At 43.4% G+C, this 144,179-nt stretch overlaps 2 protein-coding genes across 4 annotated transcripts; one reads left to right on the top strand and one right to left on the bottom strand.

The window, feature by feature from the left end:
• The first annotated feature begins 61,318 nt into the window (after positions 1 to 61,318).
• On the top strand, positions 61,319 to 116,349 carry CEP162 (centrosomal protein 162). 2 transcript variants are annotated; one of them, XM_007670734.3, is made up of 27 exons: positions 61,321 to 61,645; positions 69,299 to 69,403; positions 75,510 to 75,645; positions 78,614 to 78,763; positions 79,125 to 79,311; positions 80,857 to 80,921; positions 82,630 to 82,748; positions 83,269 to 83,299; positions 83,427 to 83,546; positions 87,185 to 87,373; positions 87,554 to 87,635; positions 89,945 to 90,191; positions 91,205 to 91,478; positions 94,016 to 94,173; positions 94,437 to 94,664; positions 95,825 to 95,965; positions 98,259 to 98,371; positions 99,650 to 99,755; positions 101,102 to 101,228; positions 103,148 to 103,311; positions 103,713 to 103,817; positions 107,112 to 107,330; positions 108,640 to 109,301; positions 111,467 to 111,608; positions 113,871 to 113,969; positions 115,244 to 115,378; positions 115,861 to 116,349. In XM_007670734.3, the coding sequence occupies exons 2-27, from the start codon at positions 69,347 to 69,349 to the stop codon at positions 116,077 to 116,079; spliced, it is 4,275 nt and encodes a 1,424-aa protein (XP_007668924.2). In that variant the 5' UTR covers positions 61,321 to 61,645; positions 69,299 to 69,346; the 3' UTR covers positions 116,080 to 116,349. The 2 variants fall into 2 exon arrangements, with proteins under 2 accessions (XP_028903031.1, XP_007668924.2); XM_029047198.2 differs by lacking the exons at positions 115,244 to 115,378; positions 115,861 to 116,349 and having other exon boundaries at positions 61,319 to 61,645; positions 113,824 to 113,930.
• Positions 116,350 to 117,356: 1,007 nt separating this feature from the next.
• MRAP2 (melanocortin 2 receptor accessory protein 2) lies at positions 117,357 to 140,451 on the bottom strand. 2 transcript variants are annotated; one of them, XM_029047199.2, is made up of 7 exons: positions 140,347 to 140,451; positions 139,203 to 139,294; positions 138,966 to 139,048; positions 125,699 to 125,900; positions 125,436 to 125,570; positions 121,066 to 121,165; positions 117,357 to 120,124 (listed from the first exon to the last, which is right to left on the bottom strand). In XM_029047199.2, exons 5-7 carry the CDS (start codon positions 125,560 to 125,562, stop codon positions 119,725 to 119,727), a joined length of 627 nt encoding a protein of 208 aa, XP_028903032.1. In that variant the 5' UTR covers positions 125,563 to 125,570; positions 125,699 to 125,900; positions 138,966 to 139,048; positions 139,203 to 139,294; positions 140,347 to 140,451; the 3' UTR covers positions 117,357 to 119,724. The 2 variants fall into 2 exon arrangements, with proteins under 2 accessions (XP_028903032.1, XP_028903035.1); XM_029047202.2 differs by lacking the exons at positions 138,966 to 139,048; positions 139,203 to 139,294; positions 140,347 to 140,451 and adding an exon at positions 136,695 to 136,879.
• Positions 140,452 to 144,179: the final 3,728 nt, after the last annotated feature.

Raw genomic sequence — 144,179 nt, 5'->3', positions numbered from 1 at the left:
ATCAACCAATAGTATCTGTTTTTCCTCTTTTCCTCACTTTCTTTATGTCTGTCTTTCATCACCACCATTAGTAGCTTTTATTGAGCACTTACTGTGTGCAGAGCCCTGTACTAGAGCTTGAGGAAAATATATCTCCTTTTGGTTTCAAAGTCAAAGCTGCTGTTAATAATAATAATAATAATAATAATAATGTTGGTATTTGTTATATGTGTGCAAGAGCATGCCATGTGGCAAAGACAAGAGCCCGGGAATCAGGAAATCTCAATTCTCATCTCAACTCGGCCAATTGCCTTCTGTGTGACTCTGGGCAAATCACTTAACTTCTCTGTGCCTCAGTTTCCTCATCTATAAATGGGGACTAAATAACTGTTCTTCCTTCCCCTTAGACTGTGAGCACCATGTGGGGTAGGGTCTGGGTCTGATCTGATTATCTTGTATCATCATCATCATCAACAATTGTATCTACCTTAAAGCTTGGCACATAGTAACCATGTCACAAGCACTCCTGTTATCATTATTCAATATTAGAATGGGGAAATGAAGAGTGAGGGTTGGTTTGCTTGAAAGGAGTAGAGAGACAGAGAGACCTGGATCTAAAGGGCAAAAGAACAGAAACCAGCTGATGGAGAGCCTTGAGGCGAGAAGCAACGAACTCCAGTGCCCACTCCACTGTGGCTGTGGCTGTAGAGAAGCAGCGTGGCTCAGTGGAAAGAGCACGGGCTTTGGAATCAGAGGTCAAGGGTTCAAATCCCGGCTCGGCCACTCGTCAGCTGTGTGACTTTGGGCAAGTCACTTAACTTCTCGGTGCCTCAGTTACCTCATCTGTAAAATGGGGATTAAGACTGTAAGCCCCATGTGGGACAACCTGATTCCCCTGTGTCTACCCCAGCGCTTAGAACAGTGCTCGGCACATAGTAAGCGCTTAACAAATACCAACATTATTATTAATTCAGGCAGAGGCCAAAGCCATGAATATGAGGGCAACTTGGTTGTCATCTGAGCCCATCCCAGGATTTGTCTAATTGGACAGCTGTTGGAAGATTTTCTCATTTCAGTGTCCTTCAGACTTGACAGATCCTGAAATCTGTTGTGTGTCCTTAAAGTTGGCAAAACTGGACAAAATCTGTGAAGACGCTGGCAATGCTCTAGGCCAATCTTGAAAATTAGCCCCCAGAACTTCCCAGTCTGCGTTTTTTTGCAATCCTATTGTCTAGGCAGACTGTTCTCCATCCAGGAGCACCTCAGATGAACTTCAGTTATGTGTTCCCAAATACCTAGTGTAGTGCTCAGTACACCATAAACTCACTGAAATGCTCTATATACAGTAGTAGTGATTGCCCCACCCATAGACCCAATATCAATCAATCAATGCTATTTATTGAGCATTTACTCTGTGCAGAGCACAGTCTTAAGGGTTTAAGGGGGTACGATGCAGCAGAGTTAGCAGACATTCCTTGTCCACAACAAGTTTACAGGGTAGAAGTCGAGATAAGTAATATAAATAATTTATAAAATAGAATTTAAATATATATACATAGTGCTGTGGGGTTGAGAGTGGGGTGAATATCAACTGCTCCAAGTTCACAGATCCAAGTGCATGGAAGACACAGAAGGGAGAGGGAGCTGGAGAGACCTCAGTACTGTGCTCTGCAGTCCAGATTCACCAGCTCAATGCTCTGCAAACAGTGCTCTCCCTGAAAAGGCTCTGTGTGCACAGAAGCAACATGGAGAATCAGCATGGCCTAGTAGAAAGAGCACAGGGCTGGGAATCAGGAGACCCGGGTTATAAACCGGGCTCTGCCATGTGCTTGGTGTGTGACTTTGGGCAAGTCACTTCTATGTGTCTTTGTTTTCTCGATAATAAAATGGGGGTATAAATACCTATTCCCTCTCCCCATTACACTGTGAGCCCCATGTGGGACCGGGACCATGTCTGACCTGATTGTAACTACCCCAATGTCCAACCCATATTAAATGCTTAAAAAGCACAGGTATTATTATTAAGGTCCAGTACTGTATGTTGCACTCACTCAGTAGGGGTCTACCTCACAAAGAAACATTAAGGAGGGCATTGAGATTACTGTTCCGCCTCAGATTTCCCCCCTCCCCCCGAAGGGATATTTCTAGAAATGTCCTAAAGTCCATATGAGGACCAAGGTTATAAAAAGAGCAACCTATTTATTGATAAATACCTGTGAAAATAGCCCATCACTGACAGGCACCTAGAATGGAGTATTAATTTATTTTCTATAATTATTGGGGGTTGGTATTCTCACCTCAAATAAATTACTAGATGTATGTGTTTATGTGTGCCCAACTTTATATAGATACACACAAACACACCCAATCATATCCAGAGCCCTGTTCCACTGCTGCAGTCTATGGAAAGTTAAAGGCCAGACAGGTGATGTGAGTAAACACCTCACCAATGGGTAAAATCTGTGGGTTTTAAATCAGAAGCTGAATCTCCTTGATCAATCCTGGTTGGTTCAGGACCCAGTGAGCCCAGTGGGGCAGAGGTATCAGGGTTCATACAGTGTTCCTACCTCTCCTGAAAGGGAGAATTTATCTATAAATATCTGAAGATTGCAACCCTAACTTATTTTGCCCAAGTAACCATAGGTGGAGAAGGGGGCAGGGCAGGAGAGGGGCAATTTGGACTTTGGTTTCTCCTGATTCATGAGTATGTCCAGCTGAAATTCCAGAGCTGCTAACTCAGCTATTTCTCTTAGTAATGGTGGTATTTTTTAAGTGCTTACTATGTGTCAGGTGTCAGTATAGAAACAAGAAAAGGGAAGCAGTGTGGCCTAGTGGAAAGAGTGCAGGCTTTGGAGTCAGAGGACCTGGATTCTGATCAACAGCTACTTGTCTGCTGTGAGCCTTAAGTAAGTCTCAACTTCTCTGGGACTCAGTTACCTCATCTGGGAAATAGGGAATAAAGCTGTGAGCCCCAGGTGGGACACAAATTGTATCCAACCTGATTAACTTGTTTCTACTCCAGCAGTTAATACAGTGCCTGGCGCATAGTAAGCGCTCAATACCATAAAAAAAAGATAACCAGATCAGTCATTTCCTCTGCACCACAAAGGGCTCAGAGTCGATGAGTGAGAGGGAATTTTGAGGTGGATTGGGCTTCTCTCTCTTTCTCTCCCTGCCACCTTCATCCCTTCATCACATCACAATCATTCATCCAGGATATGAGTCTGTGGATTGTGCTGGCAGGATGTTCTGGCAAGACAAAAGTGGAAAAAAAAGCACCTGTCGAGTCTAGCTCTCCCAGATACACCATATATCTCAAAGATGAACCTGGGATTTCCATTCGAACCTGATGGTTTGGGATGATCTCCCTCCATCAACAGTGCTGTCTCATCGCCTGCCAGCTCCTGAAATTCTTTCCCTTTGCCAGCAGGGTGTAGTGAATAGAGCATGGGCCTGGGAGTCAGAAGGTCATGGGTTCTAATTACAGATCCTCAGTATGTCTGCTGTGTGACTTTGGACAAGTCACTTCACTTCTCTGTGCCTCAGTTACCTCATCTGTAAAATGGGGATTGAGACTGTGAGCCCCATGTGGGACAGAGACTATGGACAACCCAATTTGCTTGTATCCACCCCAGCAATTAGTACAGTGTCTGGCACATAGTAAGCACTTAAATAATAATAATTTGTTTGGTAGCCCATGAGCCACTTGGATTTCAGCAGAGCCTCCCCTTAAGTTAATATAATGGGGAGGAGGTACTGAGGGCATGATCCTTTGATTAGAATGCAGATGGCACAGGGGAAACTGTTGTCTGAACTCTCCTAGGCCTTAGGTTCAACTGAAATGATACTGCTTACTGCATTAACATTAGTTACTTTTGACTATTCATGTTAGGGGAGTCAAGGACCTGTATTTAGTAAATTCTCACAATGGGGAAAGCCCTGTTTTGAGTACATAGATTCAGACAGGGCCCTAAGGACAAGGGAAGAGAGTGCAAGAGATAACAGAGGCCAGAGAAAGAAAATAATAAGCAATTAACGTACCAGAGCGAAGAAAGAAAAGATTCAAAACTAAAACATTTCAACAGGAAAAAAAAAGGTAAGAATCTTCCTCCCTGAGGACTGGGATGGTATTCACTAACTTTTAAAAAAAATTTAATTACCAACTACAATATTGTGGATAATAATAGTAATGAAAATAATAATCATTAAGTGCTTACTGTGTGCAAAGCGCATGGCTCAGTGGAAAGAGCCCGGGCTTGGGAGTCAGACGTCATGGGTTCGAATCCTGGCTCTGCCACTTGTCAGCTGTGTGACTGTGGGCAAGTCATTTCACTTCTCTGTGCCTCAGTTACCTCACCTGCAAAATGGGATGAAGACTATGAGCCTCACATGGGACAAGCTGATGACCTTGTATCTACCCCTGCGCTTAGAACAGTGCTGTGCACATAGTAAGCACTTAACAAATACCCACATTATTATTATTATTACTGTACTAAGCGCTGGGATACATATAAGATAGGTCAGACACAGTCCCTGTCCCACATGGGGCTCATAGTCTAAGGATGGTATCTGCTAATTACTGTACTCTCTCAGGCAGTTAGTACGGTATTCTGTATAAAGTAATCAATAAATGTTATTTCTTAACTGATAATTGATTGAGTGGAAACTGTCCTGCAGGGGGCGCGGTTTCCCCACTGCAAAGGCACGTGGGGATGGGGGGAGGGGAATATGTTCTAAGTCACGTGGTTCAGCTGCCTATGCATTAATTGCTTTTTAATCTATTCTGATAGAGAAGGGTGTTCTTCAAGAGTAGATTATCAATTCATCAGTCTATTTACCTAGTGCCCTTTTAGTGCAGAGCACTGTATTAAGCCCTGGGAGAGTACAGTGAAAGAGAGAGATTCCTTTTTCCAGTCCAACAGGAGAGTCACAGGTGCAAATCATTTGCAGATAACTGTTGCAGGAGAAAGAAATGAAGCCACAACGGCTCAAAGCAGGAAGATGGTCAGAGAAATAGGAAGATCAATTCAGGTAAGTCAAAGCCCAAACGAAGTGTTATGGAAAGATACATAAATTGAAATGCTAGGGAGAGTGGGTGTATTGACAGAGTGGATTTTGATTGGTAAAGTCCCCTTAGAGAAGGCTTGAAATTTCAGAAGGGTGTTTGAAATTGGGGATTGTTGTGGTCATGGAGGATTGGAAGGGGGAGGGAATTCCAGGCAGCAGAAAGGGAAGTCAGAAACTGGCATGGGGAGAAGCTTGGCTGGGAGGATGTGGGCCCCGATGAAGAAAGCTGATGAGTAAAAGGAAAGAATTGGTGTATAAGTCCTTATCTATTAATTATTCCAAGAGTGTTGAGACTTGGTAATATTGATTGGGTAGCTTTTGGAGTTGTGGAATTGTATCAGCATTAGCAATAGTAGTTAGGATGGAACTCGAATCTCTACTTTGTGTGCTGTTAAGCCTGGCAGAATATTTTGGAAACACTTGACCTTGTGAAAACAGACTGAAAATATGATGCTCATAGGTAAGGACACTGGGAGTTGTTTGCAGTTGGGCCAAATGACTGATACTGGGCCCAGGTATGTGAAGAAGTAGTGTAAGCAAATTATTTAGCCATCCAGCCAAAGCTTTAGCCTTGGACCCAGGGTTTGATTTGTTTTGAGATCGATAACTAGATCTATTAAAGCAGCAGATTACATAAAAATTTCACTGACTAAACCCGTGACTAAAAAGCTATTCGTGTTTTCTAAGACCTTGCTCATGAAAAACGTGCATTATGCTGACAGAGTTACAGAAACACAAAGTGAATGACTAGATTGATGTTAAATTGTGTTTTTTTTTAAATGTTGCTTGATACCATCTAGAAACAGGAATGGGAAGAGTCCTAAATTGGTAGAGAAGTTACTGCATTCTGCTGCTGTCAGAGCAACCTGGATGAGTGAGACAGTCAATCAATCAAGACAACTATGAGAACCATGACAAATCAATTTATTCAAATGATCTACTGATGCTCATCGTGATTGAACTTTTGACTTTCACTGTGGCTTGGATTTCATTCTTTGTCTTCATTGACTTTTGTGTAATTTCCCCTGGGCAAGGAATAGTGTTTTGCTTTATAAATGTTCCTAAATAACAAAAGAAGGGTAAGTTACTAATGAAGAGAATGTGGCTCCTTACAGTTACCAAAAAGGTTCATGGGGAGAGTAGGGGGACACTAGCTTCCTAGAAATTTACCGGAAAAATATGAGCATATCACTGAATATGTAAACCTTTTAAATGTGCTGGGGAAAGATGTTGTTCTGGACTTGTCTCTCACAAATGAGGAAATTGGTAGAAAATTCAAAGGTGAAAGACACTCCTCTTTGCAAGCTGTTAGAAGCAGGCTGGCCTAGTGGAAAGAAACCTCGGAGTCAAAGGTCCTGGGTTTTAATCCTGCTCCGCCACTTGCCTACTGTGTGACCTTGGTCAAGTCACTTCAGTTCTCTCAGTTGCAAAATGGGGATTCATACCTATGCTTCCTTTTACTTAGACTGTGAGCCCCATGTGGGACTTGATTATATTGTCTCTACCCAAGCACTTAATACAGTGATTGATGCATAGTAAATGTTTAATAAATACCACAACCATTATTATTGTTCTAATCCCAGCTCCTCCACTTACCTGCTGACCTTGGGCAAGTCACTTCACTTTTATGGGCTTTGGTTCCCTCATCATCATTATTATTATTATTAGTGAAAGATTTGGGCTGAGAGCAGGACAGAAAATGCAAATAGCTCATTGCAGCAAGAAGAGTCCATCAAAGACTGCTCTTTGATATCTTATTTCATTGAGTCATGGCTGGAAGGCATGGTGGGAAGTTACCTACTCCAAACCCACTTCCACTCTTGCTTTAGATAATGAAAGATTAGTAAGTGAAGGCTTCCTGGAGATTTTTTTTTTAATAAGGCTCACCAGATGTTATCTTGTCCTTCTCAAACTTGCAGATTGTTCCCTGTCTTGCTCCCCAAAGCCAGGCTAATGACTTCCCTGATAACTGTTCTGGAACTTTCAGCATTCTTCTCTTTTTTTTGCCATTGCCAAGGTGGCCCATTTGCCCATTTTCAAACTGTGGGGAACTTTGCCCTCGATCGGTTCTCCAGAATATTAGTTAGTAATTCTGAAATTGCATCTGCTAATTTTACAAGTGATATAGAGCCCATGTCACCAGGCATAGTTGATTAAAGTACGTCAAAGATCTTGTAGAAATTATTTAATTCTCTCTGCCCCAATTGAAATTTGGCTTTCCAATGGCCCTCTATAAGCCAGACTTGCTCTGGCACATTGTTCCCAAGCTAAAATGAAAAGAACATTCAACGCCTCCGCCTCTTCAGTCATCTGTTATCAGTTTTCTCTTCCTGTTTATCAAGGGAAGAACATTCTCTCTGTTCCTCCTCTTTTGCCTAATACAACTAAAGATATTTTGGTTGTTCTCATCTTTAATATCTTTAATTGACTGCAGTGGCTTTCTGGCTGTAACTCTTTTTAAATCAATGGTATTTATTGAGCACTTACTGAGTGCAGAACACTACACTAACCACTTGGGAGGGGGTGTAAATAGACATGATCCCTGTCCTCGAGGAGTTTATAATCTGACAAGGGAGACAGATATTGGAATAAATTACAGGTAATGGAAGCAACAGAGTATAAGGTTATATACGTAAGTGCTGTGGGGTGTGTTCCTACGTGTTTTTAGGGTGATGATTCAATTGAATGGGTGATCCAGTAGAAAAGGAAAGAGGGATTTGGGGAAGATGAAAGATTAGTCAGGGAAGGCTTCCTGGAGATTTTTTAAAATAAGGCATTAAAGATGGGGAGAGCAGTGACCTGCCACTAATAATGGTCTTTTACTTTTGTTTCTTTGCCGTGATATTTCTACACATTCATTGATCCAGCATAATGTCTACTTTCCATAGCTTTCCCATTTGCCTTTCAGGTCTCTATAATAGAGCTGTCTTTTTCAGGCCTCTGTAGTAGAGCTGCCTTTTGGTTTGAAGGTGATGCTTCCAGTGGTGAGATGGCACTCATGAATATCTTTTGAGAGAGCACCTCTTGCACACTTGCCCACTTTGCCCATGAAATGCCAGTAGTGTGTCTTTAGTGAGCTTCTGCCATTTGGGAGAGCAATACTCACACATTAGTAGTTCAGAGGGGAAAGATAGATTTCTGTAAATCTAGAATAGGCAGTTTGATCTCTTGCTATCTTTCTCTTTCTTAGTATGAATGATTTCTACTGGGTATTTCTTATCCGTGTCCCAAATCTGTTACAGTTGTTTGTTGTTGTTTTTTGAACTTCATTTTCCCTATCTTGCTACTCTCTTCTGTTCCCTTGGGATATTGAACACCATCATCTTCCAACTTTCGGACCTGAGTTCTAATCCCAGCTCTGCCACTTGTCTGTTGTGACCTTAGGCAAGTCATTTACCTTCTCTGTGCCTCAGTTAACTCATCTGTAAAATGGGGATTAAGACTGTGAGCTCCATAAGGGATATGGACTGTATCCATCCTGATTGGCTTGCATCTACCCCATCACTAAGCACAGTGCCTGGCACATCGTGCTAAACAGATAGCATTAAAAAAAACCCAAAAAATAATCTTGGGATTCTCAGAATGCATCTACAATAATTGGGGTTTTTTTTAACTTTTTGCACTAGAAAACTGTCCCCAGTGTAATCCAAAATCATTATGACAATCTGTGGTGCATTTCATTACTTTTCCAGACAACGTCTGGGAAATTAAAGCCCACAATCCTAACCCAAAGCCATCTTGATGAATGCTTCAAAGAGGGTTGCACCCATTTTCTTGTCCTCTTTGGTGACCTTTAGACTTGTTTTAGGCACAACCATGATTTTGGGTGACTTTCAGATCTGTATCTCCAGCCTGACCTCTCACCTTTTCTCCATTCCTCTTTTTCTTCTTATTTCCAGGACATCATCACTTATCATCATCCTGTCAAACTCAACCTGATAAAAGTTGAATTCATTTTCTTCCCCTCTCATCTCCTCCATCCCTATCTACCAAACCACTCTCTTCCCTGTCCCCAACCATCATACGTTTGGAGTCATTGTTGACTGTCCTTCACCCAGTAATGACCTTACCATAAATAATACCATGTTTTGTTTTTGATTTTTTTTTTTTGCTTTGAAGAGTGCATCCAGCTCATCAATTACACTTTGTCCTCAGCATTCCTTGAGGCAGGGAGAGGCAGGAATTATGTCCGTTTTATAGATGAGGAAATTGAGGTTGAGAGGTTAAGTGACTTGTCCGAAGTCACACTGGAGCCCCGAGGCAGAGCAGAGACTAGAACCCAGGTGCCCTGACTCCTAGCCTCATTTTCTATCCACTGAACTAGGCTTCAAATCTTCCTCAGTGATATCTCATGGGGCTTGTCTCTGCCTCTCATGCAGCAATAAGCAAATCCAAATAAGCAAGGCCTGCCTTGATCTCCTTAGGCCTGGATGAGTGTAGTGTCCTCCAGGCTGGTCTCCCAGCATCTCTCAAAACCTCCCAGTCATACACAGTCACAAGATTTATTTCCTTCAAACCACCATGTGATCAAAGTCTCTTGCTTGTTAGGCACCAGGGTTACTAGCTTCCCTATTCCTGGACTTCGGCCTAAAGTCTCCCTCCCTTAATGACAATAATAATAATGGTATTTGTTAAGCACTTACTATGTGCCAGGCACTGTTCTACGTGCAGGAGTAGATACAAGATAATCAGGTTGGACATAGTCCCTGTCCCACAGAGGACTCACAGTCTTAAACCCCATTTTACAGATGAGGGAACTGAGGTAAAGAAAAAAGTGACCTGTCCGAGGTCACAAAGCAGTCACTTACCTTCTCTGTACCTTACTCCCACTTTCCTACTTCCTACTTTCCTGTAACACTCCCGGTCACCCTTTCCTCACCATAGAAACCTACTTACCATCCTCACTCAATTCTTCTACTTTCAAACTCTCTCTCGTACTGTCCCTCCACTTGAACTGCTCACTTCCCTCTTCATCAAACTCTAACACTCTTTCAGAACTACTGAAAATCCACCTCTTCCATGAAGACTTCCTGAGTCAGTTTTTCTTGATTTGGGTCACTTTGATCTCTCCATTTACCCCCTTAGACTTCTGTCTATCTCTGTGTTTCCATTCATTAGATCTTTCAAGTTCTTTGCCTTTATCATTTGTACTTTATGTCTACTTGTGTATGTAAGGTCTTCAAGGTCAAGGAATGCATTGTTTTTCCATTTGTAATTCTCCTCAGGGCCCTGCACTCTAGTATTAACTGAAGGAGAGATTCTGACCTCCAGGAAGTAGTGTAACCTTGGGCTAATCATTCAACTTCTCTGTGCCTCAGTTTCTTCAACTGCAAAATGTGGATTCAATAACTACTCTTCTCCCTCTCCCTTAGAGTGTTAGCCTCATACAGTCCTGGTCACTTAGTAAGGACTTACCAATTAGCAGTATTATTGTTCTGATTTTGGTCTAGACAGCACTTTTCCATTTCATCAGTGACTGTCATATGAGACCAAATCAAAAAACCTTGATAAAGTCATATTTCATTCATTCCTTCCCCCCTTGATCTAGCAGGTCTGTCACTCTGTAAAAAGAGCTATTTTCACATGCCAGTTGTCTCCTTGAAAAGAACAGAAAACTAGGTGTTTGTAAAGTTGATTTTTGAAGGGGGAGGCTTGAATATTCTCCCAGTTGTAACTGTAGGGTTATCCCTTTCTCCTTTTCTAAATATAGTAAAACCTCCCTCTTTCAGGCATCTAGTCTGAATTATTGGAAGGGTTGCACTGTAGAAACAAACATATTTTAAAATGCAATCTTGCTACCCGGACACAGAGTCCCTGCCGATTTGAGGACCCACCTCCAGTTTATTGAAATAACTTTCATCAGATCTTCCCCAACTTCAACATGGTTTTCCTTCCCTGCAAACTGGAATTCCAATTTCCTTTTTGCAATTCATGGTTGTCATTAGAGGCAAAGTGGGCTCATTATCAGGGTCTTCTGTGAGCCGCAGACCCTAGATGTCTGGACCAAGCCAGCCCTGAGCCCAAGTTGTGAAGGATAGATGGTGATAGTCCTGAGCTTGTCTGCTCAGTAGCCCCGATGACCTCTGGAACCACGTCCCGAACTCCCTTCGGAAAGCCACCACTATCTTCCCATTCATTTGTGGGATAGCCCAGTCTAGACAGCATGGACCACTCCCTAATCCACCCTTCCCTCCCCCCCACACCCCTTTTCAAAACTGGAGCCAGACCCTTCTTCTTCTATCCAGGACAGGACTCATGGCTGTCTCCCAGTTGGCCCACGGACAGAGTGGACCCCTCCCTTTTTGCAGCTAGGGCCACATGCTGGTTCCTGTCCTTCCTGCCTGGTGGAGCAGAGATGTGAGGCTGCCTTCTCCCGGAGGTGGTCTGCACTGGCTTCCTGCCTGCAGGACATCTGGTTCTTCCTCTTTCCAGTTGGCTCCCGCCTTTCCACTGGGATGGCCTCACATGCTTCCTCTGCTGGGCTCTTCCCTCCCACGGCTTCTGCACCGGCTGGCAGCCTCCTGCTGGGCCTCTGCCACTTGTTTCCCAGGGGAAACGATCGATCCAGAGACAGCCCTGCCATGCTGGAGGTGCCCACCCCTTGTCAGTCTCCTCCTCCTCCTCGCCTCACTCTCTGCTGGCCTAAATTGGCACCCCAGTGGAGACTTCTAGGTTCCTGGTTGCCTGGGCTCAGGCTGTCATAGGAGCTTGCCAGGTGAGGTCCATTATGAGGTGATTTTTCTAGAGATTTCCTGGAAAGTCCTTCAGTCTCTTATCCCTCCCCACCCCCAGCAAAGTTCCACCCAGCATTTCCTGCCCACTGCCCATGTTTTCATGCAATTTGGAGTCACCGTTACCTCCCAGCCTCACGTATTCCTGAGGAGCTGTTCCTTGTGCCCCCAGGTCCCTGGGCTATCCAGAGGCCCAACACCTTTCCCATGTCAGCGCGAGATCTGGCTAGCACAACTGAAATCAACTTCTCTGTGCCCCATAATCCCGCACTCCCCTAGCCCTGATTTCCAGGTGAACTGGTCTCAGCAATCCTCCACTTCCTGTACTCTCACTCTTCCCCCTTGTGTTGTGGAAGCCTTTGTCCGATGGGAACTTTATTTTCACTTGTCTTTGCTGCTGTCTATACATTCTGCTGCTTGGCTCTGACAGGAGTTTCTCAAAACATTCCAGCTCCAAAGGCCTCATCTCAAACTCTATCCCTGCCATGCCACAGTTTCCAGGACCAATAGCAAGAGATAAATTTAGCATTAGAAGTAGTCAGTGCTGGGGGGGTTTTGAGCAAGGAGAAATTATTTCCTCTGGAAGCAAGGCAAACTACACAAGGAAACCACAGTATTAGGAGGTGTCTTTTGATATTTTGATGATTCTCAATCCTGGGTTAGGGCCCTCAAAGTAGACTGATTCAAGGTACCAGTTACAGTCTCCCCTAGAAATTTCATTTCTTTGTTAACAGTTTCATACTGTTCTGCCCCCTGAATTTCTAAGTAGTGATTCGCAGGGAGTGCGTCTGCTAATTCTGTTGTATTATACTTTACCAAGCACTAGGTACAGTACTCTGCATATAGTGGGTGCTCAATAAATGCCATTGTTTGACCGTGACCAACACCATGGCCATCATGACGTCCTGGGTACTGTGTGACTTTTCAAAATCTGGCTAATAGTGGTGAATAGTTTGATGGATTTTTAGACAAATGAGAATGTAATAAAATATCTAGAAAGTGAGAACCTTGATGTCTTTAAACTTGGATGTTTTATGAGTGGCCTAGGAAAGATTATGTAACATCTAATCAGTGAGTGACTTGATGTAAGTAAACATGCCATTCTTAAATCTTAATAGAATAATAACAATGATGTCATTTATTAAGCCAATACTATATGCCAAGCATTGGGCTAAATACAAGATAATCTGCTCTGCCACTTTTCTACTGTGTGACTTTGGGCAAGTCACTTCTCTGTGCTTCAGTTACCTCATCTGTAAAATGGGGATTAATTCTGTGAGCCCCATGTGGGACACGGACTGTGTCCAACTTGATTAGCTTGTATCTACCCCAGCACTTAATGCAGTGCCTGGCCCACAGTAAGCACTTAACAAATACCATAAAATAAACAAATAAATAACCAAATAATAATCAGTTGGACAGAGTTTCTGTCCCATCGGGGGCTCATAGGTAAGGAAAATGAGGCACAGAGAGGGGAACTGACTTGCCCAAGGTCACACAATAGGCCAGGGCAGACCTGGGACTAGAACTTGGTTCTCCTAATCCCCAATCCTATGCTCTTTCCCCTTGACCATTTTGCCTACCCAAGCTTCAGGACTCAAAATTTTCAGAGATGCAGCCCCCTCACTTGCCTCACTCATTTACTGGCTGAGACCGGCCCTGGGGGAGGGACGAGGTCAGACTAGGTCTTTGGAATTAGCTGGTGAAATTTCACTTGGTAAAATGGAGGTCAGAGGAACCAGGGCTTTGAGTAGCAGGATGGGACAAGGCCCAGCCAGCCGTAGAGGATGTCAGGGTGTGCCAAAGCCATTTGCTTCCCAGCATCCCTGCAGGCCTGTGGGAGCTGGGGGATTGGAAGCTGGTACCTCACCCTCTGTTCCTCCACCTCACCCCACTTCTAGCCTAATCCTTCCCTCCATTCCCCAACCAGGATCAAGCAGGCATAATACCCCCTTCTAGACCCTATAAAATCCTTCTTTAGGTGAACATCCTAAAATCATAAAGTTGTATTGAGCCTTGTGAGGAGAATAACTGTGTAGGTAGGGAGATGTGCCAAAGACAACATGGCTGACTATGTGATTGCATCCCTTTGTTGGGTATATGGTGGACAAATGCATCTCTTTCTGAATGCCAATGGATGAGCTACATCCAAATATCTCCCTTTTCCACTCCCCAAAGCTTTTCTGCTCTCCCCTCCCTGTCTCTCTCCTTCCAGTAACCAGACAGATCCTTCCTAAGGTGTGTAATCACTTCCAGGACTTAGAAAAACTTGCTCCAATGCAAGGGAAACCCAGCTGTGTTGGTCAGCCCCTCTCAGCTGGGTTACTTGCATTTTCTACTAAACACGTCGGTAATAAACGTTCTGGTCATTGGACTTTGTATTTCCGCATGAACTGGAAATAGCTGTTAGCTTCCCTAGGGTTTTGCTTCTCTCACTGAACCCTTCAATGATTTCTTCAGAGTGGAAATAATAATAAAATAACCATATTTTTCTGCTCCTAAGCATCAAACTCAAGTGTTCTTCAGTGAACTGGTCCACAAGGCACCATGACGTAGTGCAAAGAGTCCAGGACTGGGAGGCGTTTGCCAGCTGTAGGACTTGGGGTTCATGATTTAATATCTTTGTGCCTCACTTTATTTGTAAAATGGGCTAAAAATATCAGTTCTCCCTTCCCATTAGGCTATGAGCCCTGTTTGGGAAAGGAATGGTAGTCCATCTGATTTTGTTCTCTCTACACCACTGGCTGGCACGTAGGAAGTGCTTAATAAATGCCGCCATCACTATTATTATTGTTGTTGCATCATCCTTAGTGGTATTTGAGTGCTTACTGTGTGCAGAGTCCTGTCCTAAGCGCTTGGGAGAGTATAATGCAACAGAGTTGGTAGACACGTACCCTACAGTAACCAGGATTTGGGGAGGGTTTGAAAGGGTGGGTCAGTAGAGTGGAAAAAAGGGAAAAAGGAGATGTGGAAGCATTCTGCCAGTTGTTCAGTGGTTAACAAAAGTATTGAGAAGTGAAAGAGCAGGTTTTAAAGGCTTCCATTAAGTAGTAATGATAATTGTGCTATTAAAGTACTCACTATGTGCCAGACCCTGTACTAAATGCTAGAGTAGAAACAGGATAATAACATCAGACATTGCCCCTTTCCCAGTTTAAAGGGAAGGGAAAACAGGTATTTATGTACATATCCTTATATTCTGCTGCTTCCCCTACCTGTAATTCATTTTAATGTCTGCCTTCCCCACTTGCATGTAAGGTTAGGAATCTTGTCTACCTACACTATTGTATTGTACTCTCTAAAGCCCTTTGTACAGTGCTTTGCACTCAGGAAGTCCTCATAAATACCATTGTTTGGTAGATGATGCAGCTGAACCCAAGAAGTTTGCTCAGTGGCACCTAGATGGCAGAGCTGAGATTGTTTAATTTTTTTCTTCATTTCTTGTCTACCCTCTAGGCTGTAAGCTTGTTGTAGGCAGAACTTGTGTCTACCAACTTTGTTATATTATACTCTCCCAAGCACTTAGTACACAGCTCTGCACACAATAAGTGACCAATAGATACGACTGATAAGTTTTGCATAGAGTGGTGTATAGTGATTGAAATCTTGTACCAAACTGTAGTCATTCCATTTCTTGAATTGCTGTACTCTCAGCAAAACAACTTCCTGTTTCTAAGAGAAAATGCTTAAAAACTTATTTTTAAAAACTCGTAAGAACCATTTGGACATCAAATAGCTCTTACAAAACAACATTTTGATGAGTTGAGTGTAAAAGAATCAAAAACATACGGATTAAATTTCCTTTCTAATACACATGGGCTTAAAATGAAGGGAAAAGTGCTTAGCAAAATGGCACTTTGGTTTTTGCCAAACCTGAAACATTAGAAAAACAGTTCAAGACATTCAGCAGACCCGGAACACAATCTCCACAATGAAAACAACCCATCAACGGGATAGGGTGAGGTATCAGATACTCCTCAGCAATTTTCAGACAGCATCGTCTCCCAAGGAAGCCATGGTGCAGAGCGATTTATGTTGTCGCTGGCAGCCACAAAACGACCTTTATTGCTCAGAAGACAATAACTTTTTGCACGGTTTTGATCGTTCTGGCATTGGAATGATCATACTGGAAAAAAATGAATGAAAGCCATTTCATTTTTACCTAAGAATCACTTTCTAGCTAAGCCGACCCTAGGTTTCTTAGGAGACAAATGTCTTTCTGCAAGGCACAGAGAAATTCTAATAGACCAGAACAGAGGAATGTAAGGGAATCTGATGTAGAAATTCCTATCAACAACCCAGCAAGAACACAGAGATGCTGAAGCTCTTGTTGCCGTAAACGCTACATTCACATCTAAAGAGCATTTCTCAGCAATATAGGAAGATATATGGATTGTCTGGCTTATTTTTTTTTTTAGCAAAGTCATGCTACACTTGAGTATTTCCTGTACTGACCTGGATCCAATATCATGAAACCTAATAAATCAGTTAATAAGTATCTCAATTCACTCACATATTAAAAGATGCCTTAAGAGTTTAAGGCTTTTTTTAAAAACACATCCTATATTGACTTTTCCCTAGGAAAGGTAATTTGAAACATGCTTTTTTATCAGTTTTGAAAAGTACTAATTTGTTATGCTGTTCTCTTTCAAAGAAAACCTTACTGAGAGGCCACTCTGACCTTAAAAGTGTTTTTTTCTATGCAAGAGCGATCTGAGATTGAGACAATGTGGGTGGTGAAGTTAAGTAATATGAAATCCCTGCTTCTTCCCTAGGGATCAGACCAAATCTCTTGTTGTGGTAAGAAAGCTGCTAAGAGAACTATCTTTAGAACAAAGACTTGATCTCATTTACATGTCTGTGTTGTTCAGTGTTTATGAACCTGATATAAAAGTTTGTTTCCTCAAAAACAAGATAGGGAGCTTGGGAAATGAAAACTTCAACCCTCCTTTGCACGTAATAAATTGTACAGAAGGGGCTTCCCAGACACATAGAAACCGATTCTTCTATTTCCTAGTTTACCCTCTTGACTGATTCAGGATTTGGGGGTATGGGGGGTTGGGGGGTCGTGCATCCTCTGATTACCTTGGCTATCATCACTTTTAGAAGCCTGGTTCCTTTATCAACCTCAGGAAGTTTTTGTTCCAAAACTGTAAAAGCTCAAAATGAAATTCCATAATGACCCATTGAGCTTTTGGGGATGGGAAAATGGATCTTGCTCTCTTTCTTTCTTTTTTTTTTTAAAAAAAAAGAAACATTCACACGGCTTTTGCAATAATAAATGCCAGGATGAGCCTGAGGCTAGCAGTCAAGACTTCATAAAGTGGATAGGTTTTTTAGATTCCGGCAGCTGTGAAAAGTCTTTCTACTTTACTGAGTCCATTTCCCATCATCCATTTCGGCAGACTCAGTTGACACTTCACTTCCAAGGATGCAGGAAAAAGTCTGCAGCCCTCATGCATCTTGTGCTTCTCCCTCCTAGAAACCAAAAGCATTTCAGTTAACCCCAGTGTGAAATTCCCTCCAGTAGAGACCAAGGAAAATGTTTCCAGTGACTAACTGATGTGTCAATTTATTGCTATCTTCTGCCTTGGGCAGATGGATGTGCTGAAGGTGTTCTCCCTACAGATGGGGTGCAAGTATAGTAAATACAGTGTTTGCCTCAAGAGCAACATAAACCCTTTGGCTTATCCCCAGAAGTTAATCACTCTATTGCTTGATTCTTAACATGATGTAAGCTCCTTGTGGGCAGGGAATGTGTCTGCTAAATTCTGTTGTATTGTGCTCTCTCAAGCACTTAGTACAGTGTTCTGCGTAAAGTAAGTGCTCAATAAATGTGATTAACTGTAGAACATTTAATCTGCTGGCCCAACCAGTGGTCATATGACTTTATGCGGCCATAGGGTAGCTCCTGAGATCCTCTGTGCCTGGCCGTCCAAGGCCCCAACTCTAGAACTCTTTTTTGGTGCTTCCTGTTGGCATATGAAATAAGCACTGCTCACAATTGACTCCAGTGGACCCGCTCAAAAGGTGGATGGAGTTTCTATGGCCAGACCAAGAGCTGGAGTAGGTACAAGTTTATCATTTTGGACACAGTCCTCATCCCACATGGCATTTGCAGTCTAAGTGGGAGGGAGAACTCATTGTACAGTTAAGGCAACTGAAGCACAGAGAAGATAAGTGCCTTTTGCAAGGTCACACAACAGACAAAGGGCAGAGCTAGGATTAGAACCCAGGTCCTCTGGCTCCCAGGCCTGTGTTTTTTTCCACTAGCCCCACTGCTTCTCAATCTTGAAGGGATTATAGAGTCAAACGTTAGGGGTGTTAGATGATTGATCCTTAAATATGAGGATGGGTGTCTGGGGGGAGGGGGGCACCACTGTCATATGGCTCTTTAAAGCATTCGCTCGTGACTCTGCTGGAGACAGAATCTTGGATTCGATGGAAAATGGTTCTGACTTGAGAATGGCATTACTTGTGGTTTGATGTTGCTTTGAAACAAAGATCTCTGGGCAACAGTTTATTGCTAGAACTGAAAGGCTTTTCCCTGAAGACCAAAGTTTCTATAATCTCACCTGCATCCTTCAGAATAGTTGCAAAACTGGGATGGGGTTGGGCTTATACGTCCTTGCTGTATCTCACTGGGTGATGAGTGGAGAGTGTATTTTTCTTATTCTGAAGATAGTGTAATTTAAGCATAATTATAGGGCTCTTTTATATTTGGGGAAAACCCCATGTAAAGTTTTTTTAAATTTCAGGCTATATTTTTGCTTTCTTTTTATAGGCAATAATAAACAATTATAATTATGTGCAGTCCATGTTTTTCAGTAATGCTACTCTGTCCCGGGGTTAACAGATGCTCCAAAGAGCTAAATATATGCTCACCATCAGAACTACTTGTTGGAATATATACTCCAACCAACTCCCATTTTAAGGCTCTTTTTTTTAGTGCACTTTCACCTTATTGCTATTTATCATTTTTATCATTACTCAGCATTCTATCATTTCAGGCTAATGCTGCAGTATTCACCCTGCCTTCTGCACTTTCCCTCCCCTCCATGTGAAGTATTTTGACTGATTTGACTGGAATTACTATAGTCCATTTCAGTGTACTATTAGATGGTATCTATTATGTGTCTGTTATATTGTACTCGCCCAAGTGCTTAGTATAGTGCTCTGCATGCAATAAGTGCTCCAAAAATATGATCGATTGATCAAAGATATGGGCAGGTCTCCAGCATGCACTTCTTTTTGCTGCCTAGGAGGTAAATGGCAACATTTTGTAAATTAAGTACTCAGTTTACAGATGCATACAAGAAATCTAATTCCAAATGTTTTATATGATCCCAAGATTATCTTCTTTTCACTTCAAAAGGTATATTTATGTTTGCTTTGTCTTGGATTGCTTCTTTGAGGAGTCTTGCTTAACACTCTGTTGTAAGCTCCGTGAGGGCCCGGATCATGTCCTTTCCCAAGCACTTTATACAGTACTCCACACTAGGTAAATGCTCAACAAAGACCACTACTTTTAATAAATCTAATTAGGAGCTCTAAATGGTAAGTAGCAGTAATGCCAAAGCAATTAGGCTTTCCTTGGGTTATCGACTCCAGGAACAATCCAATATTTACAGACTCCAAAACTTGGTTTCGAGGTGAGAATGTGATGAAACTCCAACAGAATGCAAGCAAAAACTTGAGTGCCCATTACTCAGAGAACTCCAAACTCTTTTCCAGGTAGAGAGAGAAGAAATTTCCCAAAAAGAAACCCAAAAAACTATTGGTCACATTTTAAAATGACCAAATCTCCCACATACTGTACCCCATTACAAAATTTATGCAGATTGTATTCATGACAGTAGAGAGTCTGACCATTCATCACAAAAATCCCCCAAATTGACTTGTCAACCTTGACAGAATTACATTGAATTTAGAAGTTGCCTTAAATCCATTTTGGCAGGGAAAATGTCAAGAAAAATCTAGCCAAATTAAATGTTGGGGCTTTTCAAAAGAAAATTTAACACTAATTTTAAAAATTGATTCAGGGATTCGAATTTGGATTAAATTGGGCAAACCCCCCCAAATCCATATCCTCCTGATGAAGAGCAGATTGAACAGGATTCCCCTCAATACTGACCCTTTTGGCAGTATTGTCATTCAGCAAATTTAGGATCCTAGGGAATGTCTCTTGGGCACCAGATGTTCTTAATACCTACCAGGATCTGGGTAAACTGAAGAGATCCAGTTAAAATGTGCACTGAAAGGTCCCTTTCACCTACTGCTATTGTCCTGGCATTTTGATATTTCAGCAGATGTCACATCTGAAGAGTTTTCCACCTCCTCTAATGAAAATAAACACTGTGGCTTTCAGCAAATGTCCAAGAAATTTTAAAAATTTAAATCAGTACAATTGCCTCTCACAGAACAATATCCTGGAACAGGTTCAATCCAACTTTTCATCTGGCCAGGATGCAGAAATTGCTCTTGTCCACTTCCGAGCTGTTCCATTTCATTGCTGGTTAGCACTAGGAATGCGCAAGATGCTGTTAACAGATGCGCTGGGCTGGAAAAAGTACAAATCTCCCCCTAGACTGTAAGCTTGTTACGGACAGGGAACGTTTGTGCCAATTCTGTTGGATCGTACTGTCCCACGTGCTTAGTACAGTGCTCTGCACATAGTGAGCACTCAGTGAATACCATTGATTAGTTGACTGATTGGCTCAAGGGTGCTTTCATAGCCTGGGAGAAACAAGAATAACTGTGGTATTTAAGCAGTTATGATGTGCTGGCCACAGTAGGTAGATACAAGATAATCTGGTTGGGGTCAGTCCCTGTCCCATATGGAGTTCCCAGTCTCAATCTCTGTTTTCCAGATGAGATAACTGAGGCACTAAAAAGTGAAATGACTTGCCCAAACTCACATAGCGGACAAGTGCGGAGTTGGAATTAGAACCCAAGTCCTTCTGACTCCCAGATTTCGTGCTCTATTCACTAGGCCATTACTGGTTCTATGCAGATTAGGGCACAGAAGTGAGTAATATTGGAAGTTTGATTCACCTCTTCATTATTTTGGGCTGCCTTTTTTCAACTTTGAGAGCTGGCCAAAGCGGGCTCATACTCAAAATACATTCATTCAACTCTAACCTACCCAAGGCCTTATAAAATGCTGTGTTATATATATAGCTGCCCTTACTTTTTGAAGACCATTATCACCCACAGTATAGAAATAACATTTCTTAAGCGCTTAGAATTTGTGAAGAGCTGAATTCACTGCTGGTTTTGCAAGAAAATGAACTGTGCCCTGATTCCAGGCCCCCGAGGAGTTCACTGTGAGAGAAGATACTCCACAGGGAGCCCTGGTACCTAAGGAAGGCCTAATCCAGAGCCTTGGGGAAGCCTGTTGTGGTTAGGAAGCATATCTACCAACTCTGTTATATTGTACTCTCCCAAGCTCTCAGTACAGTGCTCTGCACAAAATAAGCCCTCAGTAAATATGAGTGGTTAGGGGATGTAATTGAGCAGATTGCCTCTCCTGGCAGCCATGCAAAGTAGCAGTTGCTTTGTAGCACAGTGCCATAATAAATGTAATTTTCTGTGAATATAGAACTCCAAGTTTAAAAATTAAGCCCACATTTTAAAGAATAAAATCAAGAAATTCCTAAGTGGTAAATCATCATCAATAGTATCTGAGCACTTACTGTGTGCAGAGCACTATACTAAATGTTTGGGAGAGTACAGTACAACAGACCTGATAGACACAGTCCCTATCTACAAAGAGCTTACAGTTTATGGCGGGAGACAGACACACTTATATCTACCCCAGTGCTTAGAACAGTGCTTGCCACACATGTCCAAATCCGAATTGTACTTTCCAAGTGCTTAGTACAATACTCTGCACACAGTAAGTACTCAATAAATACGATTGAATGAATGAATAAGCGCTTAACAAGTACCATGATTAGTGTTATTATAAATACATTTATAATATAAATTATTGTATTTATAATATAAATGAGAAATGAATATTCATCACCACAGTGTTGTGCTTTGGGATAAATGAAACTCTCAGCTGCCAGATCTAAGTGCAGACTCAAAGTCAAGTAGTTAAAAGCAACAGGCCAGTAATTCAGCCCACTTCTATCATGCACAAGCAAATTGGCTTCCCATTAATAAACAGATAAACACTCCAGAATGTTCACAGCAAATGTTAATGCTAGGAGAAGGCCAGTGACATTAGCTTGGGTACTCTCCTCTAAGCCCTCTTGATGAACTTGACAATGGACCTTGAGTCTTTGAGCATTCTGGGATACATGTCCAAGAGGGCTCAGAATAGCATGGAGGATATAAACTGAGCATGCTGCAACCTGGGTGTGAAATCTCAGGCGTTTAACATGAGCCAGATCAGTTAAGCCAGGGCTGTCCCAATTCCAGGACCTTTCCAAATATATAAACTGTCCTGGCCTTCCTGGGACACAAGGTTAGCCTATTTAAGAGGAGACAGTGGGGAAAAAAAAGTACCTTCCTGACACTTACACAAAAATCATTAGGATTTCCCCTCTACTCTTGATGGCTCCAACATCACTAACATTATTTTCCGTAATCATTTCCACCCACCCAATCCTACAGTCTGACAAGGGAGCAAAGTACTCAGAAATCAAGGTATTTGCCTTAAGTTTCTCTCCCAGTACTCCATGGTACCCAACCTGTCCCAGAATGCACCACCAAAAGCAAGTCAAGGTACATATCCCTTCCAGCTCTCAAAGCAAGTCACTACTCACCATGGGGCTTGCCGGCACCAAAGCTCAAAACGGTGCTTAAAAACAGAGGTTCTACACCAAAGCCCAAACACAACTTCTTATAATCCTTTGCTGCCTCCTGTGCTTATAAAGCACAGGCCTTCTTGAGTTACAAGACACTTTGAAGATCTCACCTTCTCCCATTACTTGTCTTTTTTTACATAAAATGTCCACAGATGTGAGAGTCCTCGCTTGCCTGAGACCTGTGGCTCATAATTTATAAACCAATACTTCCTATTGTTTAAAGTGGTTCTGTAGTAGGTGAGGCTGTCTTGTTGCAGCAGCACCCCCTGCTGATTAAATAAAACTCTTAGCTCTTAATGGAGTCACCCTTGGAAGGTGAGGTTAGACCACCTTTGACTTAAGATATCACTAGCTATGACAAATAGCATTTATAAATTTTCCAAATTCCTACTCTTTCATTTCTTTTGGAGCGTCCATTTTGACTTTGCAGTGATAACCTCCTTAATGAGAGTAGCTTTGCGGGCATGGGAAGTCTGGGGCAGCTCACGGGAAGCACAGGGAATTGGAGGAAAAGGGTGAAAGCTAGCAATCCGGGGAAGGAGTGGGAGAGGCTGGATGGGCAGAGAATTGCCAGGTGGAATCACCACAGAGGGTCTACACATCCACTTAACTTCCAGTGAACTTAAAAGTTGGTTACTTTGTCATGGAGCTTCTATAACACAATACAAATGCACTGATGTGTATTTAGAAGCAGCATGTCCTAGTGGATAAAGCACAAGTCTGGCAATCAGAAGGACCTGGGTTCTAATCCTAGCTCCGCCACTTGTCTGTTGTGTGACCTTAGGCGGATTACTTAACTTCTCTGTGCCTCATTTACCTCATCTAGAGAATTGGGGATTAAGACTATAAGCATCCCTGTGGGACATGGACTTTGTCCAATTTGATTAGCTTTTGTATCTACCCCAGAGCTTAATATAGGGCCTGGCACATGGTAAGACTTAATAAACACCGTTAAAAAAATAACTAATAAAGTAGCTAAATGATAATTAATCAGATAGTTTTTGAATACTTACTGGGTATAGAGCCCCGTACTAAATGCTTGTGAGAATACAGTACAGTAGAGTTGGTAGAAGTAATCACTGACCTCAAGAAGTTTCCAATCTAGTGGAGGTGAAAGACATCAAAGTAAATTAAAATAGGGGAAGCAGCAGAGTATAAGGATCTGTACGTAGGTACTGTGGAGCTGAGGGTGGGGTGATTATCCAAGTGCCTAAGGGGTGCAGACCCAAGTGTAAAGGTGATGCAGAAGAGAGAACAAATAAGTGGGAGAAATGAGAGGTTAGTCACAGAAGGCTTCTTGAAGGAGATGAAATTTTAATAGGGCTATGAAGATGGAGAGAACGATGTCATTCTGAATAACTTTAATAAAAATATGGTATCCAGCCTTGGCTCAGAAACTGATCATTCATTTATAGCATCATCCCTTTGAGAAATCTATTCCAATATACAACGTTCGTATTTAAGACTGATCGATCAATCAGTCTTATTTTTTGAATGCCACCTATGTGCAGAGCATTAGTAAGCCCTTGGGAGAGTACAGTATAATGTTGGTAAACAGCTTCCCTGCTCACAATGAGCTTACAATTTTCAGTCAACATTGAGCACCTACTCTGTGCAGAGCACGGTACGAGGTACTTGGGAGAGTATAGTAACTATAGGAGACACTCTCCCTGTCCATAAGAATCAACTGAATTGGTAAATCCAAGCATCGTCTACACGGGGCAAGGAGCTGGAAAGAACATTTAGCACATAATAATATATGTATTATTGAATACTTTTCTGTATGCATAGCAAAATGTCCAGTTCTTGCCTCCAAGTCCTGTGACTGGTGATTATGACCATTTCCAAGGATCTTTATACATTGGTTAGCTCTACTTTCCCCATTGTAGCTTGTCTCCTTAGAGATGGGTATACCGAACCATACAGTGTGACCTTTATGGAGCAAGGCCAAGAAGAGCTGGAACCTTAAGGGAAAGGTCAAAGAGGTAGCTTCTGGCTGTCATAGGGCAAACTGCTATTGAACAAACTCAGTTGCAAAATAGGAGTTTAACAAATGGCTACCATTGACATGTAGAAAACGATTGAATCCTTAGTTTATATTTGAGGAACCAAGTAAGAATTCAAAGGGCAGGTGGCGGCAGGGGGAGTTGGTTTTGATCTAATCCAAACCGGCACATTTATGGCCGTACTAAGCCGGGGAAGAGGACTACTTGAAAAGCCGCTGTCAGAATTGGGTAAAGCATCTCTGAAAGAAGGCCCTGCCCTGGGTGTGTGTTCCAGGAATCGCTCCATAAAAACACCCTTGAGCCTCAGTCTTGAGGAAATGGTCTAGACAGCCACGCTCCAAGAATGTGTCATTGTGTGTGCGGCAGATTGAGTTTACACTCTATTCTTAATTTACAAAGAAGAATGAGCATGCCAGTGGGCCATGGGCCAGGATGCGGGTGGTTAAATAAGTGCTCTTGGAGGCTGGTCTGTCCTTCTGGGAACAGCATTAGAGTACCAGCTGATCGCTAATTGCAGGGGTTTGGATAGAACTCCACAGGAAGAGAAACTAGGCATGCTCCCTTCAGTTATGTTGAAAGGGGGCAGAAAACAATCTTACAGTGTTCCCTCTAGACTGTAAGCTCATTGTGGGCAGGGAACGTGTCTGCTAATTCTGGTGTATTGTACTCTCCCAACTGCATAGAACAGTGCTCTGCACACTGCACATAGTAAGTGCTCAATAAATACCGTTGATTGAATCCATTAACCCAGATTTCTAGGCAGTTTTGGCAGCGCTCCACATTTTCCAGGGAGGGGCCTTAATGTGGAAGCTAAAGCCTCTGTCTGTGTCATCCACATAACCAATCAATCGGTGGTATTTATTGAGCGTTGACTGTGTGAAGAGCACTGTACTAAGCACTTGGGAAGGAACAATATAATAGAGTTGGTAGACATGATCCCTGCCCACCAGGAGTTTACGGTCTGTGGTGGGAGAGAGACACCAAACTTTGCCTTCTGAAGCTTTTAGGACTATGACTAAATTGTCATTAACCACCACTGGGAAAGGCAGCTGCTGTCACCGGCAGGCTGACGATGAGGTGGTTGGTCTTGGGAAGACAGGGTTACTTGTGCTGAGCCATTTCCAATCATATTATTTATTACTGAATATTGCACCGCCCCTCCCTGCCCCCCATAGTACACCTTGAAAGCTGGATTGTTTCATTGTATGAATGTGCTTGTATCTTTGTCCCCCTTGTAGCATGTGAGATCTGTGAAGGCAGGGACCACTGTCTACTAATTTTCATTGAACTTTCCCCAGTGCCTTGAATGGCTCTTGGCACATTGTAATGTGCCGCATAAATAATAATACAATTGGTGATAATAGTAACAGCGATGGTTTGGAAGCTCCCTAGAGGTCTTGATTGCATCCAAATAATTCATCTGGATAGTCGATTTGCCTTCAGCCTCCTGGCCCGGGGACTGCTCTACGGGTGGATTCACTGTCTCAGGCCTGAGGAGAGGCAGAATGGCAGTTTTGAGATCAACACAGCAATTGCCGGGTGACTGCCTTTGTGAAAAGCCTGCATGAGCTTCGTTGGAGAGATGTGGAGATGGTAGCAGTGCAGAGTGTGGCTGTGCAGAGTGCGGCTGCTTGGGGAATGATAGCGATAATATCAAGTATGGTATTAAGCGCTTACTATGTGCCAAGCACTCTACTAAGTGCTGGGTAAACATAAGATAACCGAATCACATCCAGTCACTGGCCCACATGGGGCTCCCAGTCTAAAGGGAGAACAGGTTTTGAATCCCCATTTTACAGATGAGGAAGCTGAGGCACAGAGAAGTTAAGTGAGCTGCCCGAGGTCACAAGCAGGCTACTGGCAGAACCTGGGATTAGAGTCTAAGGGCCATGCTTTTTCCCCTCGACTGTGCTGCTTTGAACCCTCAGCAAACACCGCATTCAAGGAAGTAGATACCCTAAGGGACCCCAGCCTTTAGGGGCACTGAAGATCCAACAATTTTTTTTCAAGCCCCTCAACCAGATTTTGACCAGTATCTAAAGGCACCAGTTCCTCGGTGATGGGGAAGTGAGGTGCAGCTTAAGGCCACAGAAACCTTTGACCAACCATCATCTCCTGTCCTGATGCTGGTGCATACTTTATGGTGTAATTTTTTGGGTATTTTGTTAAATAATTAGAATGTGCCAGGCACTGTTCTAAACACTGGGGTAGAAAAAGCTAATCAGGGTGGATACAGTCCATGTCCCACATGGGCCTCCCAGTCTTAATCCCCATTTTACAGATGAAGAAGTACCTGAGGCACAGAGAAGTTAAGTGCTTGCCCAAGGTTGCACAGCAGACAAGTGGCAGGACTAGGATTAGAACCCAGGTCCTTCTGACTCCCAAGCCTGTGCTCTAATTAAGCAGTAATAATGTAGGTGAGGTGAGGGAAGAGGCTAGGTCTTTGGACTGCTCCATGTCAACCCTCCTTCGAAGTGACTGCATTCTCATCTTTATTATTCTTTTCTGTTTTATAGTTGCTTCACTTCCCCTCAGAAACCACTTCCTTTGGGATGAGATCACTTGCAGTTGAATAACATAAGCAGATTTTTTATACTGTCATCTGGAGAAAGACAGGTCATGGGTTTCTCATAGTGGCTTGAAAGGATAAGTATAATAGCTTCATGGCTCACATATAAGTAGCTAGTTCCTTTCCACTGCAATGAATCCCTTTTGCAAGCACAGAGTTTCCAATGTGACTAAGACAAGTGCTAAAGCAGAGTGAGATAGATCATTTAAAGGTGCAAAGTTAAAGCATTAATGATCAATTCCAGAAAGAGCATTAAGATGTTGGAAATATGTTAGAAGGGAACCCAAATTCAGCCAATACTGATTTTTAAAAACTCCATAAGAGATTGTCTGGCAACCATCAGGTTACAAGGCTGAAACTAGTAGTTGTCATTCAGAAGTCATTACAACAAATTTGTGCCTAATGATGTATAGGTAGTACACTGATTCTGTGATAGCAATAATCTGAAAGTGTATTTTCAAATATCAGAGGTAAATAAGTAGAGCTTTCTTTCAAGTAGATTTCCACATTTTACCCTAAGCTTTAAGGAGTGCATGTGTGTGTGTATGCATGCAAATATATTCTCCAATAAAGTATTTTTTATTTCTGTTAGAAGCCTTATACTTGTCACCTTATGGACTAAGGTATATATTTCCAAATAGAATATTTTCCCCTCTGATTTGTTCTCTATGAAAATTTATTTATATAGTAATTAAGAGGCAGCAGTGTGAGAGTTCTTTAGGCCCTTGGGCTGATTGACCTGCTAGGGGGATTATTTTTTTTTTAATTTTGTGTATCATATTATGTTTTAGTGTTTTACTGTTTCATTGTTCCTTGTGTATCTGTCTCCAGTTCCCTCTACCCCATTTTTTTTCTTAGATGGTGAGCCTCATAAAAGCCAGGGGCTAATTCCCATCTGTGTTATTCTTTTCCAGTGCATAGTACAGGGCTCTATACAGAGTAACTGCTTACTAAATATAGTTACTATGACTGCTGCAGTAGTTGCTGAAAGGTTCATCTAATTTTGCAAATGTTAGACACCAGCATTTGCCACTTTGGATCTGTAAAAATGGTTACACTGTAGCACTTCAATAAGCTTGCCTGTTTAGCAACTTGAATGTTGACATCGGGAAATATAAAATTAAGTAAGAGTTTTTGTGGTAGGTTATTTTTTATCATTTCTGAGATAATAGTTCTGCTGTGCAGGGTGGTGCCCAAGTCCTGCCTCCTGCCAGAGGGGAGAGCAGATAATGGGGCTGGAGGAACCTTGGGAACATTTAGAACACTGGGAATCAATCAGTGGTATGTGTTGAGCACTTACCGTGTACAGAGCACTGTACTAAGCCCTCGAGAGAGTACATACAGTATAACAGAGTTGGTAGACACATTCCCTGCCCACAACGAGGCCCCAATCTAGAGGGAGTACTAGGGAATAGGGGACAACTTGTTTAAACGCAGGTATGATGTATCTTTAAAATGAAATTAATTTTCTAGGTTTGTCTCCTCTTAAAATCTCCCTCTTCAAATCAAATCTCCTCCAAGGGGCCTTCCCATTTCCCCTATCTATCCTTCCCTCTATATCATCTCTAAATGTTGTTGTGTGTCCCCTAAGTACTTTGATACTCACCCCAACCCCTTAGGTAACTATCCTTATACTCTACCACTTCCCCTATCTTTAATTTTATTTTAATGTCTGTTTCTCCCTGTAGATTGTAAGCCCCTTATAGACAGGGATTGAGTCAACCGATTCTATTGTACTTTACTTTCCCAAGCACTTAGATTCTCTTCCTGCCCTAGACTGTGAGCTCCTTATGGGCAGATACTGGCTTCAGTGGGAAAATGCTATTCCTTACTGCATGAACACTTTACCTAAAATGGTCTGTTCAGTAACCTCAAGGACTTTCATTGATCTGAAGAGTAGAAGTAAGAGAGGACAACTAATTATTCAGCTACTATAATTGTGAAATAATAATTCTCAGCCTTGCCCATAAATTCAAAAATTCGCAGGTCCACAGATCATTTTGCCATCCCTTGGTCTTTGTCATCCCATGTCATCCTTCCCAGTCCAGAACAGTGATGCATCTTATGAGAAGGAAGTCTCCTGCAGAACTAATGATGATTGTGAGAAGTAACGTGGCCTCGTGGATAGAGCACGGGCCTGGGAATAAGAAGGACTGAGTTCTAATCCTGAGTCTGTCACTTGTCTGCTGTTGACCTTGGGCAAATCACTTAACTTCTCTGTGCCTACAGTTACCTCATCTGTAAAATGGGGATTAATACTGTGAGCCCCATTTGGAACGTGACTGTGTACAACCTGATTAGCTTGTATATATCCCAGTGCTTAGTACAGTGCCTGGCATTTAGTACGTACTTAATAAATACCATAAAAAAAATTTTTTATTCAACAAGACCAATATTCCACTTCCATGTGGCCTGTCACCATGGCCAGTGCTAGTTTTCAGTTGTTCATTACTCCATCTTTAAAGTTCTCTGAGATGCCAATATGGATTTAGAATACCAGTTGGAGATGGCATGTTTTGAAATGTGCTGCACTTCCATTTTCTCTAGAACTCACCATAAGTAGCAGCAGTATTTATTGAGCACCTACTAATAATAGTAATAACTGGAGTATTTGTTAAGCCTTTCCCTACTGTGTAATCAACATAGAAAGCATAATCTCTTCCCTCAAATTCTCAATCTAGAGCAATTATAGAATTCATTAAGAATACTCACTTATAGGAAATGTTTTCTAGCCTGCGAGTGCTACTCTCTGGTATTAATAATAACATGCTTTCTGTGTGCATGCTTCCTTTTTCAAAAGTTTCACAGTGGGAGACTTTAACTAGCTCCTTCTCTAGAATATTACTTCTCGACAAAATATTATCAGCCAAGTCTTCTCAATCCAGCCATCACGTTTTGCATGCACCTATTTAGTTTTACCCAGTTCTCAGAAAGTGTGCGTAGGTACACATTTTCAGTACATTCTATTTCCACTGTAAATATTTTTATGATTGTCTCTCCTATTAGAATGTAAGCTCCTTGTGAGCAGGGAATATGTCTCTAGAGCCCTTCCCAGACTAAGCCCCTCTTTTCCTCTGCTCCTCCTCCCCTCCCCATCACCCCGACTCCCTCCCTCTGCTGTACTCCACTCCCTGCCCCACAGCACTTGTGTATATTCAATAGTATTTCATTCAATAGTATTTATTGAGCACTTACTATGTGCAGAGCACTGTACTAAGCACTTGGAATGTACAATTTGGCAACAGATAGAGACAATCCCTGCCCATTGACGGGCTTACAGTCTAATCGCGTATATATGTACATAGTTATTATTCCCTTTACTAATGATGTGTATATATCTATAATTCTATTTATATTGCTGCTTTTGATGCCTGTTGACATGTTTTGTTTTGTTATCTGTCTCCCCATTTCTAGACTGTGAGCCCATTGTTGGGTAGGGATTGTCTTTATTTGTTGCTGAATTGTACTTAGTACAGTGCTCTGCACACAGGAAGCGCTCAATAAATATGATTGAATGAATGAATAGAATCTGTCTCTACCACCTAGTACAGTGCACTTCATTCAGTAGCTGCTCAATAAATGTCACTAGTACCTCTAGACCCATTGGGATATGCCAGAACACCAAGGAACTACATTGTATGTGTGTGTTTATTGTTACCGCATTGCCCACCAATTCAATTACTGCCCATGGGGAAAAGTTAAAGGGCGTGCTGAGATGTGGCAGAAGCCAAAGGGAGTATTTTGAGGCCAAGCTCACTTGGGTTGTAACCATGGAGAAAACAGTTTTGTTCACTAGTAGGAGCAGCTACAGCTGAGATGTTTGTGAAGCGCATCTTTTCTGGAAGAAGATGAGTAAAATCCTTGGCCATACCAAGATCATCTTTTACTGTTTCTCCCACCCCTGAGTCATAGAGCAGGGGACCCATGTTCTGACCTTCCCATCCACTGATAAGTGGAGCAGGCCCAAATACTTCAAAGAGCAGGGGGCCCATGGTTTCAGGAGAATCAGCCTGTTGTGTGGGCTTTCTCCAACTTTGAATATAAAATATATTCAGGCTTTAGAAAAATGAAGCTATGAGCCATGTGTGATATGTTATTTAAAATAAAGAAAAGAATCTCCGTTTGCAAGCTAGGAAGAATTTGGGCCACTTTAGAAGAAGAAGGTCCAAAAGGACTAAAAAGATCATGATTAAAAAATGAAACCCTGATCCAAACATCAGGGCTGCAGAAGTTCCCTTCCCAGATGGTTTAGCCCAGAAAAAGGAAAGTAGCCAACTTGATTTCCAATGTGAGAGTGATTTTTTTTTTTGGTTTTGTTTTGTTTTTTGTTTTAATGAATGATAGAAACTGCTGCAGCTTCATTATTTGCTGAAGAGGGAACTCATGTGTTCAGCGTCTGGGTCTGGTTTGAGTAAAAGTTTGCCTTTTGCGAATAGAAATCATATGTAATTCCAGGCAGTGGCCTGGCCCATTTGCTAATACTAATTGTTGTTGGTCGAAAGGAGGATAGAAGACTTCAAGTCTTCCCTGGCAGTAACTGGATATGTGGAAATGTTCTCTGCAGGAACTGTGATGAGGTTTGCAGCTGGCAGAAGAAGACTAGGACAGTTAGGATGCAGGGCTCTCCACCTTCCCTTTAACAATGGAGTCTTCTGAAACAAGTTTGTGAGCAAGATGTTGACCATAAATGCAGAGTGTGCACTATTGCATTTGTTTGTTCCTCATCAACAGACCCTGAAGTGGGTGGGTACTTTTCTAGGAATTCATATTCTCCCCCAAAATTAGGATTTGATGATGTGGCTATTTTGACCTATGATTAACGAGATATATTTAAGATACAATGTTGGCAAGTCAGAAAACCACCAAGTAAGGCCAGATGTACAATCGAAGATTTGATATTTTAATTTGAAGCATCAGCAGCAAATCAAAGAAACTGTTACTCTGAAAGCCAAATTATGTTGACGATACGCAAGCCAGCCCAGATTATTTGGCACATCGCATCACACTACCTAGTAATTGTGGCCCTTTTTGATAATTATCCGAAAGTAATCTGCATTTGATCAGGCAACTGAATCTGATGAGGAAAGACATAGAATCGTAAGAATAAGCTTTGGCTGTTGGACAGAGTCTGGCATCACTGAAATAGAGTCAGTGTAATCTATATTCCCAGTTTCCCTCTGTGGTTTTAGTTGGATACGCCAGTTGCAAATTCCACTGAGATAACATGGAAAATTTTCCCTTGGATACCCAGGCTGTCCCCAGTGGACCTACGAAAGTTAAGTGGTAGTAGCCATCAACATTCTGGAGCATGTAGATTTAGACCCACACCCTGCTTGGTCAATTCACCCTCTTAGATGGTAGAACCTAAAGCCTGGACCAGTGCCATCCCTTGGGTCCAATATTCCATCTAATAATGGCACCGTGAAGCTTGAAGGAACTAGGTAAAACAGATGAAATCTATACTTCTCTACTTTGGAAAGAATCCTGACAGCTTGTCTTGAAGAGTGTGGTGGAGACCATCTCTAGGACCGGGCTGCATATCTTGCCATATTAGATCAACCACATGAAGAGTACTCCATTGCTGAATTGTACTTTCCAAGCTCTTAGTACAGTGCTCTGCACACAGTAAACGCTCAATCAGTACAGTTGAATGAATGAAATGAATGAGAGTATTGTCATAGCTCTTGTGGACTTCCATTCTATTACCCTCATTGTGCCATAAAACACAAAGCAAACTGATAAGGGTACCCAAACTAATTTTTGTCAATTTAATGTACTAGAGGGTAATCAATCAGTGGTATTTATTGAGCACTTACTGGGTGCAGAGCACTGTACTAAGCCACTGGGGAGAGTACAGTATGTTTGGTAGACACGATTCCCCCCTCCTCCCCCCCAAGGAGTTTACATCTGAGTGGAGTGTTTATACGTATTAATTCTTTTGGCTGCAGGATTTCTATCCAATTAAATAATTATATTTAAATCCAAGGGGGGCTCTTTATTTCATTTGTATTTGTGGGAGAGGATCAGTGTACTCTCCCAAGGTTTTGTTTTGGGTTTTTTTAATAGTATTTGTTGAACGCTTACTCTGCGCCATGCACTGTACTAAGTGATCTGGTAGATACAAGCTAATTAAGTTGGTAAAATCCCCATTTTATAGGTGAGGTAACTGAGGCCCAGAGAAGTTAGGAGACTTGCCCAAGGTCACACAGCAGGCCAGTGGCCGAGCTAGGATTAGAAGTCAGGTACTTCTGACTCCCAGGCCCGGGATCTATCCACTAGGCAGTGCTCTGCACTTAGTAAATACTAGACCTTGAGGAACCGAGCATGGTTTTTGGGTTCAGAAGTAGCTCATGAGGGCTGTGGAGATTGTGGAGATTCGGCCACTTGGGCTACGTAATCACTGTGGAGATATTGCTATCAGCATATTTGGGGTTTATATTTGTCCCAACCCCTCAGCACTTAGGTACATGTCTTTAAATTATATATTATAAAAGATTTATTCATAGTAATGTCTGTCTTCCTCTCTAGACTGTAAGCTCTTTTTGGACAAGGGACGTGTTTGCTAATTCTGCTGTATTATACTTTCCCAAGCACTTAGTAGAGTGCTCTGCACATAGTGCTCAGTAATTACCATTGCTAAATTATACTGTACTGGAGGAGACAGACTCAAAGGATTTATCAAAAGCAGGGGCTAGAAGAAGAAGGATTTAGCAAGAAGTCAGGAATGTTTCTGGATGCAAAGCTGAATAAATGAATGAGCAAATATGCATGTACAAATTTCAAAGCATCCATAGATGTAGGTGCTGAGGAGAATGATCAAATACCTCAGCGCATAAGGATGAGTGTTGGGTTTAAACAACTAGGTTGTTGTGAAAAGAAGACATTGTTCCTACTCAGGAATCATGAGAAGTATTCGTAATTCCTAATTTATGATTGAGTCAGGGGATGCCGGATAGAAAACTAATACGCCTTTTTGTAGGGCCAGTGACCAATTGCCAGTTCTGCTGGACTGGGAGAGGGAGGAAGTTTCAAAGCTGATGGCTTTTCAGAGGAAGCAACCCACCTCCAATTCCTAAGACTTCACGTCGATTTTGATCTCAACCGTCAAGAAAGGTGTCAGGATCTATATTGAGGCTGAAGTATTACACTTTTTCCCAAAGTGCAGTTAGGTCAACTTAATAGATTATTACTTTTTTTTTTTTACTCATTCTAGGGCAACTTACCCACATTTTTCAGATGCAATAAGCTTATTTTGTTGAAACACTTAGAAAGATGTGGGCCAAATTTAAAAGCATGTACACAAAAGAAGCATAAAAGTTAAGGCTGCATCTCAGTCAATATGTCCCTCACAGTGCTCTTTTTCTTCCTTTTTTCAAACCACAGAACCAAAGTGGGCCAAAGCAAGCGCTCTGCAAATTTCACTAATAGAAATAGCAGCTGGGTCATAAGGAGGCTGATTCAGTGTTACATTCTCCTTACATACGAACATCATTAAGCTGGCTCGATTATCAAATTCCAGCCCTTGTGGAAGTTTTAACTAACGAAACTCCTGACTCTATCACTGGGGCTGGATTCTGTGGTTTATCCACTTGAATGTATTGGCTCCGAGGCCTTTTTCCTGGATCATTTCAACCCACTCTTTCCTTCCCACTTGGCAAATCACCCACATCTTACCCTTTGGGGTGTTTCAAAGACCATCAGCAACAGCATTTTGAACCACCCCGGCTTTTCAAACAGCACTCAAATCCTGCTCTTAATTCCCAACCTCAAGCTCCTAATCTTTCTCTTAAACCGGAAATGAACGTTTTCCCTCTTCATTTATCTTCTCCACAACATTTGCTAATATTACCTCATCCACCCTGTACTGGCTCCAGAGATTAATCCAAAGACTGTGGTGATAAATGCAGAATGTAACAAATAGTCAATTTCCTCCAAGTTGATTTTGTCCATTTTATCCTAAACTGCTGTTGTGACAGTGCTACTAGAATTTGTCATTTTTCATATTCCTCCATTTCCAAGGGCTGCCGCCAAATATGAGGTCATTTGTTCTAGTAGCCCAGCACTTATCTAAAGGAAAAGGCTCACTGCCCTTTCGGCAATGTTTTTATTTGTTATAATAGTACATGAAGGGCAAGTTGGAAAAAATATTTCTGTGGGAAATCCAAATGAGACAGGCTTCAACCTATCAGCTCCCAAAGGATCACTTAAATTTTTTCATGGAGAGAAGAATTACTTTTCTCCAGCAAAGTAGGTTAAGGACGTTTAGTCAGTTGCGTATTTTTTAAGGGCATTTTAAGAAGCCATGTCTTACCAGGTTGTTGCTACCATCTCTCTGCTAAGGACTTTTCCTTTGACAACTTCTTGTTCTTTAAGGTTCAGCTTATGGAGAGCTCTCTTCTTCACTTAATCGCAATGTTCACTTTCATTTGAAGTCCAATCTGGCCAGGTCTCCAAGAGCCTCATCTTTATGTTGGGGCTCATTCCTGTGAATGAACCATGGAAGTTAAGGTTCTAAATGATGAAAAAGCAAAATAAATAAATTAGTGGTATTTGAGTGCTTTTACCATGAGCAGAGCACTGTTCTTAGCACAAAAGATATCTGATCCCCTTCCCTCCCTCCTAGCTGATTGATCGATCAATTGTATTTGAGTGCCAAGCGCCTGTATTAAATGCTTGGGAGCATACAGTTTAACAGAGTTTGTAGACAGATTCCTTGACCTTAAGGAACTTACAGTCTAGGGGAGGAAACAGACATTAATATAAATAAATTTCAGAAATGAACATAAGTGCTGAGGGTGGGGTGAATAAAGGCTGCAAATCCAAATTTAAGGGCAACGCAGTAGGGAGTGGGAGAAGAGGAAATGCAGGCTTAGTCAGGGAAGGCTTCTTGAAGGAGATGTGCTTTTAAATAAGTCTGCTGAAGCTGATGAAGTGTTTTCCTAGAAGGTCTAGCAGAGGAGCCACGTGAGGTTGTGGGGAGTATTGATCAGACTGGACTCTGCCAGAGTTCCCTTAGAACTGGTCCATCTCTTTTTCCCCAGACCACATCCAGGGGCCACAGCCCTTTTCCCTCTAAAGATGTCAGCTCCAGCTCTGATCAATAGAAAAAAAGCTTTGTTTTTCAGCAGGTGATTTGGAAATGTCCACTCTAGTCTAGTTACCATTTCTTTGCCTCTCTCCCACACAGAGCACTCCCAATGGCCTAGGAAGCAGGAAGATCGCGACTGGCATTGGCCCTGTTTTTTAACAGCACGATCTGAGTCACAGAGAGCTGCCATCCACCAGGCAAGCAATCAGGTGCGTGAAAAGGAAAACCAGGCTTCCTGGTTCAAGACCACATTCTGCCATCAAATAATTCTGTCTCTCAGACCCTGTTGAGTTGAAAAATCTTCTCTTAATTTCCTTGTGATTGGGAAGCTTTCTCTGCTGTTGAAAAATGTTTTATTACTTTGGTTGGAACACATGTTATCACTTTGATATCACTAGGAAAGGCAGCCGCATTGAGCGGCTCGAGCACGAGCCTGGTATTGAGGATCCCTGGGTTCTAGTCCCAACTATGGTCTTGGCCTTCAGTGGGACCTCTGGCACACCTGTCTATTCTCTGCTTTGGTCTCTGCAGCTGTAAAATGGGGGTGCAGAAATACCTGCCTCTCACTGCTTCACAGGGATATTATGAGGACAGAATGAGAACCAGAATGTGAAAGTTCTTTAGCAAAAGTAAAAGCACTCTACAAATTCAAGGTACTCTTATAGTTGTTAGTAGATGATGATGATGTTTTTAGTATTTAAGCACTTATATGTCAAGCACTGTTCTAAGCATTGGGGTAGATACAAGTCAATCCCTGTCCTAATTGGGCACAGTCTAAAGTAGAAGGGAAAGCAGGTATAGTTAGCAGTTATTAGCAGGCGTGTTTTCTACAGACTCTGAATGTTGACAGGTCAGGTAAGGAGATCCTAAGGGGAAGTAAGTTTTTGGGATCTGGACTTAGCATCCAAACAGTCCCTGCTCTAATTTTGTTAAATTGTAAGCACTGGGACAAGATTTCAGCTGCCTGGCAGTGGATTGGGGGAAGGTGATAGGTGATCTCTGAAGTACACAGAAGTCTTGAGAGGGCTTTTTCCAGACTATGTTGTTTCTGAGCTGTGTCTTGGACTTCCTTTAATGTTGTCATTCTTTTAGAGGCCAGACCACCTAATGTATGCTAATTCCCTCAATCCCATTCCTAAATCAAAGCTTTTGTCTCCCTAGTTCAAAGCTTTTGTCTCCCTAGTTTGAGTTGTAGAACCCCTCCCCTACCCTGCTCAGCAGAGGGTCTCCACTCTTGGGCAGTCCTGAGAGGACCCTTTGCCTTAGCTCGCAAAAAGAAGCCTGGAGACAGGATGACCTAGTCTCAAGCTGCCCATCTCCATTGATAGGAGGAAAGTAGGCAAAATGCTACCAACTGGGCGAGATTGCCTCTCAGAGGGCCTGTTGTCTCAGAGCTCATTTCACTTGGAACAGCCTTATATGATCTCTCCACCTTCCTGGCTTTCCATGTCATTTCAAGCCATGAACCGGAAATCCTTCTCTCCCTTTCTTCTTGGGAGGCCGTGCAGCCTAGTGAAAAGAACACGGGCCTGGGAGTCAGCAGCCCTGCTTCTTATCCCAGCTCTGCCACCGGCCTATTGTGTGATTTTTGGGCGAGTCACTTTATCTCTTTAGACCTTATCTGTAAAATGGTGATAAAATAGATTGTAGAGGAAGGTCTGTGTCTGATCTCATAATCTTGTATCAACCCTAGTGATTAGCACATAGTAAACTCTTAATAGGTGCCCTAATAATAATTGACAGCATTCCTGAATGCCTGATGCTTCTCTGTCCACTCCCCTAGCCCCTCCACACAAATATACTCACAGTTCTGGCAAGAGACCAGACCAGTTGAAAACTGAACTGTCCAGAATAAAGTGGCCGAATGGTCTCCCTGCTTTCTTCCCTATTCTTTCCCTTCCCCAAATTCAGCACTACTGGATATTGAGCCAGTCAAAGGTTGTACGACTATCTTATTGTGTGTCTGTAGTGTTCTTTCTGGGTTTGATTTTTCAACACTGATTTCAACTGTGTGAAGTCAGTAGCTTGTTTGGTGCCATTTTTGTGTCCTACAGTAAGTGTCTATGAGTCATGAAAAAATATTAAACAAAGTGTCTCTATCATAAGTGTCATTGGAGATTCTCATCTCTGTTCAGAGAAAATCAGGTTTTATCGCAGGCCTGCAATCCAGTTTCCCTGGAGACCCCCTCAACAACACTCCTCTGCTCTTCTCCTTTTCTGTTCCCTCCTGAATCATGCCTCCCGGAAGTGGGGCTTTGCCAGTCACATTCATCCCACAACTGTGATGCTGAAACTGCCTTATTCAACCCAAGGGAAATCCTTTAAAGTCTAAAGGGTTTTGTGGGCAGGGGGAAGGGAAGAGAATGATGATCTCAGGGAAGAATTTATGAATCTGCTTTCCCATCCCCTCCCCTCCTGACAGGAAGACCCTTTTGGAGATTAGATTCCTTGATGGGTGGAAAGGGGGTATGGTAAAATATAGTAACCCCCTTGCTAGGGAGGTGGTGCTGTTACATGACTGGTTAATGGCCAACCTCAGGTCCACACACACGCTCTCTGGAGATGCTTTCAGTGGATTTCCCTTTCCTGCATCCAAATCTTTGATACACCTCAGTTGAATGACACTTGTGGTTTTGAGATCCTTCTCCCCTACTTTTGGAGTCCCTTCCTCATTGCCCAGATCCTCTCCTGTCAGAGCTGATGTCACTGGATTGACACCTTTTGCCAAACAACTTCCTCTTTGGGAGGGGACCTGAGAACTGAGCAATTTTTCCCTGCTCTAGAAACATCTAGGCCGTTGCCCCTTTTCTGTGAACTGTGCTAACCTGGCTTGGATGCTCACGTGGTGTTACATGCTTTCATCAGGCCTAGGCAAACCTATCTGCTTTCCCATCAAGGTGACTGGTAGTCTAGTCTGCCTCTCATCCTCACACTCAAAGTAGGAAGTGATTGGCACCTTCAGTGGTTCAGCACAGCAGCCAAGTTTTTCATGGTGATCCTACCTGAAAGTGATATGTCTGGAGTTCCCCACCTGGTAGGGCAGGTTGGTGGGGGGGATTCGGGGGGAGGCATGGTGTGTGTGTCAGTGTGTATGTGGGATAGAGAGATGGATATGGTTGGGAGGAATAATGGCTCTGGAATTTCTGAAAGAATATCATAGGCAGCTTAATCCTCTTCTGCTTGCAGACACATTCCCAGCTAGGAACCAGGCCCCGGGATGGCGGGGAGGGGAAGAGAGAGAGGGAGAGGGAGAGGGAGGGGGAGGGGGAGGGGGAGGGGGAGGGGGAGGGGGAGGGGGAGGGAGGGAGGGAGGGGGGGGAGGGAGAGGTGTGTGTGTGTGTGTCGGGGAGTGAGAAAGGAGAGCCAGATCAATCTCCAAAGGGGAATATTTCTGGACTCCTGCTTCCTGTCAGGCATTCTGAATTCCCCCACACACTTGGGTGACACCTGTTGAAATGGGAAATTCTGAAAATGCTTTCTACTCGAGGGTCAATCTGTCATTCACGTACTCCAAAGTCTGCCCCCTGCGGACCAGATGGGAGCCCCAAGAGCTCCCAGGCTCTTCTCACAAAACACTCTTCTTCCCCGAGGAAACGAAAGCATTCCAAGTATGTATGCAATAGGGAAGCCCCAGCGGGATTCCACATGCATTCAGTCTGTCTGAGGGGTCCGGCCAGTCTGGGAAGCAAGATTCTTTTAAATCTCAGTTCCTTCTGCGGTCTGACCTTGCAGTGTGGGGGGGACACCGTGTATTCCAGCGCAAACCAAACCATGTGGTTTTCATGGCCAATTGATGACAGCGATGACCTAATAATGATAATCATGAAAATTTGGAGCAAATTGCTGCAAATAGATCAGCATAGTGCACTGCCATCCAGAAAGGAGTGGCTCACTGCAAGCTGTGAGAAGCAGCATAGCCTAGTGGAAAGAGCAAGGGCTCTGGAGTCAGAGGACCTGGGTTCTAATCCTGACTCTGCCAATTGCTTGCTGGATGACCTTAGGCAAGTCACTTAACTTCTCTGTGCCTCAGTTTCCTCAACTGTAAAATAGAGATTCCATGCCTGTTCCCCCTTGTACTTAGACTTAGCCCCAAGTTGGACAGGGACTGAGTTCAACCTGATTAATGTGCATTTATCCCAGTTCTGAGAACAGTGCTTGACACACAGTAAGTGCTTAAAAAATAATAAGTGTAGTATGTAAGCACTTTCTACATGCCAGGCACTGTCTGAAGCACTAGGAGAGATTCAAGGGTAATCAGGTTGGTCACGGTCCAAGTCCCACGGTCCATGCTCTAGGTTTCAATAGAAGGGAGAACAGGTATTGAATCTTAATTTTACAGAAGAGGGTACTGAGGCACAGAAAAGTTACTTTCCCAGGGTCACACAGTAGGCAGGTGGCAGAGCCAGCATTAAAACCCAGGTCCTCTGACTCCCAGTCCTGTGCTCTTACCACTAGGCAATGCTGTCTCCCCGTGAGCTATTGTCAGATCCCCAAAGATATTTTAGCCCTAAATCCCTTATCCTTGTCTGGGGGGGAATTTTTGCTGCATGCCTATAATAATAATGATGGTATTTGTTAAGCGCTTACTATGTGCCCAGCACTTTTCTAAGCGCTGGGGTAGATACAAGGTAATCAGGTTGTCCCACGTGGGGCTCATAGTCTTAATCCTCATTTTACAGATGAGGTAACTGAGGCACAGAGAAGTGAAGTGACTTACCCAAAGTCACACACAGCTGACAAGTGGCGGAGCTGGGATTAGAACCCACAACCTCTGACTCCCAAACCCGAGCTCTTTCCACTAAGCCACACTACTGTTTACTTTGCGTCTACAGTTCTGGAACTGCTGTCAGAAGATGAATTACTCAAACGATCAATAATATTTATTGAACACCTACTTCTTTCAGAACATTGTATTGAGCACTTGGGGGAGTGCAGTAGAGTTACAGGATATCATCTGTGCCCTCACAGATCCCATCCGGAGAGAGAGACACACAATAATTACAGTTAGGGGGGAAAAAAGAGAATGGAAAAATGGATTTGTGAATGAATAAGTGCTTTAGCAGTAGAATACTTAAATCTGTAGGTGCAGAAATGCTCTATTGTGAGTTGTATCTACTCTCTCCTCCCTCCATACCCCCCTCACACTCTTTGTTCCTCTCCAGCTAACCTATCAGCTGCACCTCATTCTTCTCTCTCCCACCGCCTACCGCTTAGAACAGTGCTTGGCACATAGCAAGGGCTTAACAAATACTATCATTATCCTGTTCCCAGCCTGGAACTACCTCCCCACCTCATATCTGACAGTTCACAGCTCTCCCTGTTTTCAAAACCCTTCTGAAATCACACCTCCTTCAGGAGGCCTTCACAGATTAATTTCTAATCCCCCCAGGTTATGACCCTGCAACTGTCATTTCCATGCCATCTAAGCACTTAAGTATTCTTGAACTACTAAGGCACTCTTTTTAAAAAATGACATTTATTAAGTGCTTATCTGGTGCCAGGCCCTAAATTAAGCACTGGGGTAGATATAAAATAATCAGATTGGGTACAGTCCATGTCTCACATGGGGCTCACTTTCTTAATCCCCATTTTAGGCACAGAGAAGTTAAGTGACTTGCCTATGGTCACACAGTAGACAAGTTTCTCTGACTCCCAGGTTCGTGCTCTTTCCAATAGGCCACACTGTTCTCACACCCCTCATTATAACTCATTTGGGATTTATAAAAGCCTTTTGGGATTTATTAAACAGCTCGGTGTACTGTATTGCTTTTAAGCCTCAACATGGCCCAGCTCCTCTCTCCACAGCCATATATTTCTCCATAAAAAAAATGGTGACATCAAATTAACAAGCTAGAGAGTGGGAGATCAGTTTCTCCCATACCTAGTAGAAAGATGATTGAGTGTTCTTGCTCATCATTTCTTCTGCTGAAAAGCAGCATGATGAAGTGGAAAAAGCACAGGACTGGGAGTCAGGAAACTGGGTTTTCATCCCAACTCTGCTATTTGCTTGCTGTTTGACGTTGGGCACATCACTTGACTTCTCTGAGCCTCAGTTTCCCCATCTGTAAAATGGTGTTAAATAGCTGTTCTCCCTCCGTCTTAGACCATAACCCTTAGGTGGAGCCAGGACTATATTCATCTGATTATTCGGTGTCTACCCCAGTGTTTAACACAGTGCTCGACACATACTTTAACATGCCATTATTATCATTATTATTATTATCATCATCATTGTTATCTCACTTCAGGCCCAGGAAGGAAAGGTTCTCTGTCAAATACCAAACCATGGTCTCTGGGTAGAAAGAGTCACTGTGTTACTAATTATCAGAGAGTAAGATTTTCCAACTCAGATTTTACTCCCACAGCTTGGAGTTAAGGAATCGAGTGTCATTTCAGATGTTCTGCCAGTGAGTCTTTAAAGAACAAAGGAAGAAAACCCTGATCGAATCAAAGTTGAAGGAAATAAAGCATGATATGTGTGTTTTGCTTCTGGTTTACTCCCTCAAGTGCTTAGTACAGTGCTCTGCACTCAGGTGCTTAATAAATCCCACTGGTTGATGGTTTGTTGAGTGTAGTAATAATGATGATGGTATATGTTAAGCGCTTGCTATGGGCCAAGCACTGTTCTAAGTGCCGGGATAGATACGAGGTAATCAGGTTGTCCCATGTGGGACTCACAGTCTTCATCCCCATTTTCCAGATGAGGGAACTGAGGCACAGAGAAGTGAAGTGGATTGCCCAAGGTCACATGGCAGACAAGTGGTAGAGCCGGGATTAGAACCCATGTCCTCAGACTCCCAAGCCCGGGGTTTTTCCACTAAGCCACGCTGCACCACTGTGTTTTTTGATGCTATCCTGGAGAGTCACATACATGAATTTATGGTGCAAGAATATCTGCACAATTGGTGACTTTCTTCATTCTTATTCAGCACAAGATAAATGAATTGTAGGTGTGATGGAGAGGAAGGTAACACTTGTTATACAGAGGTGGTTGGGACAGGGAACGTGTCTATCAACTGTGTGGTCTTATATTCTCCCTAGTGCTTAGTACAGTGCTTTGATAATGATGCTACTGATAATGATGGTTCAGAACTAAGTGGTACATAAGGCCAAATCGGCCATATTTTTGAACCTCTTTGGACTTCTCTGTGTCTCAGTTACCTCATCTATAAAATGGGGATTAAGACTGTGAGCCCACGTGGGACAACCTGATTCCCTTATGTCTACCCCAGCGCTTAGAAAAGTGCTCTGCACATAGTAAGCGCTTAACAAATACCAACATTATTATTATTTGTACAGCTTTGTGCTTCTTTGTATGAACAGATCCTCACCTGCTCCCAGAAAGTCACCCAACAACAGTCTGTTGCTTCACTCAGTATACATGTAAGCCAAGTCCTTAGAAAATGTATCCCCCAGGAGGAATGATGATTTTCAAAGACCTGCCAGTGGTATTTAGCAGCAGCATGGCCTAGTGGAACGAGCACTGGCTTGGGAGTCCGAGGACCCGGGTTCTAATCCCAGCTCTGCCGCTTGCCTGCTGCGTGACCTTGAGCAAGTTACTCCACTTTTCTGTGCCTCAGTTTCTTCATTTGTAAAATGGGGATTCAGTACTTGTTCTCCCTCCCTTTGAGACCGTGAGCGACATTGTGGGACTGGGGTTATGTCTGACTGAATTACCTTGTATCTACCCCAGTATTTAGCACAAGGCTTGGCACATAGTAAACCCATAACAAATGCCACTATTTGTTTTTTATTATTATCATGTTTGATAATATAATTATCATCTTTACACAATTAGCCCTTTCTTCCAAGAGGCACAGTTAAGAAAAAAATTGATCTGGAAAGTTAATAAAAAGTTCTATCTCTGGAAAATGAATGAATGAAAGCCTGACTGCACTCTTAAAGAGCTCCCCTTTTTACTAGGTGGACTGTAAAGATATCATATTTCCAAAACTCTTTTTCAGTGCCCTCCTAAAACATTGGAACCCCTTATAGGCAATAAGTTATCATTTAATGTTTTCAAAAAGGGAGTTTTGATTTCTTCTCATGGCGGATGTTTTAAGAGCACCTCACACTTTCGGGGGTAGAGACAGCAGTTATTACTCATTGCACAACCCGCAATTGTAATTTATTTTCTAAGATCAATCGGCAGAGCTTTTCGCACACAGCCAGAGCGGTGTCTATGTCAGCATCACGCAGAATCAAACATGGCTTGTGAATGGAGGTTAAGTGGTAGATAAATCATTTGGTGTGTTTGAGGGGAAAAATAAAAACCACTTTCACGTGCATCCACGGTCCTTGGCTCTCTTTCTACTCCAGCTCTGTGGAGGGTGGGTTTTTTTTTTTTTGTTTAATCTGATTCACTATGTTTTTGATGACATGTGTTTTGCCTTATTCATCCATTTGGAATACAGGTGTGCCGCTGTGTTTTTTGATGGAGTGTTGCTATTCTGGAGAGGTCCATCCCAAACACAGTCCCACACATGTAATCCAAACCTTCGAAGATGAGTCAGACATCATGCCTTTGGTGCAATAATTAAGCAGTTATGCCATACAAAAAAGGAAAGCTTCGTAGTACATAGCATCAGAAACAGACACCACGGTTAAGCAATATTCTTGAACTCTGAAAACCCTCAGAGGTCCTCCTCTGAATGCTGAGGAAATAGTCATTGGAAAACTGCTCTGTTTGCAGCCTGATGGAGTTATAACTCATCCGGCTAGGCTGCAGAGAAAGTTTTTTTTTTTCCCTGAATGAATTTTAAAACTCTCCTCTATGTTTTAAAGTGTACAGGGATGCTGGGATGGACCTTCTCCAATGCACTAAGGCAGCCATGTAAGCTGGGGAGAGTTCTTTATTATCGAGCACATATTCTCCAACCGATCGCCTGGCAGAGGACACAACAAAATGTGGATTTCTTTGAAATTGTTTCCGCTCCTTATCACTTTAAGGAAATGATTGCTTTCAAAGAGCTTAAATCAACAGAGAGCCCCTGAGTTGCGGAACTTAATCTAGGAATTATTTTCACGACTCTTTGTGGAGAAAAAGAGCCTTTGGGGCAGTTTCGGAGGCTATACTCTGAACCTTGTCTCTGGCAGGGTTCATATCTTGGGCTGGCAGAACTGAGGTGATTAGTGGAAGAGGCAGAAGGGACAGAAGAGAATCGGGAGGGTAGGGAGGCTGTTTGTAAAGGAAGGTGAAGTTGATTTTTCAGGGCGGAGTAGCTGCAATTGATAGGGTCAGTTTAATAATCTGTAAGTAATGCCGGTTTGTTCGTGGTGAGGTTTAAATGTAAAGCTATCTTGTCTGATTTATTTTTGAATCTTTCTTTGTGCAGCGGGTGTATGAAAAACCCTAGTGAACCCTCATATTCTCCAGGTCCCAAATCTCCCTATTGATTTGGAGCACCAGTTTACTTCAAAGGGAATCTCTGAAGCAAAGGGCAAATGCATTGAGAAATTCTATCCCCCCGGGTGAGAAACAAAAGTAACATATTCCATGGCCTGTAAGGCACTTACCCACACAACAGCCTGGAATTTCTCGGGAAGATGAAATGACTGTTTGTTGTCAAGCGTTGTGAAAGCTTCAGAGAAAGATGATCTGCACGTGCTGTGTGATTTCGAAGAACTATATGAGGCCAGGCTGAGAAAGATAAGTTGTTGAAAGGCCAGTGTGTGAAGTCTGAAAATGGCATGGAAAGGCCTTGCCAGGACCAGTGGGTCACAAAGACCCTTGGCTGGGCCTCGCTCATTTTACCCCGAACATGTGCTGCTCCCAGGGCCCCGAGACCTCCCCACCATGGTCCTGCCCTGCCCTGCAGCAAACACCCAGTTGCTCCCTCCTCCCCAATACCCCATTGCTTGCCCAGGCCTGTGGTTCTCCCCACCTGCCTCCAAATGATCTTTGACCCTGGAGAGGCAAAGGGATGGGCACCTTTAAGAACCACGGTACTCTAGTACTGTAGAAATAGTGGTCCCAGCTGCACTTGGGTTGAGTTTTTTTTTTGTACAGTCAAATCTTTAGTTGATGTGAAAATGTCAAAACTGTTGGAAAAGAGGAAAACCAGTTGGAGCCTAGAGGAGAACCCAGGGCTTAGGTTTTCAGCCTTGGGCTCTGCCCACAAGCAGTTGGTTTCAAAATGATCATACTGCCCTTTAAAATGTATTAGCTTCTTCATCAGCGTCATCGGCAGCATCAATTATGTGCCTTCTAATAAAGTCTATCTCCCCCTCTGGACTGTAAGCTCGTCTTGGGTAGGGAATGTGTTTAAAACCTCTGATGTACTCTCCCAGGTACTTGGCATTTTGGGCCTGGGAGTCAGAAGTTCATGGGTGCTAATCCTGGTTCTGCCACTTGTCTGCTGTGTGGCCTTGGACAAGTCACTTTGCTTCTCTGTGCCTCTGTTACTTCATCCCTAAAATGGGGATTGAGACTGTGAGCCCTATATAGGACAGGGACTGTGTCCAATCGGACTTGTTTTTATCCACCCCAGCGTTTAGTACAGTGCCTAGCACATAGTAAGCACTTAAATACCACAATTATTAGTATGTGCTTAGTATAGTGCTTTGTACACAGTGAGCTCTCAGTAAATACCACTGATTGATTGCAGAGAGCATACTAGGCTCTACTAGGGGTATAGAAGTCTTTATGGGCAGGAAACATGCATGCTAATTCTGTTGTATTTTACTCTCCCAAATGCTTAGTACAGTGCTCTGCACATAGTAAGTCCTCAATAAATACCATTGATTGATGCAACAGAGGTATAACCAATTAACCATATTTACAGAGTGCTAAACACTGTCCTGAGTACTTTGGAGGGTCCAACATTTGCAAGACATACATTCCCTGCCCTCAAGGAGCTGGGGGGGAATTCACTGGGGGGAGACAGACAAAAAGTATTTACAGGTAGAGAAAACCCAGTGAAGAAAAAAGATAAAGCAGGAAAGCATTGCAGATATTTCAGGATGAAACCATGAGACTAATTGAATGGACAATAAATATGTAAATAAAAATATACACAGGCACAAGGGCTGAAGGTAAAAATGAAATCTACGGTCTAGTGGAGAGTCAAGTGAATACACATCAACAGTTTTGCGCTAGGTAAAAGAGCAAGAGTGGAGATGCAGATGAGTGAAATGTTGGGGAAGGGGCTCTGTGACCCAGAGGTGTAGGGGTCTTCAGAATCCTACCTTCCGGCTGACCCCGAAGGGTGCTTCCTACCAGGACACCCAGATAGATGCTTGTCCTGAGAAGCAGAGAGATGAGAAGCAACAAGGCATAGTGGTTAGAGCACGGGCCTGGAAGTCAGAAGAACCTGGGTTCTAATCTTGGCTGTACCACTTGTCTGCTGTGTGACCCTGGGCAAGTCACTTCACTTCTCTGTGCCTCGGTTCCCTCATCTGTAAAATGGGGATTAAGATTGTGCGCCCTGTGTGGGACTGTGTCCAACTTGATTATCTTGTATCTACCCCAGAGCTTAGAACAGTGGCAGGCACATAGTGAGCCGTAACAAATACTATCATTACTATTACTATTATTATTCAGAGAGAGGAAGACCTTAAATTGCTTCCAAAAGTGTGGCCTTTCTGGCTCCTGCAGCAGAATGAAAAGAGGTGGAAACCAGGTGTGGTTTGGAAGTCAGTTCATCCCCTTAGCCCAGTTTTGGACTCTCCCTCTGTGTCACCAGCCAGCTGCCAGTTAGATGAATGACCACCAAGCACCAACATCTCCTCTCTCACGGCCAGGCAGGAGTCTCTGGATGAAGCCATCATGGCCAGGCAGGAGTCTCTGGATGAAGCCAGGACTTGAACTGTGAGCCCCAGTGGGACAAGGCCACTGTCTAACCTGATTATCAGCACAGTGCTCGCCACATAGTATGCCCTTAGCAGACCCCACAATTATTAATTTTTACTATTAGGGCCCCCCTAGGAGCACCCAGCACCCTTCAGCTACCTTAGGAGTCAGCCTGCCTCCAGGCATGTGTGAGAAATGGTGCTGAGGACAGAGACAGGGCAAGGGAATGCACGTAGACACTTTCTGCCAGATGCATGCTTGTGGCTTATTACTATGAATAATAAGATTTTTTATTGTTATTTTTATTATTGTTTTATTTCTGGAATTTTTACCTGCTTTCTATGGGCCAAGCACTGTACCCCGGACTGGGGCAGATACAAGATTTTCAGGTCAGACACAGTCCCCATCCCACATAAGGCCCACAGTCTCCAGTAGGAGAGTGAACAGAGATTGAATCCCCATTTTAAAGATGAGGAAACTGGGGCACTGAGAAATTGAGTGATTTTCCCCAAGGTCACACCGCAGGCAAGTGACAGAGGTGAGATTAGAATCTAGGTCCCTGGACTCCCAGGCCTAGGCTCTTTCCACTAGGCCATGCTGGCTTTCTTCACGGGTGTCATCTTGGGACCAGTAGCCTCTGGGGTGTATCCACCAGTCCAATTCCTAGTTCCCTTTCATTTGTCTAGCTTTGGAGAAAAGTTACTCCAAGACACTGGGTTAAATTTAAATTGTCAGCCCCACTGTAACTAAGGTTGGTCGGGACTCAGTTTCTGAGACCAACAGTGAAGAACTGAAAAGGACTAATGAATTTAGAGCTCTCAGCTTCCTGGAGCTCTGATAGCCCTCTCAGCATGGGGCTCAAGATAAACATACATTCACATTCTGTTTATTATACTTTACAAATAATAAAAAGTTGGATGTGGAGAAAATATCTGTAGCTGCACTTGGAGGGTGACCTAAGATGTGGGAAAATTGTCTAGTGCTTATGTTATTTTTTCACCCACTTTTGAGGGCTTTGAGGCGACATTTCCCCTGACTTGTGACAGATCTCGCCACCCACCTTGGCTCTTCCTGTCTCTACCCTGACAGTTTTTCTTTGTTGTTTTATCTAATCAGATTCAGAGGCCCTGCTATGATTGGCTCTTTCAGCCTGTTCAAAGAGGTTATATTTCTTATTTCCCAGGCTTTGGAGGAACTAAAAATAACCAGTGAAAATGTGAAATGCAAAACGGCTCTTTTGGCCAATTGTATGAAGAGATGTAGTCAGGATTAACAAAAGAGAGCCCAAATCTCACTGCTGAGTAAAGTCTTTGATTTTATCTGAAGCTAACTCGATAGCCATGGGCCTCCAATTTATATGTTTCATGTCCTGATTTACCAAACTTATTTTCTTGATTGGCCAATAAAAATATTTAACTTAATATATTTATGTTTCTGAATATCTAAAACTAAGCTGTCACAATCTGAGTAATGTTTGGCCTGCAAAGTAACCGGGCCTCCTGGTCAGAAATAAGTTTTAGAATGTCAAAGGGTGATTTTTGAAAATGAACCCGTGGAATGTTGTTCAAACCGGGTGGTATCCTTCTCCATTTACGTCCTAATGGCTGCTTCCTGCTGTTCATCCCCGCGCGTCTAACTCCTCTGCCTCCCCTAAGGGTCCTGTCTCTTTCCCTTGGAGGGTATTTGACCCCAGGAGCCCAGCACGGCAACTTGTTGTTAGGCAAGCACTCACCTTTTCAAAAGGCAGCATTGGCAGAAGCATTCTTTTGTTTTGTTTTGCTTTTAAGGTGTTTGTTAAGCACTCACTATGTGTCAGGAACTATACTAAGTGCTGGGTAGATACAGGGTAATCAAGTTGGACACAGTCCCTCTCCCACGTAGTCTTAATACCCAATTTACAGATGAGGAACCTGAGGCACAGGTAAGTGAAGTGACTTGCCCATGGTCACCCAGCAGACAAGTGGCGGAGCTGGGATTAGAACCCAGAACCTCTGATTCCCGGGCCCTGGTTCTATCCACTAGACCATGGGGGAATTACCGCCATGTTGTCTACACTATGACTAGAACCCTGAAATGGGAAGACGGCATGGTTCATCACACTCAAAAAATACAATATGTAATAATAATGTTGGTATTTGTTAAGCGCTTACTATGTGCAGAGCACTGTTCTAAACGCTGGGGTAAACACAGGGGAATCAGGTTGTCCCACGTGGGGCTCACAGTCTTAATCCCCATTTTACAGATGAGGGAACTGAGGCACAGAGAAGTTAAGTGACTTGCCCACAGTCACACAGCTGACAAGTGGCAGAGCTGGGATTCGAACTCATGAGCCCTGACTCCAAAGCCCATGCTCTTTCCACTGCGCCACGTATGTCTGCCCTCCCTTTCATAGGTCTCACTTGGTAATCCATATAGGAGAAGGCCTGGGATGGGGAAAAAATTCAAAATGCACCCATCAACTTTAGCTGAAGGATCAGATTAGATAGGATTTCAGCCCTGAACTTGCACATATGCGAAATTGGAGAATACAAAAACAAATATTTCGCCATATTCTTCAGTGTCTTTTGTAAAGGTTAACGGTTTCAGGCTAAATGAAATGCAAACAAACAGTGCTGAATTAAGACTTTCCTTAATCTGCATTTTCTGTCATGTCTACTGCGATAATTCCTCCTTACATGACTAGTAATAAAAACATGGGCCGGGCCCCAGGAAGACACTTGGCAATGTCATCTTGAGAATTACTGTAGCTGTCTGTAAAAGACATCCTGTATTTGTAAGAGAGGGAGAAAAGGATTTCTAATAAAAAGGCAATCTCCGGGTGGTTGAGCATGATATGGCCCATCGCATCTAAATACTAATCCCACTTCTGAAGTTGGATTGCATTGTGGCTTGGGACAAATCACTTAACCTTTGTGTGTCTGTTACTCATCTGTAAAATGAATATCATGCTATTAACCTGACTCTTTGAGGGAAGGAGAGTCAGGGGTGGAGGGGAAGGAAGGAGAGGAAACACGAAGGAAGTTAAATAAGTCAAAAGCTCTGAAAACCCTCATCCTCCTGCATAGAAGTAAATCACATCTCCTCCAAAAGGCCTTCCCCAACTAAGCCCTCATTTCCCCTACTCCCTCTCCCCCTGCCTCACCCTTGGTTTTGTATCCTTTATTTATACCACCCTCCGCCTCAGAGCACTTATATATATGTCTGTATTGTATGTATTTATAATATCCGTCTCTCCTTCTAGACCATGAGTTCCTTGTAAGCAGGAAATGCGCCTACCCACTCTATTATATTGGACTCTTCCAAGTGCTTAGCACAGTACTCTGCACACAGTTGACTGAATGAAGCCAATGGGTTCAGGGATGCCTGGAGTTTTTTCTGATCCACCCCTGCTGCTCTGGGATGAAAATAAGTGCTCAACAGCAATTGGGTGGCTATTTTTGGCTGTCATAGAGGCAAAGGTACATGACGGGGGTGACTTGCAAAGATCAGCTGTCATGGTGCCCCGGACAGTAAGGGAGTGCGGGGAGGTAGGGGGAGTTTAGAAGCTCTGATGAGGTTCCTGGGAAATGGAGTCAGTCGTATTTGTTAAGTGCTTACTGTGTGCCGAGCACTGTACTAAGCGCTTGAGAGAGAGTACAATATAACAAACAAGCACATTTCCTGCCCACAGTGAGCTTACAGTCTAGAGGAGTATTGGAGCTTGGAGAAGGGGTGATCCTGGGCCATCGTCTCCCCGAAGTCGGGTGGGAAAAAGACTCTGTGGCCACTCACCCCAGAACAATAGAACTCATTTGTCATCTTTACCTGGGCACATTTCTTTCTGCCATCTTAGAGTTCAGACTGGGTCTTGCTCAGTCTAGTGACTTGGTTTGGGATCCATGTGAGGAGCAGTCCAGCCTGTGTGCCACTTGACAGTTTGGTACATGTAGCTCAGTAGTGGTTTTGTACTTGTACACAACCATTTATTCATATAGCGAATCTACTTGCACCAACTTGTGAACTGCAGTAAACCAAGAACAGACTTGGGGGAAGAAAGTTCGTGAATACTATCGCTGTGAGATTGCCAAATTGTGGAATGGAAGCATGTTTTATAGCAGAAATGACTTCAGTACTTTTGGATTGGTTTCTATTGTGCTCTATCATGCTGTAGAGGGGAGGACATGGACCCCCATCTACAAGACTCTGGTTCGTATCCCCAACCCCTAGGCCCAGCCCGGTAGTGCCATCTCATGTGGCAAGGTGACTTCTGAAGTGGCCCTTGAGCAGGAAGGACACTCTCGTTGGGGATGTTTCCCAGTCTTGAGGTAGCCATGCCATCCTTTCAGAATGAAAATTGATCATTTTTAGCACAATTTGAATGTTTCAGAATTGCAATGCTTTGCATCCCAAGGCCTTCCTTTACAAAGCCGGGGAGTGCAAATAGAATACTTGGCCTTCATGTCTTTCAGATGAATTGGATGAAGTTTTGAAGTGCTCCGAGTTTACCAGAGGAAGGAGGGTTTTATGGAGATACAATTACAAACGTCCCCTTTCGTAACAGTGATGAAATTCACAAAGCAAGGGGAGCCACGGCAGCAATTTCACCATCTCATACGCTTCTCAAAGAGCAGTGTCGATGCCCTTTTATTTCAAGAGTAGCTGACCCAATCTTCTGGCAGTATATCAGCTGGGAGATAACAGAGTGCATGTGTGTGAACAATGTTCGTTTGTATTTTTAAGTGAACTTGTTTTCTTTGGACATTAGCTTGAATGCTGGTGCAAAAGTTCTTGAAGCAACGTGACTCTTATAACAAACACAATTGTCAGCTCCTAGCTAGAGGACTCTTGTGAGGACAGAGAGCTATTGTTCCAAGGTAGAGTTGCCTGATTCCAAGTTTGAGAATACCAAGCATCTAGGCTAGCTTCACCCTCCCTCTACTCCTACAGGAAGGTGGGGTCAGTCTTGTTCAAATTTGGGATAATTAAGCACCCCCTCACATCAGTTCTTTCCAAGAAAATGGAACTGAGCGATGAAATAAGGAAGTATCCCATCACTGTGGGTCTTCTGGCAACTTGGCTCTAAGGACATTAGCGAGATGGAGGTCGAGAGTCATGGGTAATTGCTCCACAAACATTTACACGTCTTGCAAACTGGTTCTGAAATGAAGGAGCTGCCTTTGAGAACAGAAATGGTTCAGATGCTTAAATACGGCAGGTGTGGGTGGAGAGACAGAGTTAATTGGTCCTGTCTCCTGCACCACTCTGGGAGAAAGAGACGTGAATTTTTTTTAACGTCGGCTGAAAATTCATTTTGTCACCTCAGACTGGCTGGGGAGATTTAGCCAATCGAGCTGCCACTAGAGCTGTGCGTTGGCTGAGTAGCAGGTCAGAGGAGGAAGGAAGAAGGAGAATAATTACATGTGGAAATGAACCGAGACCTAAACAGTGACTTCGTTCTGAAATATCCATATAGAGTCGGATCTCTTGGAATTGCTGGAACTGGTGGGCACAACCGTCCTTCCATCAGAGTCGGGATCTATCCAGATAGACTCGTGTTGTTGGAAGAACAGTCTCTTATTATCCCCTCGCATTCTATCCAAAATGCCTTTTGAAAACAGATGCTCGGGTAGAACTGACTGGATCTTAAAGGAAAAACCCTAGCCTTTTGGAAATTCTCAGCTAATTTAGCTGGAAGGGTGGGAGTTGGGGGTGAGGGTATGTATGTGTGGGGGTGTGGGGGTGTGTGTGCTTCCCCAAAGTTATCCAGGTAATTTTCCACTGTAGGCTTTACCAGAGGGAGGTCAAATTGACATCCAAAATGGCCACCAAGAGAAAAATAAGCCCTTGGAAAATGAGACTCTGTTGCTGCTGCTCCATTATAAACTCTGGCTCCAACCCCTCCTTAAGCAACAAGTCAAGCAACAAGAACCAGGGACGTTTCTGCCTGGAGGAGAAACGCCAGCAGTGGAATGTGAAACCAAGGCAGATTAACGAGCCTCTGGCCCTGCTTCTCTGTCCCAGCCTCAGGCACCAAAGTACCAAAATGCCAGAGGCCCACCAGCCCTCTCCAGCCATCTTCCTTTGAAGAAGCTCCAGATTCAGGCCAACTATCCGCTCATCAAGTTCAGGTGCCACCTTTCCCAGTGGGTTTTTTCTCATTGGAATTAATTCCCAGGCCTCTCCCCATCCTCCCTCACTGCCTTATAATCCAGTCTCCTCGACTCTGTGGTGGGGATGGCTGGGAGATCTCACACAACCCCGACTAATCCACTGTGACTGCAGACTGCCTGTCGGCCATAGTCTCTCCGTATCAATGTGACCCTCTCGCCGTGCCAGTGCAAAGTACAGGGTGTTCTTCGCAGCGGTAGTTTTCCAAACAGCATTTGGGACTGGTTACCCACAGCTGTGACCCGCCCACAGCAAGGCTCCAACTGACCATCAGTCCGGTTCCCCTCCAGCGGGGTTGTGACAAGACAAAATGGAGAGGTTCTGCCTGTCCAGATAGCCTGAAGAAAAGTCTGGGTGTCTCTTCCCCGTCCACCCCAGTCCTGGAAAGCAGCATGGCCTAGTGGATAGAGCGTGGGTTTGGGAGTCAGAAGATCATGGGTTCTAATTCCGGCTCCACCACTTGTCTGCTGTGTGACCTTGGACAAGTCACTTCACTTCTCTGTGCTTCACCTACCTCATCAGTAAAATGGGGATTGAGACTGTGAGCCCCATATGGGACAGGGACTGTGTCCAACCCAATTTGCTTGTATCCACCCCAGTGCGTAGTACAGAACCTGGCACATAGTAATCACTTTACAAATACCACAACTATTATTAGTAATCATGATCGTTTCGCTCAACCAAGTAATGAGGGTGGTTTGGAAGCAAGTATTTTGGTTTTCTTGGCATTTTGTGTGGGGGCCCCCACCTAAATGGGATTTATCCGGAGGTCTTGCACCGAGGTGACCCCAGAGAAGTGGGGAGTTGTTGGGCAACTGCAGCGCCGAGGTGACCTCTCCACCTGCAGAATGTGATGTCTCTTCTACTGGCACCGGAGGGACTTACCACCACCCCACGGCCAAGGGCCACTTTGGGGAGGCTATCCTGGGCGGGGGGAAGTCGAGGGTGGGCTGTGGGGGTATTTCCCGGAAGCCTGTTACTCTGTTACTAGAGAATTCTAGGATTCCCACATCCTTCTGCAGTTCCGAGAGGCATCCGGAAAGAAGCAGCGAGGCTCAGTGGAAAGAGCACGAGCTTGGGAGTCAGAGGTCATGAGTTCGAATCCCGGCTCTGCCACTTGTCAGCTGTGTGACTGTGGGCAAGTCACTTAACTTCTCTGTGCCTCAGTTACCTCATCTGTAAAATGGGGATTTACTGTGAGCCAACGTGGGACAACCTGATTACCCTGTATCTACCCCAGTACTTAGAACAGTGCTCGGCACATAGCAAGTGCTTAACAAATACCACCATTATTATTAACATTATTAGATGGTAGGTGGTCAGGAAAAACTCATCCGGAATAGTTCATTGTTGGGGACTTAGGGTCCCCATGGCCACTAGCTCCTCCTCTTCCACCCTGAGGACCTGCCTCAGTTCAAAACTTTGGTAATATGAGCAAAGGCCCGGAGAAACGTCCACTTCCCCAGCCTGGCCTCACTAGGGCAAACCCACGGTCCAGCCCCTCCCCGTTGGTCAGGTAGCCCCTCTGGCAGGGTGGACTCACTTCCCACCGCCTGTATGGTGAAAGAGATGAGGTGGGATCAAGGGATGGTGATTTGTTTGACTTTGGAGGAGCGAAAAGTTAGGTCTGTGTTGCAGTAGGGAACGAGCAAGGAAAAGTAGGGGAAGAGAGTGGGTAAGAGGTTCAGCTTGATGCTTAGATGGGTGGGCGATTATGGAGGATTTTGAGAGTCGGGCTGAGGGAAGACATGTAAAACATTACCTAGAGTATATACACAGTGACAACCTCCTAATTAACAGAGAGCGTTCAATCTTCAACTGTTGCCCAGATCTCCCTCATGAAACTGTTGTCTACTTAGACAAGCAGGGTGTGTAATTATAAAACAGCTGAATTGCTCGTCTTGTAAATGACTCATAGATGCACTGCACTGTTAAATAGGTTTCCTAAGACTTTTAGCTTTCTACTGAAATCAACTTGAAAAAAAAATAAAACTTCCCTTCTACATTGTACTTTAATGACCTCTCATGGTGGAAGTGCAAAGTGACATGATGTATGCACCGAGAGTACCGGCACTGTTACAGAATAATGGTCTCAAAACTGCTCTTTCAGAAGGGATTCTTTCACTTAGCCCTCGGAGGAGGGAATTAGCCCAGTCCTTGAATGACCTGCTGAAGGGAGTTTTGATGATTTTTCCATTTAGAGGGCAAGGAACTTGTCTACCACATCTTTTATAGCGTTCTCTAGAGTTAGTACAGTGCTCTGCACACAGTAAGCACTCAATAAATTCCATTGTTTGATTTGGAGCTGCAATTGTAGACTTACACATTTCCTCTTCAAACAGAAAGCAAAAAAACTGCCTCCCTTTCACATTGTACATAGATGTGTGTGTGCTTGCGTGTTGGGGGTTGTGTAGAAGCTTCATGTTTTCGGGTATGCCGCAGGTGGGTTCTTGTCAAACGGCTGCGGTTGATGTTTTGTTGAAGTTTCAAAGGATCCCTTCAAGATGGCCCTCCGTTCAGTGCTGTTTTTAACATCTGAAGCCTCCGTCTCTGTTACTAGCCACGGCAACCTCTGCAGAATCCATATGTATTTAATTGCTCTCTCCATAAATCATTAGCAACAAAAAGTCCTGGAACGCAGTCAGCTTGCCAGTATTGAGTCAATAGACGCAGTAACTCAGCTTCACTGGGCTGTGCTTGGGAGGAGGAAGGATGATAGCAGGATACCCCAAGTAATTGCCTTATGGGTACCTGAAAGGGAGCATGTGAAAGCTGGGCAGCAGAATAAATCATTCAGTGATATTTATTGAGCGCTCGCTGGGTGCAGAGCATTGCCCTAAGTGTTTGGGACAGCACCGTACAACAGAGCTGGGAGCGCGTTCCATGGCTGATTTAAAGATATTGTAAAAATGCAATCTCAACCTGGAATATTTGGCCACTCTGAGGTGGGAAAAACATTTGCTTCCCTCTCCTTAGAAAGGCCAAAATTGGGCACTTGTGAATACCAGACACAGGTGACTCTGGCACTAGCTTGGGCACAGAGTGTAGTGTAATGATGTCATCCAAAGCATTTTGCAGGTATAACACCTGAACAAAGAACTTTTCTCCTGATCCTTGACCGTGGTCTTTTGCTCCCGAGCCATCGCATTCCCCTCCAAGGTTCCTATTTCACATAGGGGGCCACTTTGAGACTTGGAAGCAGAAGCCTAGACCAAGGAAGGCTGGGAGCTTAAAATGCAAGTAAAATAAAAGCAAATTAAATGTTTTTTTAAATGAAAATGAAGGGATGATAAAAATCTAAGTAATATATCATGAAAAGCACATTAAAATGTCAAAAGTAGGCAATACTTACTGTGTGCAGAGCTCTGTACTAAGCACAGGGAAAGAATTCTCAGTTGGGAATTAGATACAGGCAACCTACTATGCATAGTGTCTCAAAATTGCCATAATTTGAAAGTTTTGAATAGAAAAATCCTCACCAATAAAGTGTCAGGTGCTGCAAATTTTGCAAATTTGCCCCCACCTCCCAATTGACCATGCACTTTGAGTCAGCTACCTTTCTTGCTTATTGTCTGAAAGCGACCCCTCTGTCAAACATCGGGGCAGAGCTGAGATCTTTTGGGCGACCACTGCAGCAGGCAGGCCGTCCTGATAGGCAGCAATCAAGAGAGCCAGACTTCACCAAGAGGGAGATGCCAAGAGCCGGCCAGAGGCAGGTCCTGTATGGGGCAAAAGCAATGGGACAGAACAGGACCATCTTAATGCACAGATTTTGTGAAGAAGAATGTCATTCTGTTGACAGCCTTTTCAATCAGACGCATGCCTGGATCTCACCGTCTACAGGGTCATCTTGGAGAAACTAAAAGTTTCCAGCACTTCTAGTGAGCTCAAGGGGAGGGAACTCTCAAGGGTCCAGGAGTTTCTGGAAATTCAGACCCACCCCCACCTGTCGTTGATCTGGGAAACTCAACAAGACTTTGCAAATGTTCATTGTCCTTACAATTCCCGCTCTTGTGTGAGAAAGCTTGGAGGCCTTTAGGGCATCTGAAGGTCAGCTTTGCTTCCGATCTTTTATCCAGATTGCCTTGCAAATTCTCGGTATCTTGCTTCTAGCTTTGGGACTGTAACCTACCTTTCCTTTTACTAGGCTACCTACATTGGATCACCTTCATAGATTCACTTAATATCGGCCTTTCTCAGAAATCCACGCAGAGAAAAGTGTAATTTGGTACACTGTCCCGAGATTTTCTATTGTAGGTATTTAATAGCACTTTACTTGATATGTTTGTATCAATGTTATCTATTTTCCTACACTCAGATATGTTCTTCTAAATTCTTCTAAATCTATGTATGTTCACATATACCTATATCTAGAGATAGATATAGATACCGGGTGTAGGATTGCCTAGTGAGAAGGACGTGGGCCTGGGAGTCAGAGGACTGTGTTCTAATCCCCATTCCACCCTATGCCTGCTGTGTGACCGTGAGCAGATCACTTAACTCCTCAGTGCCTCAATTTCTTCATCTGTAAAATGGGGATCCAATACATTTTGTCCATCCTACTGTGAGCCCCATGTAGGTCAGGGATTGTGTCTGACCTAATTATCATGTATTATCTTCCCCTTAGATTATCTTGTATCCACCCCAAAGCTTAACAAGTACCATAGAGGGTTGAGAATTAGAAGCTAGATCCTGCCCACCTCTGCTATAGGTTTCCTGGCAAATTAATTATTCTTTTTTTCCTCAGTTCCTCTAGCTGTAAAATAAAAATACCTTTCTCCTACCCACCTCATAGATTGGCAGTCCAAGTCTTGTGGTAAATGTAGTAAAGTTCAATGAATGCCCTAAACTCTTTGAGCAGAAAGTACAATGGAAAGCCAAAGCATTTAGTTTTCTTGTGTTTTTTTAACCAAAATGTAGAAAATTACACTGACTACTCAATGCCTAATTACAGAATCAAATGGGATGGATAATCGTTACCCTGTTTCTACCCAATAATGAAATGTTTTTCAGTTCTGTTATTGAGCAAACACAAGCCTCTAATAATAATCACAATAATAGCAAAAACATGTTCCTAGCGGCACATAAATGGATCCAGTCAAACTGTAGTGAGATTCTCATAGGCATTTCTTGTGTTTTTGGAAAATTGTAAAAATCTTTCCGAACCCAAATCAAGCGTCCATATTTTACATGATGTAATTTTAGTCAGCCTAGCCTTGGGACAGAGTGTCTGCCTTGTATTTCTTGAACGGGATTCAGTTCTTATTAAGATGATGCTTGCACAATTTCAAACTTTTTCCACCATTACAGTAAATGAGTAGTACTTTTGTACAGGAAAGACCAAAACAGCTAGCAAGCACTATATTTCACGTGTATATAAAGTAAAAAAGAACATTAGGCTATTAAAAAAGGCCCACAGGCTGCAAGGAAGCCGAATGTCCAGTTTGGGTCAGACGGGAAAAATGAGCACCCCCAGTTTCTCTTCAAGGGGTCATATTAGAACAGCGGTGGGGTTTGGGGCCGTCCGAAAAAGAGGGAAGCGGGAAAATGGGGAAAGAAACGGGCAAAAGACCATTGGCACTAATTAGGCTTCAGGAGCCAGTGTAAAGAGAGGATTAGCCAGAGTATGCGAGGGCCCCCATTCTGCTGCTAGAGGAGGTGATGCTGGAGATATGGAGGGCAACAAGGACTCTGGGGGAGGACCAAACCTTTGTTTTGCGATTTCAACAGGTAAGTTTTCACTTTCAGGAAAAATGGCTAACAAATAGTCCTCGTTGTACTTGCCCCTCAGAGTGGAGAAAGCAGAGATGCTGCTTCTTTCCTTACAACCTGGGGCTCCCAGACCTCCATTTTATAGTTCTGACCTTGTTCATGCCTCCCTTGTTCGAGCTAACTCTATCAATCAGTGGTATTTATTGAGGGCTTATTGTATGCAGAGCTTATATTAAGCTCTTAACTCTGTCCCGAAAATAGCCCCGAACCTGGGGACAGAAGTTGTAGTAGTATTAATGGTACTTGAGCAACTACTGAAGGCAATGCATTGTCCTGGGCGCTTGGGAAGTACAACAGTTCAAGTCATGCGCCCTGCCCACAGGGAGTTTGCATTCTAATGAAATAGGCTGAATCTCCCACTAAGGCATATTTAGGAGGAGAAAAAAGGGGTGAGGAATCTGGTGAGGATTCCCCCCAAGTCCCAATTGCTCACAGGGCAGCAGTATCCCGCACCGCTATCCCTTGGCAGCCACAATTTTGGGTGTGTGTCGGTGGGGGCGGGAAGGGGAGGAGGGAAAGAGGTGGTCGACGTAACATCCACAAGGCCGAATAAGCCTCCTAAAATCCCACCCCTTCAAACAAGCCTTCCCTGATTATCAGTATCTGATTCTTATCGACCCTCCAGCTCCCTCACGTACTTATGTAATAATGTGTTAATTCGTTCATTCACTATTTATTCCCACTCTCAGCATATGCACAGCTGATAGTTCTGTCTGGTGGCCCAGTCTGTGGTCTGGGAATGCATCTTGTACTTCCGTAGTTTCTCCCAAGTTCTTAGTTCTCTGCACTGGACTAAGGTGTTTAATTAATTAATAAATAATTGACCATTACAACTAATTATTCCCCTCTCTAGACTGTGGGCAGGGAATGTGTCTGTTATATTGTACTCTCCCAAGTGCTTAGTACTCAATACATACTATTTATTGATTGTTGTACAGGTGTGAATGTGTCTGTTATATTGTGCTCTCCCAAGTCCTTAGTACTCAGTACATACTATTTATTGATTATTGTACAGGTGTCAATCAATGCCAGGCTAGTCTATGAAGCAAAAGTAAAATTGAATCCTGTGTGATCTTGGAATTTGGCGCCCCCTGTCCTCTTTTCAGTAAAAGATTAATGCACAATGATGTTTTTTGGGTCATATTTAATATTATGATTGATTTTATATTTTAAAGGGAAAACAGTTTTCAGAAGTTCCCTTCCTGTGCCTTGACCGCCACAAAATACGATATAACCTTCAACATGTTTATTTTTGGACTCCACTGTTTGGAAAAAGGTAGGAGGTGGAGTTAGCAAATGCGAGCGGCATGTGATCATGAAGGCGTGGTGAGCATAGGCAAGCATTAAACACACAAAGCAATTCTCACTCATGTCTGATTCCGGGATAAATTTTTGTGAACATTTACAAATCAAATATTTGCAGTGAACATAAATTAGACTGAAGAATTAATAAAATGCTGATGGAGAGAATAGGATACTAATGGAGATGTTGATTTCAGGATCCTTTGGATGAAGTGCTGTGATGGAATCCTGCTTGGGCTACAGTTCGGCAGCTTAGGCCTGCTCGTCCCCACGCCGGGCGACTGATCAGCGCCCCAGGACCAGGGCTGATCCACATCTACAGGGAAGTGAAAATGGAACCGAGTGAAAGTGAAAGCAATTCTGAGCCTCGGAGCATGTAAGTTGTGCATTGCAATATCAACCAGAAATCTAGAAATGTGACAATAACAGTGTATAATAGTCTTGTACTTCTCTTGGCTGTAGGAGTAATAGGATTAGCTTGATTTTCCTGAATTGGGTGCAGTGCACCGTACTAATTGCTTGGAAAGAACCAAACAGAAGTAATATTCCCTTGCCGATAAGAAATTTACACTCTAACTCGGGAGACAGGCATAGAAGTATTTACAAAGTAGTCAAATGTATAATTGAACAACATATAAGTATACATATGTGTGTGTGCGTAGATGTGTGTAAATATATATATATGTGTGTATGTGTGTATATATATATACATATATATATAAAAGTGCCAATAATAGGTATAAATAGTACATAAGTGCTTTAGATGGCTGATGTGGTTTATGTAATTTAGGGTGCTGGAAATTAATCGGGGAAAGCATGTCAGAAGAAGTGGAATTCCAGGGAAGCTTTGAATATGGGAAGGGCTGTGATTTGTCAGAAACTGTAAGCTTGCTGAGGGCAGGGAACCTGTCTACCAACTCTGCTGTGTTTTCCCAAGCGCTAGTACAGTGCAGACGTAGGAAGCGCTCAGTAAATATCATTGATGATGATGATGATGATGAGGGAGTTTTAAGCCCTGGGAACAGGGTGTAGGGATGGAGGCAGGAGTACAGGTAGGTTAGGCCAGGAGGAACAAAGAGAGAGAGGTGAAGAGTAATAGGTGAAAGATGTGCAAGGTGAGGTAAATTGATGGAATCCATTGTATTTTCTCAACCAACTAGAATAGTGTTGGGCATGAAGAAAGTGCTCAAATGCTGCTGCTTATATTGGGTGCCCTCAAAAAAACCACCGGACAGATTGATGGGTTGTTGACTTTACTGATTGTGATCCCAGCACTTATTTATAATCTATTGGAGACAGCAGACACAAATGGGCAAATATGCTGTAGTTAAGAGTGGGAGAGCAGATAAAGTATAAGAGAATGAATCAGCAACAAATTATCGGTACCCGACTGAGGGATGGCAGTGACAAGTGACCCGAGGTATTTTAACGCCTCGGGCAAATATAAATTTAAAAAAGTCCAGTTAATATGTGAAAAATTGTAGATCATTTATTGCATGTGCACATTCATACTTTGGCACGATTTTTAAAAGTTTTCAAAAGATTTCCATATAAATGTGAATGAAATGCTTTTATATGGCTTAGTGGCGTGGTTTAATAGAGTACGGCTCTGGGAGTCAGAAGGACCTGGGTTCTCATCCCGACTCCGCCACTGGTCTGCTGTGAGACCTTGGGCAAATCACGTAACTTCTCTGGTCCTCAGTTCCCGCATCTGTAAAATGGGGATTAAAAGTTTGAGCCCCATGTGGGACAGGGACTGTGTCCAAACTGATTAACTTGTATAATAATGACAATGATGGTATTTGTTAAGCGCTTATGATGTGCCAAGCACTGTTCTAAGCACTGGATCTACCCCAGCACTTAGTACAGTGCTTGGCACATAGATGCGCTTAACAGGGATCACAGTTTATTATTGAGACTGTGAGCCTCATGTGGGACAGGGAATGAGTCCAACTTAATATGTTTGTATCTATCCCAGCGCTTAGCTCAGTGCTTGGAACACAGTAAGAGCTTAACAGATACTATTATTATTCTAAAGACTGGGAGCCCCACGTGGGACAACCTGATGAGCCGGTGTCTCCCCGCAGCGCTCGGCTCAGTGCTTGGCACACAGTAAGGGCTTATCAAATATTACTATTATTATATAGACTGGGAGCCCCACGTGGGACAAACTGATGAGCTGGTGTCTCCCCGCAGCGCTCGGCTCAGTGCTTGGCACACAATAAGGGCTTAACAAATACTATTGTTATAAAAACTTGGAGCCCCACGTGGGACAACCTGATGACCCTGTTTCTCCCCCCAGCGCTTAGCTCAGTGCTTGGCACACAATAAGGGCTTAACAAATACTATTATAAAAACTGGGAGCCCCACGTGGGACAACCTGTTGATCCTGTTTCTCCCCCTAGTGCTTAGCTCAGTGCTTGGCACACAGTAAGGGCTTAACAAATACTGTTATTATTCTAAAGACTGGGAGCCCCACGTGGAACAACTTGATGACCCGGTGTCTCCGCGCAGCGCTTAGCTCAGTGCTTGGCACACAATAAGGGCTTAACCAATACTATTATTATTATATATACTGGGAGCCCCAAAGTGGGACAACCTGTTGACCCTGTTTCTCCCCCCAGTGCTTAGCACACAGTAAGAGCTTAACAAATACTATTATTATTCTAAAGACTGGGAGCCCCACGTGGAACAACTTGATGACCCGGTGTCTCCGCGCAGCGCTTAGCTCAGTGCTCGGCACACACTAGAGAAGCAGCGTGGCTCACTGGAAAGAGCCGGGGCTTTGGAGTCAGAGGTCATGGGTTCGAACCCCGGCTCTGCCACTTGTCAGCTGTGTGACTTTGGGCGAGTCACTTAACTTCTCGGTGCCTCAGTTCCCTCATCTGTAAAATGGGGATGAAGACTGTGAGCCCCACGTGGGACAACCTGATTCCCCTGTGTCTACCCCAGCGCTTAGAACAGTGCTCGGCACATAGTAAGCGCTTAACAAATACCAACATTATTATTATTATTAAGGGTTTAACAAATACTATTATTATAAAAACCGGGAGCCCCACGTGGGACAAACTGATGACCCGGTGTCTCGCCGCTTAGCCCAGTGCTTGGCACACAGTAAGAGCTTAACAAATACTATTATTATTCTAAAGACTGGCAGCCCCACGTGGGACAAACTGATGACCCGGTGTCTCCCCGCAGCGCTTAGCTCAGTGCTTGGCACACACTAAGGGCTTAACAGAGGTCATGAGTTCGAATCCTGGCTCTGCCACTTGTCAGCTGTGTGACTGGGGGCAAGTCACTTCACTTCTCTGGGCCTCAGTGACCTCATCTGTCCAATGGGGATGAAAACTGGGAGCCTCAGTGACCTCCTCTGGGGATCAAGACCGTGCACCCCACGTGGGACCACCTGATGACCCTGTATCTCCCCCAGCGCTTAGAACAGTGCTCGGCACAGAGTCAGCGCTTTACAAATACCAACGTTACATTCACCAATACTATGATCATAAAAACTGGGAGCCCCACGTGGGACCACCGGATGACCCGGTGTCTCCCCGCAGCGCTTAGCTCAGTGCTTGGCACACAGGAAGGGCTTAACCAATATCATCATTATTATTAATTAAATATTAATAAATATATTATATTTAAATATTGTCAGATTATACTTATTAATATTTAATAATATTTATTATGATCGATGTTGCATTATTAAATTATAATTATTAGTATTTACTAATATTTATTATTGTCAATATTGTATTGTTAAATCATGGTTTTTAATATTTAATAATATTCGATGTTATCAATATTACAACAAATTATAATTATTAATGCTTAATAATATTTAATATTATCAACATTATAATATTAAATTATAATAATTAACATTTATTAATATCTAATATTTTAAATACTATAATATTGAATTGTAATGATTAATATTTGATCATTTTAAATATCATCGGCATTACATTATTAAATTATAACGATTCATCCTTAGTAATATTTACTATGATCGACATCATCGTATTAAATTATACTCATTAATATTTAATCATTTTCATATCATCGACATTGCATTATTAAATCATAACGATCAATATTTACTACTATTTAATATTATCTTATTACATAAAAAAAGGATAATTGAATAAATATAATGGCTTCAACTGTTATCATTTTATTATTCTAATGAGGGAGGCTGCTGCAAGGAAGCGGCAGGTCCGGGTCCCTTGGCCCGCAGCGAGGATGCATGCTTTCAGCGGGTTTGGGGGCGCCCAGGGTGCCTCAAACCCTGCCCCAAACGCTGCGGCCGCGGTGCAGGGGCTTGCACCTGGAGCCCGGCGCGCTCCCGCGGCGCCCGGCGCGCCCCCGGGACGCCCGGCGCGCCCCCGGGACGGCCGGCGCGCTCCCGCGCGGTCACCTGACGCCGACGCGGCGGCCAATGGGGAGCGGGTCCCTTGGTCACGTGGCCGCTTCCGGCTTCCCCCCTGCGCGCGCACGAGGGGCCCCCGACGACCGTTAGGACGGTTGCCGTGGCAACGGCCGGGCCCGGAGGACCAGCCCGCCCTGGAGGCAAGTGGGGAGGGAGGGAGGGATGGATCCCCCTCCCCACCCCCCCCGCATTTCCCTAATAATTAGCATTTTCCTAACAATCGTAATGATGATGAGCGGATTTGCTAAGCGCCTGCTAGGTGCGGAGCGCTGTGCTAAGCGCTGGAGCACTTGCAAGGTGATCGGGGTGGCCCCCGTGGGGCGCCCAGGCTTCCTCCCCCCTCCTCCCATTTTGCAGAGGAGGTCACTGAGGCCCAGAGAAGAATAATGTTGGTATTTGCCAAGCGCTTGCTAGGTGCGGAGCGCTGTGCTAAGCGCTGGGGCACTTGCAAGCTGATCGGGTTGGCCCCCGTGGGGCGCCCAGGCTTCCTCCCCCCCCCCCATTTTGCAGAGGAGGTCACTGAGGCCCAGAGAAGAATAATGTTGGTATTTGCTAAGCGCTTGCTAGGTGCAGAGCGCTGTTCTAAGCGCTGGGGCACTTACAAGGCGATCAGGTTGTCCCACGTGGGGTTCCCAGGCTTCCTCCCCCATTTTGCAGAGGAGGTCACAGAGGCCCAGAGAAGAATAATGTTGGTATTTGCTAAGCGCTTGCTAGGTGCAGAGCGCTGTGCTAAGCGCTGGGGCACTTGCAAGGTGATCAGGTTGGCCCACGTGAGGCTGCCAGTCCTCATCCCCATTTTGCAGATGAGGTCACTGAGGCCCAGTGAATAATAATAATAATGTTGTTGGTATTTGCTAAGCGCTTGCTAGGTGCAGAACGCTGTTCTAAGTGCTGGGGCACTTACAAGGCGATCAGGTTGTCCCACGTGGGGCTCCCAGGCTTCCTCCCCCATTTTGCAGATGAGGTCACTGAGGCCCAGAGAAGAATAACAATGTTGGTATTTGTTAGGCGCTTGCTATGTGCAGAGCACTGTTCTAAGTGCTGGCACACTTACAAGGTGATCAGACTGACCCACGTGAGGCTCACAGTCTTCATCCCCTTTTGACAAATGAGGTCACTGAGGCACAGAGAAGTGAAGTGACTTGCCCACAGTCACACAGCTGACAGGTGGCAGGGCCGGGATTCGAACCCACGACCTCTGACTCCCAAAGCCCAGGCTCTTTCCACTAGGCCACACTGCTCTTCATCCATCCATCAATCGTACTTATTGAGCGCTAACTGTGTGCAGAGCGGCAGGGCCTAGTGGATGGAGCACGAGCCTGGGAGTGGGGTTCCAATCCTGCCTCCTCCACGTGTCCGATGTGTGACATTGGGCAGGTCTTTTCCCTTCCTCAGGGCCCCAGCCACTTTATCTGTAAAATGGGGGTTCTTATTATTATTAATGGTAATTATTGAGCAGTTACTGCACTGTACTAAGGGCTTGGGAGAGCACAGTGATTATTACCCTATTTATTTCGTTAATGAGAGGTACATCTGATTCTGTTTATTGTAATAATGTTGTCTTGTTTTTGTTTCGTTCTGTTTTAATCTGCTGTCTCCCTCCCCCGATTAGACTGTGAGCCCGTCTTTGGGCAGGGATTGTCTCTATCTGTTGCCGAATTGTCCATTCCAAGCGCTTAGTACAGTGCTCTGCACATAGTAAGCCCTCAATAAATACTATTGAATGAATGTGCATTTATCTATGATTCTATTAATCTATTTTGATGGTATTGATGCCTGCCTACTTGTTTTATTTTGTTGTCTTCTCCCCCTTCTAAACTGTGAGCTCGTTCTTAGGTAGGGATTGTCTCTACCTGTTGCCGAATTATAATTTCCAAGCACTTATAGTGCTCTGCACACAGTAAGCGCTCAATAAATATAATTGAATTAATGAATGAATATGATAATAATGCTCAAAAGCTTAGTGCAGTGCCAAGCACTTAGTACAGTGCTCTGCACACAGTGCTCAATAAATACGATTGAATGAATAATGATAATAATTATGGTATTTGTTATGTGCCAAGCACTGTTCTAAGCACCGGTATAGACACAAGATCATCAGGTTGTCCCACGTAGGGCTCACAGTTTTAATCCCCATTTTACAGATGAGGTCACTGAGGCACAGAGAAGTTAAGCGGTTTGCCCAAGATCACACAACAGACAAGTGGTGGAGGCGGGATTAGAACCCACTTCCTCTGACTCTCAAGCCCGTGCTCTTTCCACTAAGTCACGCTACTTCTCTAAGATAACATCAGACACATTCCCTGTCCACAACGAGCTCACAGTGTAGAGGGGGAGAGAGACAGTAATATAAATAAGTACATAAATAAATAAATACAAAAGTAGATTTAAAAAAGGGATGAAGGAGCAAGTATGAGCGGTGCAGAAGGAAGTGGGAGAAGAGGAGAGGAGGACTCAGGGAAGGCTTCTTGGAGGAGATGTGCCTTCAATAAGGCAATGGGATTGAGATTTTGGACAGGGACTGTGTCCAACCCGATTTGCTTGGATCCACCCCAGTGCTTAGAACAGTACCTGGTGCATAGTAAGCGCTTAACAATTACCATAATGTTAATTATCATTATTATTATAACCAGCACTGCCCCAAGCGCTTGAGAGAGTAGAACATAACAAAGTAGATAGATACTCTCCCAGCCTATAGACATAAATATAAATAAAGAAATTATGAACATGTACATAAGTGCTGTGGGGCTGAAGGGAGGGGCGAATAAAGGGAGCAAATTAGGGCTACGCAGAAGGGAATGAGTAAAAGGAAATGAGGTTTTAATCCGGGAAGGCCTCTTGGAGTAGATGGGCTTTCAAGAAGGCTTTGGAAGTGGGAAGAATGGATTTAAAATGAACTTCTGCGGCCTTGCAGATGTTTAATAAACCTTGAGGTCAGGGTTTTTGTCTACTAATGATTTATTGTGCTCTCCAAGTGCTTAGTACGGTGCTCTGTGCACAGTGAGCAGCATGGCCTAGTGGATACGGCATGAGCCTGGAAGTCAGTAGGACCTGGGCTCTTAACCCAGCTCTACCACTTTGCTCTGTGACCTTGGGCAAGTCCCTTCTCTGTACCTCTGTTCTCTCATCTTCTAAAACGGGGATTGAGACTGTGAGCCCCACGTGGGACAGGCACTGATTTGCTTGTATCGATCCCAGCACCTGGCACATAATAAGCACTTAACTATAATCACAATTATTACTATTATCACAATTATTATTAATGTCCATCTTCCCCCCTAGACAGTAAGCTCTTCGTGAGCCGGGAACATATCTACCAACTCTGCTGTGCCCTCCCCGGCACTTAGTAGAGTGCTCTGTGCAACAGGAAGCCCTCAAAAATTACCAATGATTGATTGTGTTAGAAAAAGGAACGATATTTTGTTCACAGGTGTCCACATCTTTATTTACTGGTGAACATGTGTGCATAAGAAAAATTGCTTGGTGTTTGTTTTTAGTCACCGCTTGTGGCTCACTAGCGATTAAGTTTGATTTGCTATTTGTAGATATATGTAATTGCTTGTGTGTCCTAAACACTGTGACTCCCTCTCTCTCTAGGTTTCCTATTGTGTGAATCCTTTTGAGTTCAACTAGAAGTTGGTAATTATGGCTGGTTATTCCAAAGAAGAACTTGATCAACAGTTTGAAAAGTTTCTGCAGGAGGTATGTTTATGTGTATGAGACTGACCGTACGCTTTACCTCATTTTTAATGGCTGTGATTGAGTTGAAAGTTGAATAAGCTTCTTCGGGGAAACGGTATGGGATTTAGAAGGAGCAGATGGATCAAGACATTGTCACCTCCCTTATTTCCATTTTCGCCTCCTACACTTACCATTCTAAGGTGAGTGGCATAGAAATGCTGGATTCACTCTGACCTGTAATTTATCTTGCTTTTAATGTGAACAAAACCAAGACCAGAATGTATTTTTTCAAGCGTGCATGTGGTTTCCTCCCCCTGGCGTAGTGGATAGTGCATGGGTCTGGTAATCGGAAGGACCAGGCTGCTAATCCTGGCCATGCCACCTGGCTGCTCTGTGAATCTTGGGCAAGTCACTTCACTCCTCTATGCCTCAGTGACCCCAACTGTAAAATGGGGATTGAGACTGTCAGCTCCACGCGGGCCAGAGACTGCGTCCAACTTGATTTGCTTATATCGGCCGCAGCACTTACTACAGTGCCTGTTAACAGATACCACAGTTATTATTATTAATACTGCGTACATTTATTGAGGGAGAGAGCAATGCTGTACTCCCTAGAATTATAATTCCATAATAATAATTGTAGCATTTGTACCACTGTAGCATATTCACTTACTATGTGCCAAGCACTATGCTAATTGCTGAGGATGGATGGATGTGATCAGGTGAGACAGAATCAATCATGTCTGCCAATTCTGTTGTATTGTACTCTCCCAAGTGCTTAGTACAGTGCTCTGCTCACAGTAAGCGCTCAAGAAATATGATTGATTGGTGGGGTGCCCAATCTATTCACAGAAATAAATGCGCACACCCAAAATTTGGAAAGATGGGGGGTTCGTCCTTGAACTCCTCAATGGTTTCCATAGTCATTCAGCCTAATCCACTTTATGCCCTGATGCACTGATGTGCCCTGTGGCCTTGGGCAAGTCAGTTAACCTTTTTGTATCTCAGAGTCCTCCACTGTAGGGATAATAATACCTGCCTCTCCTTTCATCACAGGAAGGGTGTGAGGATAAAATGAGGTAACTGATTAGAGTTACCTCAAATGAGAGTGCTTTGGAAAAATAAAAACACGCTACCAAAATAATGCCAAAGTATTATTTAATGCCGACACCTAATGAGCCCTATAGCTAAAACCAGTGAGGAGCACATCAGTGACCAAAGTTGGATGCCCTCACTGAGTTGGGACCTCAGTGTGCATTGTTCAGTGTTTCAAAGGTAGACAGGAAGGTAGAAAACTGAATCCAGCAAGCCAGTTTATTTTGCCCTTCCACTTTGACATGCTTCCTGTCTGTTTGTCAATCTGCAGTTACCTGAGTATATTCAGATCAATTCCTTCTCTTAAGTCTTCCGCCATAGAACTGGGTCAATACGATTGCTCTAATGTTGGTTATTGAGAGCCCTTGAGTGGGCCAAGGATTATCATTCTTACCTTTCCCCAGCACCCAATAGAGTTCTCTGCGTCCAGGGGCCGTCAGTGCTTCCTTTGTGGGACAGGGACTGTGTCCGAACCGATTATTTTGTATCCACCTCAGATCTTAGAACAGAGCTTGACACATAGTCGGCACTCAGCAGATACCACAGTCGTCATATCATCATCAGTGCAGTACTCTTGTCCACGTTAGGTGCCCGGGGCACCAGTAAATGGTCATTAAATACTTCACAGTGAACAAACTGATTGCAATCCAGGGCCTTTTTTGTGGGATTTGGGCCCTGCTGATGCATGTTGACTGTGGTTTGAGAAGACAGCCTCAAGAAGTGTACAGCCGCAAGAAAATCAATGTGTCTTCTCTAGTAGGTCTAGGTTTTGCAACCACATAGCTCATTATAGGCTTAAAGCTCTAGGCTCTAAGCTCGTTGTGGGCAGGGAAAGTTTCTGCTAATTCTGTTGTATTGTGGTCTAACCACCATATAGATTTTCAGTTTGGTATAGAGTTTGATGGTCTGTTCTTGAACCAGGAGCCAAAATTTTTAGCAGATACTGACTAATTTGAAGTTGCCCTGCATTTGAGAGAACTCAAAGAGATTTTGAAAAATGGATGGTTTGAAAAATCTAAGTAGAAAGCCTTCCTCGAACAATTGAATTCTTTCTTTGAAAATGTCAAAACCTTACTCTATCACAGTGGGAAAGACCTGTTTCAAAAAAGTCGTAAAGGACATTAGAAATTCAAATAAACCACTATGCTGGTGACGTCTGGGAGAACTTTGTGAGTACGATAACATGAATTTAGCCTTCCTAGACCCCTCCCATCCACTATCACAGGGCTTCACCTCTCCTCTTCCCCGAGCCTTGCTCTACCCTTTGGAGAGGAGGGTAAACTGATCCCACTTCTCACCAAGATCGTGAGTACTCCCCGAGGAGCAGGGACCCTATGTCAGTGCCACTGTGTATTCTTTCCCAGCAATTTTTGTACAGTACTTTCCCAGCTTTTAGTACAGTACTGTGCATCCAGAAAGCTCTGTACAGATACTATTACTGTTATCCCCTTTCTCTCATTAGCCCCAAGTGTCCAAGGTAACTAATGGTGCCATCAGGAGTCCTCTTTGGCCTGTGGTATTGTCAGGGCCCCACCACTGTTCCTCTGCCCGCTGTGATTACCCTTTCCCCACCGGAGGATATTTTTTGTGGCCCCAGGGTTTGTGGGTAACATTCAGTGGCTACTGGCTGATGTCACTCATTAATGATTGGAACACTGATTGGCAATTTGAACCAGACAACAGGGCACTTAGGTATTTTTTTTATTTACTCCTCAGAGTGCAGTAAGAGTTGAGAAGTTTCTAGGGGATTTGCTCAAAGTAGAACAGAAAAAGAAGGCCCCAAATACGTGCTTTTCTTTGATGTGTCTAAATGATCTGGGTAGATGTCTCTATTCAGCACTTCATCACTGTAGATCTAGCTGAGTTGCAGGGCTTTTGAAGAACCCTGATATCTTTGAGGTCAACTTTGCAGCTGTATTCTGCTAGGGAAAATGAACCTATAAACAATGCGTAGTTCTACAAGTTGCAAAAAAAAATAAAGGAAAAAAACAAGGAGAACTTGAAGTTTTGTATTGCCCATAAAAGATTAGAAAAATTGGGGTCCTTGGAGAATTGTACTGATGTCTGCTCGCTGCATAAGTCTTTAATGTTTTTACTGCTGATTACGAAGAAATCCATTTAATTCCAGATGGGATTTGCTTAGCATTTGAAGGCAGATATCAAAGTTTCTTCTCCGAAAATCTTCTCTGCCAAGCTTTCTATTGAAAGCCCAGAATATTCGGGGAAACCAGCTGAATTGGAACAGTCTCTGTGATCGGGCAGCTGACCCGGTGGGAAGAACATGTTAGTAATTTTTATTTAAGAGTTTTCTTTTCCAGCTGTGACTACAGTTTGCAGTTGACAAGATGGTTGGACAGAGAAAGTTTCCAGAGCTCGTTCGCAACATCTGGGGGTTTCAGTTTCTTTGGTTATGATACTCCAAGGAGTATCTGCCTCATCCCAGGCCTTGCTCACAGAGTAGAGGATACAATGAGTCATAAAAGAAACAGCAAGTGATAACAGAACATTGCATCAAGCCCCTGTCAATAACGTAGAGCTGTACTGAATCACTGAGGTCGCTTGGGACTGTGTTTCCGTAATTCAGTTGTGGCTGGAGTAAGGAAATTATTCTGAACTGGTCACTTATTGAGCAGACATTAGGAATGTGCAAGTATGAGAAATTTTTTTGACCGAGTTGCTTGGAAGTGGAAATGGGCTGAACTATATGTGCTTTCCCTTCTGCGATGCTTTAATATTTTTCCAGCTGCTCTAATTGGTTTAATAATCCAAGTGCATGGCATGTGTTGGAAGAATCCTCTTGGTGGTTTTTTTTTTTTTAGATTGTTTTCATTCGCAGTGATGAGGTTATTCCAGGTTTCTTTCAGAGTTTTGTATCAAGTACTATTGATTTGGCTCTGAAAGAGTTTTACGTTAAAATGTGGTGTAATGTGGTTTGAACCGCTGAACATAGTCTGCAGAATCAGGAGAGGTTCGAGTAGGCATTCTGGGTTTGCTTGGTTGATATAGTCTGAGTGGTGTAAGCTCCTTGTGGCCACCAACTGCATTGTATTGTGCTCTCCCAGGCGTTCAGTACAATACACTACCTGCCATAAGCGCACAATAAACGCCATTGCTTGACTGATTTGAAATAGAGGAGATACTTCCCTCTTCCTGGCTGCCACTTTGACTACTCCAAGCTCTGTCCTTGACAGGGAGCAAAGCTTCTGAAACCAGAGACGTCTCACCCTGTCCCACCTCCCTATCCCATCTCTCTCTCCCTCCTGACGTCTCCCACTGTCCACATCCCATCTGATAGTGCCAGAGTCATTAATCTGCGGGAACAGAATGTTTTCATGGTCCTTGGCTAGGGCAGCTAGTTTGAAGACTTCTGTTTTCAAAAGTCCTTCATTTCCTCTTTTCCCACCACCTTCCGCAGCACCCTGATTTGCTCCCTTATTCATCCCTCCCTCAGCCCCATAGCACTTATGTACAAATCTGTAATTTATATATGTTAATGTTTGTCTCCCCCTCTAGCCTTTGAGCTTATTGTGGCAGGGAATATGTGTGTTATATTGGACTCTCCCAAGCACTTAGTGCAGTGCTCTGCCCATGGTAAATTGCTCAATAAGTACAATTGGTTGATTAAAGTATTCTTCAGAGATTTTTTACAAAAAATTGTTAACTTTGAGCAAGTTTTTCTAATGCCCTAGTTTAAAATGCCAGGAGAAGCTTAATAACTGCTATTAATCCTGTGCTTTAGCTTAATTTCTTTCAGCAGACCTGATATCAAATGGCAGCTGATCAGGAAAACATACACAATGTATTTGTCACAGGTCTGTCCACCCTCCATTGCAAATGCAATAATCTGTCTCTGTAGTATCGTACATCGGTGTAAAACATCTCTAATTCCTCCTATATATGCTCATAGCAGCAGCAGCAAGTGACACTGAGGTAAGATCTGTCGAAGACCCTCATCGCTCACCTTTGGGAGCAACCCCATTTTCACCGCCAAACACTGTCTGCTGCCCATTGTCCGACCCGGACCGTAGAGGACTCCCAACCTGAATCTCAGCAGCCTTCCTTCTCTTCCTTCCTCTCTCTCTCCATTCCCCCCGCTCCCAAGGGTTTATTTGATCTGGCATTCCAACCTCTTGATTTCTAGACAGCTTTGCCATCTACTTGGGAAGAACCAGTGGCAGGTTGCCTGCTTTAGAGGAGACCTGCCCCCCACCCCCTTATCCAGGAGCATTCCTGCCCACCTGGAATCTCCAAAGTGGTTCCTCCCTTCTTTTCCTAATCTCTTCACTCTCACTCCTGCCTAACCAGGTGTGCCACTCAGAGGGAGGCAGTCGGGTGCTATAGGAACCTGTCTTAACCAGCACCAGTGCTTGCTTACCTTTTTGCAGCAAGCAAAAAGCACTAAATTGCTAAAATGTGTACATGAATTTTCCCATCCATAGTTTATTCTGGCTTTTTTTCATTAAGGCCATTTATTGCAAACATTTGACTGTTGTGGCTTCTGGACTAGTTTGTGTGTGTGTGTTTGCTCGGTAATATTCTTTAGTGCAGTCAATTTTGTAATCAAAATGCTATAGCAGCAGACTTTCATGTAACTCAGTTGAAAGGAAGTGCACATTTTTGAAACCCAGTATCGATTACCGGCTCTTGTGTTTTCCCATAGAATTCTCATTTATTTACTAAAAAGCGCACAGCCAATATTTTAGAATATTTTTTTCTGGCATTAGACATACTGATTCATTCATTTTTGCCTGTCGGTCGTGTAAAAAATTAAGATTTTATCATTTATTGCTCTGTTTACAGTTATGTCAAGGGTCCGATTGCCAATGTTTTTTATCAATTGAGGATCATTTACCTGCAAGTAACAGTTTAAATGATAAGAGAATATGGCTAGTTGCTGATCCAACTAATGGAGTGAATTTTTACAAAGTTAATGGGCCAACAGTAACACTTCTGTGATGGATTAAAGTGGCGTCTTTTTATGTCTTGAGAGAAATAATTAGATGTTTTTTTAAAAAGTATATTTCTGATTCAGGATCTTTCAGATGAGTCCATTGAAAGCTCAAAGAAACCAAGTGTTCTGGAGACCCTTGGGCAGCCTAGAGAAAAGAAATCGAAGAAAAAAGATCCAGTGCCGTGGTGGATAACTGAGGATGATTCTGATAATGGCGGTAAGTCTTTTGTCCGTCTTTAAATCGATTTGACCACAAGGTGTCAGTCAAGACCTTTTTTTTTGTTGTTGTGGAGTTTTGACAAATACTCTGCAAGAAAAAAAGAAATTTTTCCTCTTGACTTTTTTCTTAAGCTCTTCAGACTAAAAAATGTATCAACCTGGGAAAAGAGAAGAGAAGAACAGAAAATAATATTGAAATAACCAAAAAAAACCCAAAACAAAACAGATGTCTCTCTTAAGTTTCCAATCTGGTATATGATTAGCTTTAGTTTCCTAATAATGATTTTGGTATCTGTCAATTTGTGGCTTTCTTTAGAATTTCCATTAGAAATTGCTGTCTGTAGTTATTAGTTTGGCTCTATCGATTGAATGAAACCAAACTGCTCTTTTTTTCATCTGGTTTCAATGGAAATTAAACAGAGTAGCAGTAGACCAATATTAAATTAATCTCTTTATTTTCTCATACTGCAATTGTGTAATAGAGTTGATTTGCTTGATATTAAATGTACTTCTCCTTAACAAATGGAAAAATAGCAAGCAGGGTTGGAAGACTGGTATGGAAACCATGAAGACAGATTAAGAAGAAGTTAAGAATACTGAATTACTTGAATGGAAAGATACCTCAATTCTCTCTCAAATTTAATAATTTTTGCAGAGGTTGATACCTGATGTTAAATATATAGTCCACTTTTTTAGAAAAGTCACTGTTAACCTGTAGAGAATCCCTCTCATTGCTGCAGGTGGTACACCAATTCCTGCTGCCATTTTTGAATTTGAGAAAAATGCAGTCTTAAGCAATGAAGGAGGAAATGTCTCTGGCCCTCCAAACAGAAAAGATATTTCAGTGTATCGGCTGTAGAAGTAGTGAGGCCATTTTAAAGGGAGCATTCTACTTTGGGAATACAAATTAGCATTTTTTCCAGTTAGGTACAGTTAGGCATGGGAGCTGCAGGGTGGTTTAGTGGAAAGAGCACAGGTCTGGAAGGCCGAGGATTTGGGCCTTAATCCCAGCTCCACCATGTGATTGCTGGGTGACCTTGGGCAAGTCACATAATTTCTCTGTGCCTCAGTCTCCTCATGTGTATAAGGGAGACCTATTCTCCTTCCCCCTTAGATTGTGAGCCCAAGTGGGACAGGGATTATGTCTGATCTGATTGTATTATATTTACCCCAGCACTTAGTGCAGTGATTAGCAATAGTAAGCACTTTATTGCCACAATTTTCATTATCATTATTATCATTAGAGGACATTAATCTCAGCTATACCCCAGAGGGCTCTTCACCGTCATCAATCAGTCGTATTTATTGAGCACTTACTGTGAGCAGAGCACTGAACAGAACTTGGAGGATTACAGTGTAACAGAGTTGATAGACATGCTTCCTACCCACAATGACTTTACAGTCTAGATAATGCTAAGGAATGACAAGTTTTACTCCAGGAGCCTTTGGTAGTGAGAAATAGTTGGACACATCCCTAACCTTGGGGTGAGGAGTGAAGGCCAGCCACTACCTTGTTTTTTTCCAAGGAAGGAACATCGGTTTGATACAGAATGGTGTTACTCAGGGTCCGATATTCAGGTGTTTTATCTCGTGCTGATATTTTCATGAAGTTCTGTGCCAGTAGTAAAAATCCAAATCCACAGCATTTCATGAAGATCGAATACAGCCTGGCAGAAGAGGTCATTCTGTCCCCAGGTGGAAGAGCATAGCGGTAGACATTAACTCAGAAGAATTTGAAACAGTTTATTTCTCGTCTCATTTGTCTTTTGGCAAGAGGAAAAGCGTGAATGCTCGAAAGCAGGACAGCAACATGTGGCCTCCTTTTAAGTCTGCTGCATTTGTGTTTAAATTGTAGAGCCGACTTGAGCCTTAGAGCGTCTGTGAGAAGCTCCAGTTTAATGGTAAACTGCAGCTTCTAGGTCCTGGCCTGGTCTATGTGGAAACAAGCCTTTTAGAAGAAAAATGGCAGTGCTTGTAATGGCCACTCTTTCTGGTGAAGTTGTAGTCCAAAATGGAATCAGGCTGAAAGACTTTTTTTTTATGGATAATTCAGTTTTCATTGATTCACAAAGGATACTTCTAGAGAATGAGTACCCTACGTATCAACTAATTATATGTTAGCAGCTATTCTCAGGATTCGATTTCATTTCAGTTTTTCCTTAGTGGAAATTACATAGTTTCATCAATCCATTAGTTTCCAAGTTAATTAAGTAAAAAAGGCCTAAAATAGTGAACTTTCCATTCAAATACATTTTCACATAGTACATCCAAATTAGCAGAAAGATTTCTGTAGTGTTTAAAAGATAAAGCAGGTTTCTGGCAAAAATGAATATTATGGATGTTATAATCTTTTGGAAAATGGAGTGTTAGAAAGACCTTAACAACATGGGAACCAATTTCTTTTTGCATTTTGTGATGTTTCCAGTTAAATAGATAAGTAAAGAAAAGAAAATGACATTATCATGACTGTTTTTTCCAACCATTCTCTTTCTGTGACATTTGCAGTAGCAACAAATTTTGTATTTTACAGCCTCTTAGGCTCTATTGTTCATTTTTCTCCCTGACTTTTTCTGTTTTTGCTTACATTGAGAAATGTTACTGACCCACAGACATATACACTTAGTTTAACAAAAGTGTCCTGAAAGAAACCAAGGAACAGTAAAAAAGCACATAGATGGTCAAATATTTTTTTAATATATGATTCATTCTTAAACATCTTTTGCCCACATACTTGAAGCATTCATTTTTAAGAAGAATATGATTTTGGTGAAGGTTGCCCTCCAGTCCCCAGATCTGGATTAAAGGCTTTATGGATGGATCATCTTGGGGATTTTTTATTTTTTTTTTACATTGGGTCCAACACAAGGTTTTCTCATCCATAATGGATGCTCATCAACACTCTCCATTGCATTCAAAATCACCTGCCCAATAAAACCTATTCAGGCCAACTTGATTTCCATTTCTAGGAGTTCTTGGAGCCAGTGGGCACTTCTTGAAATCACAGAAGACTTCTCATCTTACGGTGAAGACTGTGGTAGAAGAATCTGCTGAAATAATGCAACTCCACAAAAGCAATGGGACATCCAACCTAAGCAGAGACAGCTTGGAAACAAATGGTAAGAAGTCTCCAAGGAAGTAGGTGGTTACGTTTTCGGCCAGTTAATGTAACTCCATTTAAATTGTGGGGAGAGTGTTAACCGGGAAACATGTACCTCTTTCACGAGGAGCATTAAGAATAGAAGAGACAACCACATATCCCTAGAAAGATTTAGTAGGGGACAACTCAGACCTGAAACAATAGCCTCTGGAGGTTATATATGTTTATTATTCTCTGGTTTCTGGGCTTTTTGGGAGAAGAAGAAAAGAGTAAGCAACAGCTGGTTTTTAATTCTCAACATTTTAATGGGGGTGTGGTTTTGGAATTAAGTCAATGAAACTTCTGTGCACAGATAAAAGGAGTTTGTGTTTGTCATTTAGATTCAGTTTTGGCTTCCGGGCCCAATCATAGTGCTTTTGGAATTGGACTGGATACATTGGAAGAACAAGAAGCGAAGGAAAGATTTTTGGCTAGATTTCAGAAAGGCATCACATCTACCATTGATTATTCAGGAGTAAACAAAGAACTGGATTCAAACAGCCCTACACAGTTTAAAGGTTTTTTTCGGTAATGCCAAACATACCCAAAAGATTAATTCAAATGTATTATTCTTTTGCTAGTATGATAAGGGGAAGATTATATTGTAATAGCTGAAAATTGAAACTGAATTGCAAAACAATTGATCCCATTGCAGTGATTGAAAACACAGTGTGATCTATTAGAAGATATCAAATTCTGTGTGTTTGTGAACAAAAAATGCATTTGAATTTCTTTTTTATTACATTTGCAACCTACATCTTCAGTGTTGCCTTTTAATAACTGTTGAATTGAATGTTGGTACAGAAGTTCAGCTAATTAGGGTGGGTAAGTATAAAAACAGGATGCAACACTGAAAAACAGTTTGCTCTCTCTGTCCTTTCTCAGAAGTCTTTTCTAAGAAGATTCCCAGTTGGATGATGCATGGTGGAAATTCTTCAGAAAAATTGCTTTTGTTGTCATTTTGAAAATGATGTTGTTTTTAAGTTTTGTAAAATCACTTCAAGGCCACAGAGCTGGACTTTGGAAAAGAAATATGTTTTGACTTAATGAGCCGTATTCGCTCTGTTGAGAGACTTCACCGTGGTTTTAATTGGGTGACTTTGGAAGCCCCAAGAACTTTCCCAAGGCTCTAGAGTACTTTTTAAGAAGTCATTGCTTCAAGTTTTGGATAGGTGGATAGTCTGGATAATTGAGTTTTCCTATTTTTCAGATCTCAGTGCTTTTGTATTAGTTTAGGGGAGGAGGCGAAAGAAGGGCTGGTGTCTCTGCTCAAACCATGGCTCAAATCACTCTTGGGAGTGGTTGCCGGTTTATCTTTGTGGTGCTGGGGGGTCCTGGGAGTTGGGGTTAGAAGAGGGAGACACATGACTCAGTGGGAACACCGAGTGTGCATTCCCAGTGGACTGGACACATCCCCCAACATCTTTGCTCTCAGTTCCCTGATCCTCGATCTTTGTCGTACCCAGCCGGCAGCAACAGCAATCCCAGGCAGAAATCAACTATGGAGTTTCAGGAGTTAGTCAATAAGTGGTATTTACTGAGCACTCGCTTGGGGCAGAGCATGGCTTGAGAGAGTACAATACAGTTGGAAAACACGATCCTTGTCCTCAAGGAGTGAACAGTCTAGTAGGGGAGACAGACATTAATTACGAGTAAGGGAAGCAACTGATTAAAAGGATGTGTACATAAGTGCTGAGGATTATCCGCATTGGGGCTCAATCTAACATAAAACGCCAGTTTTATGGATACAGTTGAGTGCAGAACTCCAGTAAAATCCAAAAAGAGTTGCAAATATTGCCAAGGAAAGCTGTCTTTCCCTGACAGACCAAGCCTAAACCTGAGATGATCCCTAATTCTGCCTCTGGTTCATCCATCCTGCTCAGTCCGAGTGTTTGCAAAGTCTAGGTTCTTTCCACCTGTCTCCTGCATTTGCTAAATAATACAAAGGGATTTGGGCTAAGTGCAGGAAAGAGCATTTGGGAGATAACTGGACAACGTATATGTGAATATATGCAGAGAACCGTGTGATGGCTGCATTTTCTGCTGTTAATGAAGTGACTGTGTTTTATGCAGAAATTACGATGTAAAATCAACTGAAGAAGAAAACAAGGATGACTCTAAACTTGAAGAGATATCAGGTAATTCCATATTAGTCTTATTGATAAGGTCTCCTAGTCCGTTACATGTGTGAGACCTCAAAAAGAAATTGTTAGAGGAAAATAACATCAGTTAAAAGAAAAGAAAAAGCCTGTACTGTAGTGGAAAGGGTACTGGACTGAGAGTGAGGAAACTGGGCATAGAGTTCTGGACTCTGATGCCTCGAGCAAAGTACTTAATGATGCTGAGCTTTCAGTCTCTTCATCAATAAAGTGGATCATATTTAGGACTGAAGAATTGCTATCACTTGTATGAAGCTGGGTAACACCATCCACAGGAATAGGAGTGAGTGTGCATAATCTGTATTCTTGTCAACTGGTTCTAGTTTAGACCCTGCAGGATGTGAATAAGTACAGTCATTAGGAAATAGGGCTCTAAAATTGTCATACTGGATCAGACCAGTAGTTCATTCTTCCTCTCAGAATGACATTAAAGGGACTTTGGAGGAAAAGCATCATGACTGCCCTCCTGTACATCCGGGCTTCCACTCTTCCAGTTGATACTCCTATCCATCCCTGCACCCCGCAAGGGCCAGCTAAAACTCTACAGAGGTTAAGGAGAGAAGGAGGCAATGGAGGAGACATCAGGTCCTCTGATTGTGGCTAAAATAGGGCATCCTTTGGGAGGAGAGCAGGGATTTTAGTAGCAGTGCTTTGAGCTCATGATATTAGTGAGCCTAATTGTCCCAACCAAGCATCATGTTCCCAGTTTAGAGGGAAGGGAGAAAGTAGGAAGATAGGACAGGACATCGAGATGGCAGAGGATAATACAGAGAGATTGTTACAGCTGTGGGCTCTCACTTGACCCCATCCCTGCCCCAGGTCAGACCTCAAATTGAGTTGGGTGATCCTGGAAATGTGGGCATTGATCATTTATGCCTGTCTTCCCTTTGCAGGTTGGGCAGTTGGGCACAGGGTCACAAAAGGGGAATTGAGCAAATTTAGTACTAAGGGACAAGAATCTGTTCTGAGGTGTGTAATCCTTCAAGTCCCTTGGGGTGCAGGGCTGGACCAAGTGATCTTTTGAGGTCCCTCTCAGCTCTCTTTTCCTGTATTCTCTAGTTTAGAGTCTAATTCCTCACGTGTACTTGCACATCAGTTGTTTTCCTTTACCCCTTCAAATTATGAGTTTTTTGCCATCCAGATACAGTGTAGGCTGGAAACCTAGCCTTACATAAAACAAAGAAATGAATCTTCTGTTGTAGATAGACTTACCCTAGCAGGACAGATATGCACCAAAAACCTGAGAACCCCTCACTTTTCTAGCCATATTCATTCCTGGGGGCCTGGCGCTATTGCAGTTCTCGTGGGTGGGTATCTTTCCCTTCCCTTCCTCCCTTTCCGTTCTTCCTTTTTCAGCAAAGCCCAATTGCCCTATAGTTGGGGAATGGGAAATTAGTATACTGAATTGTTATATTAAAAGACTGAATTTTTTTATTATTAGATTAAAAGGGCTTAAGTCAGGGCTATAAGAAATACAGGAAATAATGGAAAAAATATATCCTTGGGAAAAGTTAAGTTTCATGAGCCTTTTACACAAATGAATTTTATCCAGAATGAGTAGTATACTAAGCATTTGATGTTTATTTGGGGGTATAAGGGGTTGAAAACTGTACTTCATTTGGAAATTAGCATGATAGTCTATTGGGAATTGAATTTGGGGGACTTGTTTAATTGTGTTCTTGTTCAGAAAAGTATAGTGACGACTTTGAAGAAGGAGATGCTATTGCTTTTTTGACTACTGAAGATGAAGAGAGTGAAAGCAAGCAAACTCCCAAATCGATAGAAAACAAAGCTATTCCAACACAGGTACATCAAAATGAAACAGAGTACAGCATTGATTTCTCTTTCACCACTTATGGGTTGCCCTTAAAGCCAGATGTGACATACGGAGATGCTCATTAATGAAGTCAGGTTCAAGATGTCCATTATTGTGGAGAAATGCCAGACTACTATATGCTTGAAATTTGACAAATAATATATACTACATATATTTCTAATATGCCACTTTGGAATTCTAGTGTATTTTCCATTTGCGAATATCTTCATCAAACTGATTTTGGTAATGGTTTTATTTTTGAATTTTTTTTTTCCTCAGTACACTTTATTCAGCCATACTGTACACTTTGCTCATATTCTGCTTATATGACATTCCTTAGTGAGGGATGGTATTTTAAGAAAATAGTTTATAACTCTCACATGATCACAGCAGCATATTATGAATTCATATACAACACCATGGAATCTGGGATTTTAATAATATGTTAATATTTTTACTTGGGGTTTTGTAACAAACTCCCTTGAATCATTTTTTCCAATCTTAATTTAGGAAGAAGAAAAAGCTGGCATGCTGGCTAAAGGTAAACATTACATATTTCTTAGGGTAAGAAAAGTCTGGTTTTGTCCTCAGTTTTGATTGCCAGATCCTAGAAAGCACAAAATGGTTTTACAGTCTTTCATGTTTTCCCTTTTTTTATGTCCTTGTAGTCGTACTGCTTGATTCATTAGACTCAGTCGCAGACACTCCTGTTTCCCAACAAGGCAGAGCAACCCCTGAATTACCGGCACACCCAGAAGCCATCATTGATAGTGAAATGGCAGGAACAGGTAATAACACTTTTAATTTGTACACACACTTAATGCTAGTTAAATTGAAAGTAATTAGGATTTTTTCTTCTTTTTTTAAATGGTATTTCTTAAGCATTTACTATGTGCCAGGCTCTGTACTAAGCACTGGGGTAGATACAAGCTATTCAGGTTGTTCACTGACCCTGTCCCACATGGGGCTCACAGTGTAATCCTCATTTTGCAGATGAGGGAACTGAGGCACAGTGAAGTTAAGTGACTTGCCCAAGGTCACACAACCGACAAGTGGAAGAGACGAGATTAGAACCCAGGTCCTTCTGAGTCCCAGACCCATGCTCTATCAACTAGGTCACGCTGCTTCTCAGGCCTGTTCTTTTCTTCAACATAGATGAACCTTGACTTTATTTTGATTGCTCTGTTAATTGTTTATTAATCTTCCCGTCTTCGCTCATCTCCTCCTTTATGGGAAAGGCTGTGCCAAGTGACTGTAAGGTTTTACAGTACAATCACTTAACATAGGGTGTCACTAAATGCTAGCAAATTGGTGGCATCAGTTGGAGATCTTCAGTGCTGTAAGAAAAGCATGTGGCAGGGCTGGAATCAGAACAGTTGAAAAACATGATCCCTTGTCCTGTTTTCCCCTGTTCTAGTTAAATGCAACTTCGGCTGGTAGACCCCTCTAAGCTAAAAGGCGGTTCTATGGATAACTTGAATTGTCTTCCTTTACTAATGAAAGTACCCGATTGTGGAATTGTTCGATTAAAGCCAGCCTTGAAATATTTCATCGCCTCTCAAAGTCTTAAACTCAATTCTTTCGGAGACTCAGAGAATAGGCTGAATTCCAGGGCGGCATCAGCAATTATAAAATGAAATTCAAGCCACTGCTATCAACTTCATGAAAATAAGAATAAAAAATAATACTCTCTTTTCACTATTTTGCCTCACCTATATTCTTGAATACCTTTTAATGGCCCTTTCTGGGCCAAGTGTGGTGATTGTTTATTAGTTTGGGGGTTTTTTCAGTTTGTGTATTTGCTTTAGTGTCCCTCTAAGTATCAAGGTCCCTCTTTCCTGACACCCAACATGAAACTATTTCACAGATGACTAGGGCACTTGCATCCTAGTTCTGCACCTCAGGATGCTTTATAATAGATATTGGTCTCCTCTGTGCCCAGAATGATGCTGGCTGAAGTATTCACCTGCACACAGATGTTCTTGCACTGAAAGGTGTGGTGACTGTCAGCTCTAGGCTGTAAACTCACTGTGGGCAGGGACTGTGTCTACCAAATCTGTAATATGGTACTCTCCCAAGTGCTTAGAACAGAACTCTACCCACAGTAAGCTTATCCAATGCCTTTGATTGATTAATTGGAGAAAGCTCATTGGAGAAGGTGGGATTGTAGGAGAGATTTAAATGTGGAAAGAGCTGTGGTCTAGCTGATGTGGAGAGAGGAGTTCCAAGTCGGGGAAACAGCATGAGTGAGGGATGTAGGCGAAGAGGCAAGAGTGAGTTACAGCTAGGAGGTTAGTTTGGGGAAGAGCAGATGAGGAGAGGAGGTAGGCAAAATGGGCCATATGGAGGAGAGCCTTGAAGTCGGTTGTGGAGAGATTTTGTTTGTTGCAGAGATACAGGGAACCAATGGAGTGAGATATGGGCCAAGCGATGCTTTTAGGAAGGTGATCTGAGTAGTAGCATGTTCAGGATGATATTTAAAAAAAACAAAACCTTGTTGTGAAGTGAAAGGGATTATTGCAATGCAGATATAATATGAGCCGATTATTTTTTTGTAATTTGATTACTAGCAATTCTGTCAAACTCCACTTGAATTAGATTATTTCTACAGTGTTGGTGCTTTTTAATCTTTTGGGGGGATTCAGAGCTGCCTAGCATTTTAGAAAAAATTATATTTAAGTAAGCTATTATCTAAAGCATTTCTTTTTGCCCTGACATCCTTATTCCTGACCCATATTTCCCATTATATCAAACAAAACTGCTGTCACTAGTAGGATAAAGCAATTTACTCAATTGCACAAATGTAATATATTTCCTCCATGGGTGATGAGGAAGAAGTCAAGATAAAAAGTGAAGAGACAAAGTTTATAAAATTCCATTTCATTTTATCTATTATCCTTAGAAAATATCTCATTTTATTTTTTCATTTCCATTTTGTGTAATAAGTTTCAGTGAAAGGAAATAGTTATAATAAAAGCGTACAGAGAAGGCAAATGGGAAAGAAAGGTTGGTTTTCTTTGTCTTTTGCAATAAGTGCTTACTAATATGACTAGTAGTCATAATCCCTGCCCTCAAGGGGCTTACAATATACTGTAGCAATAAATTTGTCGGAAACATGCTCAGAAACATAAAAAAAATCAATGATATTTATTGAGCATTTACTGTGTGCAGAGCACTGTACTAAGTGCTTGGGAAAGTATAATCCAATAGAGTTGGATCCCTCCCCTCAAGAAGCTTACAGTCTAGAGGGGGAAACAGATATTAAAATAAATGACAGATAGGGAAGATAGTAGATTATAAGGACATGTACATCAGTGTCTTGGTTTAGGAGACCATACCTCAATCCCCAAATGGACCATTATTCAGGGCAGCCATGATTACCTCAATGGGATTTGAAATGCTCACCGGCTACTAGAGGTCTCCTGCCTAGTAGAAATAAGTTTTTTAAAACCAGTAACCCTCCCAAAAGCTGCTGAACTTTCCTCAGGTAGAGGTAATCTCAGTGGTTTTTATTTTTTCAAATAGAAGGGTTTAACCAGAATCATATGACTCTTGGCTTTGAATGTAAAAGATGATTCTTCATGTTTTTCCAGCCGAATAGTTAGAGTGTGGTTGGAGGAACAGTTCTTTACCCTGTAGTCTTTTTCACTCATAGGGTTTGTACTCTAATTAGTTGTAATTGAGACCACTGTTTGCAGGGTTAGTTGATGTTTGTAATCCTGTTCCAGTCACTCAGAGTATATCTTGCATCTCTAATTGCCACACATAAATTAGAATATCTCCTATTGGTTAAAATTCCTACATCATGAATTTTGTGAAAGTATTGTGTGCCATCAGAAGACCTAAGACTCTGCCATCCATTAAGCAAATTTTGTAGCCTTAGAGAATTCATAAGTCTACTCTATGATAATGTGACTGGCCAAATCAAACTTGAATGTACCTTTTCCCCCATCACCACCAGGGGAAAACAGGACTGACTACATGATAGATAAAGGCTGTTCAACCTTGCTTGAGCCTGGTGTCAGAATACACTTTTATCCACTTCTCCAACTCAGCAGGCTAAAAACACCATGAAAACTAACCGAGAATGGTAATCACAAACTACTGTCTGCTGATGTCCTAGGGCACAATATATAGGAAGACATGCCAGCGATTCATAAACCGTTTCACTGACAGCAGTGCTCTGGACCTAAAATCAGGTTAAGTGCCAGCCTGAACCAGAGTAATTTTACACATACAGCACAATGGACTTTCAATATAATCACAGAATAAAAGTTGAAAGGTCATCTGACCGAACCTGCTGCTTCTGGATGTCTGAATGCTCGGATTTGCTCATAATGCTGCCTTCAACAGAAGAAGAAGTCTAATTGTGGGTGGTAGATTTCTAATGAAATTTCACTGATGGAATTGCGTTTATTTCCAACAGGTGGTTCTTATGGACAAACAAACAGCGACATTGAGGCACTGCAGCAGGCATATTATCATATTGATCAGTCTCTGGGAGATACAGATGAACAAAGAATTCAAAGCAGTGCAGTAGAAAATGCCAAGGGCTTAGAAGTTGTTCCTCAAGACAGTGAAAAGTGTTCAAAACAACTCTCTACTACTGAATCTGGTAAAGTTGTATTAATAATTTGAACATGACTGTAGATTACTGACTCATGTCATCTGAGAAAAATGTCTGTTTCTGTTTACAACCTTAAACCATTTAAAAAAGAAATAACTGTAACTTACTCAACTTCTTTGTTGCTTAAAGTAAAATTCTCACCAGCCCACAACTCATTTCTTTTCTCAGACTTGCCCACCGTGGAGGAACTGATGAAGCCTATCAGAGTGGATTCATTTTTTGGCAGAGGTTTTAACCTACGACCTGCCAGGTACCAGGTTCTTGCAAAACATTCTTGGGGATTTTAGGATTTGTCAGTCATCTCAGAAGAATTATTTTCTGCTTCCACCCTCCTCTTCCTCCTATAATCATGTTTACTTGTCCTGCTTCACCCCATGTTGTCCTCAACTGGGGTCTAACTCAAGAACAGAGGAAGGGGGAGTGTAGAAACCAAAGAATACACCTGTACCCCTGCTGACAGAAAATATTAGTATGGCCAAAAAGTATTTGAATACCTTTATGGATGTATTATTAGAGGGTAAATTAAGAAGACTTCAGAAGGATTAAATAGATCAATGGGTGATGGACCTATGTTTTTTTATGGTATTCGAAAAGTGCTTACTATGTGCCAGGCACTGTACTGAGTGGTGGAGTAGTTGGACATAGTCCATGTTCAACATGGGTCTCACAGTCTTTATCCCCATTTTATAGATGAGCTAACTGAGGCACAGAGAAGTGAAGTGATTTGCCCAAGGTCACACAGCAGACAAGTGGCAGAGCTGGGTTTAGAATCCAGGTCCTTCTGAGTCCCAGGCCCATGCTCTATCCACTAGATCATGCTGCTTGGTAATTAGGGGAAAAAGCTAGGAATGTTAGCCGGTTGTGGGCAGAGAATGTGTCTGCCAACTGTTGCATTGCATTGAATTGTCCTATACCAAGTGCTTAGTACAGTGCTCTGAACACAGTAAGTGCTCAATAGATACCATTATTGATGATGATGAATGTTAAAATAGTATCCTCATAGCTGTGAAGGTGGATTTCTAGGAAACAGACATCACATTATTCCTTCAAGCATCTTTTGGGGTCTCCAGGGGAGACATTGATTTAGATGTGTCTGGAGCCCCCGCTTTCAGTCCTGATGATCAAATTTCTATTTATTACATTTGTTGAGCACTTTGAACAAAATGCTGTGCTAAGCCTGGAGACTAATACAGGGATATTGATTTGGACACAGTCCCCAACGCAGCAAGGACTTGCATTTTTAAAATGGGGGTGGAGAGAGACTGGTGCGGGGACACTCAGGAAGGGAATAGCCTGATAAAGGCAAACCAATAAATGAACAAAGCAAGTACAACAATACAAACAAGAATTGCAGTATAGAATACTGCTAAACAACGTTTTCAGGACTGTAGGACATTAATTCTAATGCAACAGTCCCAACTTTCCCAATGTTCTGAATGCTGGGAAAGTGGGCTGGTGTATCTCCTGCATGTCCAGGGCCTGGCAGGGGACAGGACTTGCCACTTTCCCCCTTCCCTCCTAATGGTGGGCGGGAGCAGGGTGCTGTCACTTTGGGACCCCAGGATTTGGGTGGAGGACAGGCCTCTGGGGTTGCATGCCGGGAGGAATCTTCTCCTCATGCCTGCTGTGCTTTTCTGCAGAGGACATAAGTCCTGCTCAGACTGTGAGCCCCACGTGGGACAGGGGCTATGTATCTACCCTAGTGTTTAGAAAAGTGCTTGGTGCATAGTAAGTACTTAACAAATACCATCATTAGTTAATTAAGGCTCGACCCCATGGAAAATGGTTCAAGTATTCTTGGAAGCCAGTTAAATCATGTAATTCTTTCATCCTCACTTTTTAAAATGTTGTTTCCTAAATTGTAAACACCTCACAATTGAAGATTGGCATAGAAGTTTCTTTCAAAATGGGGTAATCATTAAAGCTTGATTTTCTGTGTTAGAATTGGTGATTTTTTGTTTTTCCTTTTCAAACTACTGTGTAGTTTTTATTGACAGGAATAATCACATTTCTCTCTGTACCCTCCGTTATTGCTCTTTGCCTGGAACATCTGTTCACATCAAAGAAATCTCTGTACGGCAGTTAGGAAATATCTTCATTTGGATATCGATGAGTTACAGAAAGACATTGGGCTTACATTTGGGATGTGCTTGAGTATAAATATCCAATCCCCATTTGCTTCAGAGGGCCATGTAAATAAAGAATATCCCATTGCAAATCTACTGAATTAGCAAATAATTTTGGAGGCAGAAACAAATGTACGGGGGAAATGTGCAAATGTACTAAATGTACACTTCTTTCTGCATCATTCTTGCACTTGGATTTTGTACCCTTTATTCACCTTTTCCTCAACCCCACAGCATTTATGTACATAGCTGCAGTTTATATTAACGTCTGTCTCCCCCTGTGAGTTGTTGAGGGCAGGGAATGTGTTTACCAACTGTGTGATATCGTACTCTCCCAAGCCTTAGTGCAGCACTCTGCACATAGTAAGTGCTCAGTAAATATGATTGATTGTTGATTGATAATACCACCTTTATGTGCCATTTTATGTTGTAGTCCAGACGGTTTAACTGATCGTTTACCACTTGAGGACAGTCTGAATGAAGTGGCTCAGGAAAAGCAGCATTTAGATTGTTTCCTTGAAAAGAATGAGAAGAATCCAATATTGCAAACAGCAGGGAATGAAGCTAGTGAAGAAAGCTCTCAGAGAGTGACTGTTGAGGAAGAAAAGATGGATCAAATGTATCTTGATATTTTGAGAAAAAAATTGTCCTTAGTGTCACAACAAGAAAAGAATAATCAAGTAAGTAATATTGTATATTTTTTAAAAAGCAAAGTTGTGTAACCTACCTATAAATAAGAACATACTCCACATATCAGCCAATTTAATTTAATAGGTTACTTGAACAGGCTCTGAGTTAGAAGGGGAGAGTTCCAGTTTTCCCCAGCAGCATACAATTTACTTTTTTAGTGATGCCAGATTTTCCTGCTGTTCTCCAGACATATAGAAATTCCTCCAAAAATATATCTAATTAAGAGCTTAGCTGGGATTTTTGACATCTTTTTTTCACATCAAAACCCCACAGGAGTCATCTTGTTGGTCCATCATTTGGTAAAACCAGTGTGGTCTAGTGGAAAGAACACAAGACTGGGAATCAGAAGACCTGGGTTCTAATCCTGGCTTTGCCACTTGCCTTTAGTGTGAACATGGGCAAGTCACTGATCTCTTCTGTGCCTCAGTTTCCTCACCTGTTCTCCCTCTTAATTGGAGAGTGAGCCCCATGTACGGCAGAGACTGTGTCTGACCTGATTAACTTCAGTGCATAGAACAAGTGCTTGGTCCCGAGGAATCAATTAACAAATACCATCATTATGACCATTTTAATCTGCGAATGAGGTCCAGAACTGTTCAGCATAGCCTGATAATAAATAATTATGGTACTTGTTAAGCGCTTACTATGTACCTAGGGATGATAGATGAGTGGATTATTTTTGTTCTAAAGGATCTTCTGCAAAATGCATGCCTTACCTGCTCATGCTTGCAAACCTTTCTGCAATGGAAATCTATTTCCGTTACACGTGACAAAAGCCCTTTTTTGAATCTTTCCCCACTCTCCTCTCCAACCAACCTTGCTCTTTTTGACCAAGACCCTGACTTAGCCCTGAGGTATTCTAGGTGCCATATAGGTGCATGTCTTCCAAGATGGTTCCTCTGTGAATCTGAATTCTTGAGAGTGTGGTTACTGCTCCCACAAAGCTGCTTTCTAAACACTGCAGTACCTTGTGTTTGTGTGAAACTGTGATCGTTCTCTGCAGGCCTTTGGATCGCGACCCAGCTCTAGGGAGAAGGATGCTGCAGATGCTATGATCAGCAAACAAACAACATACAAAAAGATCAAGGGTATTCCTGTGTTTTGTAATAAAAAGCCTCAAAGTGGACTTTATGGATCAGTTAAGAGCTCTGGATATGGTAAATCAAATTCACCATTCAAACCGTTTTCTACTGTCAGTGAAAAGAAAACATCAAAGGACGTAATAAAAAAGGCAAGCCTGAAAATGAGATCTCCTCCAGATAAAGCAAGGCAAAAAGGTATAATTCATGTAATTCATTTTATTTTTGACATTCCGTCACAGCTAAGATCTCTCTGTAATGGCAGTAGGTGCTTTTAGCAGTTCAAAAACCTGTATGTTTAATGTTACCTTCTTTGTCCATCGCAGAGGGTTCTTCTCGATAGAAATAACGGAAATCAATCAGTGTTATTTATTAAGTGGTGCATTTCTTTTGTGGAAGATGCTGTCTGCTAAAAAGTTTAGTTCCCCTCCCTCCCACCCTTCCCATTGAGCAGAAGGGAAGAGGGAAGGTTGGGAAATGGCAAAATCAGCCTCTTTGGCTCTTTTCCTCCTTCAGAGAAGAGTGGGTGTAGCAGTTCAGGGGCCAGAAGAAGGCACCAATCAAGCAGTCAGTCAGTGGCATTTATTGAGCACTTACTATGTGCCGAGCACTGTACTAAGCACTTGAGAGAGTATAGTATGATAGAGTTGGTAGACACAACTGCTGCCCACTAGAAGCTTACACTGTCTGGTGGCCCAGAACTGGGCAGCCTAGACTTCAGAGATCTTCAATTCTGGATTTTTCAGATGAAAGCCAGTGCACAAGTGGCGGTCTTTGAGAGCGTGTCCAAAATCCTGGATGTTCTTGTTGGAATGAGAACAGAGAAAACTTGTTTCGATGTCTTCTGATGCAGAATTTAATAGTCCACAGCTTCTGTTAATTGTTAACTTGTTTATAATGGCGCGTTCATCTAGGGTAGAGACAGACAGATTTAGCCTTTCGACCATTCCTGGCCTGGAGAGTCATACTGTTTGCCCAAATAAATTGCTAAGTGAGGAGAAATATGGCATCACCGACTTTTACATTCGGGAGCTGTCATAAATTTTGACTTCTTTTTTTATGGCTATTTTTTTTCCTCAGAAAGCCATTAGATTTAAAGATTCATTACCTCAGTCTTTTTTTGAAGCAGTGGCCAAAGCAATATTTTTGTCGCAGAGATAGTGTAATTTGTCTATGTTTGTTGTGACTTAGTCTCTTATCCTCATAAAATCAAACAATTGCAAATGAATCTACTTTTCTGAGGGTGCCGTGACTAAAAATAATATTGATTTTGCTCTTCATCTATTATTCCACTACCCAGGTCTTGTTTTTCCAGAGAGAAACTCAGACATTTCTCATAAAAGTGAGGGAATTCAGAACCTTCATAGACGTTTTCATAGCCATCCGTGCCTGAATTTTCATTGAAATCTAGTTCTTGTTAATATAGTTTTGACATCTCAGACATACAGATTACCAGCAGACTGTTTAATTGACTTGTGTGCTCCTTCAAAATTAGAAATCAAATATCTCCAGCAGCCATTCATAATCTGTAGAAAGAATTAAGAGTTTTATAAGTATTTCAGGATTCTTCACCCATTTGCAGATCCCCCAACTCCCAAGTCTTTTCATATAAATTAATTTTGTGAAACTTTCCAAGATTCAGTTTATTCATACTATCAGTTAAATACAGGGATGATTTGATGCCCACAAGCTGTTTTTCCAGAGTATATGTAATATGCATATATTAATATATACACTGTAGTCATATCTCCTCCAAGAGGCCTTCGCCAATTAAGCCCTCCTTTCCCTGACTTCCTCTCCCTTGTGCATAGTCTTTGCGCTTGGATGTGTACCCTTTGGACACTTGGTATTCACCCACAGTACTTATAGACATATCCATAATTTTAATGCCTCTCTCGTCTACACTGTAAGCTCATTGTGGGCAGGCAACATGTCTACCAACTATCATATTGTACTCTCTCAAGCGCAAGGTGCAGTGCTCTGCACACAGTAAGCGCTCAATAAATATCATTGATTATATCTCCTGTAACTCTCTGTAGAAGTTCCGCAGTTAATTTAAAATTATTGGTGGTTGATGGAAGTGTACATTTGGGGGTGGGGGTTCTTTTTCTTCTCAGTCGAGGGTTCTTTTAATGAGTTCATAATTGTCATATAGATATTAGTCCCCATTTTCTTTAGTTTGTAATGATGGCGGTGTTAATGAAGTCTTGAGGCAAGAACTACAGATGAGTGTGGAGAGAAGGAATTGATTTCTGCCAGTAATGTCCCCAGGGCACCAAGTATAATAGGCATGTATGTGTTCAGAGGTCTTACAAAGAGCAGTACGTGAAGCAATGTGGCCTGGTGCAAACAGCATGGACCTTGAAATCAGAGAACCTGGATCTGCCTCTTTCCAGCTGTGAGATTTTGGGCAAGCCACTTAACTTCTCTGTGCCTCAATATCCTCACTTGTAAAATGGAGATTAAATGCCTGTTTTACTTCAAACTTGGACTAGGAGCCCAGTGTTGAGATAGGAACTCTGTCTGACCTCATATCTTTCTCAGCAGTGAGCAGTATGCGAGTCACATAGTAAGTACCTGATAAATACTATTATTATTACTGTTGTCATCATTATTATGATGAAGGTTTTTCGCATGCAAGATGTTCATTTACAGCTAAAGTGATCATAGCATAGTGCCAGGGCTAAGAGTGTGACCCTGAATGTTGCTTTCCTTGATTTTTTTTTTTAATTTAGACACATTCTCTACAACAAAAGTAATCCGGTCAGCTACTGCAGTGAGACCATCTCTGAAATCTGACGGTCTAATAGCTGCTGAAGCCACCAAACCGACAGCTGATGACCCCCTGTTGCAGGCTGTAGCAGAAGTAGACTCTTCTGGGCCAGAGGAACATGTGAGTATATGGAATTTGGAATCGGTGGTCAGAATTTTTCCCCTCTACAAAACAGTTTAAGCAATTTTTTCCTGGTGAAACACCCCCTAGGAAATTTGCTTTCTACAAAAGATATTTAGTAATGGTTATTTAGCACTTATTGGTTTCAAGTGAAGGAACGCTTTTTATTGAGTCATTTTCATTCTTCTGATTTTTCTGCTTAGCGGTAATCTTGGTCTTTTTATGTAAATCTCCTGTAATGAAATAAAATTATGTCTCCATAGGATCTCTTGTTACCCCCCGGTGGAAGCCGGGAGAGAGAATTATACATGCTTAAAAGAGTTCAAGAAGCGGAGGAGAAATGGAATGGAGCACAGACAGTAATTGAGCAGATTAAAGCCACCTTCCAACAGAAAGAGATAGAGCTGGTGAATAAGATGGAAGAAATGAAAGGAAAACAAGAAAAAGAACTTTTTCGGTTGAATCAAGAAAATTATATCCTGCAAACCAAGGTATCGAGAAAATTCCATGCTGCCAATCTGCTTCTAGGGGGTGCATGGTAGGAAACTCTGAAGGCCCAGGGCCTTTCCCCCCTTCCATCCCAGAGTCCACCCTACTAAATGGCCCATAACCAGAATGGCTTTCTCCGAGCTGAGCCAGGATGGTACCCAGGGACAGAAGCAGCAGCATTGCTCAGATATTACTGGGGTGCTCACCAGCCTGTAGATAGTTTAAAATGACCGTGAGAGATTTCATTGAAATCAGTCTCAGCTCTTACCCTTTTTTTGGAACTTGGGTGTTTTCCAGCAAGTGCCGTGTTTTGCGCTAACTAAATTCTACTTTGAGTGCTCTGTCATGGTTTTCTGTACCACGTAGCACATTAGGATGTTGCGTGAATTGAAACTTTTGATATTTTCAGGGGTCTAGTGCTCTAATGTTGGGTTTTGACATGAAAGCTCTCTACTGTTTTATCTTCCCAGGAAGATACTGTAGGGAACTACTGTTGTCCCCCTCCCTCAACCCCCTCACTCATTTCAAGAGGGCATGAATGCTTTTAGGTAGGTATGAACCTGGCTGAGGGGTGGAAAACTGAACTCAGTGCAGAAAATGGAAAGTTGAAGCCGAAAGATCTAGTCACATCTTCCACTTTTTGTTCAGCTGACACAATAGCTAGTATAATTCAGAATTGTGTGGGCAAGAAACATGTCTACAAACTCTGCTGTATTGTACTTTCCCAAGTATTTAGTACGGTGCTCTGCACACAGGAAGCGCTCACTAAATACCCATGGTTTGTATGTAAAATCCTCAGCCAGGATGGGCTTGGATTTATCTCTTCTTTTGAAGTATACTATTTTATTTTTGGTCCATTATTAAGTTATATACTCCCATACATTATCAGCGTGCTTGACGATTGTAGTAGAATTGCTGGACTTAAATGTTATGAGTGAAAAGTCATTACTTTGAGTAATTATCAGCTTGAAAAGTTTTTTTCCCTATCTTCAGTTCAAAAATGTTGAAAAAATATTGAGATCCAAAAGTCTAAATCCCATAAGATTTGATAGAGGGAAGCACTAGAGGGGTTTTATAAAAGTCACTGTAAGAAGTTTTATTCAAAAATTTTCTTTATGTCATTCTCACCTAAATGTTGGAAACCCTTGGTTTTATTCAAAAGGTGAATCATTTTGAAGAGACGAACAAAAAACCGAAGTTCCTGTCCTCTGGTGAAGTCGTCGGTCTTGTCACTGAAGAAAAGTTGCAGCAAATCCAAAAAGAAATTGAAGAACAAGAGACCCTTCTTAAAGGATATCAGCAGGTAGAATTAAACTCATAATGTCATATAAATTTGGTGGGCTTTTTTTTTTTTTAACAGATTCTTCACTATAAAAAACTGGAATACAGTAAATAGTGTCTGAGCTATCTATTGAAAAGTGGAGGGGAAGGGACAAGAGACTAGCAAATAATTTGGAAGTGAGTCCCACATGCTAGAAAATATTTTTAAACTGTGTCTTAAAAACTGGTCAGTTCTCCCTGAAGCTATTTTTGAGAGTGTTTTTGAGAGAACCTTTCGGATAATTTCTGCTCTCGTTCAGAACCGAAAATCTAGTCAGCTAATGGGATGCCAGAGTAGTTTCCATTCCAGGATGAAAAAAAAATGACCAATGGTTAAAAACATGGTCAGGTGTAAATTTCAAAATTTCTTGACTGTAAACCTCGGGGAAAAATCATATGATGTTTTCAAGGATGAATGAGACTCCGAATCCAGTATTGACCATAAACTAGATGTTTGGTAATTTGTCCATCAGCAACGTTGCTTTTAGCTCATCATCTTTGTCAAAAACCTCAGCATACTTCGGAGACTGTGGGCAACATTAGTTTTTGTGATGGGGTCCAGTGATTCATTCAACTGTACTTATTAAGCACTTACTGTATGCAGAGCACTTACTTAGGAAATCCTGGCTCTGTCCCTAACACTTTTTTCCCTTATCATTATTCAGCTTCTGACTTTTTCTTAGGCAGCCAAGCATATCTTTTGAAAATAATTTTCCTATTGGAAAATCCATTTTTGATCTAAATCTGCACTGGAACAGTTTAGCATACAAGATTAGTGGTTTGTAGGCGCTAAATAAATACTCTCATTACTGTGTATCAGCATCAGTGCAGTATGAGCAAGTGGTTCAAAAGTAAAGCATGGTGTTTGATTTTGCACAAGAGGTCGGGGGATAAACTTATAGTAATTTTAATTATAATAGTAATAGTGGTATTAAGTGTTGACTGTGTGGCAAACACTGTACTGAACACTGGGATAGATGCAGAGTAATCAGGTTGGACACAGTATGGGGCTCTCCTTCTGCACAGGAAGAACAGGGTTTGAGTTTCCATTTTACAGATGAGGAACCTGCAGCAAGTTAAATGACTTGTCCAAGGTCACACAGCAGGCAAGTCTGACTCTCAAGCTGGTGCTCTTTCCATTAGGCCATCATGCTTCTGTGCTTTGGAAATTAAATCACCCTCAAGAATGAAGTCATACAAGCATTAACTTTGGATCAGTGTAAACCTTGCACATTTTATGGTCAAAAAGATGAAAAGAACAGTGGGTGAAGAACAGAGGTAGTTACAAAAGATAAACAGCATACAAATTTCAGGAATTAATAAATTGACAGAAAACCATCCTCATTTTGAGATAATCATAATCACATTAAAGGGATGCCTTTGACCCAATAATTTGATTTAATGAATGCTCATTTGTAGCATGTAAATTTCATTAGTATCCTAATGAATCCTAAATTACCTCTAATTAAATAATGAGATATTTCAAAATGTTATCAAAGCATATTTTTAAATCAGTGTGAATACTGGTAAAAAAGAACACTGGTCAAGATCAGATTTACCATGCAAATTTTAAGAGTCATGTATTCAGAAAATGAATTAGTACAAGAGAAGGAACAATATTTTCACTTACACCCTATTACCTCCACCATACAAATTAGTATGTGTCCATAGGTCCAAGATAAAAAAGGAAATCACAAATATAATAAGAACTTCCATACATTCTGCAAAATATTCATGCTTATGACTGTTGCAAATTTTAAAAATATATTCTTAAAGTGATATTTTCTGAATATGTAGTTTCACTGAAATGTTTAAGTAAGACTCCCCAATCTATCAGTGTTATTTATTGAGGGTTTACTGTGGGCAAAAGCACTGTACTAAGCTCTCAAAGGAGCACATGCAAAGTCTACCTAAAACTGGATGTAAGACTCTAAGACTCAGAATACCATTTTTACTAAATTATCAATTGTATTTATTGCTTGCTTACTGTGTGCAGAGCACTGTATTATGCACTTGGGAGAATGCAGTGCAACAGAGTTAATATGTTCCTTTCCCAGAATGGGCTTACAGTTTAGAGGAAGAGGCAGACATTAAAAGAAATTATGGACATGTACCTAAGTGCTCTGGGGCAGGAAAGCTGCATTTATTAACACTGATTTATCCAGGGATTGAAGTCTTTGAAAGATTTAAGAACTTAAGTTAAATTAAATAACCTTTATCAATTTATAATTGACATTGATTTGGAAGTAAAATGTACTTTTTCATTTTTTTGAAAGGAAAATGAAAGATTATATAAGCAAGGGAAAGAACTCCATGCCCAAAACAAGGCCAATGAGGAAAAGATGTTCAAAGAAAATCAGTGTTTATTGAACGAACTGGCTTCTCTGAAGTGAGTCCTTCTGAACTTTAGTCTTAAAGTACGTTTTAAATCATGTAAAGTGTAAACTACATTTAGTGTGTTTTTACTTTTGATTATAGTGGTTGGGGAGAACGATCGTATTTTAAGCATGTTAGTATTCGTTTAGTAGCATTTTCCACAATGAGAAATGGTTGAAACTGAGAAGCAGTGAGCAATGCTAAATGTTGTTTATGGTTCATTGTGATTATTGGAACTTTTAGTTTTGATTGCATCAGCCAATGTGTAAGTCAGCCTGGGCAAGGTAAAGAGGTAGGGCAAATCCTGTGAAGAGAGCAACAGCATGTCAATATTCTCTTACCATAACTTTTTCTTACGAAGACAAGGCTTTACAAGGAACAGGCACTCTCAACCTGTCAAGGTATGGCCTTCGTTCCAACAGTCGAGGAAATCGCCTCCACAGTCAGAGCCATAAAAATGATAAAGCATCGGCATCTACAAACTGGGAGGGGATACACTGAAAGGACTCCCTAGATAGGTGGAAATGAGGTAACTTGTGTCATTTCTCTGCTTTACATTGCCAGTAGAACCTTAGCCAGAGTCCTTCTGGAACAGTTCCCAGAGCAGATCATGGAGTACTCAGAATTGTTGTGTGGCGTGGGGGATATGACCTCCCTTGCTCTTCTGCTGACTTTTAAACAGTTTTTACTTTCTTTGACAAGGCATTTGACATGAGTGGATCTAAATTCTGACACTTTCCTCGTAGCAGTTGGCTGCCCACAAAACTCCTCCAGGGTCTGAAACTGTTCCACAGTAGTATACTATGCCTGTCAGAGCTGAGGCAAAAGTGAAAACAACACTCAATGCTGTATACTGCGAGCACATTGACTCTAAAGGGGCAGTCTTTGTGAAAATGTTGAGACCATCAGTTCCTCATCAGGCTTTCCCAGAGTTTTGCTCAATCAAAATATGTAGACCTCATGCTTTTAGAGCTTTGACAATATGTGTATTCCATATTTTTATATATTTATAATGCATATGTCAAGCCCCTCTTTAATTTTCCTTTAATAATTGAACTGTAAACTGGTACCTTAAAAAGATGAAAAAGCATATACCCCGTTAACCTTTTAACCTTCTATATTTCTTTTCTTCCAAAAGATGAAGCTGTTGGCACATCAGCATCTAAGATTCTCTTTAAGTTTTTGTCTGTGTACATTTTCAAATTCCTTTCCAAATAATATTTCTCATTATCTTGAAGCGGAGTGCTCCATAATAAAGTGTCAATGTGTTTTCTTTTTCATATCAAATCAGAGAACAGCTACATAAAAGCGCCTTCCCATCTCAAGTAGCTCAAGATCCAGAGCCAAAAAGAAACATGAGTTTTACAGAACTGCTGACGGATCTTCGAGCAGTCCAGGTAAATAAATGGCTTGAGCTTTTTCCAGTCTTAAAACCAATGAAAATATGTGGACTTACAAAGTATACCATAGTAAATCATGAACATAAGACTAGCTTGTTCTTTTAACTTGGTTCACCTAGCTGTTAAGAGTTCACCTAGCTGTTAAGACTAAACTTGTAAAGTTATATAGCATAATAACCAAAGGAAATAAATGCCATTACTGAATAAGACCAGTCCATTCATCCAGTCAGCCATCCCAGGATTTTGCATTGGCAACAAGATGGAAGGAGGAAACATTTGATGATTGTCCTCCTGGGCACACAACTGCATCCAATATCCCAAACCTTTCCCTCTGCATTCCTACCTTTCCATCCAGTAAACTTTATGGCCCTGGCCCCTGTGAATTTATCCAACCTACTCTGGTACCTACTTATATTTCTATCCTGTAAACCTTCTTAAATGGAACACATCCTATGTCTACCACCAACTGTGGTCTTAGATTCTTTCACTAATTCACTGTTTTTAATAAGCCTCTTGGAAATGGTCAGAAAAGAGATTAAAAGTAGACTGATTTGTCCTATCAGCAGTAGAATATTTGAATAAATCTTAGTATTCATTTCTCAGAGCAAATGAGTTCTAATATTTGTTTTGGTAACAACAGTCAACAAAGCAAATAGTTTGTCATTACTTGTAGTGTTGAGTTTAGTTGAGGAACACAGGATGTTATAAGCAGTACCACTGCTGGAATTGACCATTATTCAAATTGACTGAATTAAGAGAAACTTGATCAATTATGAATTAGGAGTTTGCAATCGCATTTATAATGGTCAGTGGTGCATAAGATGATTGGACTGCTCTTATTCAGTTCCATGAAAATATAGGGTAAAGTGAAAATACTAAATAAGGAAATATCACAAAATGCATTAATGCTTTTCCAAGATTCAAAAAATTGAGCCAAACTATATAAATGCAATAAAAACTATGGTAAAAGAACACAGTAAATATTGTTACATGAGCAAATTCCAGGGTAAATATGTAGCGAAAATGGATTTTGTATCCATTTTAATCTCCACTTAAGTGTGTCAAAATGCAAAATGTTGTCAGGGAGGAAGAGGGAGGTGTTTAAGCCAAGTTAAATTTGCCTTATGGTGATGGAAAACTAGAGTGTTTTCTCAAAGTGAAATGCCAATTTGAAAATCCTGCAGCATATCTATGTAGTATATGTCTATTTTGAAATTTCTCAAGATTGATATAGGAGATGATAGCTCTGTACCCAGTTAAAGTGGTAGGCAGAGGATGATTTTAGAAGTCGGTTTCCTGGAAAATATGGGTTTGCTTTTCATTTTGCTGTATTCTTCATTAAGAAAGAAAACAGCAATTTGCAAGAAGAACTAAAACGACTAAAGCAAGACAAACAAGCCCTTGAAGTGGACTTGGGCCAGATGAAGAGAGAAAGAGACCTGGCTAAGGATCAAGTTGTTTACACTTCAGGTAAAATCTTGGCTGAGAAGGTCATTGCTTACATTGGTGATTGTTCTCACTCTATACTAGAAGCAGAAAAACAGAGATGAAATTTTGCTCTTGATTTTAGTGAAGGATATGCCGAAGCTTTTGAAGTGGGCTTGCCTTATAAAACTTCACTTTTCTTAGTTGTATTGCCAGTTCTTAAACCTAATTTAAGCTTGTTATGGACCGGGAACATGTCTGCTAATTTTGTTGCATTGTACTCTTGCACACAGTTAGTTCAGTGCTCTGCACATAGTAAGCGCTCAATAAGTACGATTGATTTGAACATTTTAGTTGAATTTTACTTATGTGAATTCTAAATGAGTTGTACCAGATTTCATAGAAAATAAATGCTTCCTTTAATTGTAGCAATCATCTTATTTTCCTTAGCCTCCTTGCCCTTCATTTTGCTTCTCTAAATTCAGGTCCAAATGCCTCTGCTAAAATAACATGCCCTTCTCATTGATGTAATACATTTCCCTTTCTTCTCATCTCTGATCTGTGAAGCTCATTGTGGACAGGGAACATGTCTGCCAACTTTGTTGTATTGTACTTTGCCAAGTGCTTAGTACAGTGCTGTGCACATAGCAAGTGCACAGCACATAGCAAGTGCTCAAAAAATACCAATCATTGATCTGTTGATTTCCAAGTCATCCCCCAGGCTCTCCAATTCCTTTTCAGTTCCACATGAAAGTTTACTTCTGACCATTAAGGATCTCTCTGTCTTCTTTCCTCTATTGGAAATATACAAACAGCAATATTAATCTATCAGTGAGGCAAAAATAGGAAAGTTGTATGGATTGCTGGTTCAAAGCACTTTTCAGGCACTTAAGTTCATTTGGTTAATCAGTCCCATCTACCTTCCTGTCTATTTTTGATGTAGTTCTACAGCGTTCTCACTAATTTACCTACCCTAAAGGTTTGTTTCACCTCGATTAGCCCTCCCATTTGGTTCCATGGAAATAGTGGTAAACCAAAGAGTTTTAAGCAAAGTACAGTTTTCCATAGGAAATAATGTGAAGAACACTAATGCATTCCCAAGATTCCCCCAAAAGACCAAAATAATATAAATATATTAAAACAATAATAAAACACAATATGGTATTTGTTGATCACTTACTGTGTACAAAGCACTGTACTATGTGCTTTGGAGAGTACAATACAACAGTTAGTAGATATGCTCCCTGCCCACAATGGGCTTACAGATTAAAGGGAGAGACAGACATTAATATAAGTACTTATTTTTTTTAAAGAATTATAATATTTTCAAAAGTATTATCTTTTGCAAAATATTCATCAAAAAGACACCCTAAGGAGCTCTTCTTATTTGTTGCCAAAAGAGGACAAAGCGTTACTGAAATGTGTTTTTCATCTCTTTGTTCCAGTCAGTCATAGCACTTCAAAGATTGAGAGGGGAGAGGTGAGGGGTTTGAGCCAAGGTAAACTTAGCCAGGGCTGCATACCCAGAGTATTAGCTGTAGGAAATAGCCATTAAAATGTAATAGCCCTATCAATGGAAGAACACTAAAAGAAGAGCCTTATAACAGGGATCCCTGTATCCTATCTCCCCACTGTTCAGATGGAAACAAACTCTTTGTTTTGGTTAAGGAGGATCTGACTAGGATCCCTTTGTGTGTTCCGCCTTTTGCAGCAGGAGGACCCCAATTTTACAGCTTCCCAGCAGTCACTGTTCTAACTCCTGAGGTTGAGTAATGAGAAGTCTAACCAGATCCATCAGCTGACCTAAACCTTGTGGTAAAACCCATGGACTGGTAGCTCTAAGTTGTTTTTCTAGAAATTTAACTTTGGATATTTGGATTGCATTTCAAATCAGGCAGGTCACTTTTTTCCCCCCAAAAAACCCATTTTTTTCCTTTCCTAATTGGAGATATTTTACCTTGTAGATGAGAAAGAGTATAAGATAAAGATTGTAGAAGAAACCCACAAACAAGAAATTGGCCGTCTGCAGAAGAGATTGCAGTGGTATGCCGAAAACCAGGATCTTCTGGATAAAGACGCAACTCGACTTAGAGAAGCCAATGAAGAAATTGAGAAACTCAAACTTCAGGTAATTGAAATCAGTTAGAATAGCTTTGGTTCAACGACCACATTGTCTTCAACTTTCAGTTGCCAGGAGGCTTGCAAATAATGCTGATAATGAAATTTTCTCACCAACCGCTACTGCTCTCCATTTATCCAGTCTGACTTACGTCAGATTAGCAACTCAGAATCCTGATCTCTTTGTTGTATGTTGCAATGTCAGAACTAAGTAGGAAGCCAAACTTACACTCACCTTGGCTTCCCAGCTCTGAAGCCTAAAGAACTCTCAAGTGATCAAGTGGCTTGGGCAGGTGAAGAGCACCATTTCCAAGTGCCATGGAAATAGAAGCTTGAGATCATATAGACAGGATCGTTCTAGGATGCTAATTCCAATGACTTTCTGGTTTGCATTTTTCCTTTTCTGACTAGGTTGAGAAGCTGAAAACAGAAGCCGGAGATCAGTCTGCACAACAGAAGATACGCCTAAAGGACAGAGCGGTCGATGCTAAAAAAATTCAAGATCTTCAACGACAGGTACACATAAAAGTAAATTTCATATTATCTTATTCAGCCCATTCTGTGCCATCGTCCTTGAGGATGCATTGAGGAGCCTATAAGAGCGTGTATTGGTGTGCTTTATGCACAAAGGGTTAGCTCAGTATTATCAGTCAATGGATAGTCTATGAGTCCTATGTGCAGAGCACTGTACTAACCACTTAGGAGAGTACGGTAGAATTAGTAGATGAATGTTCTTGGACCCACATAAAGAAAACTGCCTATAGAAGACCAAGATTCTATACCAGTCTATATACAACCCAAGAAATTTTGGTCAAAATGCAGTGTTTAGAAGAATTTAAATCCAACAATGCACGGGTGATAAAGGAGAACCTGAGTGCTAATCCCAGTTCTGCCACTTGGCTGCTTCAGAAGTCACTTTTCTCCATGCCTCAGTTTTTTTCATTGGTAAAATGGGGGCACAGTATTTGTAGCCCCACTTGGGACTGGGACTGTGTCCAAACTGTTTATCTTGTACCTATCCCAGTATTTAGCACAGTGCCTGGCACATAGGAAGCACTTAACAAATACCATTATTATTATCATTATTATTATTAATACTAAGAAAAAATAGAGACAGAAGCAGAAAGGTGAGTGTGGCTTTTGTAAACCAAGTTCATACCAAACTGAAAGTTTCCAAAGCTGTAATGGTGTCCAAACTTTTAGATAGATAGCTCTTGCACTCAGAAAGTGCTCAAAATGCTACTATTTGGGTCTTGCGATTCTACTCCGAGGGCTCGATTAATGTGGCCAGTGAGTGTAAAGTTCGCTGTGTGCCCCTCAAGAAACACGTGGTTCTTCCAAGGATCTTTTTGCCGCTAAGAGACCAGAACACTGGGCCCGATGAATCGTTGATGTGACCTTCTAATGAGTTTCGCTAGATTTCTTTGAGAAAATGAGGGTTATTCTTGGAATTGTAAAATTTGATGAGGGTAGAGGAAAAGGAGGAGAAGAATCTGTTACCCCTGTAGCTACTGAAGCCTAAAGAAACTCAGTTTGTCAGTGGTAGGGGCTGTCTAGAACCCCGGCCTCTTTCTTGGCTTCCTGGCAAGTACTTTAAATCAGATGACCAGATTTAAGCAAAAATGCCCAGAGAGTCAGTCACAGAAGGAGGAAAAGAACTAAGGGGCTCATTTCCCCAGCTCTGTCCTTGGCTGACACGTTTTGTGTGCAACAGTGAGGAAGAAAGATGTATAATGAGAAGAATATTTAACTGTGAAATGAAAGCTAAATATGAGATATATCAGCTAGAAATATAAAATGGTCCAAAGTTGCTCGTTTGTGTTTTATTCTTCAGAAATTAGTCTTCTAATTTCTGTTGGTTAAATCACAATTCTTTTAGGATAGATCTTTTTCAGCTTTTGTTTAATGTAGGTTTTGCTTGGTTTCTTTGGGGTGGGTATATACAACTGTCATTATTAAACCCTTTTAAATTGAGCTCAAACCTGATCTTGAACTATATTTTAATGATTATCAAGTTGTTCTGGAATATATCATATTTGCAGATTTGTATAGATGAAATAGATAATGACAGGATTGGTTAAAAATAACCTCACTCTTCTCCAACTCAAAAGTAGTACAAATGGTGCTAATGAAATTCATGTAAGAGTGGCATTTCTTTTATGATTTATGAAAATGTTTGTACTTAGAAGCCAAAATCACAAGACATTTCATATTGCCTGCCCTGAATTTACAAGGCTATTCTAATACAAGTGATTGTATAACATCATTTTATGCAAGTTAACCTGCAGAAGGGAAAGGGAAGAAAAGCTGTAACTTACAGAATGAAATCAATGGAATAATTTTTCCATTAACATCTGTCCCTTAACAAATGTAAATGATTTCCTTAAAATAGCAAAAATTTACTTTGGGTGTACAAAAGTAAATGACACTGATGTGCCTTTTGCCCCTGTCAAATTAGTGACATTCACAGGCAAATGGAAATGTGTGCACAAGACAAATCTATTGGGCAGATAAAAGTCATTACAGAGGCCACACACAGTTGCCCCAAAGCAGATTTACTTTGTTAGCTACTATTACTTAGAGAAACTAATGGTACTTTTTTGTCACAGTATAGCAGTATTGAGGTAATACAGCTAGCATCTTTGTGTGGTAAGTGGCCCAGAACTTGGCCTGAATGAGAGCCGCTACTAGTGAGTTTTGTGGCACTGGTATGTGTCCCCACCCCTTCACCCCTTGTTCTATTCCCAGCCTAACTCACCCCAGACCCTGCTCCTTCCTCCCGAAGGGAAGCAGCAATGTGGTGAAACACTGCCAGAGGCTGGGAAAGCCAGAAAGTCTTCCTGCCCCCGGGGAAAACCTGCTGGCATCAGGCTTTGGCAAACAGGGCTGAGAGGTGTGTGTTATGGACGTGATTCCAAAGCAACCTCTGCTAGTGTTAAACCGACACCAACAAAACTCCTAAAAAATACACCTGTCTCAGGTCGACGTGAGTAGTGAATCCTCACTGTGAATAAAAGCAATTATTTTGTTACAAATTCCCAGAAGGGTTAAAAAGCATTATATGAGATCTGCCAAAGACTCTGTACATTTAAAAATATGCAGTCGTTTCTGTGAATGTAAAATTTCCCCGAAGTCCAAGCACGGCAAAACTTGGCAGGAATATTTGTAAAGCTAGTCTCAGTCACTTGAATAATTTCTTAATAATCTCTCCATTTTGGTTAAAGCTTGATTATCCCCTCAAATGCTTTTTTTTGTCTTTTAAAGTGGACACTACATTTGGGTTTTTAATAATCAATTTTGCCAGTTGCTCTTTCAGTGTGAAACCTGGTAAGTTGTCGCTAATTTCCAGGACCTGAAGCTTTTATTCATGCACCAGTTTAGGTGTATACTTAAGTTGTAACTGTGACTTTTCATAAACACATTACATTCCAAAAAGATCCAGGCCCCTTTCTGAATGCTTTAGTTTGGGGGAGATGAAGTGGAGGTAGTGTATACACAACCCTTTTGAAGGATTGGACAAGAATGGCAGGAGGGAGACAGGGCAATGGCTGGACAGCACAGTGGAATGGAGAGAGGATTTTGTTTAGGTTAGGAGATACATGGACATGTCATCTCATCTCACCATCTGCCCAGCTAGCAAACCTCCCTCTTATATTTACTCTCCCACCATAGTAAAAAAAACTAAACCAGAACCCACTATCTCAGGGAAAGTTAAAAGTAGAAAAAATAAAATGTGTAAAAGTGCTTGATTTTATGTGTCTGAAGAGTGGTTCTAGACTTCCATATTTTCACGTAGCCTTTTTTTAATAGGTTAAAGAAATGGAAGGAATTCTAAAAAGAAGATATCCAAACTCTTTGCCTGCCTTAATCTTTGCTGCATCTGCAGAAGGAGATGGGGATACTTCAACCAAAAACAGAGTTGAATTTATGGAAAAAAGAATAAGAAAATTGGAAGCTGATCTTGAGGGCAAAGATGAAGAAGCAAAGAAAAGTCTCCGAACCATGGAACAGCAATTTCAAAAAATAAAGGTAATTAGGTTTCATAGCAACTATTATTGACCACAAATCTGGATTATTTTCTGGCAGGAATTGGTTCTTAACTAAAGCTGTCATTGACTCTCTGGGTAAACCCCCTCTCATTTGCACACTCCTATGTCATCATGAAAACACTGATTGAAAGTCCCCACAGGATTTTGTCATTAGTGGTGTATCAAAGTAAGAGTTTTATTCTTCAAATCTAGTGAAAACACACCATGGTTGGCAGGCTTACAGGTTTAACTGGATGAGGAGAAGCAGTGCAACCTAGCGGAAAGAGCACAGAACTAGAAAAAAGGAGACCTGAGTTCTAGTCCTGGCTCCACCACTTACCTGCTCTGTGGCCTTGGGCGAGTCACTCATCTTCTCTGTATCTCAGTTTGCTCATCCGCAAAGTGGCGAGTAAATTCCTCTTCTCCTCCCCCTTAGTCTTTGAGCCCTGTGTGGGACATGGACAGGCTTATTCTAATTATCCTGTATCTATCACAGTACTTAGCAAAATAATAAGTGCGTAACAAATATCCCAGTTAATGCATTAGCTAGGAACATCAGTTTTCCTGTAACACAAGGAATACATTCTTGCATAATCCTGTGTTGAGGAAAAGTCACATTGTGATACAGTGTTTGCAGCATGTATGTGTGCGGTAGGTTTTTTTTTTAATCAATTAATGACATTTATTGATCGCTTACTGTGTGCCGAGCACCGAACTAAACCCTAATTCTGCATCTGTGTTCCAGGCAAAACATGTAATGAAAACACACACTGTGGCCAAACTGAGTAAACTGATTACCAAACACACAGAAATGCCTGTATTCTATATATATTCTATATTGTACTGTTGTACCAATTACTGCATTATCATACCAATGATCATCTCCTTGCCAAATCCAAAGACCTCTACTCCATCCTAATCGTCTTCAACCTCTCTGCTGCCTTCGACACTTTTGATTGACCCTTCTGGAAATATTGTCCAACCTCTTCACTGACATTGTCCTCTCCTAGTTCTCCTATCTCTCCAACTGCTCATTCTCCACCTCTTTTACAGGCTCCTCCTCCAGTAAAGTTAGATAACATAATAACCACAGGAGCTAAACGCCGTTACTGAATAAGACCAGTCCATGCATGTAGTCAACCATCGCGGGACATAGGACGTGATTACCAACTCTGTTAGATTGTTCTCTCCCAAGCACTTAGTGCAGTTCTCAGCACACAGTGAGCACTAAATAAATATGCTTGATTGAAATACTTGTAAGACTTAACCAGTCCCAGAGATGTGCAATTTATAGTTGTGTTCTTTTCCAGATTCAGTATGAGCGGAGAATAGAAGAGCTTGAGCAGCTACTTTCACATAAGTTAATGGAGGAGCCGCCAAAACAAAACAACAGCCCAGTTAAGGCCCTGGAGCAAGAGCTCTGTGATGTGAAGGAAGCCCATCAAGTCACTGTAAGAAACCTTGAAGCTGAAATAGAAGCACTTAAAAAGCAAAATGCCCAGTTAGAGCTCCAGAAAAGTGAAAGAGGGGATCAAGATTTCCAGGCAATAGAATTCCAAGTGGAAGAAGCCCACACAAAGGCCAGATTGGCAAGACTCAATCAAGAATTAGTTGCCAAAGACAAAGAAATTCAAGACCGTACCAAAACAGTGGAGAGACTGCAAAGAGAGAGAAGAAGAATGTTGTCTGATCAGAACACAAGTGGCAAAATGAGCAGTCAGGAAAAGTCTGCCAAGAAGATGAAAGAAGTTTTGTCTGGAAACAAAAGGAAATCAAACATCGCTGAACCCCTCCCAGGAGCACTGGATAACAAACTATACCGGCCCCAGGCCTTTGCCGATTCTCATATTTCAGAAGTTTTACAAGAAAACTCCATGTTAAAAGATGAGCTAGAGAAACTGGCTTTGGAGATGAGTGAACAGAAAGTGAAGTCTGAAGCAGCATTGGTTCGTTCTGAAGATACTGTGAGAAGGTAAAATGTTAAACTAGAACATTTATTAAAACACACAGGGGAGCGACTGATGGTTAAAACCAAAAAGCAAAATGCCTAAAGACCAATAGTTAACAGGTTCCACTTATTGGCATTTTAAAAATTAGAAATCCACCCATTTACAACTGTCAGTCATCAAAGAAAATCTCATTAGGGAAAGAGAACTCGGGCCACTGTTGGTTGAGGTGAGTGGTTTTTGTTAGGTTGGGTGACGAGGAATGATTTGAGAAGTGTTGACTTAAGTGTCACAACAGATATTGTCTGTTAATGACTAAGTGAAAAAATTTTAAATTGCTTTCACTGGCCCTGAACCTTGGATTTGATTAAACAATCAATCACTAAAAACCAAGGTTAATAATCAGCAGTCAGGTCTCTTGAAGCCCAATCATCTAAAATATCATTCTTCGTCATCCTCCCTATTGAGTACCTACTCTGTGCAGAGCGCTGTAATAAAGGCTTACATGTACCAAGCAGACATGACCCTGCCTTCAAAGAGCTTACAATTTAGCTGGGCAGAAGGATCCTACAATAAATTACTGGTAGGAAGAGGTAGTAAAGTGTAAGGCTGTTCTCTGGGGTGTACCCAAATGCATAGGTGGTGCAGAAGTGTTGAAGTAGCAGTTGAGGGGGGCTGGATGAGGCGTCGAGAAATTAATCAGTTAAAACTCCCGGAGGAGATGTGATTTTAGAAGGCCTTTGAAGATGGGGAGAGCTATGATCTGCCGGGTGTGATGTGAAGTTGGGAGAGAGTTCCAGGCAAAGGGTAGGACCTGTTCAGGGTGTGATTTTCAGCTGGGGTAGCCGGGTGCCGACAGCAGGGTCAGTAGCAACTGCTGCCACAGGGCAGAGGAGGAGTCCACCTCGTTCTTCTCTTCAGTTATTGCTGCTATTCCTGCCACCATCACCATCAGCTCTAAAAGCACTGCCGGGGTCAGGCCTCAACAGGAATTTCTGGTACAGCTGAGAATTCATTGTTTTCATTTGTACCAGAAACTCTGACTAATTCACAGCCCCAACAGGGCCCAACAGAAGCAAGGCAACTGCGGCAACCACCTCTGCCACTTTCCTCAGGAGACAAGGTAAGTTATATAGGCTGTGTCACTGGCGCAATTGTATGATGGCCTTAGGGGACATTCCCCTCCCTCAGGATAGGTCACTGTGCCTCTGATCTAACCCAGCTAAATGGACTGACCCATCCTGAGAACCTTGTCAGTGGTAGGAAAGGTAAAACTCACCCTTCTCTGTCCCCTCCCCTCACTCCTTTTCACATCCTCCCCTGTTTTGGGGGTTTGCCACTTCATCTCAGATGTGTGAATACCATTCTCTACAGAATTTTGTAGAGTCAGAATCAGGGCAAGCTGAGGAAAGTATCCCATCTCCAATTCAGAAAACCCCCCAAGAACTCCAGGTTCATTAGGGAGCTACTCAGGAGGAGATATGAAGTTTGAATTCTCAAGCCTCCATTAGTCTTGTCTCCCCTCGCCTCTACCACCAAGGCACTGCATCAGGCACTGACACTTTATCATGAAAGATTGGGTCAATTCCTTCCAGAGAAAAGGCAATAAATTGTCCATTTCTTGTAAGAACCTCCAGATTGGGATATTTATTTCCTCAGTTACATCTTTCTCTTCCCAAATGGTACCCTGGTGGTCAAAAAGGATTTGTGCCTCTCAAGCAAGTGAGCAATTTTTCTCATCTCTCCTGCGTCAGACCCAGTACCTTTCAGGCAGAATTGTTCTTTCATCACCAAAGATCTCAGGCAACTTTGAACTGAACTGCTCTGTAAAGATAAGTTTACTTCCACTACTATGCTGCTGCTTCTGGACCGGCACATCACCTCAGGAAAGAGTGAATTATTCATCAGCACGGTCCAGGACAAGCTGAACTGTGCCTTTGTTTTTAAGCTGTCTGAAAAAGCTGAAATCAGAAAATTTACTTCTCCCAATGAAAATTGAATCCAAAAGCTGTAAGGGCCATAAATGAGGGGTGAGAGCCTTTGATGGGAATGAAATATTAACAGTAGCTCCATGTCTCTGGCAGTGGAATGGCCCTGATTGCACGAGGAGGCCTTGGCTTTTTACAGATTGCACATCAGTAGAAGACAAGGAAGGGCTGATGTGTGGGGCTTTCTTGTATTTGCTTTACAGAACCAGAGAAGAAACAGCAGAACACCTGGCAGCCCTAAAAGCCTCTCATCAGAGGGAAGTAGAGAAGCTTATTTGCCAGCATGCCATTGAAAATTCTTCCTCCAGGGTAGCCGAACTAAATCGTAAAGTAGCAACTCAAGAGGTAAATAACACTGCTGTTCACATCTCATGATTTTGTCTTTGCCGGGGGAAGGTTTCCAAGGGCTAGCTACGGAGCATTTTTAAAAGAATTGTGAACATGATTTTCAATCGTCAGATTATTAAAATGTATTGAGGAAAATCACATGAAAGCATTGTAGGTGGAGGCCAAAGAGCTGTGGTCAGGCTGCCTGTGCCATCTGGGGTAGGGGTGATTACAGCTGCTGCCTTTTCTATTAAAGATCTCTCTGTTCACTATGAAGTTTAGCTACTAGTGTGAGGTGGCAAAAGGGTCACTGTGGACAGCCAGTCCTGACCACACCATATGCATCCACCAACACTTCCCTTGGGGATGTGGGTGTGTTCGGTGTTTGCCAGGCCTGGTGCTATTTTCACTGCTTACAAGTCAGGAGACAGGAGTGGGTGGAGGAGAGAGGAGAGTGGCTTGGTCTAGAGCTGTTCTCCTGGCACCTCAATCCTGGGGCTAGAAAGCCAGGAAAGGGGTTGGAAAAGAGCTGAGGCTGTCCCTAGGTTTGGGATTAGACCAGGCTCTGGAAGTTGGGGAGAGGGAAGGATGCCACATGGCTTAGGCCTGCAGGGCCCATCTTTGCCTCTGCTAGGCTGGATTAATGTCCCAGTGGGCGGCTACTTTCTCCCTGACCCTCACATTTAGGTGGCCCCAGTTCCTTTGCCCCTTTTTCCTATAATTCGTAGGAATTCCCTCCCCTCAAATCTGCCAGGCTATAGCTAGGTCCACCTTCAAAGCCCTCCTACCAGCTCACCATCTCCAAAGAGCTTCCCTGATTTAATTCCCCCCTCCCTGGATGCATCTGACTATTCAACAGCCATCATTAGCATTTATGTTTTTTCGTTCATCTTGAGCACTTTACTTATCTTAACTTACTTTAGCTTTCATCAGTCAGAGCCTCGAGTCCCTCTCTTCTTCCATCTGCTTTCGATTTTTCCTGGGCATTCAGCTTGCGTGTGTTTCTTCAAGGCAGTGATGCGGGGAGCTGAGGAGGAGCAGAGGGAGAGTCTGTGAGAAGGAAATCAGACATTAGGAGAAGCAGGAAAGAAAGAGAAAGATTCAGCAAGAAAAAAGCAAGGGCCTGGGAGTTAGGGGATCTTGGTTCAAATCCCGGGTCCATCAGGTACCTGCAGGGTAACTTTGGGCAAGTCACTTAACTTCTCTGTGCCTCAGTTTCCTCACCTTTAAAATCAGGATTAAATAGTTTTCCCACTCCCTTAGACTTTGAGTTCCATGGAAGACAGAGGCTGTTTCTGAGCTGATTACCTTGAATGTGCTCTTAGTACATACAGTGCTTGTCACAGTGTAAGCCACAAACTAACCTTGTTAAGCAGGGCCCGGTCCAGTCCCTCCCAACAACCTAAGCCAAGGGACCTCAGGGGAAACTTCCTGGGCCGAGGTCCAGCACAGGGACCTAAATCCTGGAGGGAGGCTGGGCTGAGTTTTCTGTTACTAAAGCTAACCAAATCCCACAGTGAGGTGTTGAGGGATGATGTCCGTGAGCATCATAACAAAGGTTTGATTCAGAAATGGAGGGTCCTGAAAAGCAACATGTCCTGCTAATCAATCAAACGAAGGTATTGAACGCTTACTATGGGCAGTACACAGTACTAAGCACTGGATACAATGTATCCACTTTCTCACGGTCTGAACAGAACAAAAAACCTTATCCCTTCCACTTAATAATGATTGTGGTAGTTGTTAAATACTTATGTGCCAGGCACTGTTCTGAGCATTGGGATCTATTCATTCATTGATTCAATCATATTTATTGAGTGCCTACTGTGTGCAGAGCACTGTACTAAGCGCTTGGAAAGTACAATTCAGCAACAGATAGACACAATCTCTATCCAGCAAAAGGGGTTGGACACAGTCCCCGTCCCACATGGGGCTCACAGTCTTAATCCCCATTTTATAGTTGAGGTAACAGACAGAGAGAAGTTAACTGACTTGCCCAAAGTCACAGAGCAGACAAGTGGCAGAGCCAGGAGTAGAATTCAGGTCTTTCTGACTCTCAGGCCCCATGCCTACGCTGCTTCTCTGACACTTTTATTATGGTCTTTCTTACAATGGAATTGGGTTGTTTATTATGCTCTCTGGGTTTATTTTTACCAGCCCTTCATTTCTTGATGCCAGTAATCAGAATAGAGAAAATAGCATGAAAACAATGAGCTTGTATTTTTTCCCATAGCTGATCCAGACCTATTATAATGAAGCATATTAAAAACATCCCCCTAGGTCTTAATAACGCATCTCCAAGAACAAGTTAATGAGCTACAGCGATGTCAAGAGGCCCTGGCCGTTTCTCAGGTTCGAGAGGAAATTCTCCAGAAAGAGGTAAATTATTTTTTTTAAACCATCATTTCTGCCCTTTGAGGTACCTTGCCCCAAATCCCTATTTCCATATGGGTTTTGCAACCCTTAAAATTTGTGTAAATAAAATCCCAGGAAATACAACTTCTCAGGTAGGTATCAGTTAATTACATGGGGAAGAGCTGAGGTTTTAATAAAGGATCTGCACTTCTCCCAGGCCAAGTTCTGAATGCTAATGTCTGCTTTTTGGCCCCTTTGATGCCCCGTGCTCTGCACACAGTAAGTCCTCAGTAAATACCATTGATTCATTTCCCAGCTTACCGGGAAGCAACTCTCTCTGGTGGGTGGAGATCTTGAGCAGTACTAAGTTAATTTCTTCTCCCAAAAGCATTTCTCCCTCCTCTGCATGAGCAGTTTTTAAAATACCCTCGAGGGGCCTGAGAGACTCTCTCAAACTCTCCAGTCCAGAATCCAAATTTCAAATATATTAAAGTACCACAATTGAAATTGAGGCAATAAGGAAAACTTAAACCAGCCCCCAAGATCTTGCAGTAGCTGCCCTAGGATTGTTTTGTTTTGTTTTTAAATGGTATTTAAGTGCTTACCAAGTGTTGGTGTAGATGCAAGCTAATCAGGTTGGACAGAGTCCATGTCCCAAGTGGGGCTCATGGTTTTAATCCCCAATTTACAGATTAGGTAATTGAGGCACAGAGTTTAAGTGACAAGATCACACAACAGACATGTGGCAGAATTGGGATTCAAATCAGGTCCTCTGACTCCCAGGCCTGTGCTCGTTCTGCTAGGCCACCCTGCTTCTCTTTTGATTTTCTCCTGGTGTAAGACCCACAGTGCCTAAGCACCTAAGCACTCAAAGGTGTTAGTTGGATGAATGGACAACTGTGAGGGCAGATGAGCAGAAAAATTGCCCCTGGGGGACCGTCTGAAGGGCAAAGCCAAGGACTGGGTGGTGCAGCTTTCCAGGCCATATGGGGGCTGCATTGCTGGATTCAGCGTGGAGTAACTCCAGCTCCCCACCTGAAAGGGCAATACCCACAGCAAGGCAAACAGCCCAGGGCCACTGCCTGAGTCTCCCTCCGTTCAACTCCAGAGCCATTTGGACCCCTTAGGGATCCCCTTACCTGGAGGTGACCCAGTCACGCTGGGACCAGAGTGGACAGGTTTCCCAGGTCTCCTGGCGGGTCGGTGCTTGGTCTCTCTGCGGCCGGTGGGGAGAAGAGGGAGGAACCGGTTCCCTAGAGAACGAACTCGGCAGGAAATCTTGGTGCTTCCAACTTTAGATGACAAAACTCTTAGAAGAACTGCGCACAGCTGAAGAAAGTCACACTCCTGAGATGAAACATTTCCTGGGCCTGGAAAGGAAACTCAAACTCATGGAAATCAGACATACACAAAGAGAGCAAGAACTCCAGCAGGTAGAGTCGGCAAATTAATTTTCCTGTTTTATGAAGCTGTTTCCCGCAGGTCCTGTCAGGCTGTGGCCTGACTGTCTGTACCCTGACTTCTTACAGCTCATGGCTCCAAATTGCCCCTCCCATCGTGGTGAACATTAAATCCAGGCGACTGGGATAAGGCTTTGCAAAATACAGAGGTCTGACTTTCTGTCGTACGGAGACATTTACAGAAGTTACCCGATCTGCAGTTTGGGAGTGGGACAGATGTTACCCACCTTTATTGGGGTCGAGGCTATCCACAAAATGGGTTAAATCTCTTGTTGAGAGAGAGCAGCCACCATCTTGGAAGGGCTCCTGTCCACGGGACAAAACCAAACCACAACTGAAAGGGGCCTAATAAATCTGTCTCTCTCTGGGCTTTTGCTCTTCCCACTTATCCTAAGAGATCTCTCACCACTGCTGCCCACTCTGACTTTGTCCTTTGGTACTACTTTAATTTGCAGATCATACAGCAAACAAGGCAGGTAGTTGAAACTGAGCAGATCAAGGAAATGGAAAAGTGGAAAAGGCTCGCACAGCTAAAGAATCAAGAGCTGGAAAAATTTCGGGTGGAATTGGACTCAATACTAGATGTCCTCCAGGAACTGCACAGACAGGGAGTTGTTATTCCAGTTCCCTTTTCCCACGGTTCCAACCCTGTGGAATTCTGCTGGAAACCCTGATCCCCGAGGCCCCAGCGAAGGAGCAGCGGTGGGCCAAAAGAACGGCACCGGAAAGGAGGAGTCGGGACTGTCCGCACTCATTTCCACAACAAGGCCGGAACAAAACAAGGCAGCTGTTTTCATGAGACACGTTAGCTAATCAGTACCTTGGTGTTTACGGGAAGCGAGGTCATTTCTGTCAGGTGATTATGGAAGTGGCTGGATATTGTTTAATATGAAAAGGATCTATTTTTTATTATAAAGGATTGAAATAAATATATTTTGGTTACATTCTGTAGTCTCCCTCATGAGAAATAAATTAGAGGCTAAGTTTACTCTAGAACTAGGTCTCCATTTGGGCAAGACCGAATCTGCTTTCATGAAGCGGCAGCCCCTGGAATCATGTCGATTACCTGGGCCACCCACAACGGTAAGTCCCTCTGGCACGAAGCCAGCCGGGCAATGGGAACAACTTCCCCAGGTGGTCTAGGGAGTCCCGGGGCAGAAGATGAACCTGAGGAAGGTGAAATGGGTAAGTAAGAAAGAAATGGGTAATGGAATTTAGAATGTCCACGGGTCCCCTAATCTTATGGAAAGGGGGTTGGAGTGATGGTATAGGTAGCGGAACCATCCACATCCTCAGCAGGGATAGCACCAAACAGCCATGGAGCAAAAAGCCTTGCATCCCCAATGAGTTGGTGACAGGAAGTGAGGGCTTGGGGGGTGGAAGGGAAAAGCCATTTAGCTTCCCTCCACCATTCACCACGCTTCCTCATCATCCCTGTGCCTCCTGGCCCTCTCTTTTCCCTCGCCTACCTCCATCCCTGATTCCATCATCTTACTCACCTCTGCCTCTGCTCTCCACGGAGCTCCTCGGCTCTATCGCTGAGTTGCTGCTGGAAAAGGAGATATGCTGTTCTGCTCCTGGAGACGGGGTCCGACAGCCACTCCTGCCTGGGCCTAGGTATGGGGGTCCTGGTCCCCTGGAACATCTGGCCTCTCTCCCCCTCCCAGACAGAAGAGGGTGAGTGAAGCTCCACGTGGTCCCCGAGCCAAAGGGTAAAGGGTCCATCCTCTGCTGGAGCTGGCTGGAAACTGCCAAAGGAGACTAGGCCCAGACTAAGCCTCAACTGTGTCGTCTGGGAGGCAAGAGGCAAACATCTCCACTCCCAGGCCTGAGCCCCGACCACAGACACAGCTTCCAGTTCGGGGCATGCCCCTCCTACCTTTTCACCATCCTGGTTTCTTTTTACTACCAGAATGACAGGCCGTTACCAATTCATCATCTCAAACAGTACTCCGAGGGAAAGGCCATTTAATTCTCACAAACATCCAACTACACATTTTGGAATGCTTCCAGCACAGTTAATGAGACAGGTGGGACCAAAACACATGTACACACATAAGCTACAGGTCTTACACAAAAATAGAGTCTATCCTAACACTCTGTTTATGATCTCCGCCTCAAAAATGAAGCTTTTAAGGTTGCCGAAATCTGAGAATTAGACTTGGTTTAAAAGCGTCACATATTTCTATGAAAACAAATACATTTCACTTGCCACCTTTTGTATTAAGGTTTAAAACAATCTGCACCATTCATTTTCCACCTTACAAAGGACTCACACAATCAGCTATATTGGTGTCACCTGAAAAGAAAATTCCAGTGAAGGACTAACACGGCTGTAATTGGAATGGAACCTAATTACAAGTATATTGACTTTTGGGCTTTAGAACTGACATGCACAACAGAGACCTGGCCAAGGTTGAGAGAACAGGCATTGCTATTAGTGAAATGCTGGAGGCACACAAAGGTTATTGGGGGATTTTCAGGGAATTTTCAGGTTCTGGTTAAACTAAAGCAGCACATCCTGCCAGGATGGGGGAGCAAGCCAAGACAGCAGCCCTGCGTGTCCACCTCTGCGCAAAGTTTTACCATACACCCCCTGCGTGGGGTTTAGATAGGAGTGGAGCGAGGCCAGGGAGAGCTCAGACGGAGCACCTCCCCTCTCCCCAAGGTCTGGATGGACCAACAGACTACAGTGCCCAAGCCACCTCTCTGGCCGAGAACAGGAATTCCTAGCACAGCCTAATTGGAAACACATCAGTGGCCACACGGGACTCCTCTTCTCTGCCCTGCTAGGTTATTTCAGCCTCAGTGTTGCTAAGGAGGAAGAAAGAGGATGCTTCAGGCAGGGTGGACAGTGGTATATACTGGGGCTGGATAACTAGGGAGCAGCTTTCTGCATTCTCATCTCCCTTTCCCTAGGGTTGACCTAGCAAATGCAAAGGGAAGTTTAATACACGTCTTCCAAAGGGGTGGTTCTATATGGCATAAAAGAGCACAGCACTCTGCCGAACTCCAGGGGCAGGAGTTCAACTTGCCTCAATCTTCAGGGAAAGGCAGACACTTTTTTCTGGCTATTCTCCAAAGCACTGGTTTCTTCTCTCCCAGTTGCATTTTATAAGGAATCAGGCAATTGACTCTTGGGGAAGTTTTGCTTGTGTGACAAAATATTCCCTCTAACTCCCAGCTATTTTCTGACCACCTTAAATAGACTCTCTGGGTCTTTCAGAGAACCCAGAAACAAAACAGGAGCAAAATATTTATGACCTCCATCTTCTTTTTTTTCCCCCACTTAACCTCCTGGGATTAAGCCATTACTTGCCCTGGGCTGGAAGGCCAGTGGCCTTTACATCACTGCCTTTAAAGAGCATGCAGGGACGTCAGACAGCGGCTGGACCTTGGGGAGGTAATAATAATTATGGTATTTGTTAAGCACTTACTATGTGCCAAACACTGTTCTAAGCGCTGGTCAAAGGAAGGAACACAAACTGGGGGAGGGCTAGATACTGCAACACAGAAAGGAATCCTGAAATGCCCATGGGGGTAGAGTCGGCATAGAAAAGCCTTAGCTCCTCAGCTCAGATGGAGGGAGAGCCAGGAAAAGGAGGCACACCAGCAACTGTGAACCTTTTAAAGTAGAGGCGGAAAAACAGGCCCACAGCCCCTCCGAGGGGAGAGGCCTCTGCAAAGCAAGCGTGGGAGGAAAGGAGGTTGAATTCAGGTAGCAAATGGTGGCAGGGAGCATCATCCTGCAGTCAGTTTCCTGGGGAACTGCCCCAGCAGACACACCTGAAAAACCAAAGAACTCTGCTGGGTGAAGAGCAGAGAACAACTGGAGCCAGACCCAAACCCCGTAATGTGAGAGGACCGGGCAGGCTAATCTCTATAACGTCACGAGACTCTTACCGGGTAAAGATTGGCTCTTTTTTTACAGCATGGGTGGGTCCAGTTCCTCCACGGGGCTGCCGCAGCTGAGGTTCAGATGTTGATGTTCAAGGGTGAGAAAGAAACTTCAGTTTAACCAAGGGCAGGTAATAGTACTGCATCGTTAGAAAAGCAAACTTCACTCCCCAAAAACCCACCAGCCCACAGCAACCTACAATTTAAACAGGCAGTTAAGTGTTCAACCTCCTTGAAGGGGGAGTTTAAACTCTTCCCCTCACCCTAAAAAAGCCACAAGCCAGCCAGCTACAAGTGTACCTCCACCTTCATTTAGTACCACACACAATCCAAAGATGGGAAGCCAGCGCAGGCTGGCTCGCCCCCAAACTCTGTGCCGTGACAATCGCGGCCACCCAAACCGCCAAGGGACCGTGGGTCTCTCAGTCCAGGACGGTGTGAGAGGCCCGGGAGCCCGGCCTGTTTTCTAGACGGATCGGCGCTCCCGAGATCAGGTGGTCATCCTCGCCCAAGGAGGGGCCGGGGTCCGTGTTCACAAAGTTGGGGATGTTGAATTTCAGGAGACCGTTGAGGTCGTCCTCCCCCAGCCCGGGGCCCCTGAGGGCCTCCTGGAGGTGGACGCCGCCATCCAGGCTGGTGGCCCGGGGAACCACCGCCGCCCTGTCCAACTGCTCGACTCCGCTGATGTAGCAGTGGAAGAGGGACCTGGACTCGTCGGGGACGTGGCGGGAGAAGGCCTTGTCCGCCTCCGGCGGCGGTCTGCCGCCCAGCTCCGTGACAAAGCTGTTCATCCTAAACCGCTTCTCGGACGGCTCCGTGTTCCTGAAAGACAGGGTCGTGCGTCAAACCCACTGGCAGCTGTCAGTCACGGAATCTATTCCCGCTCCTCGGAGCCTCTAGCAGGGTTTTGGGTGGGTAGGGGGGCACCTATTCCTTGCAGGGCCTCGTGTGAGCCCCAGCCAGGAACTGGTAGGTGATAATGACCACAGTGGCCAGCCAGAAACCGCATCAGGCAGCACGGAGCAGTTGGGGGACGTGGTCTTGAATCCAGACCCAGGAGAACAGCAAAATATATATATGTCTAGTTGTCAGAGGCAGGAAGACTAAGGAATGCAGCAACTCAATGGCCAAAGCAGCCACTGGCCCAGGATCCCAGGATGCTGAGTGGTGGCGGGAGGGGGCTATCAAAACAAGCCAGGGAGCTGCCTGCCAACTTCGCCGGCCTAACCAGTCCAAGAATTATGATATCGAGCTTCCTCCCCCTTCCCTGTCTCCTTTCCTGCGCCCTTCCATCTGCTCTCCTTTCCTGCTCCCTCCCATCTGCTCTTCCCAGAGAAGCAGCATGGCTTAGTGGAAAGAGCATGGGCTTGGGAGTCAGAGGATGCGGGTTCTAATCCCACCTCCGCCACTTGTCTGCTGCGTGACCTTGGGCAAGGCACTTAACTTCTCTGTGCCTCAGTTGCCTCAAGTATAAAATGGGAATGAAGACTGTGAGCCCCACATGGGACAACCTGATTCCCTCGTATCTACCCCAATGCTTAGAACAGTGCTTAGCACATACTAAGCACTTAACAAATACCATAATTATTATCATCAATAATGCCTTCCTTAGGAGGGGCGTGACCCTGCTCCCGGCAGGGTCATTTCCCTCGCTGTCGGCCGGGAACGTGCCTGTTATATAGATTGTATAGTCCCAAGAGTTTAATACAGTGTTCTGCACACAGTAAGCGCTCAATAAATACGACTGACTGATTCGGACTTACTCCTGGTGCGGGGCTCCCGTCTTGGTCAGTAACATCAGAACGAAGAACATGAAGATCACGAAGACCGCGAGACCGACCCAGAATCCAATCACAATGGAATCTGCGAGAGAGGGAATAAAGTCATTACCACCGGCCCTCGACTCCAACCCCGTAGCCGTCCTTCACCGGGAGCCAAGTGGCCCGGAGGAGAGGATGTGGGGAGGGGCATGATGGAGGAGAGGCCCCATCTTTACTGAGCAACATTTATCGAGGACCTCCTTAGTGCAGTGCACTAGGTGCTTGGGAAGTGCAGAATAACAAAACACATTCGCTGCCCACGAGGAATTTACTCTCTAACAGGAGAGACAGAAGTAAAAGTATTTTACCACACTGTCAAAATAAATCAACTGCTTAGAAATGCCCAGCATGGAAAGTTTGTTGGTTTCATGCTTCAGGCGTAAGGGTTTGGGGTCCTGAAAGCCAGAGGGGAATTTCAGTTTGGAGGTGAGGTGGGGAGGTGTTCAGTGTTTCTGACAGCACTAAGGACAGCAGCTGGGTTTCAGGGTCTGGAGACAGGAGCAGGGGATAAGAAATTGCCCTCCTTAGCATCTCTCCTGGCAGCTGCTGTTGTTCCCAGCTCCCCCGGGGCAGGCTGGGGAATGGTGAATGTGACTGGGCGCTGAAGGGAGAGGGTGGGACAGGGATGGGAAGGCCTGAGTGGGAAAGTGACGTGGAGGGATGTGAACTTTCAGGGAATAGTTTCTAGAGAGGGTTGGAATACACCCTTTCAATAGAAGTGGAAGTCCAAGCCTGAGGCAGGCAGTAGGAACGCTTACACCAAACACCCAGTTCTGCCTGCCCCTCCCTGGGCAGATTTTCAGGATTCATCAACACCTGACTGTGTCGTCTACCCCAGCGCTTCGCACAGTGTTGGCACACAGCATGGGTTTAACAGATACTGCAGTTATTATTGCCACCTGTGGGTACAACAGGGCCCACCCATGCCACCTCACTGGACAGGGCAAGGAAAAATAATCTCATTCTCCCAGGGTTTCTGGGCTTCAGCTCCAGAAGCACAGGTCCTCTCCAGATGACAGTGCTGAACGAAAAAGAGGCAACGGTGGCACAAAAAAACCCGGATCCTCTGATTCCCAGGCTTGTTCTCTTTCCATTAAGCCAGGCTGCTTCTTTGAGCCAGTGTTTCTGCTTGATAGAGAGAGGACTAGATCACTCAGTAATATTTAACAATGACTCACATGCAGGAGGATTAGCACTGAGTGAATCATATCTGAATTTCCAAGTATCTGAAATTTTACAGTTAGAGGAGAGTACGGTGCGCACAAAAACGTAGCAGGCTCAGTGGAAAGAGCCCGTGTTTAGGAGTCAGGGGTCATGGGTTCTAATCCCAGCTCCGCCACCTGTCAGCTGTGTGACTTTGGGCAAGTCGCTTCACTTCTCGGTGCCTCAGTTACCTCATCTATAAAGCGGGGATTAAGACTGAGCCTCATGTGGGACAACCTGATTACCCGGCAGCTACCCCAGCGCTTAGAACAGTGCTTGGCACATAGTAAGCGCTTAACAAATACCAACATTAGTATTATTATTATACACCACGCACCTGCTTTGTGATCTTGGGTAAGTCACCTAAACTTCTCCATGCCTCAGTTCCTGCATCTGCAAAATTGGGATTCAATACCTGTACTCCCTTCTACTTAGACTGTAGCTCCCATGTGGGACCTGATTATCTTGTATATATCCCAGCGCTTAGTACAGTGCTTGGGACTTAGTAAGCACTTACCAAATGCCAATCGATATTATTAATGTAATTACGACCATCGACTTTGAGACACATCATTAGTTCTCTCCTCATTTACCAACTCTCTTCTCCCTCTAAACTCCAGCTCATATTGTGGTGCTTTCAAGCCAACCTACTCATTCTACCTCCAACCTCTGACCCTCACTCAATTTTCCATCCTGCCTGTAATTCCTTACCTTTTAAAGCTGCCCCTCACCTTGAAACCCACCAGGCCAGTGGCTCTCCCTATCTTCAAAGTCCTTCTAAAACCCTGCCTCCTCCAACACACCTTCCCAGTTTCATTTTTCTTCTCCCCAAGACATAAACTCCTGCCATATCATCACGAGAAGCAGTATGCCCTAGTGGAAAGGCCACAGGTCTGGAAGTGAGAGGACCTGGGCTCTAATCCCATCTCTGCCAATTGCTTGCTGTGTGACACTGGGCAAGTAGCTTCACTTCTCTGTGCCTCAGTTTCTTCAACAGTAAAATGGGGATTTAATACGCTTGTTTTTCTTCCTACTTAATAATGTTGGTATTTGTTAAGCGCTTACTATGTGCAGAGCACTGTTCTAAGCGCTGGGGTAGACACAGGGGAATCAGGTTGTCCCACGTGGGGCTCACAGTCTTAATCCCCATTTTACAGATGAGGGAACTGAGGCACAGAGAAGTTAAGTGACTTGCCCACAGTCACACAGCTGACAAGTGGCAGAGCTGGGATTCGAACTCATGAGCCCTGACTCCAAAGCCCATGCTCTTTCCACTGCGCCACGCTGCTTCTCAAACTTAACTACTTAAACTGCGAACCCCATGTGGGACAAGAACTGTGCCCAACCTGACTATCTTGTATCTATCCCAGCCAGTTTAATACAGTACTTGGCACAAAGTAAGCACTTTAATAATATTAACGTTTTCATTCCTTTCATTGTACCATCCACAAAGAATCAGGTACATATGTTCATGGGAGAATGAAAAACAGGGTTTTCTAATTTGGCGGCTTCAACACTACATTTAGCCAAATATTAGCCAAGTACAAACCCTTAATCGATCAATCAATCATATTTATTGAGCGCTTACTGTGTGCAGAGCACTGTACTTAACCATGGGCTACTGAGAGTTTCCCACTGCAAGATCATCATGAGAAAACTGAAAGTTCATTTATTAATCTGAACACTTTGATGGGGCAAGAAGGGCCTTGGCTACGCCTGTTACTTCAAGGGTTGAAGTTCAAGAATTGCTCCCTTTACCCTCTGCTGAGGTAATGCTGAAAAGGAGGAGCCAGAAGAAGAAGTGCCAGACAGGGTAGAAGGGTGAACAATAAAAGTCTCCAACTCCCACACACCCCCATCTCTGTATTTGCAATCCTTATCCCTCTTCCACTTCGCTATCCCTGAACCCCAGAATCAGAAACAGTTTAGAGATGGCCAGGTAGAACCTCCGTCACGAAAACGAACAGCTCCGGACAAGAAATTTAAACTTCCATCCTGGTCCAGAGGAGAGTACAATACAACAGAGTCGATAGACGCATTCCCTGCCCACAGCGAGCTCACAGCTTACGGGGTGGGGAGACAGACATTAATATAAATAAATTACAGATATGTATATAAGTGCTGTGGGGCTGAGGGAGGGGTGAATAAAGGCACCTAATCAGGGGGATGCAGAAGAGAGTGGGAAAAGAGGAAATGAAGGCTTAATCAGGGAAGGCTTGTTGGACGAAATGGGCCTTCAATAACACTGAAGGTGGAGAGAGAAATTCTGTGGGATATGAAGAAGGAAGGTGTTCCAGGCCAGAGGCAGGTCAGTATTGAGATAGATGAGATGGAGGCAGAGTGAGTAGGTTGGCATTAGAGGAGCAAAGTGTGGGGGTTGGGTTGTAGTAGGAGAGCAGAGAGGTGAGTTAGGAGGGGACAAGATTGAATACTTTAAAGGAGAGCTTGAGGTTTGCCTGATTCCAATGCTGCTGACTGAACCTTCCTGTTCTAACTCTGGATTTATTTCCCGGGAACATCCGGGAGATGCCACCCCTCTAAACTAGGTGCTAACTCCCACATGCTGGCCTGCACAATAGTCAAACGATAACGTCCCAAACTAATCACAGCCACGCCACAGGAAATGTGTATGCTGCTCTCTGACAGGTACAAAGAGACGCTCATGAACAGCAACGTGCTGCAGAAACGGATTCTCAGACCTCTGGACCCTGATTCAATTTCTGGGGTCTTGGGTGGCACACATTTTCCAAAAGAGCTGGCATGCTGCTCATTATTATTATTATTATTTTTCAGCTAAAGATCTGGCCGTGATCAAGGCTTTGACCCCTGTGTGAACCCTCCCGAACCTCACTGCAAGTGCCCTGAGCGTTCCCGCCTAAGGCTCTTGTGATTTTAGTCCCATTACAACCCATTACCAAATAATTTTTTAAAAGGGAAAAGCAAGGAGAGTTTGTCAAGATATTTTCATTGTTTGTGGATAGGCTTTATGGGGGAAACGGAGCATGTAGGAAAGCAACTGTTGAGTAATTCCACAGGAAAAAAACATTTGAGGAAAATAGGCAATCTAAAAAAGTGCATGTGCATAACGCCAAACCCTCAGAAGGACTTACATCTATGAGCTTTCAGTCCTTCAAACGAAACCGGTCCAATCTCGTAATACTCGTACTCCCAGGTGTAATCAGAAGGAGGCGAGGACGGCTGTGACGTTCGGTTAGAAATGACACCGTGGACAGACATCCTCCTCCCTGAATCAAAGGAGAAACACCAACAGTCTGTCATTGCTCCTTGACCACCTGGGCCAACTGCAGTTTGCTCTCCCCCATCAGTGAACGAGAACCAATCGATCAATCGATCGTATTTATTGAGCACTTACTTTGGCTGACTTCACTGCCCCAGCTGCTGCTCCCCTTGGCTAGGAAGGCAAGGGATGGGATGGGCTGGAGAGCTGGGTTGGATCAGAAGGACAAGAGAGGGGAGCGAAAAGGCGGCCTGGCGTCTCATCTCCTCAGGCCCCAAGTTAGATCTCTCACCGGCATTGAGGAGCTGGAGTTCAAAGCCCGGCTGATCTTGACTGCCTGAAAACAGAGCAATGGTATTTGGCTATTCCCCCACAAAGACAAAAATACCCAATTCCTATCACCGTTGGCACCTCCCTGCCTCCCCACATAATAATAATAATAATGTTGGTATTTGTTAAGCGCTTACTATGTGCCGAGCACTGTTCTAAGCGCTGGGGTAGACACAGGGGAATCAGGTTGTCCCACGTGGGGCTCACAGTCTTAATCCCCATTTTACAGATGAGGGAACTGAGGCACCGAGAAGTTAAGTGACTTGCCCAAAGTCACACAGCTGGCAAGTGGCAGAGCCGGGGTTTGAACCCATGACCTCTGACTCCAAAGCCCCGGCTCTTTCCAGTGAGCCACGCTGCTTCTGTGTGAGCCATGCTGCTTCCGTGCCACTGCCTAGAAAACCTATAGAAAACCTATAAAAATCTTAAATTATTCAAGATAGAAGTTACCACAGATGCATATATCTGTACTTCATTTATCTATTTATTTATATTAATGTCTGTCTCCCTTTCTAGACTATGAGCTGCTTGTGGGCAGGGAATGTGTCTGTTGCTCTTCTGTACTCCTCCAAGTGTTTAGTACAGTGCTTTGCACACAGTAAAGTGCTCAATAAATACGATTGAATGAATAATTGCTTTGATAAAACAAATCTTACAAAGTCAGTAAAAAAGAATCAGCAGCATAAAAGTAAAGCAAATATGCAAAATTGAAATATGACAAATTGTTTACATTATACATTTAATTACAGCAAAAAATACAATAATTTTTGTGGCTGCTTTCTCAACACAACTTACATTTTAAGTTACAGCACTTGGAACACACACAAAAAACCTATTTTACCATAAAACAAATTCTACAATTATTTACAATTACAATTGTAAATTGTAATTACAATTGTACAATTGTACAATTGTACAATTGTAAATTGTACAATTACAATTACAATTCTACAATTAGTGTGAAAACACACTAAAAAAACACCCAAAAAAACAAAAAAAAACCCCACTCAGTTGTTTTTAAAGTAGTTCTATCAATGATTTGACAATCTCCAGCCCACTATCTCAACCAAGGGCCAAGTAGCTTTCTACAGCAGACCGGGGAGCCAGCGGAAGTTTCTAGACCGCTGTCCATATCAGAGGTCAACCTTAAGAAAGAGACACACAAAACCCCCATGCTCACACCCATGAGGGGAAGCTGCAGGCAGAAGGCAGGGTTTGTCATTATTTCTTGGATATTTCTTTAACAATGCAATAACCGGTACCAAGAGCCCAGCAGGTTCTCAGAACACAAAGGACACTCGAGAGCAGAGATCAAGGAAACAAGAGGGAGAGAAACAAGACTGTTTTTTGATTCTAGGGCGACACTACGCACCCAAAACAGATTCAGTTCTAAATTAAGCTCTCCTACTAAACTTGCTGTGTGACCCAGAGCAAATCACTATACCTCTCTGAGAAGCAGCGAGACCTACTGCAAAGAGCACAAGACCTGGGTTCTAATTCCAGCTCTGACACTGTGTTGGCCAGACACTGTTCTAAGCACTGGGGTAGATATAAAGTAATCAGGTTGAACACAGGCCATGTCCCACTTGGGACTTAGAGCCTTAGTTCCCATTTTACAGATTGAGGTACCTGCAGCACAGAGAAGTTAAGTGATTTGCCCAAGGTCACGCAGCAGACAAATGATGGAGCTGGGATTCGAGCACAGGTCTTTCTGATTCCCAGGCCCCCTGGCCCCACTAGGTCACGCTGCTTCACACTTGCCTGCTGTGTAACCTTGAGCAAGTCACTTCACGTCTCTGTGCCTCAGTTCCTTAACTGTAAAATGGGGATTAAATGCCTGTTCTCCCTTCTACTTAGGCAGGGAGCCCCATGTGGATTCAGGACTGTGTCTATCCTGATTATCTTGCATCTACCTCAGTGCTTAGTACTGTGTCTGGCACATAAACACAACTATCATCTGTCCTTCAGTCCCCAATCTGTCATCATCTCTGCCTTCTCCCCCCCCCTTTTTTTCTTTTTCCCCCTTCCATTTTGGTCAGGCCCCCGTCCATCCTGTGCCCAAGATGCAAGTCACCTGGGATCTCCCCTCGATCCCCGATCAATCAGGCAGAAGTCCTGCTGGCCCAGAGGAGCAGAGAGGCAGGGAAAAGCAGCATGGTTACACCCGGGGGACCCTGCCCCTCATGCTCCTCAGCACCCCCCTGATCCCATACAAACAGCCCTCCTCATCGCTAAGAGAATTAGGAGCCCCGTCTGCCCAGGCAAGCAGAGGGTTGCTTGTAGGTTAAGGGGCAAAACTTTCCATCACCCAGGTGGACATCAGGTGGCAGAAATGTGGCCCTCGCCTAGAAACCCCTTTGCACCTTCATTTTCCTCCTTTCTTTGCTCTCAAATTTCTCAGCTTGGCCTCTCCTAGAAGTGGGGAGAGCCTCGAGGTTTACAGACTTCGTCATTTCAACCTCTTTGTAATCTCCCCAGGACTCAGTATGGCAGTTTGTCCAGGGTAAGCGCTCAAATTCTGCTGTGAAGGGTGTCAAGGATGAAGAGGAGCAAGAGGATGGAAGATAAATATCGTGAATATTGTGAACTCTTCTAACTCCAAATTTGTTAGCCTGGAGAATTTTCTCTGAAACATAAAAATGTAAATTTGGTTACCATTTCAAAAAGTCTCACTTTTTGGTGTAATAGCCCATTTAGTATTGGGTATTGTCAATGTGGTGTGAAAATTTCCACTCATAACTACTGAGAAAACAAATTGGAGCTTAGTCACCATGTTGGCTGTGAACCAAAAAGCATATTTACTCCAGAACTCATGGAGCAGAGACAATATTAAGTCTACGGGGCAGCTGTTATTTCTGCATGTTACCCCTGAGGAGAACCACTGAGAATTTCTTAGTGCTGAAGCTCTCTGCCACATTACAGACATTAAACAAGAGAAATCTTGGAGTGCCTACATGCAGATGCCCACTGTGGTGGCCAGGGTCGTGGGAAGCTGCTAATTGTGAGCTCTTTTGAGGCGCTGGCAACGCTGACCATTTTCCACTGAAGCAGCCCAGATCATCACAGCGGTGCCTCCGAGACAAATCTGGGGAAGAACATTACTGCTTCCAGGGGCGCCGAGCAGAGCCCAGCCTGGGCCTGCTGGGATCAGAAGGAGCTGCCCCCTCTGAGTCAGGCATAGCCGAGGGGGGTGGGAGGCAATCTTTCCCCTCTTCTGTGCCCCATCATCTGACCCCAGCTCACCTCTCCTCCCATTAGGGTCAGGTAACTCAAGTTTCCCCCGTTCCACAACACACACAGCCAGGGAGGGGTACTGTCCCTCAGCAGCTGGTCACAGGTCCATCCTCTTCTTCTGCCCTGTTCGCCTCTCCTTCTGTCAGGGACAAGCAACTCATTCCATCCACACCCACATCTGGGGATGGACACTGTCCTTCAGCAGCTGGTCACAGATCTTTCCGATCTTCGCCGCCGCTCACCTCTTCTCCCCATCAGGGCCAGGCAGTTCATAGCCCTCCCTCCCCCATCTACACAAACACACAGACAAGGATGGACACCATCCCTCAGCAGCTGGTCACGGATCCATCCCCTTCCTCTGCCCCTCATTCACTTCTCACCAAGGCCAGGCAGCTCAGGCCCACCCCCCATCCTCTTCACACACATACAAATATAGGTAGGGATGGACACTGTGCCTCAACTGCTAGTTACAAGGACCATCCTGAGTCCCCCAGGGCTCTCTGAGTTCCCAAGGAGTGCCCGTGAAGGGCAAAATTTCTGAATGGCCCCGAAGACCACTTCTGTGGGATCCTGATAGAAAGGAACAATGGCCTTTTCCCTTATGGGCAAAACTCCCTCGGGTGTGATTTCCCATAAGGCAGCCCTCATGCCCATGCCTGAGTGCTCACAAGGAATCACGCAGACAAGCCCGCACGCTGTGGCAAATGGGAAAACTTGCAACAGAAACATGAGGGCAGGGGGTGAATCCCAGGCAAGCCCCAAGACAACAAGGCCCCTCAAATTTTCCAAGGGAGCCACCACAACACATCCTCTCACAGCTAAGACTGTTCCAGCAATGTCAGTCAGGAAGGCATTCTGATCACGGTTTGCCTTTGCCCTAGGGGGACAGATCAATCGATCAACAGTATGTGAGTGCTTACTGGGTGCAGAGCATTGTGCTAAGTCCTTGGGAGAGTGCAATACAATGGAGTAGGTAGACCGAGTCCCTGCTATCCCTATATTTTCCCTTCTTCCTATCTGTAATTTACTTTAATGTCTATCTCCCCCTTTAGACTGTAAACTCTTTGTGATCAGGGATCCTGTCTACCACTGTACTGTACTCTCCCAAGTGCTTAGTATAGTACTCTGCAACCGGGAAACACTCAAATACCACTGACACATTTGCATCTCCTGGAGAAGGCAGCTAGCTGGCAAAACTCCTGATTATCTTGTATCCACCCCAGCATTTAAGCACAGTGCTTGATAAATAGTAATTACTTAAATAAAATTATCATCACTGCAGGCTGAACAGCACTGCCCCAGCATCCATAGGCTGGAAAGGAAATAGAAACCAGTGCCTCTTTGGGGGACACATCGGTATCTTTTTTCATCAACACCACTGGGGATATGCCTTGTACCAAACACAAGTGCCCCCAAAGAAATTTCATTTCCCCACGATTTCTCTTCCCCAAAAATGTGCATCTAGTTGAACTGACTGCTTCTCGCTCAGATGCTGTATTCATCAACCCTGCCTGGGGCCCTTCACCAACCTTAATTTCTTTTCAGAGATTCTGGTTTCAGAAAAGTAGAACCATGGAACTATTTTATGACTCTTCTTCCTATATGCATATGTAAATTCATTGCACTTTTTCCTCACACTTCAAACTCAGTCACTGTATTATGTACTGTATCCTGGGCAGGTGGACCCGCCCTAAAACACCCAACATACTATTTCTAGGGTAGGTGCAGAAAACAGTCTTGTATTTGCACGTAAATCACTTCCATCCCCTTCTTGGGTTGCCCCTGGAGCCACCGGTCCAATTCCGGGCCTTACTTTTGGCCTTCAAGGCCTTCAGGGGGATCTAATTCAGAAACAGCCTTAGCAGCATTTCCTCACAATCCCATCAGGTCCCTGTACAACAGCTCTCCATCCCCACTAATTCCAAACCAAAGCCAAGGACCTTTCACCCAACACAAAATTAGGCTCAGGGCCAATGGAATAGTATCCAGAATTAGAAGCAGAATTGACCCTTTTGCTCAAGAGGACAGCCAGCGGAAGAATGCAGGATGTTTCCATTTCTAGTTATCCCTCTCTAGCCAAACTGGAAATGCCTCGCAGGGACAAATGTGACTCTCCTGCTCTAGACCCCACCTCCCAAATTAAATTTTTCCCTCTCATTGCTTCCCCTGTCCACCTGCTGGTATCACAGGACCGCTACTAGTGCCATAAAGTGGCAACAGATCTTCCCTGTACCTCACCATCAGTCCCAGACACTGGACATAAAACTGGCCTTAGGAAGACATCCTACCCAGAGAATCAAAAGGACACTGAATTGCTTTTCATTTGTAGAGAGGACCACACAAGATGTAACACTAATTGCACGGTGTGGAAACTGATTTCTCCTAAACAATGGCTTGCTAGTTGAGCTAATTAGTTAAGGCTGGATTAAGAAGCCCATCTGAATCACAAAGTCTTGAACAAATTATGTTCCTGAAATCCAAGAAAACAACATTTGAAAAAGCGCTGATCGATTTGCATTTTCAAGGCAGCTTTGGTACTGCCATAAATGTTGTCATCCCCAAAAGTCAATCAAATTTGAGCACTTACTGGGTGCCGTGCACTATATTAAGAGCTTGAGAGAGTACAACAGAGCAGAGGTGGTAGAAGCATTCCCTGCATCAGAGGCTGCCTCTGCCACATCTCTCTTTATAGATGGGGAAACTGAAATAAAGAGATTTCAGGAACGGACCCAGACCATCACTCAAGGGTCCCTGGCTCTTGTTTGTGGAGTGAATTGGGAAATCACAATCAATCGTATTTATTGACCACCTATTCTATGTAGGACACTGTACTAAGCACCTTTAGAGTCCAAACTTTTTGAGCAAGTTGTTTTTACACCCACTGCCTCCAATTCCTCTCCTCCAAGTCTCTCCTTGACCCCCTGCAATCTGGCTTCAGCTTCCTCCACGGAAATTGCCCTCTCCAGGATCACCAGTGACATCCTTGCCAAATCCAACCGCCTCTACTCCATCTTAATCTTCCTTGACCTCTCAGCTGCCTTCGACGCTCTAGGTCAGCCCCTTCTCCTGGAAACACTATCTAACCTTGGCTTCACTGACGCTGGTTCTCCTCCTATCTCTCTGGATGCTCCTTCTTAGTGCCTTGAGCCCGTTCCCCCTCTGCTTCCCAATCCTTAACTGGGAAAGTCCCCCAAGGCTCAATTCTGTGGCCCTTTCTAGTCTCCATCTACTTCCATCTCCATCCATCATTCACTCCTACAGCTTCCACTATGACCTCTATGCTGGGGATTCCCAAATCCACCTCTCCAGCCCTGACCCCTCTCATTCACTCCAGTTCCGCAGTTCCTCATTGCCTTCGGGACATCTCTACTTGGATGTCCCGCCAACACTTCAAACGTCACATGTCCAAAATAGAAAATAATCCCATCCAAACCCTGTCCTCATCCAGGCTTTCCCATCACACTAGACACCACCGATCAATCCATCGATGTTATTTATTAAGGGCTTGCTGCGTGCACAGCACTACACTACACGCTTGAGGGAGTACAAAAGAAGAGAGTGGGTAGACACGTTCCCTGCCCACAAGGACCTTATAGTCCAAGATATGGTTGCCCATCTATGCAACCGGCAGAAACTCCTTGCCAGCGGCTTTAAGGCGCTCAATCAGCTCCGCCCCCCGCAACTACCTTACTTGGCTGTCCATCCTACTACAACCCACACACCCCTTCACTCAACCTATTCACTGCACTTCCATCTCATCTGTCTTGCCACTGACACCTTGCCATCACCTTCCCTCTGGACTGAAATTCCCTCCCACTTCCTATCTGACCATCCCTCTCCCCATCTTCAAAGCCCTACGAAAAAAATATATCTCCTCCGACAGGCCTTCCCTGACTAAGCCCTCACTTACCCCATTCACCTTCCCTTCTGCATCACCTATGCACTGGGGTCTATATCCCTTAAGCGCTTTGATATCCATCTCATCCAAAGCAACATAGCATAGAAACACATATTTTCTTGACCCCTGCCATCTCCATGATCTGTAATTCATTTTAATCTCCTTCTCCCCCTCTAGATCGTCAGCACCTTGAGGGCAGGAATCATGTCTACAAAACGACTGTATTATACTCACCCAAGGACTTAGTACAGTGCTCTGCACACAATAAGCATTCAATAAATACCAGGGATTGACTGAATTGAGCAAGGGAGTCCTGATTCCTTCCCTCATGGTCAAAGTAAGAGGGAGAACAGGTATTAAAACCCAATTTTACAGAGGGGGAAATTGAGGCCCAGAGACATTAAGTGACTTGCCCAAGGTCCCACTGCAGGAACGTGGTGGAGCTGGGATTAGAACTCAGGACAAAAATGCTTCTCAATAATAATGATGATAATAATAAATCAAATTTACTGAGCACTTACTGCACGCAGAGCACTGTACTAAGCATGTGGGAGTTGGTAGACACGTTCCCTGCCCACAGTGACCTTCCAGTCTAGAGGGGGAGACAGATTACATTATGGATATGAACATACATGTGAAGGGGCTGAGAAAGGGGTGGATAAAGGGTGCCGATTCTAGTGCAAGGGTGACGCAAAAGGGAGTGTGAGAAGAGGAAATGAGGGCTTAGTTGGGGAAGGCTTCTTGGAGGAGATGTGTTTTTAATAAGGCTTTAAATAATAATTATAAACCCAATAATAATAATAATAGCAACTGTATTTATTAAGCCATTATTATGTGCCAAACACTATGCTAAGTCCAGGGATAGATACCAAAGAATCAGATCAACACATCCCATCACACAGTCTAAGTGGGAGGGGAGCAGGTATTTTTTTTTCCCCATTTTCAGAGGAGGAAATGGAGGCACAGAGAAGTCAAGTGACTTTCCTAACACTGCACAGCAGACGAAGGGCAGAACCAGAACAAGAACCCAAGTCCCCTGACTCCCAGCTCTGTACTCCTTCCACTAAGCTATGCACTATGTGCATGAGCTTAGTGCTTAATATCCCATAAACTGTTATACCTCAAGTCTGTGAGCTTGTTTGTGGGCAGGGAATGTGTTAGACATTATATTGTACTCTCCCAAGTGCTCAGTACTGTGCTTTGCACATAGCGCTCGATATATGTGATTAATAATAATAATCAATTGTTATTGTTTCATTAGACCTGGTGCGTACATTCTAAAAATGTCCTCTTTAAAAATATCTCCAATGCTCTTTGTGAGCATGTGATAACCTCTGACTCCCAACCCAAGCTCTTTCCACTAAGCCATGTTGTTTCTCTGATATATACACATTATATATCTATCATTCTATAATTCTGTTTATTTATATTGATGCTATTGATGCTTTCTCTGATATATAGACATTATATATCTATAATTCTATAATTGTGTTTATTTATATTGATGCTATTGATGCCTGTTTGTTTGTTTTGATGTCTGTCTCCCCCCTTCTAGACTGTGAGCCGTTGTGGGCAGGGATCGTCTCTCTTTGTTATTGAATTTTACTTTCCAAATGCTTAGTACAGTGCTCAGCACACAGTAAGCACTCAATAAATACGATCTAATGAATGAACAAATAGCATTTTGGATCGGTTATATGGCATCTTTCCCCAGGGTATTAGGGAACGACTGTATTAACCTGATCTAACTCACCCTCACACCGACACACGGAGCTGGGCAGGAGAGTATCATTCGTCTTGTGGAGAGGAAACTGAGGCATGATGAGTAGATCCATCGGGTGGACTGTGCCAAGGAGAAACTCGGGGCTGCGGGGGGTGGGTTGGGGGGCGGGAGAGGGTCTAGTTCTCATTCTGATGATCATTTTCCTTTCCTCCCTCTCGAGAGAGCCGGCCCCAGAAATTTAAACAATTCCATCTAGCTTCTAATCTTCACCTTACACCCGTTTCCTCTCTTGTTCCCAGGCTTTCAAAAGAAGTAAATTAGCTGGCATGTCTTCCGTCAGTCACTGCCAAGCTTTGGATGTAACTACAGCTCTCCTTAGGGGTTGATTCCTGACCCTCCCATGAACTCCACTCAAATTTACAGACACACAGCTGGAAAAAAAAAATAGATTATTAACCCTGAGCGTGCCCTTTGTTGGGGCTGGTGATAATCAAGGCATCAGGTGCACAGTTTGCTGAGGATACTGTAAAAAATCACTTTGGATTCTGAAGCTGGATTAAAAAGGCAGCTCATATTATAATAATAATAATAACGATGATGATGATGGTATTTGTTAAGCACTATGTGCAGATGAACCACAAAACTGAGCAGGCTGTACACAGGCAAAAGGCAACAACTACATGAGAAAACGACTGCAGTGAAAGAAGTGCAAAAATAATGTGAAGTTAGCATATCTCCAGCGCTTAGAACATAGTAAGCGCTTAACAAATGCCATCATTATTATATCTGTTTCCTTTGAAGCACCGATGCACAAATGCACTTTCTCTCCTAAACTGTACCCGAACCACCAGGACCCTCAGACCAAGTGGTTATTTCCACCCGGATTTTAAACCACTTCCTAAAGATCGTTGAAACTACATTTTATTCCTTCCTTCTTTCATTCATTCATAGAGAAGCAGCACGGCTCAATGGAAAGAGCCCGAGCTTGGGAGTCAGAGGATGTGGGTTCTAATCCCCCCTCGGCCACTTGTCTGAGGCACAGAGAAGTGAAGCGACTTGCCCAAAGTCACACGGCAGTTACCTCATCTGTAAAATGGGGATTTAGACTGTGAGCCCCATGGGGGACGACCTGATTACCTTGTATTCCCCGTCCCCACCCCACCCCGACCCCGTGCAGCATTTAGAACAGTGCTTGGCACATAGTAGGCACTTAAATACCATCTTTATCATTATTAGTCAAGCGTCTTTATTGAACACTTGCTGTGTGCACAGCACTGTACTACTACTAATAATAATGGTATTTAAGTGCTCATTATGTGCCAAGCACTGTACTAAGTGCTTAGAACAGTGCTCTGCATCCGGTAAACGCTCAATAAATACGATTGAATAAATGAACACCACAGAAAAGCAGCGTGGCTTAGCGGCAAGAGCCCGGGCTTGGGAGTCAGAGGCTGTGGGTTCTAATCCCGACTCGCCCACCTGTCTGTCGTGTGACCTTGGGCAAGTCACTTCACTTCTCCGTCCCTCAGTTCCCTCATCCGGAAAATGGGTCTGAAGACTGAGAGTCCCCCGGGGGAGGGGGGGGTGGCGAATAATCCGATGACCTTGTACCGACCCCAGCGCTTGCCCTTTCCAGTGCTCTGCACAGAGTGAGCGCTCAATAAATAGCATTCAATGGATGATTGACATGGATGATTGACACGGACTAAGCGCTACAGGAAACGACACAGCGCTTGGCCCAGGGCAAGCGGTTCAACAGCACCGTGCTTGGCCCCGAGTAAGCGCTTAAATACCGACATCATCATCATAAATGGTTATTATGATCCGGGGGTAAAAAGTAAAACTCCCCGCTCACAACGAGAGATGGAGACGGGCATCGAGGCAAATAAAGAGACATCGCTAGAAATAAATGAAAAGAGCGAGAGAGAGGAATTAAAGGCACCCACCCGGTCTCCCGGTTCCCCCGCCAACCGGGCTGGCAGGCGAGCAGCGTGTCGCGGAGGGTGGGGTCGTGGTCTGGAGGCCGGGCCGGTCCCGGGTGGCCTCGGGATGGAGGGATGGAGGGATGGAGGGATGGAGGGATGGGTGGATGGATGATGGTGGTGCCCCCTCGGTGGTCCAGCGCCGGAGAAAGTGAAGGGGGACTGAGCGTCCCTGGCAGGAGGAGCCCGCCCCGCCCCGCCCACCCCCCCCGGGGGAGGGAGGGAGGGAGCACGGGGAGGGGAGGAAAGGACCGACCGAGGAGCACGGGGGGAGCATCCACGGAGCACGGGGGGGGGGGGGAAGGACCGGGGGAGCACGAGGGGAGCATCCAGGAAGCACGGGGGGAGAGCACCGAGGGAGCAAGGGGGGAGAGCATGGGGGGAGCATCGAGGGAGCTCGGGGGGGAAGGACCGGGGAGCACGGGGGAGAGCACCGAGGGTGCACGGGGGAGCATCCTGGGAGCACGGAGGGAGAGCATCGAGGGAGCACGAGGGGAGCAGCGAGGGAGCACGGGGGAGAGCACAGAGGGAGCTCGGGGGGGAAGGACCGGGGAGCACGGGGGGAAAGGACCGGGGAGCACGGGGGGAAAGGACCGGGGAGCACGGGGGGAAAGGACCGGGGAGCACGGGGGGAAAGGACCGGGGAGCACGGGGGGGAGCACGGGGGAGGGTACCGAGGGAGCACGGAGGGAGCATCGAGGGAGCACGGGGGGAGCAGCGAGGGAGCAAGGGGGAGCAGCGAGGGAGCACGGGGGTGATCCTGGGGGGACCACTGAGGTGATCCTGGGGGGAACACTGGGGAGCCCTAAGGGATCCTGGGGGGAGCACCAGAGGAAGCCCCAGAGAGCACGGGAGGAGCTCTGGAGGAAGCACCGGGGAGCACGAGGGAAGGACCACAGAGCAGGAAGGGGGAACGGGGTGGGGTGTGGCGGGGGGGAGCATCAGGGAGTTAGGGGTGAGGATAATGATGATGAATAATAATAATAAAATGACATTTATTAATCTCTTGCTATGTGCCAGGCACTGTTCTAAGCGCTGGGGTGGATACGAGGTCATCGAGTCGTCCCACGTGGGGCTCGTAGTCTTCATCCCCATTTTACAAATGAAGGACCTGAGGCACAGAGAAGTGAATGGCTCGTCCAAGGTCACACAGCGGACCAGTGGCGGAGCAGGAATTAGAACCCAGGTCCTCGGACTCCCAAGCCCGGGCTCTTTCCACGAAGCCACGCTGCTTCTCATTCATTCATTCAGTTGTATTTATTGAGCGCTGCTTATAGGCAGAGCTTGGGAAAGGATAATAATAATAATGACGGTATTCGTTAAGCACTTACTATGTGCCAAGCACTGGAGAAGCAGCGTGGCTTAGTGGGAAGACCGTGGGTTTGGGAGTCCGAGGACATGGGTTCTAATCCCCAGTCAGCCAATCGTCTGCCGGGTGACTTTAGGCAAGTCACTTCACTTCTGTGCCTCAATTCCCTCATCTGTAAAATGAGGATGAAGATTGTGAGCCCCCGTAGAACCACCTGATTACCTTGTCTCTACCCCAGCGCTGAGAATAGTGTTTGGCACATAGTAAGCACTTAACAAATACCATTATTATTATTATTACAATACAATAATAAACTGGCACCTTCCCTACCCACAATAAGCTTACAGTGTAGAGGTGGGGAGGCAGTCTAGGCCACATTGCCTAGTGGATGGAGCCCAGGCCTGGGAGTCAAACCTCGAACCTGGGATCTAACCCCATCTCCACCTCTTGTTTGCTGTGCAATCTTGGGCGAGTCACTTCACTTCTAAGTGCCTCAATTACCTCTTCTGTAAAATGGGGATTGACACTATGAGCCCTATGTGGGACATGGACTGTGTCCAACCTGATTAGCTTGTAACTACCCCAACACTTAGCACAGTGCCCGTTACATAGTAAGCACATAGATACCATTTAAAAAAAAAAAAAAAAGAGGCAAGCAAAGGGCCAGGTAATCCTCCACTGTATTGCCAGGTACCAAACAGTCAAATTCTCTGAGATGGAAACGGTTTACCCGCTGAGCATGCCCCATTCTAAATGTGCCAATCCGGTTATTTAAAGGGAGCAACCATAACTGGAGCTGAATGGCTGACCAATAAAGGTCCACAGGTCCCGATTCTAGGACACTGGTACAGTTTTCTGAACTGATCCAGGGCAGATTCAGAAATCCGGGACCGTCTCAGCTACTTTGGGATATATGGCCGGCTCACCTTTCTTTCTCACTTCCTGAGTGCTTGGAGATGTTCGCTGTGCCAGTGCAACAAAGCATCAAAGAGGCTTGCAGTTTTCTGGGCTGAAAATGAAGTCGAGGAAACAGAAATGATGAAAATGCAGAAAATCTTATTATCGGAGAGAGGAGATCCTTGGCACGAGGCCAATAAGAAGCACTAAGAAGATGAGTGAAGCAGAATACTGTGGTGGTACAAGAGCTGGACTGTGTTTCTTACCTAATAACGGTGTGTGGCCTTGCAGCTGATTCGGTTCACCACCAAGCTCTGTGGGCAATCCAGTACTACCTGGCTGGAAGGGTCCTCCGTGCCTGGGCACAGGGGTAAAAGATTAAAGTGATCAGCAAAGGGATTCGACCAGGACTCGGTAACCAGCCGAGCGAGAATGAGGGTGGGGAGGAGACTCATGTTCTCTCTCCAGTTACACATTCCCTGGATCACCCAGTCTGTTGCCTCCCCTCTAGACACAAACCAAACCTCCTAAGAGTGAGAGCACCAAAAGACTTACTGCAAATTAGACTCCTTTTTCAATGAAACAGGAATGATTGATATGTGAGGCTCTCAGCTCCATCAGGTGGGACCAATTAGAGACTGAGGATCTAAGGCAAGTTATACGCTGCGAGCTACGAATTAGAATGTGAATTCCTTGTTCTTGTGGTCCCAATTCAAATTTTTCTTCTCCTTTATAAAAGAATCTGTGCCCTTCTGGTGGCCCAAGCCCAGTTGCTCCTAGAGTCTAGGATTTAATGCAGGAACATGAGGGAGGGTAAAGTCACATCCTAAACAGGTGTATTCAATACTCTAGAATGCCATGAAGCTAAGTGAATACAAATAATTTAAATAGGCTAGAGAACTTTTTAAATCCACTTGATGGTGTACCAGACATCACATCTCATCAGAATTCATTTATTTTCCACCCATTAAAACAGAATATACAATAGAAGTTGAGATATGATCTCTGTCCAAAAGGAGCTTAAAGTCTACTGGTTGGTGCTTCTGAGATACTCGCTTTGAGATCATCTGGTGACCTTTCTGCATGATGTCAATATTTGCAAGAATTCACTTCAGTTTAAACTCCAGACTAGTATTTGTGTAGCAGCTTTTTTTATTTTAGTTTGTTTAAAATGGGCACAAGTCTCCCAGCCTTGTAACAGAGAAAGACTTCAGGCTGTTGCAAAAGAAATAAAAACGTGTTCAGTTACAAGACATCCATCAATCTCCCAAATTCCTCTTAGACAAAAAGGTCAGAACAATTTTCAGTGATTTCTGAAAATGGACTTCCTTCTCGACTTGTTTTTGAAAACCATTCTTTTCTGAAGTGATTTTGTTTTTTAATTTGGCAACACAACACTCAGAAACTTACCACTGGCTTCCTTGTTTCTGTGTTTAATGGAAATACATTGACTCTGATACTGCTTGTTCAAAACACATAAATGATGTGCATCCTGGAGTGGTTGGGGTTGGAGTCCTGAGGGATTCTACAAAGATGCAGAAAATTAATTTAGGGGTTTGCGGTCAATAACATTTGGAAGCTTTGGCTAGAGCTGTTACCTAGATTTGAGTGCAAGTGAAGAGAGAAATCAGATTGTCCAAGAACCCTCATACACACCCCTTCTCTTTATGTACAGAAATTCCATTATCCCCAAAGGAAACAATGGTATTTTAAAGCTGTTTGAGGTCTGCCAAGTAGGATCACAGCATTCACATTTCTGCTAGTGTCTTGTACACTTTCAAAAAGCATTTTACTCTGAGCTGGGATGGGGATAAAAGAAGATTGGGCATCATTGTTTTGAGTGAGCTGACAGACTCAGTGTTCCATTATCTGGGACATGCCCATCCTTTTCAGGATAGAGACTTCTCTAAACCTTGAAGGATTGTTGTCAACTCCCTTGGATACCCTCCTGGTCTCTCATGAGAGAGAGGCCACCTAACAATAACGGCAGTGGGAAGTGTAAGTACTTACTATGTGCCACGCAATAGACAAAGTGCTATAGTAGAAAATAAAGTTAGACACAGACAGTCCCTGTCCCACAAGGGGATCAGAATGCAAATAGAACAGCTAGGAAACTAAGGCAAAGAGAAATTAAGTGCCTTGCCCAAGGTCACACAGCAGGTAAGTGGTCTGTCTTTGCAGTTGTGCTGTGTTTGGAGGATGTGATGAGTCAAAGTTCTCGGCTTGGTGGAGTGTTGTTTTTTTTAAATGACATTTTTTAAGCTCTTAGCTGGACTTTTTCAGTCATGCCATCCCACCATCCGACATAATCACACCTATTTCTTAGCTTGATGGGGTTTTTTTTGGATGCAGGATTTTGGTTATGATCATGGGGAGCAGCACAGTGTTGATGTTCTCAAGCACCTCAAATTCCCTCCTGTGGGATTTTCCTCTAGTAAAATCCATAGGAGAAAGTCCTCCAGGCTTGATGGAAAGAGCGGAACCTAAATGATGAGGAGAAAACCCTGTAGCTGCTGGATCTCCAGGCCTTTCCCCACCCTCCATCCTCACCAAAACACAAGGTCTAGAAGATGAGCCCCTGGGGGCTCCTCCTAGGCTGCAGCCCACAGAAAATGATTTTTCTCATCCTGAGTCATTGTCAATGAATTTTCTTTCATCGGTTGAAAATGTATCCACTTCTGAATTTATCAAGTACCACCTTCCTTCCTAGCTCTTTAATTCACATTCAAAACTCTATATCCCTCCTCTGTCTAGAATTATTATTCTCTGGATTAATAACAATAGTGATGATGATATACATGAAGTGCTTACTATGTTGCAGGTGATGCGGTAGATACAAGATCTGGCCCCGTCCTTGCCCCTCATGGGGCTCACAGTTTAAGTAGGAAAGAGAACCGGCATTGGATCGCCATTTTACAGATGACGAAACTGAGGTATGAAGAAGTTGGGTGACTTGCCTAAGGTCACCCAGCAGACAAGTAGCAGAGGCAGGGATAGGACCCGGATCTCCAGAGTTTCAGTCCCTTTCTTTTTCCACTAGGCTTCTCTTCTTCAAAAATGTTAAACGGTTCCTAGATTCCCCACTCTTAGATTGTGCCTCCTCGAGGGAAGGGGCTGGCTTTAATTCAAACTTTGGCAGCCATTCCTGAGGGTCTAAGTCAAGCAAAGACAAGCTACCAGTGCTCTGAACCATTCCTGATGACAATGATTAGAGCCATACCCAATGACAATGGCCTCAAAGCACAAAATAGATGGGGTTAAGCTCCCGTGTCCAGTCAAGGGGCTGGCAGTCTGGGCCGGAAGGAAATACACATCTCCCTCTCTAACCCCTTTGATCCTGAAAGCCTCCATCTGTCTAATAGCAGTCCTTGCCTTAGCTCAAGCTTCAGACTCAAATTTCCACTAAGGCTGGAAACCTTCCCGTGGGCACTCATCAATCACACATCTGCCTGCTCCTCGATGGAGCCAAGAGTTGAGGGAAGGAGACTGTCTCCCAATGGGAGGAGGAGACTCCGCTTGTCCTAAATGTTCCCTGGAGGGGCCTGTAGCCAGCCACAGATGAAACCTCTCCAGTGAGATGAGTGCTTCCGGTAAATCAGGAGGATGGTGACCCCTAATTAAACACACATTTGCAGAAAGCCAGCGACCTCTTGATTAAACTCACACATTTGCAGGAAGTCATCAGCCTTCCCTGGAGGAGTTTGATACCCTGTCCCCTAGCTCTCTTGGGGTGGGGAAGAAATAATGCACCAGGGAGCATGGGCCAACTGAACTATTAAGTCCCAAATCAAATTGTTTAAAATCAATTCTTCCCTGCAAACCTCAAACAGGATGTTCAGGGCCCTTTAGATCGCCAGAGGGTCCTGCTACATTCTGAGAAAAGTGTCTCATTTGTTGACATGAATATCGTAACTTCTTCCAAAATGCCAGCAATGAAACGGGCTTCACAAACATTTCAGTAATTTGGTTGGGCAAAAGGAGCTCAACTCTCTATGTTGTGGCTAGTAGAAAGCTCTGCTGCCGGTTTTAGATGACGACTTGGGACACCAATTGGTCCAAAGAACCTCTCAGAAATGATACCATCCTAGCAAAGACTGGTGGGGAAAAGCCAACTCACATTATGATTTGCTTAATTAATCTAGTCCTCATTCTGCAAGTAACCGTGATTTTTTTATGTGCTATAAGTGTCATAAATAGAGTTGTATTTCTGGCTCAAAGGTGATGCTATTGACGGAGAGACATGAACCAGGGTTTGTGGAGATGACTGATGTGACTCGTGAAGAACCAGCAACCTCTTCCGCAACAGGTCCATTCAAAGACTGCCCCTGGCTGCGCTGTTGCATTTGTTAGCTGCAGTAGTTGGTGCCTTTTTCCTCCCTACCTCTTTGTATCACAATTTTCCCGAAGCCTCTGTTCTAAGAGAGTCTGTCCATCTCTAGAGGCCGTCCCCCAAGTGGGTCCCGCTTCTGTACTGCCTCCTAACTGTTCAGCTCTGCCATGTTTTTGAGTTTTTGCTTCATTGGGCCCTTGAAGTGTTCCTTTTCTCCACCCTACTTTCAATTACCATATTTCTGCCCTGGCTGTTTGGGAATTGGAGGTCTTAGCCCCTGCTCCCCCCCTTACCCACATTCTACCCGCTGCTCTGAGTGGAGGGTGGGGGATGGAGTCTGATCTTTATGAATGTTTACAAGTTGAAATTTTTCCGTTATCAGACTCCCTTGTGTGTCCACAGGTTTGCTGACGTCAGAACAGAAGCTCCTCAAAGGCGGGGACCCTGTCTTTTACTCTTGCTGTACTCTTTCAAGAGCCTAGGCCAGTCAGTCCCCTTCACCCAGAAGGGCTCAACAAACACCACTGGATGAATGAACAACCTTTGGGGTCTGAGTCATCCGGCTGGCTATTTCCATTGATCAAAGGGACAATCGCCAGCTTTTCTCTTCTCTCAGTGCCAGGAATTCCCAGCCTTAGTCACCACCCTCTCGGGTGGTACCTAATCACTGTTCCTCTTCAGTTTTTTCATTTCTCAGCTACATTTTCATTTTCCTCATGTTCCTGCAAAAATGACGCATAATTGTACTAGGTAGAGGCAAACTTCAGTCTCTCCCTCACAGATTCTTTCCTCATTTGTATTGCTTTTTGTCTAAATCTTGCCAAGGTTTGAAACATCGCTGGTTTTCCCAAAAGGGTTTGGATACATCACAATGTTGTGTTGGTCTGATGTGTCAACTATAACTCTTTGTAAA

This window comes from Ornithorhynchus anatinus, chromosome 19 (genome assembly GCF_004115215.2).
Source record: "Ornithorhynchus anatinus isolate Pmale09 chromosome 19, mOrnAna1.pri.v4, whole genome shotgun sequence".
Lineage (NCBI taxonomy): Eukaryota > Metazoa > Chordata > Mammalia > Monotremata > Ornithorhynchidae > Ornithorhynchus > Ornithorhynchus anatinus.
Note: the sequence above shows the minus strand (reverse complement) of the source record. Positions and strands in the feature narration are given on the sequence as shown.

What these genes read in the sequence shown, in the direction of transcription:
- CEP162 (XM_007670734.3), top strand. Translation starts at nt 69,347, where the DNA reads ATGGCTGGTTATTCCAAAGAAGAACTTGATCAACAGTTTGAAAAGTTT. An exon ending in ACTCTCTACTACTGAATCTG is followed by an intron (nt 87,374 to 87,553) that starts GTAAAGTTGTAT and finishes TTCTTTTCTCAG; the next exon opens with ACTTGCCCACCGTGGAGGAA. An exon ending in TTGAGAAACTCAAACTTCAG is followed by an intron (nt 103,312 to 103,712) that starts GTAATTGAAATC and finishes TTTTCTGACTAG; the next exon opens with GTTGAGAAGCTGAAAACAGA.
- MRAP2 (XM_029047199.2), bottom strand. Translation starts at nt 125,562, where the DNA reads ATGTCTGTCCACGGTGTCATTTCTAACCGAACGTCACAGCCGTCCTCG. An exon ending in AGGACTGAAAGCTCATAGAT is followed by an intron (nt 121,166 to 125,435) that starts GTAAGTCCTTCT and finishes CCTCTCTCGCAG; the next exon opens with ATTCCATTGTGATTGGATTC. An exon ending in ACGGGAGCCCCGCACCAGGA is followed by an intron (nt 120,125 to 121,065) that starts GTAAGTCCGAAT and finishes CCTGTCTTTCAG; the next exon opens with GAACACGGAGCCGTCCGAGA.